The sequence below is a fragment of the Lepus europaeus genome, chromosome 18 (genome assembly GCF_033115175.1).
Source record: "Lepus europaeus isolate LE1 chromosome 18, mLepTim1.pri, whole genome shotgun sequence".
Taxonomy (NCBI): domain Eukaryota; kingdom Metazoa; phylum Chordata; class Mammalia; order Lagomorpha; family Leporidae; genus Lepus; species Lepus europaeus.
Genome location: NC_084844.1, coordinates 24,649,718 through 24,786,531, shown reverse-complemented (window position 1 = coordinate 24,786,531; position 136,814 = coordinate 24,649,718). Strand labels below are relative to the sequence as shown.

The 136,814-nt window shown below is 56.0% G+C and overlaps 6 protein-coding genes across 11 annotated transcripts; all 6 read left to right on the top strand.

The window, feature by feature from the left end:
• Positions 1 to 61,724: 61,724 nt before the first annotated feature.
• LOC133776581 (homeobox protein Hox-B8) lies at positions 61,725 to 74,629 on the top strand. 4 transcript variants are annotated; one of them, XM_062215645.1, is made up of 4 exons: positions 62,245 to 62,335; positions 70,041 to 70,098; positions 72,918 to 73,389; positions 74,320 to 74,629. In XM_062215645.1, the coding sequence occupies exons 3-4, from the start codon at positions 72,966 to 72,968 to the stop codon at positions 74,622 to 74,624; spliced, it is 729 nt and encodes a 242-aa protein (XP_062071629.1). In that variant the 5' UTR covers positions 62,245 to 62,335; positions 70,041 to 70,098; positions 72,918 to 72,965; the 3' UTR covers positions 74,625 to 74,629. The 4 variants fall into 4 exon arrangements, with proteins under 4 accessions (XP_062071630.1, XP_062071627.1, XP_062071629.1 ...); XM_062215644.1 differs by having other exon boundaries at positions 74,317 to 74,629; XM_062215646.1 differs by lacking the exons at positions 72,918 to 73,389; positions 74,320 to 74,629 and adding an exon at positions 72,447 to 72,618 and having other exon boundaries at positions 61,725 to 62,335.
• A 1,863-nt stretch (positions 74,630 to 76,492) lies between these two features.
• On the top strand, positions 76,493 to 80,055 carry HOXB7 (homeobox B7). The gene is made up of 2 exons (XM_062215647.1): positions 76,493 to 77,251; positions 79,220 to 80,055. Exons 1-2 carry the CDS (start codon positions 76,852 to 76,854, stop codon positions 79,471 to 79,473), a joined length of 654 nt encoding a protein of 217 aa, XP_062071631.1. The 5' UTR covers positions 76,493 to 76,851; the 3' UTR covers positions 79,474 to 80,055.
• Positions 80,056 to 82,553: 2,498 nt separating this feature from the next.
• Positions 82,554 to 91,829, top strand: HOXB6 (homeobox B6). Of its 3 annotated transcripts, none has more exons than XM_062175548.1 (3): positions 82,554 to 82,733; positions 88,639 to 89,131; positions 90,210 to 91,829. In XM_062175548.1, the coding sequence occupies exons 1-3, from the start codon at positions 82,554 to 82,556 to the stop codon at positions 90,467 to 90,469; spliced, it is 933 nt and encodes a 310-aa protein (XP_062031532.1). In that variant the 3' UTR covers positions 90,470 to 91,829. The 3 variants fall into 3 exon arrangements, with proteins under 3 accessions (XP_062031532.1, XP_062031534.1, XP_062031533.1); XM_062175550.1 differs by having other exon boundaries at positions 82,644 to 82,733; positions 88,607 to 89,131; XM_062175549.1 differs by lacking the exon at positions 82,554 to 82,733 and having other exon boundaries at positions 88,286 to 89,131.
• Positions 82,643 to 136,145, top strand: HOXB3 (homeobox B3). Its single transcript, XM_062175552.1, has 5 exons — positions 82,643 to 82,733; positions 112,447 to 112,623; positions 129,562 to 129,649; positions 132,447 to 133,047; positions 133,836 to 136,145. The coding sequence occupies exons 4-5, from the start codon at positions 132,600 to 132,602 to the stop codon at positions 134,690 to 134,692; spliced, it is 1,305 nt and encodes a 434-aa protein (XP_062031536.1). The 5' UTR covers positions 82,643 to 82,733; positions 112,447 to 112,623; positions 129,562 to 129,649; positions 132,447 to 132,599; the 3' UTR covers positions 134,693 to 136,145.
• Positions 93,016 to 95,604, top strand: HOXB5 (homeobox B5). Its single transcript, XM_062215891.1, has 2 exons — positions 93,016 to 93,681; positions 94,385 to 95,604. Exons 1-2 carry the CDS (start codon positions 93,120 to 93,122, stop codon positions 94,630 to 94,632), a joined length of 810 nt encoding a protein of 269 aa, XP_062071875.1. The 5' UTR covers positions 93,016 to 93,119; the 3' UTR covers positions 94,633 to 95,604.
• Positions 108,069 to 109,787, top strand: HOXB4 (homeobox B4). The gene is made up of 2 exons (XM_062175551.1): positions 108,069 to 108,732; positions 109,489 to 109,787. Exons 1-2 carry the CDS (start codon positions 108,273 to 108,275, stop codon positions 109,785 to 109,787), a joined length of 759 nt encoding a protein of 252 aa, XP_062031535.1. The 5' UTR covers positions 108,069 to 108,272.
• Positions 136,146 to 136,814: the final 669 nt, after the last annotated feature.

Genomic DNA, 136,814 nt, shown 5'->3' with positions numbered 1-136,814 from the left:
GCGACTCCCGCCTCGGTGGCCTGGGGGGCGCCCAGCCCGGGGACCCCGCGCGTCCTTGCCAGAGTCTGTTGTGACGGTTTCAGCCGGGTTCTGTTCGCTTTTCCGTGTTTTTGTTTGTTTCTGTAAGAATTCAGGATGGTGCAGGAAGGGACGGTCCGAGACCCCCGACCCCGGGGTGTTCTCCTGGTTCGGTGACACCCAGCGGCGGGGACGCGGCAGCCTCCCTGCGTTTGGCGCGCGCGCGGGCTCTGCTGGCCCCGACTTCCTTCCCGGAGCCCCCCCGAGGCTCGGCGACCCGCTAAGCGCACCGCAATCCCCGCAAACCAACGAAAAGCCCCCTCCTGAGGTAGCTGTGTGCAAGTTGGCTTTTACCGGCCCCAAGCCTCGTCCGGACCGAAGGGGGTTTGCTACTTTATCCTCCTGCCCACCCTCGAGGCCTTGGGCGCCCGGAAAGAGTCCGGCCGCCCCTCTTCCTTTGTCTGACCTTTGGGGAAAAGAGGCGTGGGCGCCTAGGTCAAGTTCACCGACCTGCAGTGCGAGGGGAGCCGCCGTGCTCGTCCGGACCGGGAGGGCGCCGAGGTTCCCGGGGCGGGGAAGCCGGGGCTTTGTGGTTTCCACCGGAGGACCTGGGCCCAATCCCCTCCCCCTCCTCCGGGCGGTGTAGGGCAGAAACTAGGCGATCCGGAAAGGAAGGCTTTTATTTGGAAAAGTGAACGTGAAGGTCTGTTGGAAGGCGCTTCTCAGAACCAGCTGTAAGTCTTTGTCGCTCAGGCGTTTTACACTTTTTGGTTTAGGAAAGTTCAGGATTTTTACTATTTGGATCAACGGTTTCTGTGGAATCCGATGGGGGGGGGGGCAAAAGAAGCCGCATCTACACTGCTTCCCCAAATGCTTCCTATTGCACACATTGAAGTAATTTCCACTAACATTCTTGCCTCTTTAAAAAAAAAGCTACCTATTTTGCAGAAAATAGAATTTGGGGCTTAAACCACACATGAGCCTAAAACTGTTTTTTAAAAAAACAACTCTTTTATGTAAAATATCTTTTTGTTTTCAGTTCCTGGGTCTTACAGTTTGCAACTGCTGTCATGAGTTACTTTTTGTTTCTGTCCTCTCGGATGTAGTTCTCTGCGTTCTAATTTGGTTTTTAAGCAACATACATTTACTAAGTCATAAACAAGTCTGCAGGCTTCTAAGTGCCATTTTTTAAATTGCGTGAGATGCTGTGAGTGGCTGTACGATTAGAAAATGCTTCCCGTAGAGTTGATCGTCCAGGCTGTTCCCCTACTTAAAACAAAACAAAACAAAACAAAACAACAAAAGCCTTTTTCCAGATTAGAAGTGTAACACATTCTCATTGCCAAGAATTTAAAAAATATTGAAAAGATTGTAACGAAGAAAATAACTCATCCCCTCTTACCACCAGCATTTATCAAAGGAAAGCTTTCGTTATATTTTAGTTTCCCTTGCACATGTGTGTACTTTGAAAATTGAGATTCCACATGGACTTTTTTTTTTGTACCTTGCCTTTAATTTAATATTAGGTTACTAACATTTCCCAGGGTCATTAGATAATCTTTAAATGCGTGGCTTCAATAATTGTCCAGCAGCCAACCCACCTGCCGTACCACCAAAAATGTTTCTTTCATTATCGATCATGTGCATTGTTTCCATGTTTACTTGTTAAAATAGTTTGTAAGAGAGAAATTGGTGTATCTCTTGAGTACGTTAGGTAGGAGACAGAGTTAAATCCCCCCAGAACGGAATGCTTCAAAATGGCTGGGTTAAAAAGTGCCCCCCTTCTTAGAATTTATTGGGGGGGGGGGTTCAGAGTTATGGTGGTCTGTGATTTGCTCAGGACAGTGGTTACCTGTGGGTGCACATATGTGAAAATTCATTACTCTGAATGTTGAAGAGCTGTTGGAACGCTGCTCTCCCACCCCGAAAGCTGGGATCTGCTTACATGCAAAGAGGCCAGGAAATAGGTGGAGGAAGTGAGCCCAAACTGGGCCGGTTCCCTCCCTGCTGGGGCTCATAGAGACCAAAATATTTACCAAAAGTAAATATTTGACAGTTAGTGAGGCAGGGGTGGGGAAAACGTGGCGCTTCTCCCCCAGCCCAGTGCTAACCCTCCTTGGGCAAAGACGGTTTTTCCTACTAGAGTTGAACTCCTGTGGCTTTGAATTTCCTTAGTGAGAAGAAAAGGAATAAAAATAGGGTAGAAAAGGTTTAGAAAGAGGGTCAAAGTGAACAGATAAACGAGGATTCATCTAACTGGCACGTGAAATAAAAGTAGGGTGTTTTAAATGCAACACAGAAATTAAATCCCCCCCCCCCCCAGAAATATTGTAATTCATTTCCGATCTGTTTTGTACTCTGCTTAAAAGGATGCCGGGCACAACTTGGAAGCTGCAGGGACAAATGCTGTGTGGGGCAAGAGAAACCAGAAGGGAGCAGAGAGGAGCCTGGTGTGTGTCCAGCCCCGGGCAGGGTGGCCCTGTCCCCTGGGGCCGAAGGAGCTGTGTGCTCACTGCCTCCTATGCTTGGTTCTCGGGATGCTGGGGAGGGGAAAAGCCCTTCTGCACATTATGTGGCACCAGGTTTTCTTTCTGTTCCGCTTCAGGTAGGACACTGCTCAGCCACTTCTCATCGTCCTAGTTAGTGGTGATTTCTTGTTATCGTCTTTTTTTTTTTTTTTTTCCATTTAGGACCAGGATAAAGTCGGATTTTTAATATCTTACAACACAGATATCTTTCTGGGTCAAATAATTATAAAAAGAAAACCTGTCCCCCTTTTTGGACATATAACATATATGCAATAAAATGCATCAATGAACCTCCAGCGTCGGCCTTGATGAATATTTACTCACGGAACTGCTGCTCAGAACAAGATGTGGAACCTCCCCTCCGCCCGTGCTGGCTCCCTCCTGCCCCTTCACAATCTAATATTCCAGAAGTGATTGCCATTCGGCTTTCCATGGACACCGATTTGGTTTGTCTGGTTTTGAACTTGTGTACTGTTTGGAGTCTGTTTTCTTCCATTCAACAAAATATCTGTGAGATACATCCGTGTGGCTGTTTCAGTAATTTATTCTTTTTTGATTGCTTTCTGCTATGGCACTGCAAGTGGACGGTGCTACACTCAGTCATTTTCCTGTTGATGGGTATTTGAATCATTTCTGCTTTGGGCTACTATGAGTACTTTAGGACTAATCTTTTGATGAGCAAATGGATCCATTTACATGAGAAATTCTGCATTATCGGGCAGGCATATGTGTAACTTTAGTAGCTTTGGGCTATTTTTGAAAATTAAATGCCCTATATTCCAGCCTCCATTTCCCACACCTGGCACAAGTGTGGGAGAGAGAAACATCCAACAGACGAAAGGGTGTCATCGCATTTGTTTGAATGTTTACAATTTTGAGGTTGTAGTGTGACCTGGGTCTTGGAATGATGGAGATTTGACTTTGTTGTTAGCAGAGCCTCTCTCCACTGGCCCAGCCCTGGGGCAGTCACACCTGCAAGTTCTGCCTATGTGAATCTACCCCTGCTCCCCCAGGTGCAAGCCAGGACTGAACCCTGTGAGGTCAGCGGTGAGGGTCAACAGGGCCCAGGATGCAAGGGCAGGTGCCAGAAGATGGAATTGATCCTCCTGAGCCCTGATTTGGAAGCTGAGCTATGTCCCGGTAATTTATTGCCTCATGATCTTTTAACAAGAAGCGATCCATCTTCCCAGCCAGAACTGGCATTACTGTGACAGGTGCCTGGAGCCAGCTTATTAAAAACCATCATTTCAACCCCCAAAGGGAAGATGCCACAGTGTATTGGAACAGAATATGAATTTCAGCTCCGTATCATGATCTAGGACACGGAGAGGGAGAGAGAGCACCAGGAGTTGTTTTAATATTCAAGAGGAAGGAAAGCAGGTGCTATTTCTGCAGCTATACCCTGGGCCCAGAAAGCATTAAGGACCTGCCTCTGTCTCCCAGGTCACCCTGCTCCAGCCCGGTTGATTAGCGCAGCCACTGGCTCTCATCTGCTGCCCTGCCCTGGCCAAGCCAGTGCTGGCCTCCTCTCTGCAGCAGGAGTTGGATGAGCACTGAACTGGAGGCAGAGGGTTGGATTGAAGTCCTGGCTGTGGCCTAAAGGGAAAGCCTTCTCATGTCCTTATGTTGTTTTTCAATTTTCCAAGTGCCTGTGTACATTTGCATAATGAAGTACACAGAGAGAGGAGTAGGGGAGAGTGATTGTACCCAGTTTACAGAGAAGGTAAACGAATCCCTTGGAGGCTCTTCCTTGTTTCTGGAAGTGAGAGGAGCCTCCACCGCCTGGCTTTTGTCTCCAGCTCTTTCCTGTGCAGCTGTGAGAGTGACTTCGAGAAGTTTGTATGGAGCAGGGGGAGACACAGGGCGTGGGCTAGTTTGGATGCCCCGAAGCTCTTCTCTACCCCTATCTGATTTCCCGGGGACTCTGAATTATCCAAATGGTCCATAAACTTGCTGTGTCAAGCTGGCTTGGGTGTCAAGCAAAAGGGAGATCTGAGAGAGTGGTCTCCGTGGTCGAGGAGGAAGCAGTTGGAACCAAGGCTATGCTGCAGCCTGCACAGCCCAGCCTGTCAGTACAGAGCGAGTCTATAATGCCTGCACTGGGGTTGGGGGGTGGGGAGGAGCATCGGGCTTGGCTTTTAAGACACCTGCATCCCACACTGGAATGTCTGGGTCCAAGTCCCAGCCCCTGGCTCCAGCTTCCTGCTAACGCAGACTCTGGGGGGGGCAACCGTGATAGCTCAAGTGACGGGGTACCTACTACTCCCTGGATTGAGTTCCTGCTTCCCAGCTTTGATCTGGCCCAGCTCTGGCTGTTGTGAGCCTCTGAGGAATGAACCAGCAAATGAAGATCTCGCTCTCTCTCCTCTCTCTCTCTCTCTCACAAGCAAACAAAAAAAGTTTTTCAATTAAAACATTTTTAAAAAAGGAACTGTGCGTCTCAGTGATCTGCAAATTTTAAAAAATAAAAATAAATAAATAAATAAATAAAATGCATGGAGTAGGCACCCAGGGACTGGGGAGGCTGATTAGTGGCAGGGGTCTCCCTAAGGGGTGAGGCGGAAGGGGTATTTATAGCTGCAACGTAGCAAGGCAGCCATGATGGTCTGTGTTTGGCTTTCTGGTGTCACGAACAGCTTGCACGTGTCATAGCTGTCACGTCACGTCACGTTTCCCGGCCTGTGTGGCTGCTTTCGTGTTTGATCCTAACGATGGAACCGCCCTGGAACGTTTGGTCCCTTTGCTACTGCGGGGTCGGGGAAGCCATGTCTGTCTTCCCGTCTCTCTACCTGAACACTCAGATTATTTATTTCAGTCTCTTCTCCCCTCTATAAAATATTTGGATAAACACCGCAAATTCACTTACATTTCTGGGTGTTCTAGCAATTCAGCAGCCTGTAGGAATAGATTCCTTTGTTCCTAATCGAATTTTTCGCCTGGGTGTTTGGTGCCTTCTGGTCTGAGGCTTGCAAAAATGCAGAACTTGGTGTCCGGAGTCCGTGTGGCATGTGTGTGCTGGTGACTGTCAGAACCAGTGTTGTGCCCCCCTAGCTTGGCCCGAGGTGGGCAGCTGGCTGTACAGGCACAACTATCTCCTGGGATGTGGATCTAAGAACCAGCACCCCACCCACAATGCCTCTTCCTTGGGCGGTGAGCCAGGACCCTGAGGCTTCCCTGCTCACATGTAAAGCAGCCAGGGCTTTGACCCGGGTGTGAGTCCCCGGAGACATGGCTGTTTCGCCTCCGAGATGATTGGGAGACACCGGCTCTTTCCCAGTAAAATCATTTTTTTGTCTCCGGGAAGGTATCCTTGGGAGCATCTCAACATGCCCCACAGACTGTCTTCACTCTGAATGTTTCCACTGCCCGGGATCGTTTTTGGCACAGCTGTTGGGTTGAGATGTGAGCTCCAGGTTGGCAAGGGATTTTCCAGGTCACAGCTGGTGTGCCGTCTGTCCACCTCCTCAGGTAAGACCCCATGAAGTCTATCCTGCAGCCGGCACCACCCCGCCCTCAGCATCCTCTACTCCCTAAAAGCAGGACCCCGGCACACGGCAGGAGACACTGGCGAGGAAGTCAAGTGGGTATGAGGCGCCCCGCCCTCCAGTCTTGAACTCCCACAGGGAGAACAGAACCGGGTAATGCTACACCACCCATTGCCAACCACCTGCCAGAGAAGCCCTGGACTCCTCTCGGCCAACCTTACGACCTACACTGTTGCTGCCATCACCTTATCCTCCTGACCCAGCTCTCCTGGCGTCCTTGGTGCCACAGTGCTGCTTCCTTCCCACTGTGGGGACCTGGGCGGGGGGAGGTGGCTAGAGACAGATGTGACCGTTGTTGACAACGGGACTGAAGGAAGACGACAGCTTCTCTGAGGCTCTGGCTTTGCTTTCTCTGCCTTGATGCTCCCGACAGGCACTGGGGTTTGACTGAGGTTGTGGAACTCTTCAGTGGGCCCTTGGTACCTGGTGTGACCAACTGGCTTCAGGGACTTCAGCATCTCTTTGTAGGTGCTGCATAAATGGTGGTTGAATGAAAACATATATTCTGGGGCTGGGGCTGTGGCGTAGCAGGTAAAGCTGCTGCCTGCAATTGCCGGCACCCCACGTGGGCGCCGGTTCAAGTCCTGGCTGCTCCACTTCCGATCTAGCTCTCTGCTATGGCCTGGGAAAGCAATGGAAGATGGCCCAAGTCCTTGGATCCCTGCACCCATGTGGGAGACCCAGAAGAATCTCCTGGCTTTGGATAGGTGCAGGACTGAGAAGAGAAGGTACAGTGGTGTTTCATTAAGCACTGGAAGGTGGTATTAAAATCTTATCTATTGGTCACCAACAAAAGGCAACCACACAGCATATACATGTTTACTTTATAATAAAAATGATGTATAGCTTTATTAAGAAATGCAGCTTTAGTTGGTAGTAACCCGGTAATTATATGATGGTATCTTTGGAATATGTTTTCTTTTTTTCTTAAAGATTTATTTATTAATTTGAAAGGCAGAGTTACAGAGAGGCAGAGGGAGAGAGAGAGAGAGAGAGAGAAAGAGGTCTTCCATCTTCTGGTTCACTCCCCAAATGCCTGCCAGGCTGAAGCCAGGAATTCCACAAGGGCAGCAGGTCTCCCTTGTGGGTGGCAGGGACCCAAGTACTTGAGCCATCATCTGCTGCCTCCCAGGGTGAGCATTAGCAAGAAACTGGATCAGAGGCAGGATTCCATCCCAGGTGCTTCAGTATTGGCTATAGGCTACAAAGTGTTGCCTCACAACAGCCACCCAAGAAATCACTTTTTTAAAAATTTATTTATTTAAAAGTTAGAGAGGGCAAGGAAGAAGCAGAGAGAGAGAGAGAGAGAGAGATCGGTCTTCTATCTGCTGGTTCACTCCCCAAATGGCTGCAAGGGCCAGGGCTGGGCCAGGCTGAAACCAGGAGCCAGAAATTCCTTCCTGGTCTCCTACATGGGTGCAGGAGCCCAAATACTTGGGCCATCTTCCACTGCTTACCCAGTTGCATCAGCAGGGAGCTGGATCAGAAGTGGAGCAGCCAGGGCTCAAACTGGTGACCATATGGAATGCTGGCACTGCAGGAGGCCACAGCACCGGCCCCAAGAAGTCACTTCTTTATCTCAGACTCTTCAGCGTTCCCTTCAGAATAAAGCCTAAACTCTGCCTTATGCCCTCCGGGGCCACGTCAGATGGGACTCCTCTTCGACCTTCCCAGCCTCACCCGCGCGCACTCTGGGTCTTTGATGTTTGCAGTGTGTCTACTAATGTTGCCTCACTTACTCCTTCCGACAACGCAGTGCTATCCCCATTTGGTGGGGGGTGGGAGGGAACCCTGCTGTCTAATAGGAGGCAGAACCAGGATCTGAATCCCAGGCTGTGGAGCCCAAACTCTGTGCCTTACACCGCACACATGCCTCGCTCACTGCATCCTCTCCGGGGTGACAAGTCTTCCACTTGTCACTTCCTGTGTGTCTCACCTCTAGGTCTTCGACCCGACAAAATCCCCCGCTTCCCCATTCTTGGCTGTTGAGGCAGCACCTCCCCACGGCGGCCTCAGGGTTGGCCGTCATCTCCTCCTCCTGCGACCTGACTTGGTTTAAAGCTTTCAGCTCCCCATGGTGTGGTTATTAGTGGATGAGCCGCTGGGCTCTGTCCCTAGGTTCTGAGATCCTTGAATCCTGTGTCTGCGTCCTGCTCTCCAGGGTGCGCCCAGAGCCACGCACGCACGGCGTCTGAGGCATGATAATTACTCCATAAACACCTGCTAATAAAATCACGTTTTTATTATTAAGTGATCAAAAAGGCGCAGAATGAGATTACGGTAGTCCATCTTTTGTACACAGAAGGGGGAAATAAGAGCATATTATCACGGCAATTTTCATTTGCATAAAGACACTCTGGAAAGACACAGCAAAAAACCAATCACCACGGTTTCCTCTCCGGGGATGGAGCAATGTTGAGAATGGGAGAAATGGAGAGTGTGGGAGGGAGACTTTCTCTTTACACATTTTCATGGTTTTCTTTTTTTCTTTAAAGATTTTTATTTATTTATTTGTGAGGCAGAGCTACAGACACAGAGAGAGAGATAGAGAGAAAGGTCTTCCTTCCATTGGTTCACTCCCCAAATGGCTGCAATGGCCAGAGCTGTGCCAATCTGAAGCCAGGAGCCAGGAGCTTCTTCCTGGTCTCCAATGCAGGTGCAGGGGCCCAAGCACTTGGGCCATCTTCCACTGCTTTCCCAGGCCACAGCAGAGAGCTGGACTGGAAGAGGAGCAACCAGGACTAGAACCGACACCCATATGGGATGCCTGCGCTGCAGGCAGAGGATTAACCTAGTGAGCCACAGCACCGACCCCTCAAATAAATGTATCTTAAAAAAAAAAAAAAGAGAGAGAGAGAAAGAGAATGAGAACTAGAGATCAAGATGATAGATACTCAATTGACAGGTAATAGATGATAGGTAGCTAGCTAGCTACTTCCCAAGAGGCTCACAGGTCAGGTTTTGGAAGCCCATCCAGGGCTCCACATTCCTGGGACAGCGCTGGGCGGGTCCTCCTGAGTGCCATCTCCATGGTGTGAGGTGACCAGAGTGAGTGGTCCTTTAGGCTTCTTTGGATCTTCTCAGGACCCGATTCCCATCACTCCTCAGGAGCTGACTTCCCCAGAGCAGCTACCCTGGCTGCCTGGACTGCAGGGACACACGTCTGTCCTGTTGCCAGGGGCCAGCCCGGCCTCCACCAGCAAGTTCTCTCCCGCTTAACAACTCCAGGTAGGTGTGGCTGGTACAGCGTTGGTTCCAGATTCTCCCCTCCTGCTTGGGGGCAGATTAGAAAAGGAGGGAGAGGGCTAGAACCGGAGTCAAGGTTGGTGGTGGAGGAACTTCCGCCTTGAGCCGTGGAAGGGGCAGACGTCTGGTGCCAGCCAGGCTGAGGTTGCCTGCTCCCACGCTCCACTCCACTGGAGGAACATCTCTAAGAGAGGGATTTCACAGCATCCTGTGACTGTGGCTGAGGGTGCTCTGCCCCGGCACTCGCCACCTGGGACAGTCGGGCCCTGCTCCTGTGCAGGTTCCCATCACCCCTTTTAAAGCCGTGTCTCATTTGTGGTCTTGTCCATGGCCTTTGGCTCCCAGATTGTGTGCGTGCTTGTCCTTGGTGAGGTCGTGACCCCGAGGTGGACTCCACGCCTGACCCCGGCCCACAGCTCCTGTCTGCGTTCCCAAGCTCTCGCCCTGGACCTCCCTGCCTGGAAACCTCCGTCTGCATTTCTGGGCCTGGCCTTGTTCCCTTCTGGGGTCGTCTGCAGGAGACTGGGCTCAGAACGCTCAAGACAACTTTTCCTTGGAGAGACGCCGCCTCTTCTGCTTGGAGTCCAGCTGGCGAGGGCAGCCCTGTTCTGGGCACGAGCTGGGACTGCCATGGTGCGGTGAAAAGGGCAGTCAGGGAGCAGGGGAGCGGGAGTGGCTGGGGAACGGACACCCTGGGAGGCCTTCTGACCAGTTGGACCCAAAATCCGGGTGTAAACAACTGAGAAAAGCACAATTTAAAAAATGAGCTCATAATCCAGACATTTGGTTTGCATGCAACTAAACATCTGGACATTGGCAAATATCTGGTTTGGGAACAATGATTTTTGGTTTTGTTTTCTTCCCAATTTTGGAAGCCTACGGTCACACTGGGTTGCCAGAAGACTTGAAACACATCTTTAACTCTGGCGTGTGTGGATCTCTGTGGAGTCAGCATCGCTACCCAGACCTTTCACATTGCTCAAGGCTTCACAGAGGGCAGTGGCAAACCCAGCAGAGGGTCCGGGGGACTCAGATCCCTGAGGGTGGCCAGGGAAGGCAGGACCCCTCTTCCCAGCAGAGGGCACGGGCAAATCTCTGCAGAGCGATGATCCTATTCTCTCCTCGCCCACACCACCCCGGCCATGTGTTGCGACAGTCCCTCCTCCGTCCATCAGCAAATGAAACCCCAGACCAACCGGTGCTAGGATACCAGGGCAGGGATGCAGCCTGAACTCGTGGGTTTTATAAGCTCTGCTTTATTGGCCGTTCAATAACCGGCCCAGGAGCCGCTCCAGGAAATGAAGCAGGATCCAGGCCACCCTGGGCTCAGGCAGCCTTCTTTTTCCAGGAAACTATTGTCTCGGCTTTGGCGCGGGCTCCCCGGCCCACCTCTGACTTGAGGGCTATCGTGGGCTCCCTGGCCGAATTCTCCAGTTCTGCTACATCAACACGATCCTTCACCTTCTCCGGGAGGGGTCAGGATGCGGGGGTGACCCTGTTCAAAGAGGAATTGGGAGCTTTGGGCTCCACCAGAAGATGCCGTGTGGTCAGGCTCTGAAAGGCAGCCTCTTCTGGACCTGCTGACTGCAGGGCTTCGGGGAGATGCGCACACACCTGAGGCACAGAGAAGTCATTTAGCTGCCCAAAGTCACACAGCAATTCAGCACTGGAGTTGGCGTTGAAAGCCAGGCCCTCTGCTCGTGTGTGTGCTCGCACCCCTACCTCAAGGTGCCGGTGTCTACAACAGAGACAAGTCCAGCCCTGAGGGAGCCAGAGGCCGCAGTGAGAGGTGGGAGGGAGGGTCTGGCACGACAAGCAGCAATTGGCATCATCGTGGGAGGCTTCCAGGGATGGGCAGGACTGGGCGTGGGCGGTTGGAGCAGCCAGGAAGACACCATCTGGATGCCCACACCCCATATGGGAGTGCCTGGGCTGCAGTCTGGCTCCTCTGCTTCTCATCTAGATTCTTGCTAATGCACACCTGGGGGCGGGGGTAGCAGGGATGGCTCAATTACTTGGGTCCCCGCCACCCCAGTGGGAGACCCAGATAGAGTTCTGGGCTCTTGGCTTGGCCCAACCCAGCCCCAGCTATTGCGGGCATTTGGGCAGTGAACTGTTGGATGGAAATCTCTCTCTCTGTCATTCAGCCTTTCAAATAAAAATAAATGAAACTGCAGTGGCATAGCAGGTAAAGCCACCGTTGCAGTGCCAGCATCCCACATGGGCATCAGTTCCAGTTCCAGCTGCTTCACTTCCGATCCAGCTCTCTGCTGTGGCCTGGGAAAGCAGTGGAGGATGGCCCAAGTCCTTGGACCCTGCACCCATGTGGGAGACCCGGAAGAAGCTCCTGGCTCCTGGCTTCAGATCAGCTCAGCTCTGGCTGTGGCAGTCAACTGGGGAGTGAACCACAGGATGCAAGACCTCTCTCTCTTTCTCTCTCTTTCTGCCTCTCCTTTTCTCTCTGTGTAACTCTAACTTTCAAATAAATACATAAATTTTTAAAAATAAATAAAAAACTAAAAAAATAAATAAAAAAATGAAGAAGACAGGCTTTGGCTGGAGGAAGAAGGGGACGGCTTCTCAGCCTGTGAACAGCACGCGTGAAAAAGGCTGAAACAGCCAGGGCGGGTTCACAGCCCAACAAGAACAGTGGCCCAGTTACTGGTATTCTGACTCCAATGCTAACCAGAGATGGCAGGGCCCGAAAACCTACGAGAGTGCCCCATAGGCCGGCATTGTGGCATAGGAGGCTAAGCCTCTGCCTGCGGCGCCAGAATCCAACATGAGTGCTGGTTTGGGTCCCAGCTGCTCCCCTTCTGATCCAGATCTCTGCAATGGCTTGGGAAAGCTTGAGTCCCTGCACCCGTGTGGGAGACCCGAAAGAAGGTCCTGGCTCCTGTCTTCAGATCAGCCCATCTCCTGCCATTGTGGCCATTTGGGGAGTAAACCAGCAGATGGAAGTCATTTCTGTCCCCCCTCCCTCTGTCTATAACTCTCCCTCTCAAATAAATAAAATATTAAAATAAAAATGCAGTGCCCCACAGAAAAACGTTAGCCAGCAGCCACATCCAGAGAGCATCAGCACTCGATTAAAACGGGACCAGATGCAGCAGTTTTTCTGCTCCTTATTTCTCAACCCTCTCCTTCACTCCAATGCTGGCAGGCAGAGGCAACAGAGAATAGAGGAGGAGGGGAAATAGTAAAGAAGGGAGTTAAGGGGCTGTTAAACTGCAGCCTGTGAGCCAGCCTCCCACTGAGTGCAGCAGGTTCAAGTTCCAGCTGCTCCACCTCCAACCCAGCTGCCCGCTCATGTGCCTGGGAAAGCAGAACAAGATGGCTGAAGCACTTGAGTCCCTGCACCCATACGGGAGACCTGGAGGGAGTTTCAGGCTCCTGGCTTTGGCCTGGTCCAGCCCTGGCCATTGCTGCCATTTGGGGGATGAACCAGTAGCGCCAGAATCCCATATGGATGCTGGTTTGTGCCCCCATTGCTCCTCTTCCGATCCAGCTCTCTGCTATGGCCTGGAAAAGCAGTGGAAGATGGCCCAAGTGCTCGGGCCCCTACATCCCCATGGAAGATCCAGAAAAAGCTCCTGGCTTTGCGGCGCCGGCACACCGGGTTCTAGTCCCGGTCGGGGCACCGATCCTGTCCCGGTTGCCCCTCTTCCAGGCCAGCTCTCTGCTGTGGCCAGGGAGTGCAGTGGAGGATGGCCCAAGTGTTTGGGCTCTGCACCCCATGGGAGACCAGGAGAAGCACCTGGCTCCTGCCATCGGAACAGCGCGGTGTGCCGGCCGCAGTGCACTACCGCGGCGGCCATTAGAGGGTGAACCAACGGCAAAGGAAGACCTTTCTCTCTGTCTCTCTCTCTCACTGTCCACTCTGCCTGTCAAAAATTAAAAAATAAATAAATAAATAAATAAATAAAAAAAAAGAAAAAGCTCCTGGCTCCTGGCTTCAGATCGGCCCAGCTCTGGCCATTGCGGCCATTTGGGGAATGAATCAGAGGATGGAAGACCTTCTCTCTGTCTCTCCTTCTTTTTGTCTGTAATTCTGACCACTCAAATAAATAAATAAAATCTTTTTTTTTAAAGATGAATAGGAAAATTTCTTTGGAGGACATGATTCAGCTTCAGTTATTCTCCAAAGACATCAGGTCATATTCCCTGGAACATGTCCATACGAATTAACTTCTCTGGAAAAATAGTCTTTGAAGATATGATTAAGAAAAATGTTTGCAATAAAGAGATTACCCCGTGGGCCTGATAGAATCACAAGTCCTTATAAGAAAGCTCTGGCTGAGGGGAATTTGACACAGGAGGAGTCGATGTGACCACGGAGGCATGGGTGGAAGTGACGTGGTCACACGTTACGCAATGTTGGAAGCCACCAGAGGCCGGAAGAGGCGAGGACGGGCTCTCTCTGCAGCCTCTGGGTGTGTGTGGGGGGGGGCGGGGGGGTCCTGCCAACACCTGGGTTTTGTTCCCCTGATGCTGATTTTGAACTGCTGCCCTGTAGACCTGTGAGAGAGTAAACCTCTGTGCCTTTACAAGCATCAAGTTGTGTTAATTTGCTACAGAAGTCACAGGGAACTGGTACCCTATAAACAGCTCTACACACATAAATTTGGCAACTTAAATAAAATGACCCCATCCCTTGAAAAAACGCACACTCCCAGCACTCGTCTCGTATGAAATAGGTCGAAGCTGAATTTGTAATGAAATCCACCGCCGCCCTCTAGCACTTCCGGGTCCGGATGGCTCCCATGAAGAATTCCACCAAGCATTTAAGAAGACTGAAATTCTACACATTCTCTTCCAGGAAACAGAAGAGCAGGGTTACTTCTGAATTAATTTTTATGAACACAATGTTACCCCAATATCAAAACCAGATGGAGGCATTCCAAAAAGAAAAGAAAATGCTACAGCTCAACACCCCTCACGAATGTAGATGCAAACATCTTAACAAAATACCAGCAAATAGAATTTAGCAACATATAAAAGGAATTATAGGAGCTGGCATCACGGCACGGAGTGGGGTTAACCTGTTGCTTGGGATGCCTGCATCCCCTGAGTCCATAGGATTGGGTCCCACCTCTGCTTCAAAGTCAGCTTCCTGCTAGTGAACCCGGAGGCAGCAGACGACCCCCCGAGTACTTGGGTTCCTGGCACCCACGTGGAAGACCTGGATGGAGTTCCTGGCTCCTGGTTTCAGCCTGATCCAGTCTTAGGTGTTGCGGGCATTTGGGGAGTGAATCAGCAGATGGAAGATCTCTTTCTTTCTCCTTCTCTCTTGATCATTCCGTCCTTCAAATAAACAAATAAATAAACAAATCTGTTTTAAAAAAATAATTATGCAGCGTGGCCGCCGGTGGCCGCCACTGCGGCCCCCTCCTCTCTTTTCTCCTCTCCCCACTTTCCTTCTGCCCCCACAAGTAAAAGTTCCTTGAGAACCGAGAAAGTGTGAAAGTTTCTTAAAAACTGAGAAAGTGTGAAAGGTCCTTGAGAACCAAAAAAGAGTGAAAGTTCCTAAATAAAAATAAAATAAAATAAAATAATTATGCAAGTGGGTTTATTTCAGAGATGCAAGGCTGATTCAATATTCCAAAGTCAAACAGTATGAGACACATTATAAACAGTATGAAGAAAAAACACATAATAATATCAGTGATGCAGAAGAAATATTTGACAAGCATCAACATCCATTTCATAATTTTTTCAAACCTCTCAGAAAAATAAGAATCAAGAAGAACATCCTGAACTTGATAAAGAACATCCACAAAACCCATTAGCATTCTACTCAATGGTAAAAGTTGCTGTATTTTCCCCGAGATTAGCTCCTTTATTCAACATGCTGCTGGTAGTTCTAGCCAGTACAATAAGAAAGACAAAGAAATATGAAATTCATTCAACATTAGCATAGCATGCATTTTCATGGACTTTTTTCTTTTCATTTTTTTAAAGATTTATTTATTTGTTTGACAGAGTGACAGGGAGAGAAAGAGAGAAAGAGAGAGAGAGAGAGACAGAAGGAGAGAGAGAGCAAGAGATTGAGAGATCTTCCATCGACTGGCTTACTCCCCAAGTGCCTGCAACAGCCAGAGCTGGGCTAGGCTGAAGCCAGAAGCCAGGAGCTTCATCTGGGTCTTCTGCTTGGGTGCAGGGGCCCACGTGCTTGGGCCAGCTTCTACTGCCTTCCCCAGGCCACTAGCAGGGAGTTGGGTGGGAAGTGGAGCAGCTGGGACACAAACCTGTGCCTATATGGGATGCCAGCACTGCAGGTGGTGGTTTAATCGACCACACCTCAACATCTGTCCCCTATATTATTTTTTTAAAGAAAGCAGGTAGCTCACACTTTTCAAAAAAAATTATTTGAGAAATAGCAAGGGAGGACTGTCATTCACTGGTTCATTTCCAAAATGCCCACAATGATTGGAGGGACGAAAGCCAAGACCCAGGAACTCAATCCAGGCTTCCCACATGGGTGACAGGAGCCCAGCTACTTGAGTCATTACCATTGCCTTCCAACAACTTCGTTAGCAGAAAGCAAGAGTCAGGAACCAGAGCCAGGCCTTTGACTCAGGCACTCCAGCCCTGGACAGGGTGTTCTAACCAGTGGCTTAGCCACCAGACCAAAGGACTGTCCTTCATGAGCTCGTAAAATAAAGGTTTACTTATGTATTTATTTATTTGAAAGGCAGAGTGACAGAGAGAAAGAGCGAGAAAGAGAGAAAGAGAGCACCACAGTGCTGGCCCCATCATGAACTTTGTGAAGACCTCCCATATGCATCAATTTCAAAATTTTTTTCCCAAAATAAACTTGCCTTTTAATTCTATTTCCAGAAACTCTTTGAATTCACCTAAAAAAAGGCATATGGATTGGGAATGAACAAGTAAAACTGTCCCTATTGTGGATGACATGAAATCCACATAATCTCAAGGGATCTACAAAACAAACAAACAAAAACACCTAGAAATGACAAGAGAGTCCAGCAAGGTCACAAAAATCAATTGCATTTCCATATTCTATATGCTAACAATAAACAACTGGACACTAAATATATAACACACACATATAAAAAACCTAAAATATAGCATTTATAGTCACTAAAAAGAAGTACTCACATGAAAACTAGCAAACATGAATAGGACTTGTATGCTAAAAACTATATAACCATGATGAAAGGAATCTAAATGGAGACGCATACTATGTTCATGGATTGAAGACTTGACACGCAAAGATGCCAAGCCGCCACACATAGGTTTAATACAATTCCACCTCCTCTGGCTCATCTACTACAAATCCACTCTTAGATTTCCCTGGCCCTCCTCCACTCCCAATTTGCATTCTATAATCTTCAGTATTACCATCATCAACTATATTTGTAGAGTCCTTCATAACTGACATAGTGCTTTCAAACACTCTTTTGATCTGCCCAAGAATCTGTGAGCTGGTTGTCATCTCTACTTTAGCTCAACAACCTCTCACTGAGTACCTATTTGGTATCACTTACTTAGTACCACTTAAGTGCCAGGAATGAGCCATGGTGCCTATTTTCCCTTTCCTCCATCACACATGTCTACAGTCTCTCCAAAACCCCTGGTGCTGGTGTACAGATACAGGGCCTGGGCCGAGAGGAGAAATGAAGGCCCACCTGCTCACATCTGATACACAAGCAAAGCTAACAAGCCATCAAATAAGACCTGTGTTCTGTTTCACCTTGAAAAAATATGGTCAGGGTCCAATTTGCAATTTTAGACAATGGCTTCTATGCACTTTCTTTTTGTACACCTGACTCTAGCCTCATCGTGAGGGCCATGCAAGCACATGTGTAGACGTCTTAGTTTGCACAGTCAACCTCCCCCCTTGACTACTGTAAAAACTGCCCTGTAGTCATATCAGGCTTACAAGTTCAGATATCAGAGGCATAGGCTTCTGTCTAGAAGACAGACCTGCTGCAAAGGCCTGTACAGGTTGCGGGCCATTTGGGAGGCAAATTCTAGTGCCCTAGGTGTGTGGGTTATGGTCTAGAATTGGAGGGTGCTCAGGGCAATGCAGGGCCCACAGACGATTAAAAGAAGGGAAACACAGGACCTCCACAGTGTATGGCTCCTTGCCTGGGTCTGAGATCAACACTGTAGATGAATTTGGGAACTGTCTTCAGAAAGATGAAATGCTACACACTCAGCACATCATTAACTCCCCCAGCAGCGTCTGGGGAGAGCTTAATCAAAGATATTGGCACTTTTGCAACAAAAATATAGTAGTATTCATTCTAAGTGGGTTAAATAAAGACTATAAATAGCCTTTATAGATGTCTCTATAAATTCCTTGTGTCATTTCAAGTCAGATTTTGCCTGTACATGAGTTTGTGCCAAGCTTAGGGAAAAAGTTTTTGATTTCCAGAACTTCTGAGATCTCAGAACCTGGAGATAAGGGGCTGTGGAGCTGCAAGAGAGTTTTAGTGTTGCTCACAAAGAAATGTTTCCAGCCTGCATTTCAAGTAAGGGGGCCATGTGACTAAGCTCTTGCTGACAGAAAGAGCAGAAACGATGGGGCTGACTTTGTGGCTGAGTTTTCGGACACTGAACATGAATTTTCCAATAGCCTCTCCCCCCACCCCACAAGCTGGAGCACAGATGTGCCTGCCACCCAACCAAGTAGATGAGGACCGAGCCCTCCGTCGGCCAAGCAACGAAATGGAAGGAACCAGAATCCTCAACCGGCCCCTTGGAGCATCCAACCCAGATATGCACCTGCATTTTTCTAGGAGTCACTGTATTTTTTATCTCCAGCTCATGTACCTTTGAACTAATTAACAGAAGAGACTAGTCTGGGCATATTCAAGATAGAAAGACACAAGTCCAACCTTGAAGGGACTATAACCATAGTTTAAAGAAAAATGGCTGCGGCGGTGCCATGGCACAGTAGGTTAATCCTCCACCTGTGGTGCCAGCGTCCCATATGCGTACCAGTTTTAGTCCCAACTGCCCCTCTTCCAATCCAGTTCTCTGCTATGGCCTGGGAAAAGCAGTAGAAAATGGCCCAAGTGCCTGGGCCCTTGCACACGCACAGGAGACCAGGAGGAAGCACCTGGCTCCTGGCTTCAGATTGGCACAGCTCCGGCCATTGCGGCCATCTGGGAAGTGAACCAATGGAAGGAAGACCTTTTTCTCTGTCTCTCCCTCTCACTGACTGTAACTCTACCTCTCAAATAAATAAAATCTTTTAAAAAAAGAAAGAAAAATGGCCTACATACAGATAATAAAACATGCCCCGTGCTGTCATGGAGGCAGCTATGGGGGAACACAGGCCTATACTGAGTCTCCCAGGAAAACCGCCTTGGAGAGATCGCACCTCGGTAGGAGAACGAAGAGGAGCTGATCAGGTGAAGACACAACGACACACAGACACAGACAATTTCAGGAAATGCTTCATTCCCCTCTAGTCTTTTTCTTATTAATTGATGCTTTAAATCATCCTGGATTTTTTCATAGAATCAGAAAACAGTCTACTAAATTTAGAAATACAAAGGCAGACCCCTGGCAGCAGTGAGGAGAGGGGGTTGGGCGAAGCAAGATTAGGAGCAGACAGCCCAGCTAAGCAACAGGTGACTATTCCAGATGACCTTTGAAGAAGGCCTCGAACTGAGGACTTAGTAGGGCAGGCGGGCAGGAGGAATGCTCAGAAGGTAGCGACAGAACGGCTCGGCGATTCATTAGCGGCACTGGGGCTGGTGACGGACAGGGGCGTTCTAGAATGATTCTCCAGCTGAGTGACGTGGCGGATGGTGGCCCTGTTCACTGAGGCCGGCAGAACAGGAGGGGATTCAGGTTCTCTGGAGAAGATGGGAAATACCCGTGGGGACATCCAATTGAAATGTCCTCAGCGGGGCTCTCAGTGGTCGTCTCACACTCCTCCCCAGGTCTCCTCCAGTGAGTGCGCCCCTCCTGCTTCATCCCTGTGGTCCAGCACTGGGTGCAATGTCCACGCAAGTGTCCCCTCCCCCGCTACCGCTGGGAAGTCAGGGACGGACACCCAATCCAAGTTGCTGTTTATTTTCTTTAAAGATTTATTTATGTTATGAGAGAGAACCTTCCATCTGCTTCCAACAGCCCTGGCCTGGGGCCAGGCCAGGCAGAGCCAGGACTCAGTAACTCTAACCCAGTGTCCCACATGGCTGGCAGGGACCCATCTTCTCTGCTTTCCCAGGCACGTTAGCAGGAAGCTGGATAAGAAGTAGACCAGAGCCTGGCGTGGTGGCATAGTGGGTATGGGAACTGATTGGAGTACCAGCTTCTTCATTTCCATCCGGCTCCCTGCTGGCGGTCTGGGAAAAGCAGCGGAGGACGGCTCAAGTGCTTGGGCCCCTGCTATCCACGTGGGATGCCCAGATGGCTCCTGGCTTCTGCTCTGTCCAGCCCTGGCTGTTGAGGCCATCTGTGGAACCAGTGGATGAAAGATCTGTCTCTCTCTCTCTCTTTCTGTCTGTCTCTCCCTCTCTCTCTCTGTAACTCAATCAATTAATTAATAATAATAAAAAGTGGGCAGCAGCCTGGACAGGAACCAGCACTCCAGGAAGGGATGCTGGCACTGGGTTTCATCTGCTGCATCGCAATGCTGGTCCCATTCTTTATTTTGTAAGTTGAGTCCGGAGAAGAGTAAAGAAGACAGGAAAGTCAACAAAAATCTGGAATCCCCCTACAGGCAACAGGAAGGGGCGTCAACAGGTGAGACTTCCAACGACAAAAGGGAAGCTCAGAGAAGTCAGAAGACAACCAGAATAGCATGCCTGCCCCTAGAGAAGAGGGACCTGGAGCCCAGTGGCCGCTGGGTCGGCTTATCCAAGACTCAAATCCAGGTGTTCACTGCTTGTGCCGCTGCCAATCAAGAGAAGAAGAAAATCCTGGGGACTGTGACTGAACTGTGGTGTTGTCTTAAAATGAGCGTCCACAGGGACAGTCAACACAGAAAACGTGTTTGTTGTTGTTGCTGTTGTTTAAAGATTTTTATCTATTTATCTCTTCTAGGCATTTTGGCTAAGATCAATTGTAAAGATTTTTATTTATTTGTTTGAAATGCAGAGTTACAGAGAGAAAGGGAGAGAGAGATCTTCCATCCACAGGTTCACTCCACAAATGCCTGCAACGGCCAGAGCTGGGCCAGATTGAATCCAGGAGCCTGGAATGTCTTCCCGGTCTCCCACGTGGATACAAGGGCCCAAGGAGTAGGGCCATCTTCTGCTGCTTTCCCAGGCCATAGCAGAGAGCTGGACTGGAAATGGGGCAGCCTGGGGCTTGAATTGGTGCCCATATGGGATGCTGGCACAGCAGGGGGTGGCCTAACCCACTGCACCACAATGCCGGCCCCTAGACAGTCTGTTTTAATTATACATTCTCTGTGTTTTGTAAAAACAGCATGAATGATCTTCTAAATTTTATTTATTTCCCTTTTGTTTTAAAGACAAAGAGACAGATCTACCCACTGGTTCATTCCTCAAATCCCCACAACTGCCCAGGCTGGGCCAGGTTAGAACCAGGAAACTGGAACTCCATCTGTGGCTCCCAGGTGGGTGGCAGGGACCCAGGCGCTTGGGCTCTCATCTGCTGCCTCCCAGGAAGGCAGGACCGGGGGCCGAGGAGCTGGGTTTTGAACCAGGCACGCCTGTATGGGGTGCAGGCATCCCCAGCAGCACCTGAAGCGCTGCACCAAACGGCCTCCCCCAGTTCCGTGGTGCTGAGCTGAAGGCTCCCTTTCCTCTGCCCTCCCATTGCTGCCGCCCTATAGGTCCACACACACAGCGCTCCAGGATTTGGTGCTGACCCGTGGGCTTCATCAGCGCTGAGAGAGTCAAGTTGGTGCACTTAATTCATCCTGTGAGCATTCTAATAAAAAGGCTGTTACTGAATCGGCATGGTTTAGATAATGGAGAGTGGTAGGAGTCTTAGGAGATCCAGTAATGCCCTTGGATGACAGCTGACAGTGATGGTTAGAAGCAGCAATCGGCATCACTGCCTGGCAGCTGAACAGTTGATATGAAAAATGACTCCGTTAGGACCCGTCCTGGAGTGGATGTGGGAGGAGTGGGGATTGGTCTATTTCTTCGTATTTCTTGTGCATCTACTACACAGCAGGAGCAGGCGCAGTCCCCCACTTCTGAAGCCTACGTTCCGTGAGCCGGGGTCAGTTCACAGCCCACTAAGGACGCTTCTAACGATCCAAAGGCATTGCCCCCTGCTTCCCTTCTTGGTAGGAGTCAGCACTCACCAGGGTCTAGGCCAGAGGATAGTAATAATATAATTTTTACATTAAAAATAAAACCACTTGAGGGGCTGGTGTTGTGGCACAGTGGGTTGAGCCACCTCCTGCCACACCGGCCCCCCATATGACTGCAAGTTTTGAGTCCCAGCTGCTCCACTTCCAATCCAGCTCCCTGCTGATGCACCTGGGACAGTAGCAGAAGATGGCCCAAGACCTTGGGCTCCTGCCACCCGAGACCCAGATGGTGTCCCAGGCTCTTGCTTCCGACCTGGCCCAGCCCCAGCCTTTGCAGCCATTTGGGGAGTGAGCCAGTGGCTGGAAGATACCTCTGTCTATGTGAATATCTCTCTCTCTTTCTCATGTCTCTCCTGCTCTCTCTGTAACTCTGCCTTTTTACTTAATAAATGAATAAATAAATAAATCTTTAAAAAAATTATTTGAGAGGCAGACATAAAGACAGCTCCCATCCACTGGCCCACTCCTCAAAGGCCCACACATCTGGGACTGGGCCAGGCCAAAGTTGGGAGCCCAGAGCTCAATCCAGGTCCCCTGTGTGAGTGACAATTACTTGAGCCATCACCGCTGCAGCCCAGGGTCTGCACCAACAGGAAGCTGGAGTCAGGAGTTGGAGCAGAGAGCCCAACCAGGCACCCCCTGGGAAATGTGGGCGTCCTAACTGTATCTTCAGTCAGGCCAAAGCCTGCCCGTTTTTGAATTTTAATTCTCACTACATTCTGCCAGGCAGTCACACAGCAGAAAGGGACAAAGCCATGTTCTGTGGTCGGCTCTGCTACTTCCTGTTGTCACTCATCTCTCAGGGCCGGGCTCCTCACCTTAAGCCCTGGCATATTTTTTTTTTTTTTTTTTTATTTTCGACAGGCAGAGTGGACAGTGAGAGAGAGAGAGAGAGACAGAGAGAAAGGTCTTCCTTTTTGCCGTTGGTTCACCCTCTAATGGCCGCCGCGGTAGCGCGCTGCGGCCGGCGCACCACGCTGTTCCGATGGCAGGAGCCAGGTGCTTCTCCTGGTCTCCCATGGGGTGCAGAGCCCAAACACTTGGGCCATCCTCCACTGCACTCCCTGGCCACAGCAGAGAGCTGGCCTGGAAGAGGGGCAACCGGGACAGGATCGGTGCCCCGACCGGGACTAGAACCCGGTGTGCCGGCGCCGCAAGGCGGAGGATTAGCCTGTTGAGCCACGGCGCCGGCCAAGCCCTGGCATATTAACACGCACATGGTGCATGGCGTATGGACCCTTGGCACCTAACATAGCAGTCATTCTTACTGTCGCTAGCTCATCTTTTAAAGAGGAGAAACTTGACACAGAGAAGTAAAGTGACTTGCCCAAGATCACACAGTGGTAACTGGCAGACCAGGAACTTGAACCCAAAACTTCTGGCTGGGAGTCCTGGCTATTCTGCTTCTGATCCAGCTCCCTAGTAATGCATCCTGGGAGGTAGCAGGTGTTTGCTCAAGTGTTTGGGTTCCTGTCACCCATGTGGGGAACCCAGATGGAGTTCTGGTCTCCTTGGCTTCAGCTTGGCCCAGCCACAGCTGTTGCAGTCATTTAGGGAATGAACCAGCAGATATTTATTTATTTGAAAGGCAGAGAAACTACAGGTTCACTCCCCCAAATAGCTGCAATAGCCAGGGCTGGGCCAGGCTGAAGAATGGAGCCAAAAACTGCATCCTGGCTCCCAAATGGGTGGCAAGGGCACACCTGCTGCTGCTTTTCGAGGTGCAGTAGCAGAGAACTGGATTGGAAGCTGGTGTTGCAAGTGGTGGTTTAACCCATGGACCACAATGCTGGTCTCAGTTCTCTCTCTCTCTCTGCTTTTCAAGAAGATGAAAATAAATAAATATTTTTTAGGGGCTGGCACTGTGGCATAGGTTAAGCCTCTGCCTGCAGTACTAGCATCCCATACGGACGCTGGTTCTAGTCCTAGCTGCTCCACTTCTGATCCAGTTCCCTGCTAATGCACCTGGGAAAGCAGTGGAGGATGGCTCAAGTCCTTGGGCCCCTGCACCCACTTGGGAGACTTGGAAGAAGCTCCTGGCTCCTGGCTTTCGCCTGACCCAGCAGTTGTGTCCATTTGAGGAGTGAAACAGTAGATGGAAGCTCGCTCTCTCTCGCTCGCTCTCTCTCGCTCTCTCGCTCTCTCTCCCTTTCTAGAAAATAAGCAGGAGGGATAGCCTAGAACCACCAGGAAGGAGGTAGGGTCTTGGTAGGTGAGAACCCGGCCCAGGGAACAAGTCCAGACAGACCAGTAGCTGCAAGACTAGCTTCCTGTGGCCAAACACTGACCCCTGCCGGCCGCCTGGCTGGAGGCGGCATGGGTATGCTGGGGATACCTCAGGACTTTGGTGTCTGCCTGGGTCACCCAAGGGGTGACATCCCGCCCCTCCCTCTCAGTGGGCGGTCGACCAGAAGGAGCCCAAGCTGAGGGTGTTCCCTGCCGTGGACCTCCACCTCGAACACCCCTTTGTCCTGCAGCCTCTACCCAGCTTGGGGGGCTCAAGTCCTACAGCCCGGGGCACCTCCAGGGCTGAGTCCGAGCCTTGTGGGAGGCAGATGAACCAGCTCTGGACCAAGACCTCTCGCATTCCACGTTGGGTGATGCGGTCGCCACCACTGCAGCCCCTTCTTCCCCTCTGGGCACCTGCTGCTCGGGGTCATGAACCCTGCAGGGCCAGCGCCGAGGCCTCGTGCTCTCCTCCCTCGGCCAGAAATGCTTTTGGGAAAGGTGTGGAAAGCCAGTTGTCTCCATTTTTCCACCCTGGGCGGCCGGCTGTCTGCAAAAACAAGGTGCTCTGAGTGAGTTCAAGTCAGCCCTGCGCTCCCCGCCCCCACCCCCGCAGCCCCACCCCCCATCACCCCGGGGACCACGCACGCTTCTGAGAGGAAGAGAAGCTGCAGCAGGATCTGCAGGGGCCCTCGGCTGTGGTTCAGTTAAAACACGGGGCACAGCCTCTTTGGAGGAGTTAGAGAACAAGCGGAGATGGAACTTTGCCCCACGCAGCAATGCCAGGCTGGGAAAACCACAGCTGGCACGTGTGTGTGTGTGTGTGTGCATGTGGGGGGGGGGCATCCTCAGCACTTCACCTCTGCCCTGGATAAAAAGCAGAGGCGGTCTTGGTAGCAATCGCAATGTACAAGTGATGGCTTTGCTGGGCAAGAGTCGGAGAGATTTCAACCACCTTTAGAAACCGACAGGACATTTCCAACCATCGGAATTCATGGGTCCTTTATCTTCCCCGCAGACCAGGAATTTCCCCTGGAATGGAAGAGGTCTCACTCATCCCAGATGCCTGTGGTAAGGCAGGGAGGGCAGAGGGGGAGCTGGCTGAGCTGACCTCACGCTCGGGCCAGACGCCCGCACCCTGCTGCCTGATCACAGGGGGCAACATCACAGTGACAAAGCACAAAGACCCTTCCAGTTCTTGGGCCACCTGAGCTCTGCTGACTCTGCCGTGGCCTTGGCGGCTCGGGCCGCTCTTGCTTTCCTATAAGGCCCGGGGGACTTGAGGCTCTGAGATGGCTCAGGATGAGGGATTTGTGCACTTTCCAGTGACTTACGCTTTTGTGAAGTGTGAGCTGCAGGCCCACGGCAGGGGTGGGGAGTGGGTGGGAGTGGCTCACCCTGGTCTTGCATTTTTTTTTAAGATTTTATTTATTGGCCAGTACCACGGCTCAATAGGCTAATCCTCCACCTGCGGCGCCAGCACCCCGGGGTTCTAGTCCCGGTCGGGGCGCCGGATTCTGTCCCAGTTGCTCCTCTTCCAATCCAGCTCTCTGCTATGGCCCGGGAAGGCAGTGGAGGATGGCCCAAGTGCTTGGGCCCTGCACCCGCATGGGAGACCAGGAGAAGCACCTGGCTCCTGGCTTCGGATCAGCGCAGTGCGCCAGCCATAGCAGCCATTGGAGGGTGAACCAACAGAAAAGGGAGACCTTTCTCTCTGTCTCTCTCTCTCTCACTGTACAATCTGCCTGTCAAAAAAGAAAAAAAAAAGATTTTTTTAATTAATTTGAGAGGCAGAGTTACAGAGAGAGGAAGAGATGACAGAAAGGTATTCTATCCACCAGTTCACTCCCCAAACGGCCCCGGTGGCTGGAGCTGAGATGATCCAAAGCCAAGGGCCAGGAGCTTCTTCCAGGTCTCCCACGCAGGTGCAGGGGTCCAAGGACTTGAGCATCTCCCACTGCTTCCCCAGGCTATAGCAGAGAGCTGGACCGGAAGAGGAGCAGCCAGGACTTGAACCACTGGCCTTGCATTTTAACAGAGACACCCACTGACCCCTCCTCCTCATCCACAGTCTCAACTCCAATGCCGCTGGCCCAAGGTGCTCTGACCACACAGGCGTTAGCCCCACCCCCAGTGGGATCCTCACGTTATTGGATCATAGGATGTTTTCCACTTCTGCGTCATATCTAAGACACCATTGTCTAATCCAGAGTCGCAAAGATTACAACCGCATTTTCCTCTGAGAGGTTCATAGTTTCTGTTCTTACATTTAGGTCTCTGATCCACCTGGAGCTGCTTTTTGTAGACAATGTGAGTTGGAAGTCCCAAGTCGTCTTTTGCAGGTGGATGTCCAGTCATTCTGGCACCACTTGGTGAAAATATTCTCTCCTGGCTGTGAGGTCGTGCCCCTGGCACCATGCGTCCTGGCCGTGTGGTCGTGCCCCTGGCACCATGCGTGTGTCTATCTCTGCACCCTTCATTCTGTCCTCTGATCCATCAATGACCCCGCGTGTCCCAGGACCACATTGCCTTGATTGTGAGGCCTCAACTTTGTTCTTTTTTTTTTTTTTAAAGATTTGTTTATTATTTATTTGAAAGACAGAGTTACACAGAGAGAGGAGAGGTGGTGAGAAAGAGAGAGGTCTTCCATCTGCTGGGTCACTCCCCAGTTGGCTGCAACGGCTGGAGCTGCACCGATTCGAAGCCAGGAGCCAGGAGCTTCTTCTGGGTCTCCCATGTGGGTGCAGAGGCCCAAGCACTTGGCTTTCCCAGGCCATAGCAGAGAGCTGGATCGGAAGTGGAGCAGCCGGGTCTCGAACCAGCGCCCATATGGGATGCTAGCGCTTCAGGCCAGGGCGTTAACCCACTGTGCCACAGCACCGGCCCCAACTTTGTTCTTTTTCAAGATGTTTATGGCTAGAGAATCCCAGCTTTAATCCTGCCCTTTTCGGTGGGTATTTGGCCTACTGGTTAAAATGCCATGGCTCCATATGTAAGAACCTGGCTTCGATTCCTGGCTCCGTCTCCTGACTCCAGTTCTCTGCTAACGCAGACCCCGGGAGGCAGCAGTGATGGCTCAAACAATTGGGTCCCTGCCACCCACCGGGGAGACCTGGACTGAGTTCCTGGATCACCCCTGGCCCTTACAGGCATTTGGGAAGTGAGCCAGCAGATGAGAGCTCTTCCTCTTCTGTCTCTCAAATAACAAATAAATAAGAGTAACCTCTTCATGTTAGATGTTTGTGTTTATTTGAAAGGTTCAGTGAGGGGCCAGCACTGTGGCAAGGTGGGTAAAGCTGCTGCCTGCAGTACCGGCATTCCTTTTGGATGCTGGTTCTGTTCCTGGCTGCTCCACTTCCATTCCAGCTCCCTGCCAATACACCTGGGAAAGTAACGGAGAGGATGGCCCAAGTCCTTGGGCCTCTGCACCCACATGGGAGACCTGGAGGAAGCTCATGGCTCCTAGCTTTGAATTGGCTAAACTCTGGCCATTGAGGCCATTTGGGGAGTGAACTAGCGGAAGGAAGGTCAGTATCTCTCTCTCTCTCTCTCTCTCTCTCTCTCTCTCTGCCTTTGCCTCTCCGTAACCCTGCCTTTCAAATAGATAAATAAATCTTTCAAAAAAGAAAGAAAGAAAGGTACAGTGAGAGAGATAAAGAGAAATAGAAACAGGAATGTTCCATCTGCTGGTCCACTCCCCAAATGCCTGCCACAGCCAGAAGCCTGAATCTCCACGCAGGTCTCCCATGAGGTGGCAGAGGCCCAAGCACCTGAGCCACCATCCGCTGCCTCCTGGGATGCATTAGCGGGGAGCTCGACTAGGAGCACGATGGCTAGGACTCCAATATGGGATGTGGGATCCCAAGAGGCGGTTTAACCTCCTGCTCCACAACACCCATCCCCGGTCTCTTTATATTTCTGTATTAATTGTTTTGTACTAATAGATGAGATGAGCTCTGTCTGTCAACTAAATGAAGTAATAAATGTAAATCACACAGAGTATCTGCACCCTCTACACTTTTAATTGTTATTTCCTTTAAAAAAGATTAATTTATTTATTTGAGAGGCAGAGTTACAGACAGAGAGATGGAGAGACAGGGCGGGGGGCTTCCATCCACTGGTTCACTCTCCAAATGGCCACAATGGCCAGAGCTGGATCTGAAGCCAGGAGCCAGGAGCTTGGTGCAGTGCAGGAGCTCAAGCACTTAGACCGTCCTCCACTGCTTTCTCCTATGCAGAGAGCTGGATCGGAAGTGGAACAGCCGGGGCTCGAACTAGTGCCCATATAGGATGCTGGCACCACAGGCGATGCTTAACTTACGACGTCACAGCGCCAGCCCTAGTTGCTATTCTTTTAAATGAAAGATTGAAAAATCATCTTTTTGAAGCTAAACATTTGAGCTCAAACACTGGTCCTGCCAGTCCCTGATGGCGCGATCTCGGGTCAGTTACGAAACCCTGCCTTGTCCTCACCCGCAGAGCGCGGGTCTAACCTCAGCTCCACAGGGCGCTTGTGAGGATCAGACGAGATAAAGACGTCATTAAATGGGAGTATAGAGGCCTTGGGGGACGCTCAGACTCAGCAGATGCTAAGCTAAGATTCCCGTTCCTACAACTCTGCAGGGAGCGATGGGCTCAGCGAGAAGCCTGCAGATCCTTGCCCAGGAAGGGCCAGACAGAAACGGAGCACGAAGCTGTTTTGAAATACCCAAAGCCAGATGTGGGAGAAAAGAAAGCATCAGAACCCCTGAACTTAAGGAGAGCACTGTGGTCAATCCTCCCCACCCCAGCCCGGGTCCCTCTAGGGGCTCCCTTTAAGCTCACCCACGCCAGCGCTTGCCTCTTGGGAATGCCAATTATCTAGACATCAGATGCTGCCTCTGGACGGTCCCACTGTATCAGCCTTTGCAAAGCACTTGCTGTGTGCCCCACACTTGTGGGTGCGTTAGACCCTGGTGTGCTGAAAGCCTGAGGGAGCCCCATTTCTGCTCGATATAGCCGCTCGCTGTCCCCTCCCGTTTTCCCAAGGGTCTTAGTTTGGGAACCAAAGCAGTAACTGCTTCTCCACAATAAATCATCAGATGAAGGGACAGTTCCGGGCAGAATCTCTGGGCCTGGAAATAGGCGGCTTTCTGAGCGTAGAGCACCCTCTAGTGTCTGTCCATGGTAAGGCGCGACCGCCTCGAAATCTTTCAAAGATTCCTATTTATTGCCAAGAACTTTGCCTCCCCTTAATTTAAGCTGCTTTCAAATCCCTGCTACTACATTGACGGCTTAAATAAATAACAAATAACATAGCTGGCAACATTTTTTGAACAATGACTATGTATCAGGCCATGTACTATTTGCATGGCTTACCCAGGTAGAAGATAAACATGTGACTGTCATTTCTGATATATAGATTTAAAAAACCCAGGCAGCTAGCTAGGGGCTGAGCCAAAATCTTATCCGAGTAGGTAAAATAAGCCATGCACTTAATTTTTTGGTTTGTTATTAAAGAGAAACGATAGCTACAGGCAATACCAAGATGATTCTAGTTAGATTTCTCCTGATTAGTTAGAAGAAGCTTAATTTATGTAAATCCAGCAGGTGCACACTGAAATATCAAGTATGTAATGATAATGACTTGTTCTCCTGTTCAGACTGAAAAGGACAGAAATAATCTAGATTAGGATTTACAGCTGCAGATTGTGGCCCATAAATGAGTTGCATCAACAATCGAGTGAATTGTGACCAGAACTCTAGAGACAGACAGAACAGGGTCGGGGCCATGGCAGTCAAAGCCCCAGCCCCTGCAGCACCAGCATCCCATCTGAGCTTCTACTTCTGATCCAGCTCCCTGCTAATGCTCCTGGGAAAACAGCGAGGATGGCCCAAGTCCTTGGGCCACTGCATCCATGTGGGAGACCTGGAAGAATATCCTGGCTCCTGGCTTTGGATTGGTTCAGCTCAGGCCATTGCAGCCATTTGGGGAGTGAACTAGTGAATAAAAGATCTCTCTCTCTCTCTCTCTCTCTCTCTCCCTCTCTCTCCCTCTCTCTGTAACTGTCAAATAAATATTTTTTTAAAAAATCTTTTAAAAAATAAGAGAGAAAGAAACAACAGATCAAGAAAACATTAGTGTGCAAACATACATACTCCTCTCCCTGTCTTGAAAATTTTTAAAAACATAGGCACTGGGGCCAGTGCTGTGACATAGTGGGTAAAGCCTCCGCCTGCAGTGCCGGCATCCCATATGAGCGCTGATTCAAGTCCCGGCTGCTCTACTTCCAATCCAGCTCTCTGCTATGACCTGGGAAAGCAGTAGAGGATGGCCCAAGTGCTTGGGCCCCTGCACCCATGTGGGAGACCCAGGAGAAGCTCCTGGCTCCTGGCTTTGGATCGGCACAGCTCCGGCCATTGTGACCAACTGGGAATTAAACAGCAGATAGAAGATGTCTTTTTGCCTCTCCTCTCTCTGTGTAATTTTGAGTTTCAAATAAATCTTAAAAATTAAAAAGATAGGCATTAATTCTTTCCAATGTGTATTTGAACTTCTGAGGGGTTAAGTAATTTGTCTCAGTTAACCCAGTCTGAAAGAGGAGGACCTGGGATCTGAACACAGGACAATCTGACTCCAGGGAAGCAAGCTCTTAACTATTTATTTTATTTTATTTCTTATTTTTTTAAGATTAGGATTTTTTTAAAGATTTATTTTACTTATTTGAAAGACAGAGTTACAGAGCAAGGTAGAGACAGAGAGAGGAGAGAGGTCTTCCATCCACCAGTTCATTCCCCAGATGACCGCAATGGCCGGAGCTTTGCCAGGAGCCAGGAGCTTCCTCCAGGTCTCCCACGCGGGTGCAAGGACTTGGGCCATCTTCTACTGCTATCTCAGGCCATAGCAGAGAGTGGATGGGAAGAGGGGCAGCCGGGACTAGAACCGGCATCCATATGGGATGGTGGTACTTCAGGCCAGAACTTTAACCTGTCGCTCCACAGCGCCAGCCCCAACAAGTTTTTTTTTTTTTTTTTTTTGACAGGCAGAGTGGACAGTGAGAGAGAGAGAGAGAGAAAGGTCTTCCTTTTCCGTTGGTTCACCCTCCAATGGCCGCTGCTGCCAGCGCACCATGCTGATCCGAAGCCAGGAGCCAGGTGCTTCCTCCTGGTCTCCCATGCGGGTGCAGGGCCCAAGCACTTGGGCCATCCTCCACTGCCTTCCCAGGCCACGGCAGAGAGCTGGACTGGAAGAGGAGCAGCCGGGACAGAATCTGGCGCCCCGACCGGGACTAGAACCCCGGGGTGCTGGCGCCGCTGGTGGAGGATTAGCCTATTGAGCTGCGGTGCCGGCCCCCAACAACTAGTATGTGACACAATAGAGATGCCCTCCAAGTGTCCACTGCTGAGAGTACACAGTGTCTGGAATGCTGAGGAACTAGATGGGTGTGTACGTGTGTGTTGAGTTGAATGATAACATCTGCTACATTGTTGGAGTTCAAAAAAGAGGGGGGAGGGCACCAATGTTGTGGTGCAGCGAGCTAAGCTACCACCTGCATTGCCAGTATCCCATATTGGAGCACCTGTTCCAGTCCCTCTGCTCCGCTTCCAATCTAGTTCCCTGCTAATGGCCTGGGAAAGCAGCAGAAGATGGCCCAAGTGTTTGGGTCCCTGCTACCCACGTAGGAGACTGGGATGGAGTTCCAGGACCCTGACTTCAGACTTTTGTAGCCATTTGGGGAGTGAACCACTGGGTGAAAGATTTCTCTCTCTGCCTCTCTCTCCCCTTTGCTTTCTCTTTGTCACTCTCCTCTTCAAAATAAATAAGTCATTTTTAACCAAAAAAGAAAAAAAAAGGGGGAAAGAGGGAGGGCACTGTGGCACAGTGGTTAAGCTGCTGCCTGGAACAGCCCCACCCCTCATCTGAGTGCCAGATCAAGTCCTGGATACTCCACTTGTTATTTGTGTGTGTGTGTGTGTGTGTGTGTGTGTGTGAGAGAGAGAGAGAGAGAGAGAGAGAGAGATTTATTTGAAAGTCAGAGTCACAGACAGAGAGACAGATTTTCCATCCTCTGGTTCATTCCCCAGATGGGCACAACAAACTAGGCCTGAGCCAGGCCAAAGCCAGGAGTCAGGAACTTCATCCCACATGGGTGGCAGCGACCCAAGGACTTGGGCCATCTTTTGCTACTTTTCCTGGGCCATTAGTAGGGAGCTGGATCAGAATGGAATAGTTGTGGGGCCAGCACCATGGCATAGTGGGTAAAGCCACCATCTGAAGTGCCCGCATTCCATATGGATACCAGTTAGAGTCCTGGCTGCTCCACTTCTGATCCAGCTCCCTGCTACAGCCTGGGAAAGCAGTAGAGGAAGATTCAAGTCCTTGGGCCCCTGCACCCATGTGGGAGACCCAGAAGAGCTCTTGGCTCCTGGCTTTTGCCTGGCCCTGCCCCAGAAGTTGTGGTCATTTGGGGAGTGATATGTTAATTGAAAATACCTCCATCGGGCCTGGCACTGTGGTGTAGTGGATAAAGCCTCCGTCCGCAATGCCAGCATCCCATATGGGCACCAGTTCGTGTCCCAGCTGCTCCTCTTCTGACTCAGCTCTCTGCTGTGGCCTGGGAAAGCAGTAGAAGATGGCCCAAGTCCTTGGACCCCTGCACCTGAGTGGGAGACCAGGAAGAAGCTCCTGGCTCCTGGCTTTGGATCAGCTCTGGCCATTGTGGTCATCTGGGGAGTGACCAGCAGATAGAAGACCTGCCTCTCTCTCTCTCTCTCCCCCCCACCCCCGCCTCTGCTCTCTGTAACTCTGCCTTTCAAATACATAAATAATTTTTAAAAAAATAATTGGTTGGAATGGAAGAAAAACCCACACATTTGGTGTCAGAAAGGTGGTGAGTAAAAAAACCAGACTCCATATCCTGTATTCAACTTACTGCCTCAATTTTCTTTTTAAATAGTGATGGCAACTTTTTAAAGTTTATTTATTTTTGTTTGCTTGAAAGAGAGGTAGAGATAGAGATGATAGAGATAGAGATAGAGATGATAGAGATGATAGAGATATATATAGAGATAGAGATGATAGAGATAGAGATAGAGATGATAGAGATAGAGATGATAGAGATATATATAGAGATAGAGATGATAGAGATAGAGATAGAGATAGAGATAGAGATGGATCTGCTATCCTCTGGTTCACTCCCCAAATGCCTCCAACAGCCAGGGCTGGGCTAGAAACCCCATCCAGGTCTCCCACGTGGGTAGCAGGGATCCAAGCACTTGAGGCCCTCATCTGCTACTTTTCTTGACGCGTTAGCAGGAAGTTGGATCAGGAGCAGAGGTGCTGGGACTTGAACTGGCACTCGAGTATGCAATGCTGGTGTTGCAAACAGCGACTCAACTTGCACCACAATGGCTGCCCCCGCCATGGCCCTCTAATCAGAAACTGGCAAATACTGTGCAGTTGCACATATGGCTCGCATGTTCTGTGCAGGGCCTGTTTCAGTCAGCTCACCTCACCTCTGAAGGATACAACATATCTTTCCCTAACTACCCATAGGCCACTGCACACAGTCTTTGCAGAGCAAGTCTTAACTGCGACCAGCCTTCTCCAGGAATGCAAGTATGCCATTAGATTGATGACATCCTTCTTGGAGGAGACCCACCCTAGACACCCTACTTCCAGACCTACAGACGGCCAAAAAGAAACAAATAGAAAAGCGCTGGTCTACGCCACCACACCAAGAACAAGGTACAAGTGCAAGGGCATCTCAGTACAGTGCCTGGACATTGTTTGATAATGGACAGCTGTCCATCCCTCTGTTGTCAAGAAATAACTATGACCCTCTCAGCACCTACAATGCTAAAACAGACCCAGCATCTCCCAGATCTTTTGGAGTTTTGAGGCATATTCCTCTATTACAAATTATATTTAAGCCCCCCTTTTTATTTTTGCTGTTACTCACAAATTGGTCCACTTGAGTGGACCGCCTACAACAAAAGGCTCTAGAACCTATTGAAACAGCAACACAACAGACTCTACTGTTAATGTCCCACCTCCAACCCACCCCAAAATTCCTTCATTGTAAAGGTGCTAGCAACCTCCTGCAGTCTCTGGACCACTCATGATGGCCTAAGTTTTCCAGGGGCTTCCGATACAGCAAATTGCCCCAAGAGTCCTGTGCTATCCATTCTTAGAGTGAGAAATGATGGCTGCAAACGGGACTCTTTCAGAGAAGGAGGCTCTCAGCGGCCTTCACACCAAGGCACTGCCCACCCAGCTGCCCACTGCGTGTGGGGTCATGGAAGCAGTGCCCTGCAACCTTAGCATGACTGCTGGAGCCTCCTTGTTGAAACAGAAACGGTGTGCCCGGGATAGAGCAACCTCTGGCTCCTGCAGCATACCTCACCTGCAGGAGGGGTGGGCTCCCTGCCCAGATGCCACAGTACTGAAGGGGGCCCTTCCTCTCCCAGACCCCTTGGCTACTTGGGGAACCCCACAGGTCAACTGAGTGAACAGCAAAGGGAGCTCAAGGCAGTGCCGCCATCACATCCGCTGAGCTTCCTTTCCTTTCCTTAACACGCATCCCCGATAAAAGGCAGAACCCACAAGTTCACACCATCTGACAAACTTCAGGCCATCATCCCGGCACTAAAGGATGCCCTGGCCAATAGCTAACCCCGTACTCATGTTTTTCAGATCCCCAGGTCATTGCCAATCACCTGGCATCTGGATCATCCAACAGCAACAATTCCTCACCCAAGGTCACCCTCTTTGGAGTAAAGAGCTCTGAGAATGTCTTGCTTTAAGATACACAGGGGACCGGCGCCACATCTCCCTAGGCTAATCCTCCACCTGCGGCGCCGGCACCCCAAGTTCTAGTCCCAGTTGGGGCGCCGGATTCTGTCCCGGTTGCTCCTCTTCCAGTCCAGCTCTCTGCTGTGGCCCGGGAGGGCAGTGGAGGATGGCCCAGGTCCTTGAGCCCTGCACCCGCATGGGAGACCAGGAGAAGCACCTGGCTCCTGGCTTCGGATCAGCATGGTGCGCCGGCCGCAACGCGCTGGCTGTAGTGGCCACTTGAGGGGTGAACCAACAGAAAAAGGAAGACCTTTCTCTCTGTCTCTCTCTCTCTCTAACTCTACCTGTCCAAAAAAAAAAAAAAAAAAAAAGATACACAGGAACAGAAATTAGATATGCCAAGGCCAGCGCTGTGGCCTAGCAGGTAAAGCCACTGCCTGCAGTGCCCGTATCCCATATGGGCACCAGTTGGAGTCCCGGCTGCTCCATTTCTGATCCAGCTCTCTGCTGTGGTCTGAGATAGCAGTAGAAGATGGCCCAAGTGCTTGGGCCTCTGCACCCACATGGGAGACCTGGAAGAAGCTCCTGACTTCTGGCTTTGTATCTGCCCAGCTCCAGCCATTGCAACTATTTGGAGAGTGAACCAGAGGATGGAAGACCTCTCTTTCTCTCTCTCTTTCTCTCTCTCTCTCTCTTTCTCTCTCTCTCTCTGCCTCTGCTTCTCTGTAACTCTGCCTCTCAAATAAATAAATAAATCTTTTAAAAAAAATTAGAAATGCCTCTCCACCCACTAAAGCCGTAGCAGAAGTCTTCACCATGACATTGGCCAGATCCTCTCAGAGTTCCAGCAATCATCGAGTTACCAAGACATTCTCTTACCTTCTCAAAACATACGACATTGGCTCTTGAACAAAGGCATTCGATAGAACTTTCTTTTTCCTTACTGGTCTGTTCACAGAGTATCATAATGTCGTCCTGAGACAAGTTTAATGAACTATAAATGAAGTATGGCGCACTTCCCGTCACCCACCAAACTTCCAGGGAACTGCAGCAGTCTGAGCCACGGTTGCTGTTTGGGCCCTGTCAGCTTTGACGTTCCATAGCTCCTCTTTCCATTTCCCTTCCATTTGGGAGCTAAGAAGTCTGGGTACTTCCACCCTTGGTCCTAGCAGGGAAGCCCAGACCACAGAAACCCTGGCCAGGGCGTGCACCTGGCTGTCAGAGGAGCGCCGAAGGCCCTCTGAACTGAGAGAGGACCTGAGACTGAGGGAGGAAGAGAGAAGCCCTATGCGAGAAGACAGAGTTCTCTCAGAATAATCTGCAGGTTGGAGGCTAGACTGGGGCAGGGGAGGTGAGCTGGGCAGAAGCACCAGCGAGATACTTTCACACGCAGGGCTGCAGAGCGGAGGGGTTGGGGGGGGGTGTATACAAATCTGATAGGGAGAGAGGGAGGGGCTTGTTTCACAACATTCCACACCTGTGCTTTAGGAGCTAGCCCCTCTGGTGTCCTCCCATGCTTCCCAACCTTAGCAGGAAGACTTGTGGTGTACTTAAGTTTCACGGCTGCTGAGTGAGACCAGCTAGGCTGGCGTGTGGTCAGTGTCCATCTGAGAGAGAGAGAGAGAGAGGTCAGAATGGAGGGACAAGGGAGCAAGGGTTAAGCCGCCACTTGGATGCCTGCATCCCTTAGTGGAGTGCCAATTTGACTTCTGGCTGCTCTGCTTCTGATCCAGCTTCCCGCTAATGCATCTTGGGAGGCAACACTAGATGGCTCCAGTCCTTGGGTCCCTGCTACCCCTTTGGGAGACCCACATTGAGTTCTAGGCTCCTGGCCTCTGCCTGGCCCAACCTCAGCTGTTGTGTAGGCATTTGGGAAATGAACCAGCAGACGAGACATCTCTCTTCCCTGAAGCTCTGCTTTCAAGTAGATAAAAAGAAATAAATAAACTTTTTTTTTTTTTTTAACAGAGGGGAAGATTCAAGAAGGCATTACTGTGGTTTGTGATGACACAGCATGGGAATACTCACCCTAGTCCCACCCCTTAGCCCCAAGACACCTAGGGCCACTGCCCCATTTCTTGCTCTCAAATCATTTTGGGGCCTGCTTGGGAGCCTGTTAGGCTCTGCTCTGAAAGCCCCATCTTGTAAGGAGTTTTTCATGCCCCCTTTGGGGATGTCATAGCACCACTCTCCACATTCAAAGCAAATTTTGGGTAGGGGAGCTGATGCTTGATATGGTAGCAATAAAAAATGAATATGGGAGTCTATTTGAACTACTTTGGGGGTTGGGGAGAAATTTCTAAATAAAACCATATACCTGAAACTTCCCAAAAAATATAAAGATAAGCATCTTTGATATTATTTTGAAAATGTATGGAAAGCAAATCAACAAAATAAGTCGACAAAAATATTTGCCATGCAGGCAACTGATGAAGCGTAAATCAATGAAATAAACAGGGGATTTTGTAAACTTCAAAGAAAACTTCCAACAACTTAGTTTAAAAAGGAGGGGTGTGGAGGATGGCCCAGGTCCTTGGGCCCTGCACCTGCATGGGAGACCAGGGGGAAGCACCTAGCTCCTGGCTTCAGATCAGCACAGCACCGACCATAGCGGCCATTTGGGGGGTGAACCAACAGAAGGAGTACCTTTCTCTCTGTCTCTCTTTCTCACTGTCTAACTCTGCGTGTCAAAAAAAAAATTCTTTTAAATTAAAAAAAAGGGAGGGTTGAAAAGGAAATATACTCAGGGTACATCCAAAAGGGTGTATTTTCAAAGATAAAGGAGAAGATGCACAGCCTCTCTCCCCAGTATTTACTGAAAGGTGAATGAGGTAGAGAGATTCATTTCCTCTCTCATAATCATACAAATGAGAAACCAAGGGAGGGGCCAGCACTGTGGCGTAGCAGGTAAAGCCACCGCCTGCAGTGCCCACATCCCATATGGGTGCTGGTTCGAGTCCGGCTGCTCCACTTCTGATCCAGCTCTCTGCTATGGCCTGGGAGAGCAGTGGAAGATGGCTCAAGTCTTTGGGCCCCTACACCTGTGTGGGAGACCTGGAAGAAGCTCCTGGCTCCTGGCTTTGGATCAGAGCAGTTCTGGCCATTGTGGCCATTGGGGAGTGAACTAGCGGATGGAAGACACACTCTCTCTCTCTTTCTCTTTCTCCTGTCTGTCTGCTTCTACCTCTCTGTAACTCTGCCTTTCAAATAGGTAATAAAAAAAAAAAAACACCAAGGGAACATAATTGGTAGAAATGAGAATTATTGCAACTTTTCAAGAAAGCTGTCTGGTAACAGCAACTGTAATTTAAAATGTACACGTCTCATGTCCAACTCCTAGAAGCAAGCTGTCTGTAAAGAGGTATGTGTATGGGAGTGGGCATTTGGCACAGTGCTTGTCATGCCTGCATCTCATTTAGTAGTGCCTGGGTTCAAACCCCACCTCTGCTTCCAGTCCAGCTCCCTGCTCTTGGGTACCCTGGCAGGCAGCAGGTGATGGCTCAAGTACTGTGGTCCACCCGGCAGGAGACCTGTTCTGAGTTCCCAGCTCCTGAGTTAGGCTGTTGCAGACATTTTGGGAGTGAACCACAGGTGGTAGTCCTCTGGGTGTGCGTGTGTACCTCCATCTGTTTATCTGTCTTTCAAATAAATTTTTAATTAAATAATACATATATATTGCTTATAGGATGTTTCCATCTTTATAAAAACAGACAAGCAAACAAAACTTCTGTGTCACTGTCTATGTTTGTTTACAAAAGCAAGGAGAGGAAGGTCAGGACCAGCGCTGTGGTGCAGCGAGTAAAGCTGCCGCCTGCAGTGCCAACATTCCATATGGGCGCTGATTCGAGTCCCGGCTGCTTCACTTCCAATCCAGCTAGCTCTCTGCTATGGTCTGGGAAGGCAATAGAAGATGGCCCAGGTGCTTGGGCCCCTGTACCCACGTGGGAGACCTGGAAGAAGTTCCCCCGTCAAGGTGAGGACCCTCTCCAGGGTCTCTGTATCTGTTCTCTAGCTCTATCCAAGTGACTGCTGGCTTTCTCCTGCCTGAGTCTTACTTCCCAAAGTCTAGCAGTTGATCAGTTCTGAACGAATTCTTTTTTTTTTTTTTTAATATTTTATTTATTTGAAAGACAGAGTTACAGAGAGAGGTAGAGCCAGAGAGAGGTCTTCTGTCTGATGGTTCACTCCCCAGATGGCCACAGCAGCCGGAGCTACTTTGATCCAAAGCTAGGATCCAGGTGCTTCTTCCCAGTCTCCCATGTGGGTGCAGGGGTCCAAGCACTTGGGCCATCTTCCACTGCTTTCCCAGGCCATAGCAGAGAGCTGTATGGGAGGAGGGACAGCCAGGAGTAGAACTGGCACCCATGTGGGATGCCGGCCCCGCAGGTGGAGGATTAACCCACTGCACCACGGTGCTGGACCCTAAAGAATTCTTTAATGAAGAAAGACCCCAAAGGAGATGTCCCAATAAGCATACGAAAAGGTTTTCAGCTTCACTATCACCAAAAAAATGTACATTAAAACCACTAAGGGGCGATCCTGTCCCGGTTGCCCCTCTTCCAGGCCAGCTCTCTGCTGTGGCCAGGGAGTGCAGTGGAGGATGGCCCAAGTGCTTGGGCCCTACACCCCATAGGAGACCAGGAGAAGCACCTGGCTCCTGCCATCGGATCAGCGCGGTGCGCTGGCCGCAGCGCGCCAACCGCGGCGGCCATTGGAGGGTGAACCAACGGCAAAGGAAGACCTTTCTCTCTGTCTCTCTCTCTCACTGTCCACTCTGCCTGTCAAAAATTAAAAAATATATATATATATTTACAAAAAAAAAAAAAAAAACACTAAGGGGGCCGGCGCTATGGTGCAGCCTGCCTGCATCCCATATGGACACAGGTTCGAGTCCTGGCTGTTCCACTTCTGATCCAGCTCTCTGCGATGGCCTGGCAAAGCAGCAGAAGATGGCCTAGGTCCTTGGGCTCCTTTATTCACATGGGAGACCCAAAAGAAGCTCCTGGTTCCTGGCTTCAGATTGGCTCAGCTCTGGCCATTGCAGCCACTTGGGGAATGAACCAGCAGATGGAAAACCTCTCTCTCTCTCTCTCTTCTCGCTCTCGCTCTTGCTCTCACTCTTGCTCTCGCTCTGCTGCTCTGCCTCTCTGTAACTCTGCCTTTCAAATAAAGAAATGAATCTTAAAAAAAAAAAAAAACTAAGAGATAGCACCTTACACCCATTAGGATAGTCACCATCAGAAAAACAGAAAATAGTGTGTTGACAAGGATGTGAATGGATGGGAACACCCGTGCACTGTCGGTACAACTGTAAACTGGAGCAGTGATCAGGAAAAACAATATGAGGCTTCCTCAAAGGAGTAAAAATAGAATTACCACATAGCCCAGCAGTATCACTTCTGGGTGTACACCCAAAAGAACTGAAAGTAGCATTAGTCACAAAAGCCAGGAATTGAAAGCAACCCAAATGTCCACTAAGGGAGGCATGGATAAACAAAACATAGTCAGTCTACAACTACAATAGACTATTACTCAGCCTCACGGAAGGAAGGAAACCCTGTCCCACAAAGATGCACCTTGAAGACATCCTGCTAAGTGAAATAAACCAAACAAAAGAGACATATCTCTCTGTGTCTGTCTTTCAAATAAATACATCTTTTTTTTTTTGTTAAAAAAGAAGACTATATAAATGTGATTCTATTTATGTATGGTATCCAAACCATTCAAATTCATAGAAGCAGCAAGTGGGACAGTGGTTGCCAGGTGCTGGGCGGAGGGGGCTGGGGGGTTGTTGCTCGTGGATATGGAGCATGTCTGTCACAGGCAATGGGGATGGACTCAACAGTCAGAACTGTTCTCTTAAAAATGTCACAGATGGTGACACTCACCATATGTTTTTACCATGTCTTTAAAACATACATCTTCCACCTTCCAAAACCCCAAACAACCAAAAGCAACCAGATCGCAAACTATGCACCCACCAGAATGGCTGAAATGCACAAAACTGACCCTGCCAGGAGTTGGAGGGTATACGGAATCTGGATCTCTCAGACATGATTGGTGGGAGTGGAAATTGGTGAGCCCCTTCCAGAGACTCGCTTTCTAACAAAGAGCTGTGTGCCCATCTATTCCCTGGTGTTTCCACTCCTGGGTCTCGACGCCCACACATCTGTCCAAGAACACAGGCACAGATGTTCACAAAAGTGCACCAAGAGCTCAATAGCTTAATAGATGCGATGGATCAGACAATGGATGGAATATGATTCAGGAAAGAAATGGAATGGACCACTGCTGGGTACAGCAACATGGGTAAGTCCCTGACACCTAACACTGAGCAGATGTGGGCAAACAGGGAAGAATACATCCTCGTGACTTCATTTATATGAAGTCTAGGATAGACAGAACCAGTGCACAGTGGGAGAATGACCCTTACTTCACGAAGGGGCTGGTATAGACTAAAGGACTACTGATTCGCAAGTTACAAGGGGACATCCTGGCAGGCTGGAAATATGTTGGTCTACAGGGGGTAACGCAAGTATTTACATATGTGAGAACACATTGAGTCATGCAATCAGTAGGCATTAGCACCCTTTACTGCGAGAGTATTACACATCAGTACAAAGTGAGAAAAAAAAAAGTAGAAAAGGGAAAGGCATTGTGGCTCAGTGGGGTAAGCTGTCGCTTGCCATGTTGGAGTGCCAGTGAGTGTCTGTGTCCTGACTGCTCTGTTTCCCATCCAGCTTCCTGCTAATGTGCCTAAGAAAGCAGCAGATGATAGCCCAAGTGCTAGGGCCCCTGCCATCCATGTGGGAGACCCAGATGCAATTCCTGCCTCCTTGTGGCCGTTTGGGGAGGGAGTGGACTGGTAGATGGAAGACCTCTCTGTCTGTCACTCTGCTTTTCAAATAAGTAAACAAGGAGCCACTGCTGTGGCCCTAGCAGGTAGGGCCACCACCTGCGGTGCCAGAATCCCATGTGGGTGCCCATTCAAGACCTGGCTGCTCCACTTCCGATCCAGCTCTCTGTTTTGGCCTGGGAAAGCAGTGGAGGATGGCCCAAGTCCTTGGGCCCCAGCATCTGCATGGGAGACCCAGAGGAGGCTCCTGGCTCCTAGCTTTGGATCAGCGCAGCAGCTCCGGCCGTTGCAGCCAACTGGGGAGTGAACCAGTGGATGGAGGACCTCCCTCTCTCTCTGTGTAGCTCTTTCAAATAAATAAATAAATCTTTTTTAAAAAAATAAGTAAACAAATAAGTATTCTTAAAAGGTATAAAACAAACTCACTCACGGAAGCAAAATTTGATTTTCTCCTATTTCTGTATTCACATGGAGAGACTTTTCTCTAGCGGCTCAAACTCAGCAGAACTTACAAAAGGGAGGATGTTACAGAAGCAAAGCATAAATCCCCCAGTCTGCTCCCATTCTACAAAGGAAAACAAACAAAAACCCCAGACCTAAAGGGCAAAAGGCGTGGAGGCCAGGGTCCACAGTGAGCCCGAGGCAGAGCCAGGCCCACAGCACAGATCTCAGTGCTACCCGCCGGGGACAATCTCCTGCAGGAAGGCACCAGATTCTGAGCAGGCCCCCAGGCCCACGCTGCAGAGGTGGGGCAGGCTGGCAGCTCCTGGCCAGCGGGGAGTCCTGCTGCTGGAACTCCGGCTACCTGTCACAGTTGCACGGATTGTAGGTGTGCTGGCACCTGGGTTCGGGTCTCAGGAGAAAGAGAGGGAAGAGCCGGCGATGTGGATTCCACTCCAGGAACTCGAAGGCCCAACACGCAAAGGGGCCCCAGGGTCGAGGTGGAAAGTGGAACCTCCTAGCCGTTCCTTTGACCTTGACCAAGGTCGTTCCCTCTGGCCTCCCTGGTCCGGTTCGTTCCATAGGGAAGAACCCCGTTTCGGGCTCAGGGAAATGAAGACAGAAGGCAGGTAGAGGGGCAGTCTGCAGCCTGGGGCGGTCCTCTGGCCAGGAATGGGCCCCAGCAGGGAGCCGCCGTGGAGGGCGGGAAGCCGTGGGGCGGGGGGCAGGGACGGAGGAGGGTCCCGCGCTCTCGGCCTCCTGGTTCCCCTCCCTCCCCTTCTCAGGTTCCTCTGGCCTCGCCCCTCCCTCTCGCATTCCCAACTCCCAAGGACAACTTGTCGCTCCTCTCAGACGCCCGCCAGGGGCTTGTACCGGTGCCCCAGACTCTGCTGGCTCCCCGGCTTCTTTTGTCTATTTCTGCATTGGACGGTTCCCCTGGCTCCGCGTTCCGTGGTTCTGCTTCTCATTTCTTTCTCTCTCTCTCTCTCTCTCTCTCTCTCTCTCTCTCTCTCTCTCTCTCTCTCTCTCACACACACACACACACACACACACACACACACACACACACACACACTTCTCTCTCCCGCCCACCTCGGCGCGTTCCTCCTCGGCTCTGGCCTTGCCCAAGCGCGCAAGGCCCACCCTCGGAAACGCCTGCTCTCCCTCCGGCGCGGTGATCCGACGGCGCCCGGGGCGGGGGCAGGTGAGGTGGCGGGGAGCCCCGCCCGGGCCGACGCGGAGGACCGAGGCGCCCGCGCCAATCCGCCGCCCAGGCCCTGTCCTCGCCCCCCTCCCCGCGCCGGCGCCAGGGGGACGCAGGACGCGTGAGCCCCTTCGCGCCCCCAGCGCCGTCGGCGGCGCCGCCCTAGACGCAGACACTGCCCCAAGAGGCCTCCAAGGGGCAGGGGCGGGAGGAGCGGCGACTTCGAGCCCCCACGCCCCTCGCCCCGGGCGCCGCCACCTCCGTCTCCAGGCGCCTGGGTTCCTGCAGGCTGTGAAGAAGCGCGGAGGACGCGCGGTTGGCAGAGGTAGGTGAGGCGCTCCCCGCCCTTCCCCTCCCCGCTGCGGGCCGCGACCACGCAGATCCGCGCTGTGACCCGCCCCTCTCCGAGCCGGGCAGCCTCGTGGCCTCGCCTTGGAGGACGGAACGGCCGTGGCGGCCGTGGGCTACCTGGGGTCTCCAGCCTAACCTTGAGCTCCAGGCCGACCGAGCTGCGCGGGTGGCGCCCGCCTTGGCCTTCTTGGCCGCCTGCGCGTCGCGGGCCCCGACTCTTCAAGCGAAGGTGTGCACCGGGGAAGGGAGTCGCCTCCTCTCCGTCTGCCCGCTACTCGGGCTCCCTAGAGGCCGGTGCTGAGTGCCCCGCCCAACCTCAGGTCCTTTCGCTCACAACCCCGGATCCAAGCGAGTGTAGCCTGGGAGACAGGCCGGCTGCCCTGAGCAGCCTCGGGAGGTGGGGATCTCTCTTTCCCGATAGAAGGTGGAAATTGGCTGGAACTCTGGGCCCAGAAGGGAGCCAGCCCCCAGGTCCCCACGGTGCAGAATCTGCTAGAGAGAGGAGAGGAGAAGAATGCTTGGGGGGAATATTTTGCTTTGGATTTTTAGGGCGACACGGGGCCCTAGCTTTCCTTCCCCTCGGACTGGGAGGGGCTCCAGCGGCCTCCTTCCTGGCAGAGCCTTTATCAGGGTGTGACGGGGTGCCAGGAGCCGCCATCTTAACTAGAAATCCAGGCTCACAGAGGGCTGCCTGTGCATTTATGTAGCGGGGCCTGTTGTTGCGAGGCAGGGAAAGGAACTCAACCTGGATGCCGGGACTCACGGGTCCCAAAGAGTGGGCACCGGGCCTGGGGGTGTTGTGAGGGCTCTGAGAAATTAGAAAGCTGCAGGGACCCATGAAGAATCCTTTAGGACAGCGACTGGGACTGGGAGTAGCTAAGCACCATGGCATGATGGTGGATTCTCACAGACATGCGAAAGAGACGTGATATGTGTGCCATGGTGGTGACGGCGGCAGGCAGGAAACCCCCGTTTTTCCTCAGTGTGCCACCTCCTCTTCCCGCAGACCGGGGCACCACGCAGTCTGCATACCCCGCATACCATGGAGGTGGCCGCACCTCGCACAGGGCTGTGCCTCCCAGGATAAACAGAAGCACAAAGACAGGCCAGGGTCCCGGGTGAGAGGGCTGCTCCCTGGCCTTTGGAGGAAGTCCGGGGACTGTGTGCTAGGAGCGGCCCTCCACACGGCCCTTCTGGGGCTGCAGCTCGTCCCTTTCCCCAGTCTGCAGCACTGGGCTCCAAGTCCAGAGAGGCCTCTTCATGAAGGGGTCAAGTCTCCCCCATGCCCAGCCATCCCATCTTCTGCTCCCTGCAAGACTTAGAGCCCCCAGCATATGCGCAGCACGCACAGCGCCCTGGAAGGAACTCAGGGAACAGCTCTGCTGGCCCCACCCAGGCAGGAGGAGCAGGGAGAGCTCAGTGGCCCTTAGAGAGGAGCCGGGACCCCCTCCCCCCAGCTCAGATCATGGTCAGCTCTACCTCACTACCACGAAGGCACTGACCTCGGAGGGCGAGGGCGGTGGGAGCAGCCGGTGGGCTGGGAACACCTCCTGCTCTGAACTTCTCTCCCTGGCCGCAATGAAACCCACATCAGGCTTCAGGAGCTGTTGGGTTAGCAAGAGAACTTGGTTACTTTAATCTTCACCCGCTGCACACACAGAAAGACAGAAAATCTGGGACTCTTCTGGGCATGGTGGGGCGGGGGGGTCGTGTGGCGGCTCCAGCTGCAGTTTGTGGTGCTGGCGGGGATCTGGGACTAGCACCCAGCTGCACTGGCAACCACCAGAGTAGGCTTAGCGGTGAATCAATGCCACAGCCCTTGGCTCACCCCTAAGATCCAGTGGCACCCACTTCCTCAAAAGGAGCTCAAGATGTGAGGTTTCCGTAGTTTTCGAAAATGGGGGAAGAAACAATTGCTGCAGTGTTTTGAGTAGTTAGTATGGAGAAGTCTGGGCATACAGGGAAAGAGATCCTGAGTGGTTGGGACAAGTGCGGCCACTCGTGAACGTTGGCCTGTGGCAGGCTTGGTTTTGGCCCTGCCAGGTGGGGAAGCTTAGATTCTTCACCTGTTGGAGATGAGACCAGGGACTGGAGGTCTACTCCTGTCTCCTGCCTGTGTGCTCCCAAGGGCTCCAGAACAATCTCTGTACCGAAACAATCAGAAACAGTTGGAAGAAAGGGAAAAAGCTGGAATCATCCAGAACTGGATGCCTCCTGAAAACAACAGGGAAAAACCTATCTCCTTGACCACTGTGCAAGTTCTAAGTTCCCACTCAGTTTGGCAACGTGCAGCAGGCAGAGTTTCAGAGCTCCCTGGAACCAGAGCCCAGTGTCCCCCCACCCCCAGAGGGGCAAGGGCCTCACTTCTTCCCCCTGCCTCCCCTTGGCTGCCTTCCACTTGCTGTGAAAGCCCGCAATGTCAGACTCCTTGAGCCTCGGGTTAGGACTCCTTCTCGAGTGGACAGATGAGAGGAGTTTGTGAGTCCGAGCACGGTCAGCCAGTGCAGGTCTTCACCGCTTTCTCCCTGCAGGGCTCTCTTAGTGCTTGCCAGGTCAGGGCCTCACCCCTGCCCTTAAAGCAAAGGGTAAAAGCAACTTAGGGGCCAAACACTGGGCCCACTTTCCATTCTCTGGCCTTCTGGCGAACCCCAGTCTTGGTGAAAGTTACAGCAGCCTTTCCCTTGGGGGATGTTTAAGGCCAAAGCACACCCCTGCCCATCACCCATCGTGGGGTCTCCCCCTTGCAAGTACCCCCGACTCCGCTGGAGGCTGAATCTGGGCAGTGAGTAAAAACAATAACGAAAAATAGCCGTGAACTCCTAAGCCTCCACAACCCAGCAAAGTCCCCGCTTAGAATGTGCGCCGGGCCGTGGTCACTGCACAGGCCCGCAGGGGCTGGGGAGAAAGCCCGGAAACTCCTTTACTGAGACAGAAGTCAAGGCTCAGCTTTAAAACCATAAAACGGCAGAGGGTCCAAATTGCCACTCATCAGGCCTCCCCCTTACCTCCTCCTCAGTCGGTCACTCTCTGGCCTGCGGACCTGAGCTCCCGCGCTCCCCGCAGCAAGAGGGCCCTGCCTTCTCGCTCCTGCCACGGCTCCTGCGGGTCACGGCGTCACCGCCGTGGACGGACCCAGGTCTCGCGGGGGTCGGGGGGCTGTGGTGGTCGGACTAGTCGTGAGGAGGGTCTAGGGACCACCATGTCGCCGCGCCGCGGGCTCCGTGCTCGCTGAGCGCCGCGCGGACGGCAGCCGCATCCTCGGCCGAGGAGTCCCCGACGGCGCGCACAGCGAAGTGCTCCGCTAGGGATCTGTACCTTCGCCTCCCGGCTGGGCGCGGGATACACCGGCGGGCTCCGCAAATGCCTTTCCCGCCGCGAGCGGGACGGCCGCGGAGCTGTGGGCAAGCAAGGTGGCCGAGAGCGAGCGGCGCAGTCGGCGTCGGGAGAAGGGTCGGGGGCACACGGGGCTCCGCGCTGCTCCGTAGGCGCGCGCAGACAGCTCGACAGCGTGGGGTGGGATCCGGAAGCCTGGGAGGCCCCAGCGCGGAGCCCAGGGGATGTGGAGGCGGGGGAGGGGGGTCTAGACACGGGGTGACAAAGGCGGCGGCGTCCGGAAGCGGGCCGCGGCAATGCTCAGGTGAGGCTTCCGAGGGCCGGCAACCGCACAGCCTCCGCGGTCAGGGATGCGCGGAGCTGCAGCGGGGCGAGAGGCCCCGTCCAGCCTGCATACCTGGGAGCGGCCATAGGCGCCGACCCGCGCCTCGCCCCAAGCGGGATTTCGGTGCGCGGGGCCTGGTTGGATCGGGGACCTGCAGAGCTCGGGCGCGGGGCCAAGGCGGGGGAGCGTGTTCTACCCCGTCTCCCCAGCACTGCCGGAGTCGGTCCCAGTGTGTAGGTCTCAGAGTCCCCAGCTCCCCGGGCTTCCTTTCTCCAGGCCTCGGGCGCCAGCCTCGCTCGTCCCACCTTCCCAGCCGTGGGTTTCCTCTCTCCGGATGTGACCTTCCTCCCCACGGCCACCAAACCCAGCCAGGCCCCCGTCAGAGAGGCACCTCCTCCCGCCCGAACCCGCCAGTTAATCAGAGACCCAGGAGACGCAGCGGGGCGGTTTGGAAAGAGGGGGCGCTGACGTGGTCATTACCTCCGGGTGCAGCCGGGAAGCGGAGCGCGCCTGCCCGCCGCAGCCGCGCCTCTGGGCCCTTCTCACCACGCGGGTTCTGGTGGCTCCTCGCGCCCACCGCCTTCCAGCTCTCCCTTCCCATGGGCTCTTTCATTTTCCTTTTTCTTTATCATTCTCTTCTTTCCTCTGACAGTGGCGGACGGCCCCTTTCTCTGCCTGCTTCTACCTATGCAGCCGCCTCTGGAACCCTTTTCCTAACCCTGGGCCAGAGAACTCAGAGGTCACTGTTGCATACCGGGCGTCTGGGGCCCCAGGACCCAGCCCCCACCACTCCTTAGACCCTGCTGAACCTAAGGAACCTGGCGAGCCAGGGAGGTGTCTGCTCTCCAAGGTGGATGGCATTTGTGCATCGCAAAAAAGAGCTCCGAAAACTTTCCCTGCTGGCCGCTGGGGCAGGTCTAGGCCCCAGTGGAGAAGAGCTTCAGGTCCTTTTAATTAGCAAGGTGGAGACCTTGTACTCCACCTAGCAAGTGCGCGCAGGAGCTGGGTGCTGTGGGCACATCATCCCGCGTGGTGTTTAGAACACCTGTGAGCAGGTGCCTGGTGTTTTCAGGGAAGGCCAGGTGACAGCAGCCCCACCCCCCACCCCCACCCCGGCTCATGGTAGGGAAGCTTCATTTGTCTGCCTTCCTCTGCCTCACGGTTTGGGTGGGTTGTGAAGTGTGGATGAGACGTTTGTAACATTTCTTAGGCAACTCAAGGATCCTTTAGGTTCTGATGAAAGGCACAGATCTCGTCCACCACCCCACACCCACCCCCACACTCAGAAAACAACGTACTCACCAAACCGCACAATTTCAGCCTTCAGACCCGTCAGACTCCCGGTTAAGAATGCTTATTTGACTGGTTAAAGGAAAAGAGCTGGAGTTTAGACCATGTTAAAACCCAAATAGGGTCAGTTTACGGAGGTAGTTACTCTTTTCCTTTGGCTAATCTCCTGGTGTTGGCCCGGCCAACCTTTACCTCTCACCACCACATGTAGAGTATGGTGTCCCAGTGAGAGTCCCTTGTTCCTCCCCAGGACCAGGGGCCTTGAGAAAGTGGAAAGAGCTTTGCTGGAGAAAGTCCATCTCCCACTGGCCAGCGTTGGGACCGGCTACAGCGGGGACGCTGGGCTCAGGCAGCCTCCCAGGGACTAAAAACCACACCATAACTCCTGGGAAGGGAGGATTATCCAGAGACAATGCCCACAGCTATGACTGTCTGTGAGCCCAGCAAGTGGGGACCCAGCAACAGGATGCTCCTTTGTTTCCTTATGGATCCACCTGTGGGTTTCCTTGGGGACCCCCACTCTGCATGGGGCTGAGGACTCAGCCAAGGGTGGAGGTGAGGAATACCAACCTCTATGCTGAAAGGGGGGATTTTATCCCTAGACATTTTGTAGGAGCCAACCAGCAGGTGGCCAGTGACAATCCGGGGTTGGGGGGCCCTTTTACTTCTGCCCCTTGTCCTGTATTGTGGCTTGTTTTGATGCAGCCAGAGCAGGAGGATTTAACTGTTCTCCCTCAGCCTCGTAAACTGACCAAGTTAGGTCACCCAGAAGAAAAGTTAGGCTTCTGTGTGGTCTGCGAAGTCAACAGACTTCCTTTTTCTTAGGACTTTGTTCAGATAAATTAGGGAAACTGGGAGTTCCCTGGCTGGTTGTACCCTGACCAGCCACAGACACTACCACTGCAGCTGCCCGCCCTCCCAGAGGCTCCTCGGTTGTCCACGCCCATCAGACGGGCGCTAACCTGCTTCTGGCTGCCTCCTTCCAAGCGGGCACAACTGCTACCCACCAGCCCCGCAGTTCTGAGCTGAGACAAGAAGCCAGGGGTTGGCTAATGGCATTCAGACCCCTGCCTGAAAATAAAAAGAAAAAAACAATTTTCTGCTTGGGACAGCTTAAACTGAATAATTCTAGCTGTGACAACATGACCTAAATGCTTTTAATCAGAGCAGAAGAAATATATGCCCATTTGCTCCCCACTTTACTAATTAAAGACAGCTAATTGGTGTTGTCGGGAATTTCCGACTGAGGGTCAGGAGCCTCTAGTTGTTTCTTTGCCCCTCCTCTTTATGTCCCAGCCCTTCCCCCACAGGGCCATCCCCACCGTGGAGTTGGCCTCTTTCCCGTAGACAATGAGGTGGGGGGGACCATCCTCTGGCTCCGCCCCTGCAACTGGGACTTTGGCCCTGAAAAGGAAATCCTGCTATTGGCCAGAAGTTCTGGCTCAGCAGGGTTGTCCCCCTTTGCTTGTCCCTGGACTTGCTTCTGAGAGCCCAGACGTGGCCTAGGCTGCCGAGTCAGCACCGACAGCTGGTGGGGTGCAGCTCCTGCTGGAGCCCCAGAGCTCTGCCAGGTGCTGGGCACTCGGTAGGTACAGGAAGTGTTTGTTGATTAAGGAATCAAAGTGATCACCAGGCAAAGGCTGTGACTTGCTAGGGAGTCTCTGAGGCCGGTGCTTGCAAAGCTCCAAGGCACTTAAGGAGATGTGCAAAACTAGCTTTTTGTCAAGATTTCCTGAGTTGTTCTCGTTAATTCCAGCTTTCTGGGTCTCATGTCTTTTCTCTTCATTTTCTGAGGCAGCACCCTGCCTACTCCAGCAAAGGAAAGGGCTCACCGAGAAGCCAAATGAATATATGCTTCCACTCCCCAGATACTTCAGGCTAAAGGGAGTTTGAACCTGAAATGAGCCAGATAATTGCTCCAATTCTCTGTTTCTTATTGAAAACTTAGTTACAAGCCAAGGGGTCCAATGGGCCTCACTTTGATGGACATTGCTCTAAGTCAAAAGAATACATTAGACATTTGCAGACTGAGCTGCACACCCTCTAGCCAAAACAGGCTGATGCCGCCACCGCCACCGCCTCCTCTTCCCCCTCCTCCTCTTCCCCCTCTTCTTTGTCATTGACAGTTAGCATTTACTAAAAGCTCCCAAGTCCTTGTGCTAAATCCTAGACCCGTAGTACATTAACTAATCCTTACAACAGCCTGAAGAGTTAAGACATTCCGATTTTTGCAGTTAAAGAATCAAGAATCACTTTTCGGTCAGAAGCGTGTGTGTGTGTGTGTGTGTGCGCGCGCGCGCTTTGCAAGGTTAGCGTGATGGTAGCAGATCTGAATGCTCTAGTGGTATAATGAACACTGAGCACGAGAAGATCTGCAAGTTTTGAAATATAGAATGCTTTCATAGAACGCAGCCAGTTTCTCCCGCCCTAAAGTGAACAAAGAAGTGAGGCAATTAGCTGGCTAATTCCAGCACCCAAATGCTTCCCCTTGAAACGGCCGGATAATGAGGCCGACAGTATGTTCGCAGTTGAATTCGCCTGATGTTGCTCCATTCTCCCTCCCCGACTTTTTGCGCAAGCATTGGGCAATCACAGCGAGACGCGCAGACGCCACGTGGACGTGCACGCACGCACTCACGCGCAGGAATGCTGACACACACAGACCCGACTGTATTCTGCCTCCAGAGTCTTTTATGACTCAGCCTCGGGAGTGAAAATAGGGTTTGGAGCGAAATAATGCGCCCAGGGCCGGCGAGGGCGCAGCTGCTCCAGATGTGCGCCGGGTAATTAGGCGTCGGCGAGAGCCCGTGCCCGGCTGGGACGCGCGCGTCTCCGGGGACCACGGGCGCCGCGGGCGCCGCGCCGGAGTCGGCCCCGCAGTGGGAGGCGCGCGCCCTTTCCGGCTCCTCTTCTCCCCTCCTCCGTGGCGAGGGCTTTTCAGGCGCCCCTGTCCTACGAGGAACTTTGGAGAAGCGCCGGGCAGGGGCTCCTCAGTATAAAATGGCGTCCCTGCCAAGGCGGGAGGGGAGGGGGTCCCGCTTTCTCCGTGCCAGGCGCTTCCTCAGGTCCTGGACATCTTTAAGCTCCGGCCTCATTGAGCCCTCCCCCAACTCAGCTGAGAGCGCGCATCCGAGCCCAAGAGCAGAGGGACCCCACTGCCCGCCCCTGGCTTTGGGGCTTACGGAGCAGTCACGCCTCCGATACTTGCTCTTGGTTTTCGGGCTTATTTGTAAAGTGTTCAAACTTCACAACATCCCCGGCCAGGGGGTCTTGGACGGCCTAAGGCGCTTGGCTTGGCTGGGATCTTCCTGTCCCTATATCCGTCCCCCTAAACCTGAAATCCAAGGAACCCCGAACTTGCAACAAAGAACACCTCCCCTGGGTCGCCTGTCTGGGAATGAATGGTGCTTACAAGACACTGGCGTGTGTTGGGCCGCGCGGTTGTCGTCATTTGAAATAATTTTCCGTTCCAGGTGGACAGCGCGTCCTCCGGCCCTGCTTCGCCGCTTTTAATAGCTGCTCTGATCTTAGGACTAAGTCACGTAATTTCTGGCAAGTGGGGGGAGGGGCGCTCCCCTCGGGCTGGCTGCCGGGCAGATCAAAGCCGATTCGGGCCGCCTAGGGCTGCCCGGCGGCGTCGGGGAGCGGCGAGGGGCCGGGGGCGGCCGGGGCCCGGGTTAGCTGCCGATCCCGCCCCCGGCCCGCTCGCGTTTAACCGTGTTTCTCTTGCTTGGCAGAGGGCGCCCACGGCGACGCGCCGGCGGCCAGCGCCAGGCCGAGCCCAGTGCGCCTGCAGGACCCGGCCCCTTCTCCCGGCGCGGGACGCGGAGCTGCGCGAAGGTTCGGTCTGCGCGGACTCGACGCCAGGGCGCCGCCTAGAGGTTGGCCGCCGCCTCGGCCTCACCCTCCGGCGACCACGGAGCTGCTCCCCCTGCCGCCGCCAGAAACTGGGGCGGGGGAGGTGGGGGGAGTCCAGTTTGGGTTCCAGAGACTGGGTTCCTGGCACCTCTGACTTCTCCGAGACCGCCTCCTCTCCGCCGCGTAATGAGTCCCAGGAAGGGAGCGGGGCCAGGAAGTCCCAGAAGTCTTTATTCTTGTGACTCTCAGGAACGGAAAAGGGTCACCATTCGGTTTCTGGAAGGATCTGGTCGGAGCCTACGCTGCCCCCTCTCACCCTCCAAATTGTCCGGTCCCCTACAATTTATGCTGCGTTACCTTCAAGGAAGAAAGCGAGGAAGGAGAAGCTTTTTCCTAAATCTTACAGCTTTGCCCGTCGATCTTCTGAATAATTTGGAGATTAATTTGCTTTGGGGAAAAGTATTTGGAAAACACTTGGGTGTGAAAAGAAGCAGTGCCTAAAATGGCCCTTTGCTCATCTCAGAGGCCAGCCCAGCCAGTGCCTGGGAGATGGCCAGGAGGGCACCTGCTGGCACCAGCACCCTGTTGGTGTGGCTCACCTGAGCGTTTCAAAGTTGACTTTGAAGACAGCTGGCCTTGGAAGGAATGAGTTACAGATGTCCTTCGGTCCTACACCGAGTTCTATTTTTTTTTTTTTTTTTGAACTGAGATTCAAGGCCTGAGTTCTAGGGTTAGTTGGGGGGGGAGGGGCACAAAAGGCCTGAAATGTATGCAGATGGTGTGTGTGTACAGGTGCATCATTCTAAGGCCCTGGTCTCCTCCGCTTTTACAAAGAGTCTAAGACTGTAAAATGACACAATCCCTCTTGCTCAGTGAGGGAATCACAGAGATCCAGGCCCACAGTGAGTTGGCAACCAGCCACAGACCTGTCCCGGCTGCAGGCCCCCACCAGGCATCCAAGAAGGGGATGTATAGCAGCCCTGAATGCTCTGGAAGCCGCTGGTCCCCTACTACTGCCCTGCACCTGTCCCTACCCGCTTGGCTCACGGAGGCAACCCCTGATAGAAGAGGTGGCAGCCACTGGCTGCCGCCTCAGTGTTTTAAATAAAAATATAGCCTGACAGAGAGCAAAATGAGGACGCTGGGCCACAGCCGGAGAACAGGAGCCGGAGGGCCTCCCCTTGCAAGCCCTGGCATGGGAACGAACGGGGGGATGGCATCAGGATATTTCCTGTCTTCCTGCTGTTAAAGAGCCCCTCCTTCCTGCTTCCTGGTGCCCGGAGGGGGCCGGAGGGCACCTCCCCACTGCACCACTGCCCGCCTCTGGCCAGACTGGCAGGGTAACGCCGCCTGCAGCCAAGTGAGCCTGGCAGCACGTTTGGAAACTGCACGAACCGGCCTAGTATTTTCCCTGCCCGTTCCATTTTTTAAAAAACTTTCAGCAGTGTGTTGGTGCCTTTTCATGGGGGAGGGGAGGGTTGACTGGATTAGGGCTGCACCTGTGTGTGTGTGTGTGTGTGTCTTTAGGAAGGGGGGTGCACCGACTCCTTGTACCTGGGCCCCGCCTGAGTCGGAGCTAACCTTTGTCCTGCAGGAGCTCAGCCCTGAGTCCTGGTGTTTAGGGGTCAGTAATAACTGAGGCAGAGTCGAATCTGCTTCGCTGTCTCACCGAGGCGCCTAGGGCAGACAAAGGAGCAGGAAGTCAGGAAGTCGGTCACTTTGCTCCCAGGTCTCCCGGAGTCCAGAGAAAAGAAACGTGTCTCCGGATGGGTTTGCAGTGGCCTAAAGGGCATCCCCAAGATCCAAAGTTTTGGAAAAAGCCAACAGTCCAGATCATACAGACAAGGAAAGCGGAGAGCCTGCTGTGGTTGCCTGTCTCTGATTTTGAGAGTTTCGAAGAGGCGGAGGGGAGGCCACGGTGGAGCTCCAAGGCGGGCCGGCTGTTGGCCGCTGCGGGACCCAGCTCAGCAGGGGTGGGGACCGGCCCGCCGCTTCCTCCTGTGGGTGTCCAGGGTCGGCTCAGCCCCCTCCGGGCCTCAGAGGAGTCTTCCTGGGTGTTCTCTGCTGGCCCCTCCTTGCAGTAAATGGGTGAGGCAGGGCAAAGTTCTGGCTGCTAGAGAGAAGAGAACAGCACAGAACCCGCATTCAGCGGAAAGATGCGACGGATGCAGGCCCCAGAGGGCGCGGGGTGGGAGAGCTGGGGCCTCGGCGGGGACGCCCAGCTCTGCCCAGCCTTGCGTGTGCGCGGGGCTCTGTGGATGTCCAGTCCCGGCCTCAGGGCCACCTCAGAGGCAGCGCTGGCCTAGCGGCGGCGGCATAGCCAAAGAGAAGGCCCCGGCTGCTTCTCTCCACGCGGAAGGGGGCCGTGCGGGTGCTCCTAGTCTCGTAAATTTGCTTCCCCCTCCCTTTAACCCGCCCCCTGGCCGTCTTTCTTCCCTGGACAGGAGGGGATGTAAACCGTTTGAAGTTCATCAGCACGGTGAAGTTTTATTGTATTTCCGGTCCCCAAGATTTATACCCGGGAGGGGGCGCGGGAGGCCCGGCGGACTCCCTCGTTACCTCGGACTTCCGTGTCGGACACGTGGCCACTCGGACACTCGCCTCCCGGGCGAGGGAGGGAGGGAGCCGGCGGGACCCAGACGGGGACCCGGGCTCGGCACCTTGCGACTGCCACCGCCGCCCAGGTAAGTGCGCCGCCCTGGGCCCCGCGCGGCTGTGGCTACCTGTGGGGTACGGGAGGGGTGGGTGGGCGCCTGTGAGGATGTGGAGAGGGAGATGCGGGAGCCCAGGGCGCCGGCGGAGGGGCAGGGAGGAGGAATCCTTAGCCGCTGGGTTCCTTTTGCGTGGAAGGCGGGATCCTCTCACCTGCGGCCGGGGGCCCTGGGACGCTCGGGCAGGGTGAGTTCATAGCTGACAGCCTGGCTTAGGAGTCCCGATCTTCTTTGCTCCCTAGAATTCCTGACACCCTGCTTTTCCATCTTTCTCAGCGTGCTTTCACCACCCCCTTCTCCCGACTACACCCCAGTCTCTAAACCGTAGGGCTCTCACTACCGGGGAAGCTAGGTGACCTCCCTGGAATCCAGGGGCCAGCAGCTGGTGAGCTCGGACGCTCCTTGGGAACACTGTGGGAGTCCCTTTTTAATCTGTGGAGACCTCCAGCTGCAGAGAGGGGCTGGGAGGCAGAGAACCCAGCAGGTACAGCCAAGCAGCCCCTCCCAAGCCTGGGGCTGGGCTAGGGCCTTCTGTGGCCGGGACCCCAGAAAACAGCCAGCCTTCCCCGGGTTCTGAGTTGTCAGGACCCACCCTCAAAAGGTTTTGCCTGGAGTCTGGGGTCCAGTTCTTCAGAGGCACGGTGTACCTGCAGCTGGGGAAGTGGGGGAGGAAGGTGAGGTGAGTCAGCCCCTCAAAGTGGCTGTGGGGCCTGCCCCCCAGGGAGCCCTGGGCCTGGAGCTGGAACCGGAACTGCTGAGTGAAGTAGGTAGTTTCATGTTGTTGGGCCTGGGTCTCTGAACACAACGACATGGAACCACCTGGTTCACGGCAGTTACTGCTCCTCGCTTAGCTGGAGGAGTTGGGGGGAGAGGGCAGCTCAGGACTGCAGAATGAACAGAGTTGAGGCTCCTCTCCAGGAGCCGCAGGAAGTTACCTAGAGGAGAAAGTCCGCAGTGGCTCCCCCTCGCAGTGTTTGGTGTGTGTGTTTGGGGGGCAGGTGCGGGGTGGGGGTATCATCCTACTCACCAAAGGCACCTTCCTGGCAGCTGTCAGCTCGTCCTCCCAGCCGAGGCCCTGGGACTTCACGTCTCCTGCCTTAGGGTCTGGGGCTTCTGCCTACATTCAGAAGCTTCCAGAGAAAGTCCTGCCAACTCCACACATGCTTGGTTTCAACCAAGACACAAGGGAGTCCTTGAGATCATTGCAACTCAACAGGTCTCAATCTGAAGGGGGAAGTGGAGATGCCCAACAGGCTTCTAGGGCCCCCTAGTGGGACAGGACCCCCCCCCCAAGAGGGACACGCAGAAATCCTTCCTTGCCTAAACCCACTTGGCTTCTTTCCTACTGAGAGACCAAGGACTTCCCGGGGCTCTGGGACTGGGCTCCTGGTTCACAGAGGGCCCAGGGCCTGAGGGGGGCAGCCCCTGGCAGAGGGGCAGGCTAGTGGGGGACCCAGGTTGTGGGACAGTCCAGCCTAGAAGGACTCAGTGACAGGGCCAGTGCAGGAGGTGGGGCAGGGCGGGACTGTGATACCCTCTGTGACCCCAGGAAAGGAGTGACCAGTCGCACTGGTAGAGAGAGGGGGGCCTTGCAAAGCATAAGTTCACTTTTGTTCCCAAACTTTCCCCTGCTTGGGGCAGAGGAAATGTGCAAAGGGCCCCTGGAAGGAGGCCCGACCGGATGGGGCTGCGGCGGCGCCAGGCTGACTTGGAGGGCGGGGGCTTTGAACAAGGGGCTTCTGCTAGGGCAGAGGGGCATGGGGGAGAGTTACCCCCAGCCCTGGGCAAAAGTAGCGTTCAGCCCACTGTCCTGGTAAGCAGGGGCCAACAAGGCTGTCCCTGGACATTTGTGTCCTGTTCCTCCCCGAGAAAGCCCGCCGGCAGTGTTCCTGTGGCCCTACCTTGCTTCTCACAAACCTGCCTGGCCCCTGGGAGAGCCTCCATGGCTTCCATCTCTGGCGTCTCTCAGCCACCCCCTCCCAGGAAAAGTGCTGTAAAAAGAGAAAAAAAGGGAGGGATGTTAGAGAGAAGGGAGGAAATAAAGTCTTTGGAAAGCAGAGAGTTTTACAACAGCCACAGGTTTTATGGAAGCAATTCTGTAACAACCTTCTACCTGCTTGGCTCCTTTCCGCCTGCCTGCCGCCCACCCCGTTTGGCCTCCTGGGTGCCCCCTCCCAAGGAGTCAGCCACCCCCACGGCACTGGCCAGCCTTGAGGGCTGGGAGCTGGGAAGGAGATTCCTGAGGTCGGCTTGAGCAACTGACCTCTCCGTCCTGCCTCTTAGCCCTGAAGCCCGGAGAGGGAGGCCTGGAGGGAAATTTCGTTATTTCACAGTTAGATCCCCACTCGGGGGCTGTGGCAGGACCGGAGTGTGAATGCGTGTGTGCCCATTCGATGCGATTCCTGTTTGGGGGGTCATTTTGTATCAAGAGTATGGGGTCCTAGGACCTTGGTTTCTTCTCGCTTGGGAACAAGTGCGCTCACGCCCCACTCTCTCCCAGAGATCCTGGATCAGAAGAAATACCTCGAGGTACTTGGGAACACAGATCTCAGGGACGTTGCTAATTTTGTCGTCCACCGCAGTGTCGTCGTGTGACTTTCACAGTTACCTGAGGACTTTTAGGCTCAGCCCAGTCCATCTCTGCCCACCTCAGCTTCACACTTGAGTAGGACACATGTATGGACAAGTACCAGTGCCTCCAGCCCCATGCCCATCACCGCCTTACAAATCAGCATCCCACAGCACATACTGGCCCTGCAGTGTCGGGTAAGATAACACAGAAAAGGATTTTGTGCTCGAACAAAGAAGTCACAATATTTCATGACTTCTAGGAGAACAGGCATTTTCTTCGACCTTCCCGAGGAGTGATTTGGAAGGAAGTTTGCGATAGAAACCCGCGTTAAGTCACGGGCATTCGTGGGAAAAGGCTGCATGCATTTTGCTTGAATATCAAGTTGAGAGGCAGGTTTTCAACAGAGGCTTCGGAATCAGCTAATATTTTATAGTCACAATTCACGTACACAAATATCAAGTTTTTGCCTTCTCCATGGTTGTACGATGGTTTTAACAAGGTACACACAAGCTTTGGGGTCGTAGATCTTCTTATACGAGAAGAATCGTTAACCCACATCACTCACAGGGGTGATACACGCATCCCCATAAGCACAATTAGCGCCTATATACAAATACCCAGACACAGCTAGTATTATAGTTGGGCAGATTTATTTATCACATATTCTATACACAGGATACAGCCCAGCAATTTGCACACAGGGTTCCCCATACAGAAATACTGACTTGAAATCTACATATAGGATGCACACATCTATACCAATGCGGCATACGGAAAACTCAGTTTAGCTTATTCATTAAAAACAAACTATTTTTCTCTTTTCTCATTTACTGTTTTTCTTTTCTTCTTCCCTCTCCGATTTCCTTCCCTCCCTCTAGATTTTCTGTCTCTTCTAATTGACAAGCATCCTTTTCCAAGCCATCTTCCAAGCTCCACTACTCACCGCCTGCTTCCGGCCAGGGTCAGCCTCTGCTCTTCCAACCCCGGCCTCGCTCTTGGCTGCTTTGGGCCCCAGTGTGGCCAGGGGCTGCCGGGTTCTCTGCCTGCCCTCCCCCAAGCCACCAGCTCCAGCCTCAGCTGTGTTCAGGGGAGGCTCCAGGAAGGGGAATGACAAGAGGCTGCGAGAAGGCAGGGTTTTTTCCTTCTTTCTCTTAGGGATGGGGGTGGGGTGCCAGCGCTTTTGCTCTCTCCGGATAAAGTGACCCCCACTAAAGCAACCCCCCTGTTAAGTGTTTTTCGAAGCTGGGCTCCAGGGGCCGAAGTCCTGTTTGGGCTCCTCTGTCTTGGGGGCTACCATGGTTTGGTGGAGAAAACAAAATTGCTGTTGTTTGGGGAGTGGGGTGGGTCCTACAGTTTCTGAGCATCCAAGCAAGGGCGCCGTCTCAGCTGACCCTCCATCATTTGCCTCAGCTGGAGTTGAACTCCAATTTGGGCCAGCAGAGCTTTCTGGCAAGTTGGCTGAGGTGGGACCTACTGCTTGCAACACCCACGGGCTCACCTGGATGGAGGTGAGCCGGGGTGCAGACTCCAGGGCTTGGGAGTCATTGTGTTCCCTCTGAACCCACCAAGGCCTCCCCAAACTGCCATTTTGAAGTTGTCCCCACTGTCCAGCTTCTTTGAGAGCCAACGCCTGAGCCCTAGTCTCAGTGAAGAGACCTGGGGCCTCTCATCCAGCTCCCAGCAGCCGCTGGGGGTTGGGGGTGATTCCCCAGGCAGCAGCAACCCCCAGATCTGGACTCTGCTGGGACGCAGAGCACAAGCAGCCAGGAGCCCCGCCGTTCTTCCTCTCACTTCTTTTCTCAACTAAGTGGCCCTCCTGCCTCCTCTTCGCTCACTAGTAAAAGGCAGGGCTGCGAATGGGAACCAGGAGGGCGGCCGTCAGAGCCCAGTGCCTGCACAGCTCGGGCCATAAGAGCAGCCCAGCCCTCTGACTTCTCCATAAATAAAACAGCCCTAGCCCCCAGTCCACATGTCCTTTTGGGCCCTAATTTATATACTACAGAAAATCATATACTCGGGCCGCCATGCTTCATAAGGCTGTTATTTATGGCGGGGGAGGGGATTTTTTTTTTTTCCTGAAGAGTATATTTATTACAGGTAAAACCAACAGCCGACTCCATAGGCCTGGCAAATCGGGAACAGGTGCTTTGCCTTAACTGACGCATTTGCTCAGCGCCCCGCTCTCTGGCTGCCGTGTCCGGGGAGCTGCTTCCACTTCCCCAAGTGTCCAGCCGCTATTTAGAAGAATTTGCATCGAATTTTTGTTGCCCCCACTTGGGTCCTATGGAGGAACGCAGATCTTCACGCTGTTTGGTTCCGGATCTGCCGGGCTGTCGCCCTCAGAGAGCGGGGGAGGAATAGGAGGGGGCCGGCTGGGCGCCAGCATTGATCTTTAAAAAATCATTTTGAAATCGCCATAATGTGAAGAAATATGGCGCTTCGCCCTCGTATTTCACACGTAATGACACGAGATGGCTTCATTTGGAAAGAGAACGCGGGCGGGAGTGTGCCTGTGCGGAGGTGATCCGCAGCCTTCCGGTGGGGCACAGGGTCCGTGGCCAAAAAAAATAAAACCCCAAGTTAGAATGGCCCCGCTTTTGTTCCAAGGACCGCGCTCCGGGGACGAGGCCGTGGCTGCCGGGGCCGCCTGCCGCCGTACAGCGGCGCAGGGTCCGAGGCTGGCCGAGAAATCTGCCCCAGTCCGCCCCGCAAGCTGACTCGGGGCGAACCTGCCCAGCCCACACCGCCAAGAGAGGCGACTGCACCCCAGGAAGAAGCTGGGGCGCAAGGCTGGGAGGGGGTCTCGGGGGAGTCCCAGCGCAAGCCCGCAGAGGAGCGGCCGGCAGACCCGGCTGCTTGGGAGCTCGGGCACGGGGCGTCCGCGGGAGGACCGGCGGCGGGGGCGCACGACCAGCCCGGGGGCTCGCTGTCCACACCCGTGCCCTAGCCCGCTGTTGGCAGACCATCCAGCGGTGGTCCCGAGAGTGAGGAGAGCGAGACAGGAGGGACCCTTCTTTTCCTAGGTGACCCCGTCCCAGGCTGTTTGGGGACCCTTTAGGTGCCCTCGCTGTGGTGGCTCCTCAGAGACGGCCCCTTAACCCTTTCCCTGTTCAGCTCGGGGGGGGGGGGGGTTGGTGGGGAGGGGGGCGATGGTAGGGACCTGGGCAGTTTCTCAGGGAAGGAGAAAAGAAAAGACTGTGCATCCCTACCTCCACCACTACCCACCCCCGTCCCTCTGGCCAGGGCCAGAGAAAGCCCTAGAAACTGAAAGGCGCTTGGGTCAGTTCCACTACTTCCAGGCTCAAGTTTGCAGGGCCAGCGAAATCCCTCCAAGGCTGGGCACGTTCTCATCTCAGGGTAAACAGTGGTTTCTTGGACGCTCAGCCTGCCCATGCCCCTCTCCCCTTCTCCTCCAGCCCCCAGGAGGGTCAGAGCAAGCTCCTAGTCATGTCAGCCTCCCCAAAGAGTGCTCCAAAGCTGCATGTCCTATAAAACCCCCAACTTCTCCCGCGCCCCCTTTACTTCATCTCCGGGGGGGGGGGTTGCTGCTGTTTAATAAACATCTTCTGTCAAGGGGACCGAGCAGAGGAAATAAGGGCCCTCGGGGTGGAGGTGGAGGTGATGGCGGGTGGGGGGGGACAGGACCCCACCTCCTCTTTAATTATCCAGCCGGTCTCTCCGGCTGCTCCCCAGGGCTGGGGCTCCCTCCCCGACCCGCCCGGGGACAGGGCTCCGCAGCCTGCGTCCCTCCCGCGGCTGCCCGCCGCTTCCCTCCGCCTCTCCCCCGCCCCCCGCCGCCCCGTGGCGAGAACTGCGCCTCCCCCCACCCCCGCGCGCTCCTGCGAGGGCGGGGTGGGGGGGGGCGGGCGGCCAGCAGCTCCGGCTGGGGTTACGTGGCCGCCGGAGCCCTGACGTGATAGCACATTGCATCAGCATAAAACAATCCATCCTCGATATGGAATGCGGTGCGGACGGATGACAGCGCGAGCGCGGCCCCCTCGCCCGACTGATTTATGTCGGAGCTGACGCTTTATCAGGCAGTCGGAAAAACTTTGACCAATCATTTTGCAAGGAGCGCCGAGCCGGGCTGCTCCACTGTACTTTGTTGGCTGAGAAGTTGAGCAGGGGGTGGGGGCGGGAGGGTGGGGGGCCGGGGGGGTCGTGTCCGAAAGCCCTCACACCGGTCCCGGTGCCACCTCTCCCTGCTTGGGCGCCGCCGCGCGAGCGCTTCCCTTCCCCCTGCGAGCGCGCGGATAATGTCTGAGAATGTCCATTTCTGGGACGCTTAGCAGCTATTATGTCGACTCGATCATAAGTCACGAGAGTGAGGACGCGCCTCCAGCCAAGTTTCCTTCCGGCCAGTACGCGAGCCCCCGGCAGCCGGGCCACGCGGAGCACCTGGAGTTCCCCTCCTGCAGCTTCCAGCCCAAAGCGCCGGTGTTCGGCGCCTCCTGGGCGCCGCTGAGCCCGCACGCGTCCGGAAGCCTGCCGTCCGTCTACCACCCGTACATCCAGCCCCAGGGCGTCCCGCCGGCCGAGAGCAGGTACCTCCGCACCTGGCTGGAGCCCGCGCCGCGCGGCGAAGCTGCCCCGGGGCAGGGCCAGGCGGCCGTGAAGGCGGAGCCGCTGCTGGGCGCGCCTGGGGAGCTGCTGAAGCAGGGCGCGCCCGAGTACAGTTTGGAAACTTCGGCGGGCAGGGAGGCCGTCCTGTCTAATCAAAGACCCGGCTACGGGGACAATAAAATTTGCGAAGGAAGCGAGGACAAAGAGAGGCCGGATCAAAGTAAGTTATAAAAAGTGAGGAAATACCCAGGCCGGCCGAAGGCCAGGCGAGGGGGAGGGGAGCGAGATGCAATAAACGGCGGACAATGTGAAGGGAAAACGCGACGCGGGGCCCGGAGCGCGAGCGAGGGAGGAGGAGAGAGAGGAAGGAAGGGGCGCAGGGAAGAGAAGGGGGAGGCCGAGGCCGCCGGCGGAGCGCCGCCCCCGCTGCCGCGAGTCCTGGGGAGGGGGGCCCGGGGCTCAGGGACCCGCTCGCCCGCTCTCCCAGGGCCCTCCCTTCCCACTCTCTATCGGAGGCCCGGGCCGGAGGCCGGCGACGGCCGCGATCGGCGCTGGCGGTGGCCGGCGAGGCCGAGTCCGCGCGGCCAAGGGCTGGCGCCCACGGGGCCGCCCAGGACCGCGCGGCTTGGCAGAGCCGCCCGCGCCACGCGCAGACCGTAAAAGCCGGCCAAGGGGAAGGGGGCGGGGGGCTCATTAGGATTTTATTTGCGATGCAACAGCTTGGCGGAGGATCCTATCCAGGGGCTCTGGCGCAGTGGCCGTGCGCGGGGTCCGCGGACAGCGCTGGGAGGGGCGGGGAAGCCCAGGGTGCGCAGTCGGATCCCCCACCCTGGATGCGCCGGCCCCTCCCCGGGAGCCTTCCCTGCGGTGGCCCCCTCCCCTCCGCGGCGTCCTCGCCAGGGCGTTCTCGCCCGGGCCTCTGCCGCGTCCTTTTTCTGCGCTCCCCCTCCCCCATGTTGCCCACCGCAGGGCTCCCTAGCTCTGGGCTGGGGCTGGTCCGCCTCGCAGGGAGTCAGGGAATCGCTTCCGAATTTCGGGGCCGACCGCCGCCGGCGGAGTGGAGGAGACCTCCCGAGGGGACCCCGGGGAGAGGAGGGGCCAGGGAGGGGGAGAGAGAGACGGAGAGGTGGAGAACTTTGCCCTTCCTGGGTAGTTTCTGTTCACTTCTCACTCCTCCAGGGGCACCCCCGCCAGACCCCCAAGTCTGCTGCGGAGAGAAGGGGAGTCTTGCGTTTGTTGTTTTTAGGGGTCGCAGCAGCCCCAAGCAATAACCCACGGGATGGCGGGTCAAGTCCTTACCCCTTAACTCTTTTGGGGGCGAAGGGAGTCAGATTTTCCAGTCTCTGCCTGCTCTGCCACATTTCCCACCATGAGCGTGGTCCTTGGGGGCGTTGGGGAGCGACCCTGCTTGATGGAGAGCCCAGAGCTGCTCCACTCCACCCGGGGTCCCTGCGGGGCTAGTCACCTCCAACCTGCCAGGTTGGATCACTAAGAGCTGCCATGGGGGGGGGGGGGACTCAGCTCTTTGCAGACCCTTGGTGCTTGCACCCAAACAGACACCCCCCCCCCCACGCACACACACACAGCCCATACCCCAGCAAAGTCTGTCTGGAAAACCCATTATTTCGAGGCGGCCATTTGGCCAGGATCAATTATTAACAGTTTTTTCCTCTTTCATATTTAATGCGGCTGCTAGTCCCAGCCCAGGCACTCACATTAAGGAAATAGCACAGCAAATTGGTAAGACAGGGTACTGAGTGTAGGAGAAGCAAAATTGTTTCTTAAAGGTATTCAATAGTTTTCATTTGGAGAGAATGAAACCAATAGAGAGGGTGGTTGTGGTGTTTAATGAGCTCTGCTGGATTTGGCAACTTTTGTGAGTCCCAGGGTAGGAGGAGAGGTGGGCAGACGAGGAGCCTGTGTATCTTGATTTCTTCTTTTTGCCTCTCTCCCATTCAGTGACTGCTCTCTCTGTCCCTAGCCCTCCCCAGCCAGTAGAGTCCAGGCGTGCTGCACAGGGCTTTCGGTTCCCCTGGCTCTCCACCTTGGCACTGGAGCAATTTTGCTTCCCACTTTCCCTGAACTTGTGTTGTAAGCAGCCCGTGCGCTGAGCTCTAGGCAAGGAGACACTATTGCAATCATAAGTTATCTGTGAGCCCAGCACTGCCGCGTTCCTAGGCTGCAATTGATAGATGGGTGCAATTGGGTTGTGTGTGAATGGGAGTGTGCTGCTCTTGGGGCAGACCCTGTGTTTGCGGTGTGTGGCGTGTGGTGTGCGGTGGGGGACGGTGGGGGGGGGGGAGCGAGTTGCATAGTCACACTTGCCTATGGCCTGCACGTGCGAGAGGACTCATGGCACTGGAAGCCTGGGAGGTCTGCCAGCTGTGGCAGAAGCCCCCTGCTCACCCACCCGATGTCTTGTTTCCCCGGGACCTAGAGTCAGGACACTGCTCTAGCCAGCCAGTGCTGCTGGGGGTGGCCAGGTGGCAGCCAGGGTGAAAGTCTCAGCCGTTAGGAGGCACGTGGCACTTGAAGCAGCGCAGCCTGGGGAGTGCTGGGGAAAGTCTGGGCACGCGTTTGAGTCCTTCCTGTCCCCTGGAGGTGTCTGCCACAGAGCTGGCCCCTCTCTCGGGAGCTGGCAGGCCCAGGTGCCTCTTCTCTGGGGCCGGGGTGCACCCTGTTGGTCTTGGTCCCTTCCCTGTCCCCTCCCTTCCCTTCTTTGATTCTGTCGCTGCTTCTCTTTCAGCCAACCCCTCCGCCAACTGGCTGCACGCTCGCTCTTCCCGGAAAAAGCGCTGTCCCTACACCAAATACCAGACGCTGGAGCTAGAGAAAGAGTTTCTGTTCAATATGTACCTCACCAGGGACCGTAGGCACGAAGTGGCCAGACTCCTCAATCTGAGTGAGAGACAAGTCAAAATCTGGTTTCAGAACCGGCGGATGAAAATGAAGAAAATGAGTAAGGATCAGGGCAAAGAGTAAAGAGGAGCCCAGCCCCCACCCCCAGCCCTCCCCAGCCCTCCCCGGCCCTCCCCGCCCTCCCCGGCTCACTCTTATCTATGTGAAGGTTGCAAAGCCAGTGCCATCTGCAATGTGTTCCAGTGAGTGGGGAGGGGACATCTTTCTCTTCCGAGTCCCTAATCTGCTCCCAGAGCCCCGCTCCCCTCCCTCGCCCCTACCTGACCCCCTGCTTCTCTCTGGGCGCCCGCAGGAAGTTTCCTTGAGTTAGAAGGTGGAAGTAGTTGATTGCTAAGACCAGTGATGGACCACATGGGAAGAGAGACCCCTAGTTTTCCTGGGAAGCTGCAGCCCTCACAACCTGCCTGTCCCCTACCCCAGGCTGTCCACAGTCACCCAGGCACACTCCAGGTGTGTAGGGCCCAGCAGACGCCCATGTATATAGAGCCTAGTGTGCACGGTAACCAGGGGGGAGATGGAGCAGGGGTCCTAGACCTGATGCAAAGGCACAGCAGGAAGAGGTCAGAGAGGGACCCTTGTATGAGGCACTTCAGGCCTCAGCAGGGCCACACTGTCCCCATGGGGCAGACCCAGTGCCCAGACCAGTAGGGTAGAAAAGGCAGAGTAGTTTTATGAAGAGCTCCCCCCCACACACACTTTGTTGCAGGAAATGTTTAATTCTGCATGATGTTTTCCTCTCCTCCCAACAAAAGCAGATCACCCTGTGGGTCCTCCAGTTGTGACAATGTGGACCCTGGTCCGTTTGCGCCCCACTTGACATAGACTGTAGCTTTTCTCCATCTCCACCGGCCCTGCATCTCTCCTTCCACATCCTCCCTGGATCGGAAGTCCGCTCTGGTCAAATCCACCTTGCACCAGAGAATCAGCTGCCCCTTGTAGAGAAACCCCTACACACACACACACACACACACACACCGCCCCCTGCCAGGTCGGCCGCACTATAGACAGGAACGTCAGATCAGATCGGGGGAGCCGGATGGAGAATTTAGTGTGAATCGATGCCTGAGCGCCTTTCCGGTGTAAGTTGTCGGGGACCAGGACCAGCATGGTCCCAGCGCTCGGAGCTCGAGCTCGGCGTGTTTCTTCCCCTCCCGACCAACCCGGAGGAGCCCGATGCTCTGCAGCCGCCCTCCGCGCCGGCGCCCCGCTTTGCCTCCCGCTATGCGGGCCTGGATGCCGATTGGCAGCCGCTGCTGCAGCTTGCATGCCCGCGTGCAGAGCCCAGAGGCCAACCCGCACCTAAGCGGCAGGAGGAGAAGGACTCTCTGCCTCCCTTCCTCACCCAGCGCCCCCACCCCTCTGTCCCGCGGGACTCTTCTCCCGACCCCGCACAGGGGCAGTTCCAGTAGAACTTTCTCGCTGTGTCCGTGGCTGTCGTGAAATTGTGCTTGTGTTTTGTGATTTCTTTGGGGGGGGTGATCGTCTCGCGTGTTTTCAGTCGTGGCTTCTGGGGAGAGGGGAGGGTGGTGGGTGGGAGTGGGGTGGGTGAGGAGCCTAGAGCTCTAATTGTTTGTTTTGGAAGAAAAAGGAAAGAAAAAAAAAAGAACAAAAAAATATATATCACTCTAGAAAAACAAATCTCTCGTGTCTTCTTTTGTGCGAGCTGTTCCCGGTCTGGCCATAGATAGAGATCCCCAAAGTGGGATTTAGTCGCACAAGCCTGACTGTGCCCAGGTGGCCCCTAGGCAGCGCTCAGAGCTGGTGCCGGACCCAGGCCCCCAGAGCCCTGCCTGGACAGAGCGAGGACCAGGGGAGGTGCAGCGGGAGGGGAGAATGGAGCCAGGACTGGGTCTCTGGAGCAGTGGGCTCTTCCTCACAGTTGCCCACCGCCTGGGGAGCCGGGGGAGGGAGTAAAGCGGGTCCTGGGAGCCCTGCGCTCTGGCCGCTGAGAGAGAGAGAGGCCTGGGAGGAAGGCACCAGGACCCCTCCGCCTTTCCCTGCCCCCAGGTGCGAGGCTGAGGGCTGCGAGGGCGGAGGTGGGGGTGGGGCTCCTTAGGGTTCCTGGGGTCCGAGGCACCCCTGTGAACTAACCAGGAGGTAGCAGCCTTGGTCTGAGGGCGTTGGGTCTGGTAGGTGCTGGGGCCCGGGGAGGCAGCACCCAAAGGCTGGGAGAGGGCATTGCACGTGGAACAGAAGGAAAATTCCCTTCCCCAGCGGATCCCGGAATTCAAGTCGATTTCAGCCGGCACCCTGGAGTTTGTTTCAGAAGTCGCGTCCCTGCCTTCATCTCCCGGCTGCCCTGCCTCTCCCGCGCCCGGCAGCAGGAGCCGGCCGTGCCTGGCGCTGGGCGTGCTCCCTTGGCGGCCTCCTGCTGTGCTCTCCCGGGGCTCCCGTGGACACCCCGCAGCCGGTGCGGACCCTGCGGGCCCGGGCGGAGGTGGGGACAGAGCCAGGCAGGAGGCAAGGAGCCTGCCAGCGAAAAGGCCAGGCCTACCCTGCTCTAACGAAAAGATGAAGCGACGGGAGAGCGAGCAGGAGGCGGGACGCAGCCCGGCTTCCCGAAGGGCGGCCTGGGACGGGCGCCCTCCTAGGAGGTTCCGATAGGGACAGAAAGGCGAATAGGGACCAGGCGTCCTCCCTGCCCTGGGTCCCCGGGCCCGGCTGGTGCAAGAGCGAGGCAAGGAGGCCGATTTCTGCCCAAAGGAACCAGGGGAAGGGAAAAAAAAAAAAAAAAAAAAAAAAGTGAGGCTGGAGTCCGGCGGAGCGCAGCGGGGTAGGGGGCCTCTGGCGGCGGGGTCGGGGTCCCGAGCTGGGGCGGCTTCCCTGAAAGGCAAACAAAGCCGAAGATGCGGAGGCTCGGAAGCCGGAGATGGGGAAATCGGCTGTCATAAAAGAGAGCGAGCAAGCGAGCGAGCGAGCGATTCAGAGAGGGAGGCCGGGAAAGTGCGCGGCGGAGAGAAGCCGGGAGAGGAATTCGATGCCGTGCGCGCGGCAATAAAAGAATATGACCGCTATAAAAGTTTATAGCGTATAAATTTCTGAAGGTTAAGAAACTAAACAGCAGCAAAGCAAACAGTGAGGGGAAACTTTCCGGAGCTGAGCGAGCCACACGCAGCTGGGCCGGGGCTTGGGGCCTGGGGCTGGGGAGGGGGCTCGGCCCAGGGCTTCCGGGGCGGGGGGCGGGGGCAGAGAAGGGAGGAGGGCAGGGAGACCATGTTGTCCAGGCCGGTGCTCAGAGGTTGCAGTTCCGAGCCTGGTCTTTGTTCTTCACGCCTTTGCAGAACCCAACTTCACGAACCTAAGCCCCCCACCTCCACCACACACGCTTGCGCCCACAGGCTCGGCTGGGCCATCTCTGGCTCCTTCTCCCCTGGCCCTATGGAACCCTCCCCGGCCTCCCTCCTCTCGCCGAAAAAGTCCCCAACTGTTTCTCCTGGGGACTTGAAGCCACCGTTTGAGGCTTGACAAGTGCTCCCATCCCTTGTTTTTAGGCCGTGAACGCCCCCACTGCTCGGGGGTCTCCGCAGAAATTAAGGACCAGGGGGAGGCCGGAAGGGAGGTGCAAGGGGAAAAAAAGCGCAAGGCCTTGTCTTCCTCCTCTGCCCCCTCCCCTGTCTGTCCCTTAAGCTTATCTGCACAATTCCACGAGCCATTTGCAGATTCCCATCCCTCCTCCATCACCCGTTCTGGTTTCCCTCCCTCTTTTGTGCTAATAATGAAAGTTTTTCTGGCTGGGCGCTGAGGCGGCTGGCTCTGGCGGAATCCAGCCACGCCGGGGACAGGGGTACTGTTTTCGGCAGCGCGACCGCTAGATGGCATCCTTGCTCCACGCGAAAATCCCCGGCGAGCCGGCTGCGTTCGCCTGCGGCTCCGCGCCGCGCCTCGGCCGGTCCCGATCCACGAACCAAGAGCTATCAAAAGTCATGAATAATTTGCACGTAATAAAAATATAGGGTTCGTTACGGCCTCCCCCACCCCATTTCATAGATTTCAGGTACAGTGGTGTTCCCCTCCCTTCTGCAAGGGTCAATTTTCTGATTTCCCTCCTCAAGGAAGGGTTCAGTGCTGCTCCCACCCAGTCGCTGTGCTCGGTGGGAGCCACAAACGCGTGGAAACGGGGGAATAATGGGTCCAAATCCAAGGGAACCGAGTCGGGGAAATGAGATTTTCCACGCAGGGGGGCGAAAGCTGTGTCTGCGGCTGCGGGTGCGCGGGTCAGGTGAGCGCGGCCCGCCGGCGGCAGGAGGCGGATGGAGAGGCAGCCGCCGGGGCGGGCTGCCCACGCCAGCGGGAGACCGAGCCCGGTGAGCCCGCCCGCGGGGGGGCCCCCAGCCCGGGTGGGGAACGGAGCCTTGGTCCGCGCTGCGGCTCGGAAGTGAGTGGGGCCGGCTGCGCACCAGTGCGAGCTGAGCTGCGGAGCCCTTTGTGCGCGTCGGGGTCGGGGTCCGGGCCGAGGGCGCTCAGGGCAGGGGGGTCCCCGGGGCGGCCAAGTGAGGGGCGGCTCGGACATCCCGGAGGCTCTGTGAGCCCCGGGTTGGGTCGCCCAGCCCCCCCCCCAAACGCGCGTGATCAGGACGGGTGTGGGGGCAGACGGGGTGCCGCATCGTCCCCTGCCGCGCGCTACTTCCAGGTGAGGCTGCGGCTCCTGCGCGGTGGGCCCTGGCCCCGGCCCCCAGACTGCCCTGGGCCCTCCGGGAATCAGCAGCCAGAGGCCCGGACTCCGGGGCATTTTTCGTTCGGAGACCCGCGCTCGGGTCTGGGTTCCCAGTCCTCCGATCCCCGTCTCCCTCTGCGACCAACCTGCGGGAGAAGCAGGTACCCCGCCCCCACCCCAGGTACCGGGCCTCAGCCTCTCCACGTCCCGCAGCACCGCCCGCACAGAGGCAAGCAGAGTTTCTTCTGAACTGGAGTTTCGCTAATAAATCTGCGCTCCGTTGGGTGTTTATAAATTATCCCCTCGCTCTTTCTTGTTTTTTCTTGTAATAGAAACATTTTCCTTCCATCAGGACTTTCCGGCCGGAGTAGGGATGATTTAGAACAAGCCACCGAATTTCTACCTGGTCGGTGAGTCCTTAGATCGTGACCGCAACCCCCGCCCCACCCCACCCCGACTCGCCGGCGCTTGAGAAAAACCTCGGCTTCCCCAACTTCAAACTCTGCCTCTAGCAGCCTCACTGCCCCTTCGGCCACGCACGGAAAATTCCAGACCCCGCTTTTCTCCCCCTCCTTTTCTCCTTTCTCCCTCGCAGTCAGCCCATCTCTCCCTCTCCCTCCTCCTTGTAGCCCCTCTGCCATTCTCACCATTTGTTTGGAAAGGACTGACTGACCCTACCGGTCACTGCCTAGGAAAGGGTGCTAGTTTCATTTTTATATGGGTGGAGGCCTGTGAGGCCCCCAAAAGCCACTGTCTCCCCCCAAAACAATGGTTGAATGTGTTTATGAAGCCTCTCCTTTGTTACTATTCTCTCCTCTCTCTTCTCTGTCTCTTTCTCTGTCTCCCTTTCCCTCCCCTTCCCTTTCCTTCTCTTCCATCCCTTTCGCTCCCTTTTCCTTCCGTGAGCAAGTACTGCCCCAGACTGCCAGTTCCAGCCCTCAGCCTGGCCAGCAGCCTCCCCAGACCCTAGGCAAGGGGCACGGACACAGCCCGCACCTGAGCAGTTCACTTCCGCCCTCTGGGTCTCAGGCCTCAGGTCCTCTGATGTGCAGAGAGAGCCAGGTTGAAGGAGGGACTCACGGGACAGGAAAGGAGGGGCCATGGGCAGCTCAGAGGCCTTGTCCTGTCCAAATCCCTTCTACTCCAAGGTCAGATTAGATAGTGACACTGGCTCAACAGTCTTAGAGACATTGGGGACCAAGAAATGTCCTCCAACCCCACACCTTGTAGTCACTGCCTAGGGCAGGGGAGGCCAGGCAGCACAGCTTGGGTGCCCAACACAGCAGCCTCCAGCCCCATGCCCTTCCCTCCTGGTGATGTGTTGGTGGGACAGGCAGTGCCCACTCACAGGGGACAGTGGGAGGTGTAGGGGGTTGTCTGGGGGAAGGCTGGGAGCCCAACTGGGTTGCATTCCTGGGTCCCAAGGCCTGGATGCAGGTGCAGGGCAGGCCCATGGGTTATCATCCGATTGGTGGCATCAGTCCCCTGTCCCCTCACACAAAGCCTGCCCCCAAAAGTGCTGGCTGGAGTGGAGCACCTTCAGGAGACCCCCTCCTTCTGCCTAGTGCTCGCCCCAGGAAGCCGAGACCTCGGGACACTGCAGAAGGGGCAGCTGCCAGGCAAACCCTGCTGTCCTGCTCAGTGCCTCCCCGCTGCCCTGAAGAAGTTGCTTTCTCCCGGTCATCCCTCCCCAGGCCCTCCCCAGCCCCTTCGCCAGGAAGGATGCTGGCTTATCTGTTTAATGAGGGCAAGTTGTGAGAGTGGCCTGGGCAGCGTGGACAGGGGCCAGACTGTGGGGGAGAGAGAGAGAGAGAGAGAGAGAGAGAGAGAGAGAGAGAGAGAGACAGGTGCTTGCCTCCTGGAAGGATGGGGAAATCTCAGGAAAGTCACCGTTTGCGCCGAAAAACCCCATAATGGTTCTCATTTCGGCTCCGTCACCCCCACGGTGATGCAGTCGGGCGGCGGGGGCCATGGAAGCTGCAGTTTTATAGCTGTAGAGGAAAGAACTCGTAAAATGCTAACAGCTTTTATGTGCTGCGGCATAAACAACAGACTCTGGCTTTATTGCGTTTTATAGTTTGTTAAAGAGTTTACAGCCGTTTTTGGGGGGCCGGTTACCCAGCCAATTCCCTCTGCACGATAGTTAAACCTTTATCAATAATAAGGAAATTGATCATTAAAGCTTTAAATATGACTACCTCGTTTGTTTGAAAATATGTTTAGGAGAGGAAGCTGTATGATTTGATAACTTGTATTAAAATACCAATTACATTTATAGGACCTTTTAAAACTCGGCGCAATTAAACCGTGTTCTTTTACATTTTTCCGAAGCGACCCTGACATTTAGAAAGACTCCAATTGCCTCGTTAAAATCGCGAAATTAACAGCGTGCCTACGCCTGGCGCGTTGTGTATGTGCGTGCCCATGTTTTTTCCGACTCCCCCACATCAGTCTTTGGGGGTGGTCTGCGAAGGTATTTGATTTGTTGTGTGGTGAGAGATATCTCATTAATGTAGGTAGTTAAACAGATTTAATCCGCATTCATTTTCCCTCGCCCCCTCTCCCTCTCCCCTCTCGCTCCCCCTCTCCCCCTCTGTCTCTCTCTCTCTCTGTCTCTCTCTCTCTCACTCTCTCTCTCTCTCCCTGGGTGTTTGTTTCTTTCCCCTCCTTTTTTTTTCCACCCGCTCCTCTTCACTCCCTGGCGTTCTCTCGCTCGCTCGCTCTCGCTCTCACCCTCGCTCCGCGTTCTGTCCGGGAGGAGTACGGAGAAGCCAATAGGATGCGGGGTCTCTAATGGATGCAAATGATCATGAAAAGACAGTGCAAAATATGAAACAACTCATTTGCAGGGAAGTAAATCACCGAAAACTGTTTATGAACTGGCACCCCTTCTTGGAAATGTAAAGCGAGGACCTCTTTAAGTGGCGGTATATTTTTGTGTGGGGGGTGGGGGGTGGGGGGAGGGCGCGCAAGCCGTGGCTGCCATGCAAGCTTAGACTTTTGGAGGCTTCTCCGTCTTTCTCTATTCCTGGAAATCACAAAAAGTGTGGCGGCTTCGAGATCTTCGCCTTTTCTTTCTTTCCTTTCTTTTTCTTTCTTTCTTTTTTTTTCCTCCTCCCTTTCCCTCTCCTTTCCTGGCGAGGGTGACCAGGAGCCGGCGAATCCGCGTTTTTTTTTTTCTCTCTCTCTCTCTCCCTCCCTTTCCCCCTCCCCACCCCCTCCCCAACAGCCCCCAACTACAGCCTCCGCCGCCGCCGCCGCCTCAAAATTCAATAAAATGAGCTCTTATTTCGTCAACTCACTGTTCTCCAAATACAAAACCGGGGAGTCCCTGCGCCCCAATTATTATGACTGCGGCTTCGCCCAGGACCTGGGCGGCCGACCCACCGTGGTGTACGGTCCCAGCGGCGGCGGCAGCTTCCAGCACCCGTCGCAAATCCAGGAGTTCTACCACGGGCCGTCGTCGCTGTCCACGGCTCCCTACCAGCAGAACCCGTGCGCCGTGGCGTGCCACGGGGACCCGGGCAACTTCTACGGCTACGACCCGCTGCAGCGCCAGAGCCTGTTCGGAGCGCAGGACCCGGACCTGGTGCAGTACGCAGACTGCAAGCTCGCCGCCGCCAGCGGCCTGGGCGAGGAGGCCGAGGGCTCGGAGCAGAGCCCGTCGCCCACACAGCTCTTCCCCTGGATGCGCCCGCAAGGTGAGCCCGCACTGAGGCCGGCGGGGCGGGAAGCGCCGGGGAGGGCCCAGGGCCGGGCCGGGCGCCGGCAGGCCGGGGCACATTTCCTGCAGCTACTGGGTGGCTCGCCAGCTCCGGTCCGATCGCCCCCTGCATCTTCCTTTTCTGTTTTCTCTCTCCTTCCTTCCTTCCTTCCTTCCTTCCTTCCTTCCTTCCTTCCTTCCTTCCTTCCTTCCTTTTCCCCCTTTCCTTTCTTTTTCCTTTTTTCTCTTCCTTTCTCTCTCTCTCTCCCTCTCCCTCTCTCTCTCTCTCTCCGTTTTTTGTTTCCCTTAGAGGGGGAATCGCTAAGCGACATTTCCTGAATCCATAAACCCCTCACCCTGCCTTACTTTGCTTTCTCCTCATCCTTTTTCCCTCTTTTACTGTTTTATGGGGTTAGTGGAGGGGGGGTGGCAGTGGGGGCGCTCAACTTTTGCACTTCTCAATTGCTTTATAGTTTAATTACCCTACAGAAACTTTTCTCCTGGAGCAGAGGCTCTGGGGGGCTTTTAAAGGTGGGTCCATTCGTCCCCACCCCGGCTTTTTTATTCTTATGTGTCCCCCCCCCCACATCCTCCCTTCTAAAGTTTATGGCGCTTTTAATAGATTTGAACCCCCGCCCCCACCCAACTCTGGGGCTGGTTGTCCAAGGAGGGGGCGCCCCCTCTCCGGCCCCCCTTAGATCCAGCGGCTTCGGATCCCCCTCGTCCCCCGCACGCCCCCCCCCCCCGCCTCCGCTGACCGCGGCCTCTCGCCCCCCCCTCCCCGCCCTCGCACGGGGTAGAAGGTCCCCTGCCCTTATTATACTGGTCTCCTAGGCTGGTTCACGAATCTTCCACCCTTCCCTGTCTCTGCCCCCTCCCCCGCCCTCTCCTCCCCTCCGTCTCGCCCCCTTTCCCCCCTTCCCAGCAGCCGCCGGACGCAGGCGAGGCCGACAGACCTACAGCCGCTACCAGACCCTGGAGCTGGAGAAAGAGTTCCTATTTAATCCCTATCTGACTCGCAAGCGGCGGATCGAGGTGTCGCATGCGCTGGGACTGACAGAGAGACAGGTCAAAATCTGGTTCCAGAACCGGAGGATGAAGTGGAAAAAAGAGAACAACAAAGACAAGTTCCCCAGCAGCAAGTGCGAGCAGGAGGAGCTGGAGAAGCAGAAGCTGGAGCGGGCCCCGGAGGCGGCGGACGAGGGCGACGCGCAGAAGGGCGACAAGAAGTAGGCTCCAGCCGGGACTGCCAGGCCCGCGGCCGCCCGCACGCCCGCCGGTCCCGCCCGCCCAGCCCGAGCGCGCCCGGCCCCGCGAGCCAGCGGGCCCGGAGCCGGGCCTCCCACTGCAGCGACCCCGCCGCGCCAGTCCCCGCTAGTGGTAGTTTCTCGTAATAGCTTCTGTGTGTGAGCTGCCGTGGATCCTCTGCCCTTCTCTCGGGCCCCTGGGGGGGGGGGTAAAAAAAAAAAAAGAGAGAGAGAAGGATTTTAAGCAAGGACTCCCTCGCCCCGCGAGGGCGAGCGGCCGCGGCCCGGCTGAGCCCCCCACGCCCCCGCCCCGTGTAAAAAGCCTCCTTGTGCAATGGTCTTTTTTTCCTCTGAACGTGCTTCTTTGTAAAATGACCGAGGTACCGATTTCTGCTAAGTTTCCCCAACAACATGAAACTGCCTATTCACGCCGTAATTCTGTCTCCCTTCCTCTCTCTCTCTCTCTTTCTCTCTTTCTCTCTCTCTCTCTCTCTCTCTCTCTCTCCCCTGCCGCCCCCACCCCCAGCTCGCTGGCTTTCTCGCTCTCTCTCGCTTCTCTCTTTCCCTCCCCCTCCTTTGGTTTGACAATTTCGTCTTAAGTGTTTCTCAAACAGAGGTTACTTTAGTTAGCATGCGCGCTGTGGGCAATTGTTACAAGTGTTCCTAGGTTTACTGTGAAGAGAATGTATCCTGTATCCGTGAATTGCTTTATGGGGGGAGGGAGGGCTAATTATATATTTTGTTGTTCCTCTACACTTTGTTCTGTTGTCTGCGCCTGCAAAGGGCGGAAGAGTTACAATAAAGTTTACAAGCGAGAACCCGAGCCGGGCCTGGCCCGCGCTGCTCATTCACTCTCCCGGCGCCTTGCAGAGCCGGGGGGAGCCGGTCACCGGGCTCCTGCGCCGGGCGAGGCCGGCCCCGCGCGGAGGGGGCGGGGGCCAGAGGCAGGTGGTGCGAGTCCCCCGGCCCAGGGGCGCAGGGGGCGAGGGAGGCGGCCGCGCGTGATTGGCGGAGAGCGCAGGGAGGGAGGGGAGCCGGGAGAAACCCCCTCCCCTCGCGTTCCGAGGCAGCCCAGCCCGGGAGACCTCGGCACCCAGGCCTAGCCGGGGAAAGGCGCCGAGGCTGGTGGCTGCGTCCCCTGCCACCCCCTCTTTGTCTCGGTGCGCGGCCTCCCGGGGAGGCCGCGGGGCGGGGCGGGGCGGGGTGTGTGTGTGTGTGTGTGTGTAAAGGTGGGACGCGGGGCTGCTGAGCACGCTATTTTTATTTCTCTCGGACTCCGGTGGGGGGAGCAGAGGGGGAGGGGAAGGGCTCGTCGCCACCTCTCCCTGCCCGGGACTTGGCCACCTCCGCGCCGCTCCGAGGCGGTGGCTCGCCGCCTTCCTTCCTTGGCTGCCTCTGCTTCGCCGGCAGCCACGCTCGGCTGGGGCATCCGGGAACCGGGAGGGGAGCGTGCCTGGGCCGCCCTCCTCCCTTCCTCTCTCTCCCCACCCCCACCCCCACCCCCACCTTTTCCTTTTTTTTTTTTTTTTTCCAAGCCACCAGAAATCGCAGTGTCCGACGCCCGCAGGCCGGAGCCCGTGCCTTGGGAGCACCTACGCAGCCTGGCTCCGTCTGCGCCCGCGTGTCTGGGGCACCGAGACAGCCGTGAGGCCAGGCCCCCCTCGTTCCTCACCTTGGGAGAACCCGACCGACGTCCCCTATGGGCCCCACCGGGCCGCGCCGGCCCGCGTTAATAACAATCCGACCTGCCCGCAGCCGGCCGCGCGCGTCCCGCTCCTGCGTTTGTGTCTGGCTCGGGGCCGCGCGGGGGAAGCAGGCGGGGGCGGCAGCGCCGGCCGCTCGGGGGTTATTTATTTTCCCTTCCACTCCAGCCCTTCCATCCCGAATCTCGCTTGCAAGCTGCCCGCGGCCCGCGGGGGTCGGCAGCGGCCCCTGAGCCCCCAGCCCCAATCCTCTGGGCCCGGCTCTCCCATTCATTATTGATCATATTTTATAAATCCAACGCCACACAATTTTTTCCACATTACCGGGAGCCGTGGGGAGGCCGCCGGGCCATTGGCGGAAGGGCTGTCACGTGGGCGGGGTCACGTGGTCCGGGGAGGAAAAAGGGGGTCCTTTTTGGTGTAAATCTGGACTCTAATTCTGTAATATATCAAGGAATCTCGTAAAACCGACACTAAAACGTCCCTGCCTACAAATCATCCGGCCAAATTATGAGTTCATTGTATTATGCGAATGCTTTATTTTCTAAATATCCAGCCGCAAGTTCGGTTTTCGCTACTGGAGCCTTCCCCGAACAAACTTCTTGCGCGTTCGCGTCCAACCCCCCGCGCCCGGGCTATGGAGCGGGTTCGGGCGCCGCTTTCGCCGCCTCGGTGCAGGGCTTGTACCCCGGCGGGGGGGGCATGGCGGGCCAGGGCGCGGCTGGCGTCTACGCGGCCGGCTACGGGCTCGAGCCGAGTTCCTTCAACATGCACTGCGCGCCCTTTGAGCAGAACCTCTCCGGGGTGTGTCCCGGCGACTCCGCCAAGGCGGCAGGCGCCAAGGAGCAGAGGGACTCGGACTTGGCGGCCGAGAGTAACTTCCGGATCTACCCCTGGATGCGAAGCTCAGGTAACGCCGCGCACCTAGCCGTCCCGAGCCGCAGCGGCCGGGGCACGTTCCCCGCAAGGCGCCCCTTTCCGCGTCCAGCGCGCTCCGGGCCTGGGGACGCGGCAGCCCCTGGGCCCCCACCCCCACTCGTGCTCGGTGCTCTGAGGCTCGCTCTGTCGCCCCCGGCGCGGATCGCTCTTCGCGGACGCCGTGGCGCTCCGAGCCCCCAGCCCGTCCCCCACCCTTCCTCCTGGCCTTTTAGCTTTAAATATTTATCAGCAGCGCCGGCACGGGCTGGAGACGAGGCCGTTTGTCTTGCGAGGGAAGGCTGGGGTTTGCAGAGAATAGCCATTAGGGTCTCCCCCATACACACCCCCGCCCTCCTCCCTTCCCCGCCCGGGATCTCGGCTCTGGGTGTGTCCCCCAGTCCCTGCTCGGATCAAGTATGGGGGAGGGGGCCGTAGCGCAAAGCCGCTCTCCCCTCCCCATTCCTTCCCAGCCAACCCCGCTCCCCCATTATTCCCGGCAGGACAGTTAGAGGTGGGCTCTGGAGGCCTGACGGGGGAGGGGGGGTGCAGAGGAGATGAGGACCCAGCCAGGGGCACAGAGCCAGAGAGGCAGGTGGAGGGAGGGGTGCTGAGGCCAGGAGAGATGAGATCTGAGGGGAGGGCAGCAGCCTGGTGGGAGTAGAGTTGGCTCCCTCAGGTGCCTTTCCCAGGGCTCAGGGGCACCACTGGACAGCTGGCCAACGACTCCGGAGGTACCACCCTATAGGAGGGCACATCTCCTCTTGGGGACTTCAAGGAGCCAAACCAAGCCTTGGGGAGTACAGGCCACCCAGCATTGCAGCTGCTGCAGGAAACCCCAAGAAGCCAAGGGTTTCGTGGGGGATCTCCTGCCAAGCCTGGCCTAGACCTCCTCGTCCACCGTGCCAACACAGGTGGACTTGGGGCCCAGCTCCATGGCCCAGAAGGCCCAAGACTTGTGGTTTGAGGCTCCCAACCCAGCCAGAGCTGGTGGCCAGGAGACGCCCGGCTCTCCCCGGCCAGCAGTATTGGTGGTCACGGTCCCCGTTAACCTCCTCCATAATTTAACTGCCTTTCCAGTTGATTTATCAAAGCCCCAACTTTTCTGCTCATAAACATTTCAGCTTGGCTTTTATCTTATTTGAAAATGAGGCCCCTGGTCCCTCTCCCCCGAGTCTCCTTCCCAAGAGGGCTGGCACGAGCACCTCCCCCAAGTCTCCTTAAGGTTCTGGGCCTAACCTGAATATTGCCATGGGCGCTTCAGCACCACCACCCAGGTACTTCCCGGTCCGCCCTCAGCCAGGTGGCTGTCTCTCCTGCTCTCCCCCTCTACTTTCCTGGAGGCCCAGAGATTGCTCTGGGGAGCTGAGATGTGTGGGCGGACCGACCAGCCTGGCCCTGCCTGACCCTTCTTGGCTCACTGGAAAACACTCACAAGAGCACAGCTGCTCTCAGAGGGACTTCCTGCTCCAAGGGACTCTGCAAATTCTCACCTCCACCTCATTCCACAACACAGGGGGAGAGGGGCTGAGCCTGTGAGACCCCTTTGTCTCCTGGCACAGTGTCCATTCCCCCCGTACCCCAAAGACGGTCAGAGTCAGCATCCGGAGCGGAGAGGTCTGGGGTCCCTGCTGCCGCACAGGAACACAGACCTCTCTCCCTTCAGCTCACATTGGCCCCCTTAGGAGCAAAGCCTCCTGGTTTCCAAGCCTCTGACGTTGCAGGTTGAAGCAGACCGCCTGGCTGGAAATTGGGCAGGATTGCCTGGGGAAGCCTGCAGTAAGGTGTGCATATTGAAGGAAAAGAGCGGCACCTGGGGTGTGGCTGGGGTCTGAGAGGGGAGAAGGCCGTGTAGCGAGAGCCTGGGCTGCTTCCTTCCAATCACGCACAGGATCCCAGAGCAGGGCAGGCAGCTGTGTGGAGTTCTCTGCGCCCACTGTTTCTTCTTTAAATGCCGTGCCAGGGGCTGACCGCAAGCGGGGCCGCCAGACCTACACGCGCTACCAGACGCTGGAGCTGGAGAAGGAGTTCCACTACAACCGCTACCTGACGCGGCGGCGGCGCATCGAGATCGCGCACGCCCTGTGCCTCACCGAGCGCCAGATCAAGATCTGGTTCCAGAACCGGCGCATGAAGTGGAAAAAGGAGAACAAGTCGGCCGGCCCGGGGGCCGCTGGGCAGGACAAGGCGGAAGCAGAGGAAGAAGAGGAGGAGTGAGAGACAGAGAAAAGGCAGAAGAAGAGAGAGAAGAGGAAAGGAGAGAGGGAGCCGCCCAGCTCTGGGAATCGAACCAGGAAATTCAAATCCAGTAGGGAAGAAAAAAAAAAAAGCACCTGTATTTAAAGTAAAACAATTTTAAAAAAATTGTAGGGAGAGAGAAAGGTGAAACGTTGGTTCCTCAACACTGTAAAAAAAAAAAATACTACCTATAGGAAAGGCTGTCGGGTTTGTTTTTGTACAAATGGGAAGGACCTTATCTACCTGTTCTGTAGCTTTCTGGAATTTGCCTCCGCTTTTCTATGTTGCTATTGTAAGGTCTTTGTAAACTCTTGCTGTTTTGTAAGCCCCCTTTGATGCTGTCTTTGTGGACCATGGGTCTGGACTAATGTGTGTGGCTCCCCACTCTTCCCAGCCTCCCCATCCCCGTAGTGACGCTGAAGCAGCCTTAGGGAGCCCCAAGAACCCACCGACTGGCCCGCTTGTCCCCCGTGACCCTGACTGCAGCCCCTTCACCCGCCAGGCCCCCTCCTCTTTACATTCTATGTGTATCTGATGGACGGAAAAATAAAATGCAATGAAAATAAGCAGAAGCCATATTTTCTTTGTCTCCCTAGGCCAGGGAGGGTTCAGGATTAGTGGTGGCTGAGTGAGAGCCCCTCCCCGGCGGGCCCATGTCCTCCTGTGCTGGACCTGCTGTTTTTCCTTGTGCCCCCTGCTCTGGGGGGTCCCCACTAGCAAAGCCCATTACCACACACACACATTCCCCTTACACTCGTTCGCACACACGGACACACTGGAATGCATACGATCACTGTATGTACAGGCTGCCATCAATTCTAGATAACTCCACCGCGACAGTCACAAATAAACCTCTATTCCTGTGTTCATAAGTAAATGCACAGGCATTCACACAGTCCCTACTGCACACCCAGAATATATGGGTTCACATTCACACGCACTCGGGACACGAGGGGAAATACCACCGTGCACTCGCAGGTCGGCTTACAAACATACACAGACTCACATTTGTCCCCCCAGGGCCCACAGCACGATCAGGCATACACGCTCCCCAAAACAGAAGACAGGAAACCCCATGGTTGCACGAACCCTCTTCCTTATACAAGCCTTCAAATCAGGCTGCGGATCGGCGCCGCCGCCCAGACACAATCGCAAAGCTGTAGTCTGAAAGGCTAGGCCCCGAGCGAAGGAAGAGCGGAAGGAAAGGCAAAGCGAACCCCGAAACCACCGTCGCCTCTGGGGCGGCCGTGGGGAGAGGCCAAGCTCGCGAGTGGAGGCCTCGCGGCCGGCCCTAGGACAGCCTCCCAGGCCGGGCCGCTCACGGCTCGCCACTAGCTCACTCCCTCGCTCGGCAAACATCGCCAGCCAGAGCTGTTCTTTCATTTTATTGCAACTTATTTTAATTTCAATTATTTTAATTTATTTCATTCCAAATTGACGGAGGCGACCCCAATAAACATTTTTAATGGGGGGGAAAAACGAGTCCCCGGAGCGGAAGCCCCGGCGGTGCGGATTTGCCGGGCTGGTGCGGCAGCGTCCGGGCAGCGCCGAGCCTGGCCGCGCCGCCCGCCCGGGCTTCCTCCGCGCCTATCTGCTCTCTCCCCAAGTCGCTGACGACCTGGGACCTTGTTGAAAACACAGAGAAAGACCCAAAAAAAAGGAAACACGTTTTTAGAGAGGTTATTTCGTTTCCTGCATCTGGACGCTGCTAGCTCGAATCAAAATTCGGGGGGTCTTTTAGGGAACATGGAAAGCAAGGGTGATTTTTTGTGTGATGCCAAAACACCCCCTGATCGCGGGACAAAAACCGAAGCACCGCCGCGTCTATGCAGGTAGATCTCTGGAGTTGGTGTTTTAAATATTTATTCGATTACAAACCCTGGGTTGTTTGAATTTTTAGACCAGGTATCTGACAGAAAAGGGGGAGGATTGGTTTTAGGAGAATCTGTTTAATTTGAATTTGTAAGTAAAAGGACCTGGAACCTACTGCTCCCCCTCCCCCAGAGACCCCAGAACCCCGTGGAGCTCCCCTGGAGCGCTTTCTGGAAGGCTGGACAGGCCCACGTTTGGGCGGGAGGGCCCAGGGGCTGGCTGTTTCCTCTCCCAGTGTCTGGGGTGCAGAGCCGGAATCCTGTCTGGGACTCACCGCCCTGGCCTCTATCCAGGCCACCAGGGGGTCTTGGGCCTCCGTAGCCGCAGAGCTGTGAGCCTCACAGGTGGGGGGATCCCCCCAGCTCTAGGGCTGGGAGTGAGGGGGCAGGTTCAGAGGGAAGGGGAGACAGTGAGGCACACGGAGCTCCGGCCCCACTGCTTCTCCCACTTCACTTCCAAATTGCTTCAGAACAGAACCTAACCCAGGAGCTGGGGGGAATTTTTACTAGAAGAGAGGGGCAGAGCTCCTGGGGAAAACAGGGAGGTTCCAAAAAGAACCCCCTTCCCAGCAGGAGCCTGGTGGCTTCTCCACCCCGATTCCCTGCACCCCAAATTCCACCCCTTGCCAGATCGGGGCTTCCCCAAAAAGAGAGAAAGAGAAGAAAAGAAGATGGCGACTGAGAAAAAGGTTGCTGGTGGAGCAGCCATGAAGAAATGCAATAAATTCCTTGTTGTTTTATGAAAATTTACAACTTTGTGATAGAAGTTTATGAGTGGTTGAATCCAGCGATTGGCCGGCGCCGGTCATGTGGCCGGGCGATCGTGAACATGAACTTTTTATCATTTCCCTGGTGGTTATAATGCAGCATTCTTTTGGACACCACACCTAGGTCGGAGCACTGTCGTCCTTCAGGGTTCCAGCCTCTTGATATTTTTATACTTCAATATCGGCTCGATAGAGCAAAGGAGAGAGAGAGAGGAAGAGGGGGGAGAGCAGAGCAGAGAGAGAGAGAGAGAGGGAAAGAGGGGTGGGGATTACACAAAAGACAGAACCAAAAATAATTTTGATTCCTAAGTTATTTTGGTGGCTGATCGGGGATTTTAGTCACCATGAAGGGGAAATGGACAATCTGCCCAGGACCACAGCCTGATACCATTTTTCAAAGCCAGAACTTACTCTATTTTCTATGCAAAATGTCAGAAAAGCAAAACGCCCTCACTCCCAAGTCAGAGAAGGGGGCACGACGGCTCTCAGGCTGGGACAATATTATCTGCAAGCTGAAGAAGAAACTGAATGCTCTTTTTTTTTTCCTTCCCTCCCCACCCTTTTCCATCCGGAGAGGAAAAAAAACCCACAGTCGGCAAAGGTAAGAGAGATTCTACAATTCTCTTTCGATTCTTGTGCTTCGCTTTTGTAGGGGGTGGGGCTTGGGGTTCCCCCTCCTCCCCCGACTCCAAGAAGGGGCTGAACCCCACCTCTGGGTGCTGCGGGGAGAGGCTTCCCAGGAAATTCGGAGTCGCCCAGAGGGGGTGGCTGCTTCCTGGAGGGGGAACCACGGCAGGGAAGATGGGAGGAGGAACCGAAGGGGCCCCGGAGGCCCGCTCTAAGTCGCCTTTTTAAGCTGGGAGGAGGCTCGAGCTAGGGGTCTCTGAGAGGTTGGGGGTGTCTGGGCTTCACGGCGCTCGGTGGGAGAAGCCAGTGGCTTGGGCCTCTGTGGGGCTGACCCCCTGCCACCTCCCCTGCCGGGGCGCAGGTCTCTTGCCCGATGCGGGTGTCGGCGGTTTCCCTGAGAGCACAGGCAGGAGGGGCGGTGGCGCCGAGGGACGTCCTGGTCTCTGTGGGGCCTGGAATCTCGGCGGGAGCTGGAGACACACAGAAAGAACAATTCACAGGGAGCAATGCAGAGCTCACCGTCTCCCCCTCAGAGACGCTCCTCGAGATTAAAGGACCGTGGGTGGAGGCGTCCGCAGGCTGCGCGGAGGCGTGCCCGGGTTCCTCGCCCCATTCTGCGGGGAGGCAGTGGTGTGGTTGCCATGCGGTAGGTCGCGGCGTGCTGCTTTCCGCTGCTTGCGCGTGCTGGGACGGGAGGTGCGGATCTCGGTGGAGGACATGGTCATGTGTGTGCTTGGGTGCGGGGACGTTTCAAACTTCCCTGGACCCAGACGCCGTGGTTGTCAAGAAGCTGTCTAGCATGGTGCTGTTGCGTGTAGGCTTGCAAACCGGAAAGAAAAAAAAAAAAAAAAGCAGAGGAATAAAAACCCAATTATGGGACGTGGAGGTGTGGGCGCTGAGCTCCAGCGGCGCGCCCTGTCCCCGCGGCGCGGAACGTGCCCCCCCCCCTCCCAGCCCAGCCAGGCTTCCCGGGGGCAGGGGCGGGGGGCAGCGCCGCGGGGGCGCGGGGCTGGAATGCCTGCGAAGCTGGCGGGGTGCACGGAGGCGCAGGCCGAGAGTGGAGAACTTAGAGGCGGGGAGAGAGGGCTTCTGGGGAAATGGCGAGCCCAGAAGAGGAGTGCCGGTGGGCGCCGCGGGCGGGGGCGCTGCGGCGCAGTGTGGTCTGCTGGAGAAGGTGGTTGCTTTTATCTTAAGATCAGACGAGGGGGCGTTCGGCGTCAGGCCTGTGACTGCCCAGGGAGTGCGGGCTCTGCGGTGCGTGTGTGTATGTGTGTGTGTGTGCGTGGTGGGGAAGAGAGCATGACGGACCCCTCTGTCCGGGGCTGGGTAGAGAGGAACGCCGCAGCCACTTGTGGAGCAGGAAGGGGTCCTTGGGGGCCTGCGTGGAGGCCCTGGGCGCAGGCCCCGCCTGGGCGCCTGGCCAGAGCCTCGGCCTTCGGGGCCCCAGAAGGCCGGCCAGCACGCACGGCTCTCGGGGTCTGCTCGCCAAGGGGAAATGCCCCAGACCCACTCGGCCCAAAGGGCTTTTTCTTCCTGCAGTCTTGGTGGGCTATAAATCGTCTCTCGGGCAGTTTGCTCCGACCCAAATTATGCGGTTTGCTGCCATCTACCGTCCGTTCAGAGACACGCGGCTTCGGCGGCGCCAGCCCCGCGACACCACCCGAGCGGTGCCCGACGCCAGGAGCCCCGGCCGCGCGGGCTCCGCGAGGTTTGGGGGGTTTTGCCCCCTTCCGTCTCGCCGCGGGATACTGGTACTGGGGCTCCCTGATGTGGACTCGAGAGCGGAACCGGTCTCCCCTCCCCCACCTCTGCCTGTGCCAGCCGGGACCCTGGCGGCGGCCGGGGAGAGCGGCTCCTGCCTCCCGGGGCGCGTCGAGAGAGGGCGAATCCTGCGGCCCGCGGACCCTCTGCCCGCCCGCCGAGGCTGGGCGCGGGGTCGAGCCGCTGGAGGGATCCCAGGCCGAGGCTGCCCAAGGTTTATTTGGTTTTCTCCTCAGCCGAGGGAGGCGGCCGGCAGGGGAGGCGCCGGCTCCGGCAGTTCCACTCGGCTGTCAAAAGACAAACCCGGCCTGTGTTCTTCCAGTTGGCTGGGGGGGTGGGGGTGTCCATGGTGAAGGAATTAAGCCGAATTTTCTGGAAACTTGGTGTCTGCAAGTGTGTGTCGGTCCCCTCCCCCATTCTCGATCGTGTCTAGCGAAATGGACGCACGTGTGTGTTTGGGGGTAAAGTTTGGGAATGAGATTGGCGATAAATGATCGAGGAATCAAACCATGGAGCCCTCCGCTTCGGCCAGACCCTCACACCCACTGGCTGCGCCACCGCCTTCCCGGGAGGGGTGGCGAGGCCCGGGGACGCGCCCCCGCCGCCGCGCCCGAATCCCGGCCCCTGTCTCACGGGTTACTGATTAGCCCGGGCTTTCAAGCCGCAGGAGGAAGCTCTCCGGCTTCCCCTTTCAAGGTGCTGTGGCCTCGGTTCCTGGGCGGGGGCTCCAGGAAATCGCCTGCGGTGCCAGGCAGGCCGGGCGGTTACCCGGGTCTGGCCCGGAGGCGCAGGAGCAGAGCCGAGGTCGAGGGGCCCGGAGGTGCCGGGGGCGAGCGGTGGGGCTGTAGCCCCTCGCCGTCGGCGCCTCTGGAGCCTGGGCCTCCGGGGCAGCCCTTTCAGCTTTTCCGCAGCGGCTGGGACTTGCTGGCGGCTGGAAGGCCTGGCTCAGCAAGCCGCCCCGCGGGTGGCCCCAAGGGAGCCAGCCCTGAAGGTCCTGGGGGCCCCAGGGAATTTTTTTTTTTCTTTTGGGAAAACAAGACACAAAGGGAGAGTAAGTCCAGTAAGTCGGACTGCCGACGAGGGGTGAACCGCCCCAAGGCTCTTAGGGTGCCCGTAGGCCAGGGGTTGGGGGGAGGGGACAGGGAGCACAGGCTGATCCGGCCACCACCGCCCACTCCCCCTGAAGATCAGAGAGGATGCCGCTCATTTGCATAATGGAGATGAAGTCTTTGTACCTTGATTTGGATCAGCCAATTTTAGGGCAGAAGCGTTCAATACAAAACCCCTCTCACCTCGGGGAGCTGACACGTTGGATTCAAATCATCTGAGCCCAAGGGAAAAACTGACTTGAAATGTTTTCATCTGCTCCATCTCAGGGGAAGCTGGGAGGGGGGTGTAGGAAGGTGGCAACCCTAGGGAAGGAGCCTTGCAGCTTAGAGGAAGCGGAAAGCCTGGTTACTGTCTCTCAATCCCCCACCCCACCCCCCACGGGTGTGGGCAAATACCCCTCCCTGAGAGGAGAATCCCATTCCCCAAATGTTCTCCTGGGAGCTGGAAGGAGTGTGCTCACCCACAGGCCAACACAGAGATTCACTGTGGGAACCCTGCATGCACTCAAGACTTGGGGCGTGGTTATACCCCCCCATACACATATACTTCCTCGCTCAGGCAGGCGGACACCCCCAGAGCCGCAGGCAGCTGGGCCCATGGTGTATTCACAGATTCCACTGTGGAGACAGACAGACGGCAGCAGATGGAACCACAGACATTGGGAGAGACCTGGCTCCAGCAGCCAGGCAGTCTCTGGCCCAGCCCTGCCTGCCTGCTCTCTTTCCCAAACAAACGGATCAGACGAATAAATGCTCATAAATAAATACCTCTGGGCTTAGATAAGAGCGGTGAGGCGCTGCTTCCTTTCATGCCCAACTCCAGGCGCCCGGCCCTGCCTGGAGTGGCTCCGTCTCCCAACAGGCAACCTACAGAGGTGAGGTTAAATTGCAGGCTGCAACCCTCAGGATCCGGCGATGCTTTTCCTGCTTCTACCACAGGGAAAGGCGCCTCCTTCCCCAGGTCTTACCCGGACTCCACAGGGAAGATCATGCTGGTCCTAGGGTGGGGATCTGGTAGCCCCGAGGGCTGAGGCCAGGGCCCAGCCTCAGTGGCAGGGAGCAGGGAGGTGCCCGCAGGCCATGCTGCCCCACCTGGCTCCGGCTGCTCCAGTGGCCCCCGCTCTGCAGGAGAGGGCCTATTTGTGCTGCTCTGTCATTAGGGGCCTTGGATTTTTTTTTTCCCTTAAACACTCATCAAAAACCCCGGTGGGAGTATTGCAGGCTAGGAAGTGGTTGGAGAGACCCCCAGGGACGACCACTTGGCCATGAAGGTGCAGCCAGGTAGTTGTCCTAAGTTCAGAGACCACTCTGTGCCCAAAGAAGTTCCCACCCTTGGTCACCCAACCTCAGCCCTTCTACCACCTTCCCCCTTGTCATTGGGCAGAGCTGGCTCACAAAGATGAAGGGAGAGGAAGGTCAGCTAGCTTGACATCAGAATCATACCCTGGCACCCTGGTTGGGTGGTAGGGACCCTTTACTGTCTGGCCTGTGTGTCCATATTACATTGTTGGGAACACGTTGTGATTCGGCTTCAGCTTGGGCCCAAGGCTCATTTTCTTTGGATGAGAGAGAGGCACAGACATGCTCTTTCACACCCAAGCTTAAATGGCAGCAGCAAAGCCAAGGATACAAGTATGGTGTGTGGGAGGGACTTGGAGGGATGCTGTGAGTCAGACAGAAGGGCCGTGAGTGTCTGGAGAGGGAACGTGGGCTGATGGCTGGAAACTGCCTGCCGCTGAGGTCCCAGGAGGACCAGAACACCCCCACCCCACCCCACCCTGCCGCCATTCTTGTAAAACCAAACCAAAAGTAAGTCTCAGGAGCGAATGAATTTTCAAAAGGACTGTCAGCCTCCCGAGAGAGCTGGGAAAGGGGGACCAGGATCTCTCCCCCATCAGGAGGATTTAAAGCCCCACAGTGGAAAGAGTGCCCTCACTGGCACCCCCCCCCCCAGCTTAATGGGGCATCCTTAGTTCCTGAAAAATCTGTAGCCCGGGATGATATTCTTCTGTCTTTTGGGAATGGAGTGAGGGTTGCAGGCAGGAGAGGCATCAGACAAATAAAGCCACCTGAGCTGGGGTGCCCCTCACCCTTCCTCCCTATAGCCCCAAGCGAGGAGAGGGGCTAGTCCCTTTCTCCAGTGCCTCTTCTCCCGCCAAGAGTGAGCGGCTCCCTGCTAGAACCAGGTGAGGTGTCTCAGGAAGCAGTGAGCACAGCCTTGGGAAGAAGCCCCCAGCCCAGCCCCAGAGTGGGTGTGTGTGGGGGGAAGCCCGGGCTCAGCCCCTCCTGCTGTGGCCCGCTCTTCTGGGTCTTCCAGACAGTGGGTTCTGGCCTGCCCCTCAGCCCCAGGCAAGCAGGAATAAGGCACCTAAACCTGCAGGAGAGAGCAGAGCTGATGCAAAGGAAAACCGGTGGCCAAAACCTGGGAAGGAGGGTGTCTCTCTGGACCAATGCAGATACAAATAAGCAGAGAACTCTTCTCACCTCGGTCAGCCCCAAAGCCTGGGGGAGCAAACCGGCTCTTTTCCTTCTCTCTCAACGAGATTCAGGGAGGTTGACTCGCCCCTCCACCGAGGGAAGGGGCCCAAGCAATGCAGGGGTTAACTTTTCTGAAAACGCAATTAACTTTTCCCTATCCTGCGTGGGGTGGGTGGGGGAGGGAGGTATTTATTTAATCACTGGGGAATGGGGTGGTCTCAGCCCAAATGCTCCCTCCTCTTGGAAGGCACAGGCGCCTCTTCGGCAGATCCTACGTAGGTGGCACAGGACGCGTTGTGTTGTTGGGGGGAGAGAGAGAGAGAAAGGAGAAGGAGGGAAAAAAAAAAAAAGGTTGATAGGTTTGTGCGCGGGTCCCTCGTGCGGGCTGCGCTCCTCCTGGGTGCTATTTGACAATTCCTGCCTCTGCCATTGGTCAGTGTTGGATCAGATGGTTGTATTTCCTTCTGGCCCTCACTGGCACCTCGCCATCCCCCCTCAGCTAAAACCCAATCTCGGATATACTACTAATAGGCGCGGCGCTCGGACTATAAAACACAACAAATCATAAACCCGGAGGAGCAGCAGCGGCCGCGCGCGCCTCCCCGACAGATGAGTTCCTATTTCGTGAACTCCACCTTCCCCGTCACTCTGGCCAGCGGGCAGGAGTCCTTCCTGGGCCAGCTGCCGCTCTACTCGTCGGGCTATGCGGACCCGCTGAGGCACTACCCCGCACCCTACGGGCCGGGGCCCGGCCAGGACAAGGGCTTTGCGGCTTCTTCCTATTACCCGCCGGCCGGCGGCGGCTACGGCCGAGCGGCGCCCTGCGACTACGGGCCGGCGCCGGCCTTCTACCGCGAGAAGGAGTCGGCCTGCGCGCTCTCGGGCGCCGACGAGCCGCCCCCGTTCCACCCAGAGCCGCGGAAGTCGGACTGCGCGCAAGACAAGAGCGTGTTCGGCGAGACGGAAGAGCAGAAGTGCTCCACTCCGGTCTACCCGTGGATGCAGCGGATGAATTCGTGCAACAGTGAGTGAGACTGCCCGCCGTCGCCGCGACCCCCGCGGGCCCCCACCTCGGGAGACAGAGCGAGGGAGTCCCGCCCCACCCCGCGGCCCCCCTCCCGTTCCCCCACAGGGTGCCGGGTGGGCATCTCTCAGGGGGATAAGGGAAGATCGATCCGGGCGCCCGCACGGGGTCTCTCGCTGCGCCCTCTGGTCTGTAGCAGTTACAAAGTTTGCAAAGTTCCAGCTGCACTGGGAGTGGGGGGCGGGGTGGGGGTGGGGTGAGTGGGCTCTTTAGGGGCGCCAGGCCAGAGCCAGGATTCCTGGCCAAGGAAGGCGGCTAGGGACTGCAGTCACCAGCTTTGCTTTCCTTTCCGTCCCCAGCCTCCCTCCATGGGGGGGGGGGGGGCTCCCACCCAAAGACAGCTCCATTAGAAGCGGAGTGTGTTTCGCAGGGGATGGGGGACGGCTTGACGCTGGCTAGGGGGAGCAGAGGGTGTCCGGGACCCAGTTTCCCTGGGGGTGGGGGCCGGGGAAAAAGATGAGGCACCAGGAAAGAGGTGGGGGGGGGGTTGGGAGAGCGGGATGAGAGGAAGAAGGAGGGAGTGGGCGGAGAGGGAGAAACAGGCGCCTGGGTCTCAGGTTGGATTATTTGTAGGTTTTAAGTCCCAATTGGTGTCCATTAGCGGGACACGAAAGTGAGGAGCCGTTAATGCGGACTATGGATCGATCCACGTCATTACGGATTAAGGGGCAGAATCCATCATCGGGAGGGCGGGGTAGGGGAGCTAGATGGATGAAAAGGAAGGAAAAGAAAAGATGCAGCTAGGAGGACACACCTGGCCAGCCCCTCCCCCTCGGCGCAGGTGGGAGTCGGAACGGCGCCGCCCCTCCCCCACCGAGAGTCCAGCCAGCAGGCACAGGCCTGGGAGGCCAGGAGGGCAACTGGAGGGGGCGCTGGAGGAGTGCGAAAGGGGGGCAGGGAGCCAGGAGCGTGGAGGGCTTCCCGGGACGGGCTGGAGTCCCCGTTTGAGGGTCTAGCGGGAGAGGTGGGCTTCGGGTGCGACGACGGCAGGCCTCAGCGTCTCCACTCTGCCCAACAGGTTCTTCCTTTGGGCCCAGCGGCCGGCGGGGCCGCCAGACCTACACGCGCTACCAGACGCTGGAGCTGGAGAAGGAGTTCCACTACAACCGCTACCTGACGCGGCGGCGGCGCATCGAGATCGCGCACTCCCTGTGCCTCACCGAGCGCCAGATCAAGATCTGGTTCCAGAACCGGCGCATGAAGTGGAAAAAGGAGAGCAAACTGCTCAGCGCGTCTCAGCTCAGCGCCGAGGAGGAGGAAGAAAAGCCAGCCGAGTGAAGGTGCTGGAAAGGGAGGGGGGACGCGGAAAGGGAGAGGCCTGCGGGGCGCCCAGGGCTTCCGTGAGCCCAGAGCTGGCTCTGCGGGCGGGGGAGCCTGGGGACCCGCTCCCTGGCGTGCGCCAGGCGGGGCCCAGCGCTCTCCCGGACGCCCCCGTCCGCAGAGCGATCGCTGGGTGCGCGGCGGCGGCGCCGCCCGAGCCCACCCAGCACCCCGAGCGCCTCCTCCCTCCCGAGGAACCCGCCTGGGCCCGATCTGGCTCCCCGGTGAGAACTGAGGATCGGACTCACTCGAGGTTTCCCGGAAGCAGGCGCACTGCTCTCGTCCGTGTCGCGTCTCCATTCCGTCCATGTCCCCCCCTCACCCCCCGTGCACGGTTCAATGGTAGATTCGTTGTCCCCTCAGCAGGGGCCTTGAAGACTCCCTGGCCCCAGCCTTGTCGTCTCTCCTACCCCGTCCCCCAAGCCACTGGAAGGAGCACATACTACCTAGAAGTAAGAAGAGGAGCCTCAGAAGAAAACAAAGTTCTATTTTATTAATTTTCTATGTGTTGTGTTTGTAGTCTTGTCTTAGCTCTGGACGTGAAATACTTCGGTAATAATATTAATATTATTAATAACGATGATAAATAATAATAAAGACGTGAAAACTCGCCGCTCAGTCACCTCCGATCCTCCCTGCCATTTTTTTTTCCTCTTCCCACCCACCTCCCAGCCACACTCTCCCCTGAGGCTGAGCAGACGGCTCAGGCGGGAGGCCGGCTGGCTGCTGGGTCTCTCTGCAGCTCGCGGACTCAACCTGGGGGTTATAGTTGCGATAAAGGCTGAAGCGGTTGCCCCAGCGCCGGAGTGTGCCGGGGCTCATCCCTGCCTCGCCGCCTGCAGACCTGGGGGGTTGCACAGGGACTGTCTCCCTCGTATTCTACAACCTTTCCTCGTTTGTCCACCACTGAGGCCCGCTAGCCAGGAGCCCTGGCAAAGACCAGTCCTGGGGGGCTGGCGATGTGCAGGCTTCTCCGTCCTCACTCGCCCCCAAGGCCCCTGGCCCCCGGCTGGCCCACATGGTCCAGTGTCTGCCGGCCTTGGCACTGGGCTCCTGGCCTGTGGCTTAGAAGACTTAAAAAAAGGGGGGGGGGGAACCATTGGGCATTTCTCTTCCTGGAGTCCCTAGAATAGGAGCTCGGTGGAGAACTCCAAGCTGCCAACAATCACCGAGTGAAGGGCAGGGCTGTCCCCTGCTCCTCGAAGACCCAGGGCAGGAGGCCAGGTGATGCGGCATTTGGTCTCTGCTCAACCCAAAGGGCCCCATCTCTCCTGCCCCCACTGTTACCCAGGCAGAAAGCTGAGGGGCTGTTTTCCTTTCTTCCTCTTCCCCCTGTCTCTCTTTCTTTTTTAAAAAATTTTTGTTATTTTTAAAGAAAATAGCCGCCTAGCAGAAGGGGCCCAGCTGTGACGGTCTCTGGCCCGCCCAGCGCGCTCAGCAAGGTGCTGCAACTCCTCGGGACCCCTTCCCAGGGCAGGCGGGGGGGCTGCTGGGCCAGGGCTCTCACTGCCGGGTGAGCAGCCAGGAGCCTGGAGTGGGACCTCCGGGTGTACCTGGGAGAGGAGGCAAGGAGACGAGGGGGTACTGATTTCACCCCAAACTCTGAAACACTGTTGCTGCGCAGCCACTGTGCACTGTTCTAGCCATTTAACTGCCACCCCCTTCCCCCTTCCCCCCGCCCCGCCATGCACTCTGGGGTCTCCGTCCTGCTCGACCACTCCCAGGCCTAAGGGAAGACCGAGGAATAGGATTCCAAAGTTCCGAGGGGCCCAGGAGAAGTGAAACCGTCTCCTTTGCTGCAAGCCTGGGGGCTCAGCCCTGCTACCCTCGTCCCGGCGCCGCTGCGGGGCCAGGGAGCAGGCCAGGCTGGGCGCCCCGGGAACCCCTTGTAACACTTGCTTGTCATACACCACTTCTAAACCTTGCCTCCCATTTCCGCGCCCCAAAGCAAAAGCAAGAGGGTAGCAACTCAATCTTTGATCACCGCCTCCAAAGTTAAAATAATCGTGATGATGATGGTGATGATCTGACGGCGGGTAGGGAGAAGGACCCTGAGAAAGCGACTAACCCCACCCCCAGGAAAGTGGGTGAAAAGCTCAGCTCCTTCCTCTAGAAGGTTCGGCCCTGCGTGCGAGCCACAGCCCGGCTCCCCTCTGGCCGCCGGCGGTCGCAGGGAGCCGGCAGGGCGGCAAGCGGCTGCCGCCATGGCAGCCTGTGGCCCGCGCTGCCGCCGGCCGCCGGGAGGTGGCGCGCTCTGCTCAGCGGCCGACGCCGACCTTCTCCCGGCTTCTCCCCCTTCTCCTTTTTCCCCCTCTCTCGGAGGCTCGCATTGAATCGGCCCTAACGATTCTCGGATCGTCATTATTTGTAACCATAGAGCATGAATTACCTCTTGAGGTCATCAGCGAGAATTTACGACTGGTCAACAAAAGCACGTGATTCCCTAACGCCCCCCCACCCCCCTTCCAGCTCCCCCCCCCATATTTGGCCGCATACATAGCAAAACGAAGTACAGTGCATCGCTATAATTCATTAATACATCATAAATCGTGAAGCACAGGGTTATAACGACCACGATCCACAAATCAAGCCCTCCAAAATCACCCAAATGAGCTCGTACTTTGTAAACTCCTTCTCGGGGCGTTATCCAAATGGCCCGGACTATCAGTTGCTAAATTATGGCAGTGGCAGCTCTCTGAGCGGCTCTTACAGGGATCCCGCTGCCATGCACACCGGCTCTTACGGCTACAATTACAATGGCATGGACCTCAGCGTCAACCGCTCCTCGGCCTCCTCCAGCCACTTTGGGGCGGTGGGCGAGGGCTCGCGCGCCTTCCCCGCGCCCGCGCAGGAGCCCCGCTTCAGGCAGGCGGCGTCGAGCTGCTCCCTGTCCTCGCCCGAGTCCCTGCCCTGCACCAACGGCGACAGCCACGGCGCCAAGCCCTCTGCTTCGTCCCCCTCCGACCAGGCGGCCCCGGCCAGCTCCAGCGCCAATTTCACCGAAATAGACGAGGCCAGCGCGTCCTCGGAGCCCGAGGAAGCGGCGAGCCAGCTCGGCAGCCCCAGCCTGGCTCGGGCGCAGCCAGAGCCCATGGCCACCTCCACAGCCGCGCCCGAGGGGCAGACTCCGCAGATATTCCCCTGGATGAGGAAGCTTCACATCAGCCATGGTAATTCTGCCTTTTTTTTTTTTTTTTTTTTGTCTCCGGCTTTCCCTTCCTGCGCTTGGGGAGGGCGGTGGCGGCCGAGCGGAGCTTGGCTTTTCCTCGCACACACAGATTTATTTTTTCCAAGGTGGGGTGGGGGGAGAGGTCTCTGCGAGGGTCCTTTCAGCTCCGTGGACGGAACCTGGCAGGGGCTTTGGCTGCGGGGTGGAGGGGTGTTTTTTAATAATTCGTTCCCAGGCTCGGCTTAGGTTTCTGTCGCCCAGCCAGTTCCGGGCTGTAGGACGCCGGACGGGGTTTACTTCGCGTGGGGAAGGGTCCCGTGCGGACCCCCGGAATGTTTGAGACTGCCGCTAGAGAAGGCGGGGTGAGCAGGAAGAGGAGCTTGCCAGGGCAAAAGTGGGGCCGCTCTGCTCCCTCCCGGGGCGAGCAGCCGCCTGCGCCCAGCGAACCCAGCCCAGGGCGAGGCACTGGGAGGGAACTGCAGACAAAGCCGGGCGCCCTCGCCGCCGCCAGAAGTGGGGGCCGCAGGGGAAGGGGGTGCAGGAATCCAGCCTGGATGGGGACCTCTGGAGCAGGGGGGATTGGAGCTGGGGTGAGCGGGGTGCCAGGGACGCCTGGGTCCTGCTCCCCGCCCCCTCCCACCCAGAGCCCCCCGGTCCCTTGGCCGCCGTAACATGGCCTCGCCGCTCCCCTCTATCTGCTCCAGATATGACCGGGCCGGACGGGAAGAGGGCCCGGACCGCGTACACGCGCTACCAGACGCTGGAGCTGGAGAAGGAGTTCCACTTCAACCGCTACCTGACGCGGCGAAGGCGCATCGAGATCGCCCACGCGCTCTGCCTGTCCGAGCGCCAGATCAAGATCTGGTTCCAGAACCGGCGCATGAAGTGGAAGAAAGACAACAAACTGAAAAGTATGAGCCTGGCCACAGCCGGCAGCGCCTTCCAGCCCTGAGCCGGCCCGGAGGGGCGCCCCGCCACCCCCAGCCCCGTTCCGGCCACTCCTCCCCTGCGCTGCCGCCGCCGCCGGCTGGGGACCGCTTCCCACGAGCCTGCCTCGCCCTGGCCTTGTGTGACAGTTTTTCGTTCCGTCTTAGCTCGTCCTGTGACTCCCTCTCTCTCCTGGACTGGTTATCTTGTTATTATTGTTAATAATAATATTATTTTCCCCTCCATGCCCCCCAGTCCCCTTGGCTCGCCCCAACCCGCTCGTTCCTCTGTCTGGTCTGTGGTGACAACTCCTTCCCCCCATCCCCACCTCCCTGGAAAAAAAAAAAAGAAGAGAAAGAAATTCGCATGTGTAATGTGAACTTTCCCCTCTCCCCGTCTGTGTTCTAACTTATTTATAAAAGGATGATGGCTGTATTTGAGTTTCATCTCGAAACTTCTCTAAGGGGCTGCAGTTGAAGCGGGGGTAGGGTCACAGCAGCGCCGGGGCCCAGCTGAGCTGGCCTCTGACATGGAGTCCATGATTGTGTGTGTTCCCATCCTCCTCTTCCTCCTCCCTCCCTCCCTCCCCACTCCCCAGGCCCCAGGCCCCAGGCTCCCAACAGCTTGGTCCTTGGGTGGGCAGGGGCCAGGGAGAACCTAAGGGGTGCTGTGGAGAAGACAGTAGGAAAATAGAGATTGCCGCCTGGGTAGGCCCCACAAGGCCTGCTCTGGGAGTGTACAGGAACAGGACTAATCCTCGGTGTGAAATGTCTCTGTGAATGCGTGGGTCTGGCAGGAGGGCCCAGAGCGTACAAATATGGGGCTAGTCTGGGTCAGACGCATCTGCATCTCTTCCTCTCTGCCCATTTCGCTTCCAAGACCCCGTCTGGGGAGCGGGTGGTTGCTGTAGTCCGTGTGAAATCTGCCTTTGCTGGCCCGTCTCAGTGATTTGTTTTTGGTATTTGTTTGTAGCTTTCCTGGAAGTTGAATAAATGTTTCCCCCCCATACTCCACTGCCCTTCCTCTGGTCTTTTCTCCAGGGGGTGGTCTGCCTCTCCCATCACCAGGCACACCCTCCTCCACCAGGCTGCAGAATTCCAGGGTGGAGGGAAGGAAAGGCGGGACACTCCCCAGTAGCCCCTCCCCAGCCACCGAAGACCCAGGCTTGGTCCATTGGCCTTTGGGCCTGGGGAACTGAGAGGCCCCCCACCGAAAGCTCCCCCCCACCGGGGGTGGGGGTGCTGGGGTGAGAGAAAGGCTGAGCTGACTCCATCCTCGCCTTCCACCAGCTGGCCAGGAGAACCTCCGAAAAACTCTTCAGGGAAAGTCACTCAGGCCTAAGTCCTGAACAGGAGGCTCCAGCCTGCTGGGAGTGGTGGATGCCTGCCCAGCCCCCAGCCCCCTGCTCCAAATCCTCCTTTAGCTCAGCCACCAAGGAAGGCAAAAGAATAATAATAATAATAACAACAACAACACCAACAACAAAGGTCAGCTCCATTTCAAAGGTTTCTTCTCACCTCCAGCCTCCTCTACACTTATCAGGGGCTCTTCTCCTGGGTCCAGCTCACCTTCCCTCTGGGTTTGGAGTTGGGGTCCTTGCTGAAAGACCCCTGGTTCCCCCTCCAGCCAGGCTGGCCCAGGACCAGGGCCCAGTCCACCTCCATCCAAGTCAGCCTCCACCCTGAGCACCAGAGCCTGGACACTTACCCGGTCACTCCCTTCCAGCAGGGCCCAACTTCTTACAGGACTGGGGGGGAGGGGGAGCTGGTGAGGAGGCAGCCGAGGGTCCAGGAAGGCTCCACTGGGCCCTCCTTCCCCTTCACCCCTCGACTTTGTCCCCCTTTGTCGATAGCAAACTATCCCAAAAGTCGCTATGACATTTAGATGTCAAATGGATAGGGGTTTTATCTCGAAGTTAGATCGTAAAAATCGCCGAGAACTCAGACAGATACCCCTCACTGGCTCGAGAAAGTCACGTGAGGTCCATAAAGTTAGTTTTATGGTTTTGGGGAGTTGACACTGCGCGGTATATTTCACATTCTCCAGAATGTTAAGTGACACTTTAACTGCTCGCCGTGGTGGGGAAGGGGGCAGAGCTAGGTGAGCGCTGGGCTCCCAGCGTAGAGCAGCCGGACCGGCCCAGAAGGCGGTGGTGGCGCAGCCCCGGCCCAGCACGCCCGCCCGCCCGCAGTAAGTGGCTTCCAGCTTTCGCTTTCTCCCCTGCAGCTGGGGCGTTCAGGACTGGGGGGAAGGAAACCTTCGCCTCCCGCAGGGCTGTGTAGGGGTGACGGAAGGGAAATGGAGCCTGTCTTTTGCACCCGGTTCTGAGAAATTGGCCCCTGAAGTGGGGGTGCTTGGTCCGATAAGGCCTTAGCGGTTGGGGGTGATAGGCTTTTTGTGTGAGGGGTGTTGTGTGTGGAGATTGGGGGCTGTGTGGCTGCTACGTTCCTTCAGTGCCCTTGGAAAGTTAGGGGGCAACAAGGAGGGGTGTGCATTGCTGAGAAAAGGGCCCCCCGTTTTGGGGGGGGGGCATTCTGTTGCTGGCTATCTTCTAGACATCTCCCTACCACCAGGAAGGAGACTTTATGGCACTCATTTGTCAGGGGGTGTGGGGGCGCCGGCTGGGCACTTTTATCTAGATCCATCTCAGTGGAGAAAAAGAATCCGGGAAGGTGGCTGCTGTGGGCTGCCTGGCCCTGGGCGACTCTCTGGCTCTCAGATCTTTGAACCCCATAAAAGGGAGTCTCTCCAGTTCTCTGTGGCCTCCTAGGGTTGGGAGCAATGCGCCTCCAGCCCGTGGGGGCCCGAGCTACCTTTCCGCTTTGCTCTAAGTAGGATCCTGAGGTCAAAGCAGGCAGCGGAGGAGAGGGGCAGAGCGGGGAATTCTCTCCAATCCCAAACCCAATTCGCGGCCCCAGGCAGGGCAAAGGAGGAAGCTTCCTTTCCCTCCCCTACAGGAGTTGGGTATTTGAGTGGATCCCTGGCAAGCCCTACAGAAAGAATAGCCCCCCAATAGTAGATTCCGGAGCTGGGGAGACATTGGGAAGGTTCTCTCTCTCTCTCTCTCTCTCTCTCTCTCTCTCTCTCTCTCTCCCTCTTCTCTCCTTCCCTCTCTTCTCCCTGCCACACCCTCAAAGGTTCCTTTGTTCCGTGGCCCCACAAACCAAAGGGACTTCGGAATCTGACCCCCAGGGGGTCTGTTATTTTCTAAGGAAAAGCCAGAGGCCTCTTCCCCATCAAGGTGACTCCCCCCATGTAAGATCCAGGGGGCCAACTCCCCTGTCACTGCTGCTTCCGGAGCTCAGCAGTCCCGTGGGTCGTTCCCGGACTGGATGTGTGGCACGTGGAGGAGCTTCTGGTCTTTGGCACAGGGAGTCCTGGGGCTCCTTTTTTTTCCTGAAGGCAATCCAAACTCTGCTCCTGCCTCCTCTTCCCCGACGCCACTGTCTATTTCCTGGACTGTCCATGCCCTGCCCTAGGCTGATGGCCCTTCGTGGGCTTTGAGAACAGAGTTAGAGGGCGAAACGTGGAGTCCTCACCTGGCTTGGAGAACATACTGTGAATGATCGGGCCATGTGTCTCTCTCTCCCTTGGACAGGAGACTCTGGTCAGCCCCCGGCACTGTTTAAAATACTAATCAATCACGAAGGCACGGCTTACACAGGCTTATGTTCTCTACAAGGCGAAGAAGAAATGGACAGAGAAGTTTGTGGGCTGGGCTGCCCAGGTAGAGTGGAGTGTAGCGGGGTTAGGGGGAACAGTCCCACCCTAGGCCTTCCGGGGACCACACTCCCATGGCACCCCCAGCCTCCCTACAATGCCACGTTCCCTCTTCAGAAGGCTTCCTAGGAGAGCCCCAAACCCCAGACAACCAGGCCTACGCCTGTTTCCCACCCCCAACCCCCCCTTCGCATTTCAGTTCTGCAAACTCAGATAAAGAGTGCATGGGGCCGGCAGCCCGGGGACATCTGCTGCGTATGTCTGGACAGATTTTTCCGGAATGGAGAGAGCAGCTCCGCGTGGGGGTGGCCCACTTCTGCCTCTGAGACCAAACCTCGGGAGGGTCTCCTCCGGCTCCATGCAGATCCTAGAGAGGACGCCCAGGCTGAGCAACCGTCCTCCCTCAACCCCAGACCAGTCCGGGGCGAGTTGGGAGCAGGCAGGAGAAGCGGGAAGGTGTTTTCGGTGCCTCTCTGAAGACGTCCTCCTGGGGACAGCTGCTCCGCTCTCTTCCTCCTCTTCCCCAACCTTCCAAGCAGGCACCCTCCCCTCCCGCCAACTCCCCAGCCTGGGCCAGGCCCCGAGAGGCAGCAGCCGGAGTAAGGCAGGCAGTAGTTTCCCTTTTCTCTCCGAAGCCACTCTGACCACCACTCACTGGACAATTTGATTTTGATTTTTTTTGTTTGTTTTATTTGGTTACTTGTTTTGTTTTGTTTCTCTGCGGCCGAGGGGCAGGAGGAAGTATGAAGAAGTGTAAACAGGAAAGCTAGCCGGGCCTGGAGTGCCAAGCGCCCATATTTCATCGGCTTCCTCTCCATAACTGTGGCGGGGACACTTAACCCTTCCCTGGCTGTGAAAAGGCATTCATGCGGGGCTGGTGGGGCAGGACTGGGAGATCCTGGGAGTGGCGCCTAGACCAGCCTGCTTCCTTTCTCCCCGGGGCTCTGGATGCTGGGGCGGAAGTCCGGAAGTCAAGGAGTCTGAGCGGGGAAGACAGATCGCTCAGCACAGTCCCCAAAATTCCATCCCTTCCCAGGACTGCTCGCCCCTACGTGGGTTCCCCCGGCCAGGCGATCCTTGGAGGACAGGGCTCGAAGGAACCCACTGCTCACTCTCTCTTAAGGGAAGGGCCACTGGTCACCCTCCCATTTTTTGGAGTTTCTCAGCGTAATCGAATTTTGAGGCTGGGATCTGCCCACAGCAGGATTTATCGATCGCTGCGGTGCTGTTACACATCCATATTAATTAACTCAGACACCGCCTGGAAACCGAGCTGTTTGGGAAGGGGGAGGGGAAGATATGGGGGCCCCTAAAGGAAAGTGGACATTTTCTCCCTAAGTGCCCCTGAAGAGTTGCTCTTGGGCAGGATCCTGGGGCCCTTCCCAAGCTCTAAGTTCCGGAACTTAGCAAGGGTAAGCGGTGACCCACCCAGCACGGTGGGACTCCACACCTGTCTCCTGAGAGGAAGCGGGAAGCACCTCCCAGGCCCCCCCACCCCAGTTTTCTTCGGCAGAGGTGGGTGTCCCCAGCCCTCCCCTGCTCCAGCTCTGGTGGGTGGCACAAATGCAACCTTCCCTCTCCCCTCCCTGCCTTTCAACCGGGCAATCTTGAGAGTTTTTATGGTTTTCCGGTTTTGTCGGTTTGGTGTTGTTTTAGGGTCCCGTTTGTTGTTGGTGGTGATGAAGGTGTTGTGGCGTTCCCTTTCCTTCTACCCCCTCCCTCCAAAAAGTGATTAAAATCTGTTAAAGGATTTAATTAAGAGAGTTAAATGAAAAGGAAGGAGGCGCAAATGAGTTGGGGGAAAAAACCCACACCAAAGCTATTCTCAGCGATTAAATCGCCATTTTAACAATATAATGGAGTTTGCATCCTGAAAGGGGAAATCAACGCTCATATCTCATCAATAATTCATAGAGTCCGGGATCACGCAGAGGTCAGCAGACGGGGGCCGCAGCGCCGGCCTACGTGGGGCCCGCATACATTATGCGCCGCGGGGCCGCACGGCCGCCGCCGCCGCCCCAGGCCGGGGGCGGGGGCGAGCCAGGCCGACAGGTTCAGCCGGATGTTCCCTCCCTTCTTTTGGCGAATTCACCAAGACCCAGATTTCGGGCTCCAAGGGGACGTGGATGCAGGGGACGGCAGAGGGCCGGCCTGGGGCGACACGCGGATGTGATGCCCGCGCGGCACCTCCGTTCCCAGCTTTTCTCTCTTTCCCTCCTACCCATCTTTTTTCCTTTTCTCTGCGGGTTAGGGCGTCACCCGTCCTGCGCCTTCTCTCCCCCAGAATAGCCCCCGGGAGACGGAAGCGCAGCTCCCCGCGGCCTCCTCTGCTTTCTCCGCTCTTGGCTCTCTGGTTTGGCTCCCTGGGCGGACGGGGGCCGAGCCCACGCCGCCGCCGCCTGGGCTGCGGCCTCCGAGCGCCAGCTGGCTTAGGGGGCAGCGCGCCCTGCCCTCGGACCCGGGGGCCCGCGAGGAGAGGTCACCTCGAAGGCCCCGGGCCGGCTGGCCTCGCCACGGGGTGACCCCGGCCAGGCGGGGAGATGGCGAGACACCGTGGACAGCAGCATTTCGGGGAGATTTGGAAGGAGAGGGCCAGCGTGTCCTCTTCGGGGGCATTTGGAGGCACCGGGAGGAGACTCTACATCGGGATTGCGCTCCTTCTCGGCTCGCTCGCTCTCTCTCCTCACCTCTGTCGATTCGCTCTTTTCTGTTTTCCGACTCCCAAGAGCCCCTAGGGAAGGAGGAACGAAGCCTTCCCCGAGAGAGGAGGGAGCCTGGGAGGCGGCATCCGCGCGGAAGGGAAACCGAAAGCGCGCGGCTCGCCCGCCCGAAGGCCGCCCCGGCCGAGAGGCAGAGGCTGTAACGTCCCCGAGCTGCCAGTAGAGTCCGCCTTAGACCAAGTTCACAGCCGGGCTGGGGCCTCCGAAGCGCCAGCGAGCGGCCGCGCAAGGTGGCCCTGGGCCCCGCTGGGCCTCGCATTGTTGGGACGCCAAGCCCTCCCTCCCGCCGGGTGGGGACGGGGGCCCACTCCGCTCCCGAGGAACCCCTGCTCCGAGCGCCCCCCGCTCTTCTCCCCTTCTCCAGGTCAGCGCTATCTTGTTCCCCACGGGTCCCCCTCGCGCAACCGCCGCGGCCCCACGCTGGGACACGGGAGCGAAGAAGGGCCGGTGGGCAAAGGCCCTTCCAGGCGTCCCAACAGAAGAAACAGGTTAAAAAGCTGGCGGTGGGGCCGGCCCCCTTTCCCGAGGAGTTACTTAATAATCAGAGACTCCTCTTGGCCGGGTCTAAGGCCCTTGACTGGGGGTGGGGTGGGGGCGCGATGGCGAGGGGGGAGGGACGGGGAGAGTGTTTTGCGCTCGGGGTTCTGCAGCCAGCGCGGCAGCTTGAGCCCCAGGGCGAGGAGGCCAGTGTTATTGCCGGAGGGGTCGCAAAGTTGGAGGGTCAAAAGTTTACAGCGTGCGTGAGCAGCCCGCGGAGGCGTCTAGCGGCAGGGGCGGGGTGGGAGAGGGGGAGGGGTCTGTATGTGCGAAGCGAGAGGAGAGAGCCAGCCGGGGATGCTGGAGGTAAGGAAGGCGTGTGGGCTGGGAGCCGTGGGGGGGCGGGGGGAGCAGACCTGGGCGGGGGAGCGGCGGATACGCGGGGAAGGGGGGAAACAACCAACCCTTCTCCCCCAACTCGCGCTGCTGCTGCACGACAGACAGTGCTCCCGGCGTGGCCACTCCGCCACGCAATTTTCTCTCCCAAAGATAACCTTTGAGTCACCATATAAAATTTAATTAAAACCTACCCAGCCGCACACATTTTAAAAATCCAATTACCCACACGTCCTTGCAGGGGGTTTGGCAGGGCCAAAGAAGGCTTCCAAGGTGAAGGCTGGATTCTCACCACCATCAACCCCACCCCGCTCGCCCTAAAGGGTCCCGACTGCAGGCTCTTCCATCTCTGCCTCCAGGGGAGATAAGGCTGTCTGCAGGGACCCCCGAAGGCCCCCATGGCTCCAGGCAGTTGGAGTCCATGGCCATGAACCAGTGCTGCAAGCTTCCTAAACTGCCAACTGCTCAGGTTTAACAGCTAGGATACTGAAAAGTGGTTAGCTTGTCTGTTCTCTTACTCTCCTCCAAGCCTCCATTTCTCTGTGCATCCCAGCTCCCTCTCTTCCTGTTTGCAGGAGGGAGGGGAGAATGGGGAGGAAAAGTACTGAATGGCCCCACTGAGCTCTCTCTAACTGGAGTTGAAACGGGGCGACCTGAAATGAACCTTGAATCCATGCATTAAGCTTAGCTCAGAAGTAAGATGCTTAAGAGAGACTGTAATTGGAACACCAGGGCCCATGCCTATTTTTGGGTCTTTAAATGACTGTTTGCTGCATGGAGAGATGTCATCATATTCACTTTCAAGCATTTAATGTGGGAGGTGCGCTGTAGGTATTTGGCCTGCCAGAACTGAGATGACCCAAGAGTTTGTGAAATATGGCTGGAAGAGACAAAGGCTTAGTGGTAAATTCCAAATCTCCTTGACCCTAGTTTTTGAGAAAACCAACCAGGTGCTTGCCCCTATTTCTACTAGCCTTCCATGGGAGTAACTCTGGGGTGTCAGGCCAAAGAAGAATTCCTGCGGTCTTGAAGAGGTGGGGGCAAAGTCTGGACTGGAAGATCTCCCCTCTTCTGTTTGCCGTCCCTCCTTTTCTCTGTCCTAGGACGGAATGTTAGCAAATGTAAGCATCAGTGGGACAGACCCTGTGGAGCAGTCCAGAGTCCTGGGCTGCAGCAGCCTCAGGATGGGGAGAGAGTGGCTCTGTGGCCCTCAGCAGACCGAGCTGCTCACCGTGAGACGCTGCTTCCTGACCTCTGTACTGGGGCACACCACCCTGCCAGTGCTCCCTCCTCTAGGCCGGAACCTTGCTCTGGGTCCAAGGGGGGTCACCTGACCTACTTCTGCCGGCCCCTTGGAGACTGGACAAAGGGAGGGATGTGTTGCAGGCAACGCACCTGTGTGTAATTCTGGAGTGAGAAAGGCAGGACCATTTCTGAGTATTTTTTGATGCCTTCTTGATTTGCTACTGAAACCTATTTGTGTTGGTGATGAGTTGGCAAGGGAGTTGCTGTGGAGATGCCAGCAGTCTTTTTAAAAACATTTGGAAGCAGAAGATATGGTTTTGTTCTCACAGGACAAGGAAAGCTTCTGAAAACCAAGTGCTCCGCTCTGTGTAGTGCAGTCTGGACCCCGTCTCAGGTCTCAGGGTTCTTTCTGTCTTCTCTGGTCAGGCTGGGGCTGTGGAAAACAAAAATCCTCAACCCCAAGAGGTGGAGGGGTCATTCTTGGGGCTCAGGGAAACTTACAAAGCTTTGACAGAAATGGGAGTATTTCTGGCAGTAGGGGTGCAAATAAAGCCAGTGGTGCAGGCAGTGGGGTGAGGATACAGGCGGTATTGATGCAGACTTTTAGGGGAAAATTTAGAGAATGGATCTGTGGCTCAGGCCTGCTGTCCGGGACCCAGCTACCCAAGGCATCTTCAGTTCTGGTGCCAGCCTCCTTTCCCTACCTCCAAAGGATCCCCACCACCACCACCATGGAACCTCTCTCTCTCTCTCTCTGTGCCCCGGGAATGAGAGCTGACAAAAATACAGGGCCGGTGCAAAATCAAAGCATGTACGTGGCAGCCGCTGGCTGAATCCTACCGTTGTGGGACCTTTTCAGGGATGGGGGTTGAGTGAGGGGAAGAGATGGTTCTGACGAAAAGCGGAGCCGGAGCCGGAGAGGATGAGCTGAATCAAATTCCTACTCTGCCATTTTTCTCCCAAGTAATGACCTGCGCAAAATTCAATATGACCGAACTACCACTGCCTGCTTGTGGGGGAGGCCCGCAGAGGGGTGAACCACAGGTCACGGCGTCTAAAATTTATTAAAATGTTCGAGAGCCTCGTGACGCGCCTAGCTGTTTAACAAAGACTGCCAAAGTATGAGATTAATACGAAAACTTGCGCTTCAAAAACAAAAACACCAAAAAAAAAAAAGTCTTGTTCCGGCCTCCTCCGAGGGGGCCCGTGGCTCCTCTGCCTGCAGCCGCGGTTCGGTTTTCTGGAGAGCGGGTCCGCGGCCGGCCAGCGGCCGGGAGCGCGCGGGCAGCGGCCCGGTGAGTACTCCCGCCGGCTCTTCTCTGGGCCTTGGCCTCCTCGGCGCGGCGGGCGGTGCGCGGGACTGGCTGAGATTCGCAGCCACCGGCCCTCCGGTTTCCCTTCCTCGCTGCATCCCTTCCTCCCGGCCTACGAAACGTGGCTGATTGCCCGCAGGCCGGGCACGCTGGGGACTGCGGAGGGGGGCTTTGGCGACCAGGGGTCACGCCCGCAACCTGTGGCTGCGGGAGCAGGCGGCCTGGAAGCCGCCGAACGACCCCGGGGACACAGGGGAGGGGGCTGCAGACGCGGGCCAGTCCCAGCCCGTATTTTTATTATGCAGGATGCTGTTAGGGTTTTTCTGGGGTGGAGGAGGGAGGGAGCCCGCAGCTCCGGTGAGACCAGTCCTGGAAGTCGCTGATAAACCCGGTCCTCCGCCCCTGGTGGCTGGCCTCGCATGGGGCGGGAGGGGGCGGTTTGCCATGCCTCGGTGGGACCCGACCAGCAGGTTTCGGTGCCCAGCGGGCTCCAGGGAGACCATCTCTGCGTTTTGCTCTAGGACCAAGCATACCAACCCCCTAGTGGCTCTGCCCTCCATTTGTCTCTTGGGGTGTGCTGCCAGGCACCAGGGTCCCGTCTCTTGTGAAGTGTACAGCAGCAGAGAGGCCCAACGATCAGCCAGCCGCCCTCTCCAAGGTCTGAAATGCCAGTGGGCCGTAAGGGGCAGGCAAGGGGCCTGGCCTGTGGGAGGAGGTCATGAAGCCCCTAGGTGGTGTTTGGGGAGAATGCTTAATGCTGGGAGCTGGCGGGCACTGAGAGACAGACTCCAGTCTTCCTGGGTGTCCACCTGGAGATCCGAGATTACGTGTGAGGTTGGCCTGGATGGGAGACTGTTGGCGTTAGAAATCAGGGGCAGAGCCTGGATCTAGAGTGAAAAATGCGGGGCTCTGCGGATGGAGCTGCAGGCAGGTGGGAGGTCTCTCCCTCACCTGCTGACGACCCCCACCCCCCACCCCGGGTGTGGTGGCTGGAAGATGGCTTTTGTGGAGTTGCTACGTTTGTTAATGAAATTGATGCTATTCGCACCTGCTCTTTGGGGCTGTAGGTATTTCTCAGACAAGGGGAGATGGGTAGTGGGTGGGGAGGAGGCTTCTGGGCACATTCCCCTCCCCTGTCATGGATTTTCACAGTCCAAGCCTCCCAGTTTAGTCCCCAGTGTCCCAGTTTAGGAAATCCAGCAGCTACTGGGAGTCTTAGGAAGCTGGATCTGAAACCCCAGCTCCTCTGCTCTGACCCCATGGCCAGCAACTGGAGCAGGTGGCCGGGCCCAGTTAGGGAGTGGGTTTAGCAGCAAGGACCCCTGCCCGGGGCCAGGGAGGCGGGAGAATGGGGTTCCTACACACACCTCCTGGGGACTGTCCCCCTCTTGTGGTCCCCAGGAGGTGTGGGAGGGTGGGAGGGGCTGGCACGTCATCTGGCCGCATCTTTTATGGTTCCTCATTGCTCTTCATTCGGAAATGAGACGCCTTTGATCTTTTTCTCAGGTTGTAAACAGAATTGCCTGTCATTAAATATCCGGGGCCCCATCTGCTTGGTCTCCCAGCATTTTTGTTTACAGCTGTTTCTCTTTCTTTCTACCATTGACTTTTTCCAAAAGGACTTTTATTACACCCCCTTCACACCCAGCTGTCTCTGCCTCCTCCCTTTGCTGAGAGGCGCTTTGAAAAATATCTAGATATTCGTTTGATCACAGAATAAAGGCTGCAAGGGGCACGGAGGAACCGATTGGGGGTTTTGTTTTTTTCTTTAAGAAGAAGAAGAAGAAAACCCTAGAAGTCTTGGGGGAGGGGAGGGACTGGAGGGTACCCAGAAGGGCCTGGTCCTGACTTCAGAGCAGCCTCGGGATGACCCTTCCTCCTTTTGTGCTTAGCTAATGTTTACATCTCATAATTCATGCGCCTCCGAGAGTTGCGCAGTAGGGCGAGGCTCGCGTCGCTCAGCAGACTGGCGGCTTCTATTTCTAAGAGGAGACTTGAAGCCTTGTAATCCCAAGAATGGACCCGCAGTACCGTTTTCTGCTCCCAGGGCTCAAAAACTAAACCAAAACGAAATAGAATCAAAGCATTCACACCACACCCCCAAAGAGAAGAACGCTCGGAAAGTGGGAGAACTGGAACATTTCTGGGCCGAGAAGATCTGTCTGTCTTCTGTATGTACCCTGTAGATCCGAATTTGTGTAAGGAATTTTGTGGTCACAAATTCGTATCTAGGGGAATATGTAGTTGACATAAACACTCCGCTCATTTTTTCCCCCCAGAAGATAAAAATACGCGCTGTCTTTCTAAATGAGGACAACCCGCACGAAGACGCCTTCCCTTGTCTTTCCTCCTCCGCCCTTTTCTCTCTCAACTGGTCTCAGATGGAGGAGCCATCCACCTGAGCTCTCCCGGTGCCTGTCCTGGGAGCCGGGTCCTTTTCCTCTTTTCTAAGAGGTTCCTGTTGTCGATGATGATGCTTCTAATTTATGCTCCGTGCCCCAAGCCCACCTATTTTCTGTTCTGGGCTCGGGGAGGCTTGATTGGAAATGCGAAAAACTGCCTGTTGTCTCCAGTGTGCGAAGTCCAAGGAGACTCGTTTTGCAAACGGATGGAGAGGCTGCCTTTCCGCTGGGGTTCGGCACAAAATACCCTGGGAAGACGTGATTACCAGGGAGCGTTGTTGTGTGCGGGGGTCACTTCTGGGGCGCCTACCCCCAGCCTTGCGAGGATGTGACATTTCTGTTCGCCCCGGAGGCGGCAGCATTAGCGGCAATTACAACGTCTCGGCGCCATGGTTAGTATTGCTTCGTTGGTTCTGGAATTAGCAAATTGCTATTCAATTTGCTCTTAAAAGTTGCAAGTTTTTTTTTTTTTAATCCTAATGTTCATCTTCAGTATGGGATATCAAGTGGTTTCTGTGGGCCTGGGCTGTGCAGGGAAGTCAAGAGAGGCATGGATAGGGGTAGGGAGACAGACAGACTGACTGACACAGCCCAGCTAATAGCGCAGCTAAATGCGATTTGGAAGGCGAGGTCTCCCCGAATTAGTGCATGAATTTCCTATCGATCCGCCGGCGGTTCCATTCATCTCTGACAAGTCCCTCGCGCGCCCGCCCTCCAGCGCCCCACGCCTCCTCTCTCACCCCCCAACCCCTCCCCATCCGGCTGCAGAGAAAAGCCCTATGCTCCTTCCGCGCTCCGCGCCCCCCGTGGGTCCCCCTCCTGAAGCGGCGCGTCCCCGCCGGTCACTGCACTGCTGCCCCACGCAAGCACACACACACACACACACTCAAGGTGCACGAGCTCCCTCCCGCCGTGGGGCGGAGATGCGAGCCGGGCTAAGGCAGCGGATGGCGGCCGGCGTGAGGCGGGACTGGAGGGGCTACCCCGGCAGCCCCGGCCTCTGAGGGGCTCCGGGCACCGTGCGCTGCCCAGCGCCCCGACAGGCCCTCCGGGCGCAACTTGCGGGCTCTGGCGCTCTCCCTGGGATCTGGGAGAGGGCAGGGCGAGGAGGGGGTCGCCCCGCAGGAGCCCTGTGTAAATCCCAGGGCTGGCTGGGTGGGTGGGGAGGGGGGGGAGAGAAGAAGGGGAAATAGACCTCTGGCTGGAGTAGGGTCCGGGTGAGCAGATTTCCTTATCCGGGAATCGCAGGCGGGGCGGCTATTGGCTCGGAGGATCACGTGGGCCCCTAACTTTGTTCACTTGACAGTAAGTAGGAGGGCTTTCGGAAACAGGAAAACGAGTCAGGGGTCGGAATAAATTTTAGTATATTTTGTGGGCAATTCCCAGAAATTAATGGCTATGAGTTCTTTTTTGATCAACTCAAATTATGTCGACCCCAAGTTCCCTCCGTGCGAGGAATATTCACAGAGCGATTACCTGCCCAGCGACCACTCGCCCGGGTACTACGCCGGCGGCCAGAGGCGAGAGAGCAGCTTCCAGCCGGAGGCGGGCTTCGGGCGGCGCGCGGCGTGCACCGTGCAGCGCTACGCGGCCTGCCGGGACCCCGGGCCCCTGCCGCCGCCGCCGCCCCCGCCGCCGCCCCCGCCGCCTCCCGGGCTGTCCCCTCGGGCTCCTGCGCCGCCGCCACCCGCCGGGGCCCTCCTCCCGGAGCCCGGCCAGCGCTGCGAGGCGGTCAGCAGCAGCCCCCCGCCGCCTCCTTGCGCCCAGAACCCCCTGCACCCCAGCCCGTCCCACTCGGCGTGCAAAGAGCCGGTCGTCTACCCTTGGATGCGCAAAGTTCATGTGAGCACGGGTGAGTGCGTGGGCGCCCCTTCCCCCTCCCGCCCTAAAGGGACCTCAGAGGCATTGATGGGGGGGGGGGGGAGCCTGGGGGAAGCCAATTGTCCCCGCTATAAACTCGCCATTGCTAGAGATTTACGGTCGCCTGTTTTCAGAGCCACATAATTACATCCCCCATAAATTTTTATGGCCTGGTGGGCCCCGCGCCTTTGAAGTCCGTTCCCCATCCTCTTTGCCATTCTCAGCAGCGACTTCTCCACCAGTGAAGTTGGGAGATGGAGAGGGGTGGGGGCAGTGGGGGAAGAGGAGGAGAATCCGTATTTAAGCACAGAGTTGAGTCAACTCCCAATATTTGTATTTTCCCCCGCTTCCAGTCCCGCTGCTTGGCTGCAGAAGCGGGCAAAAGTTTTTGGGTCTTTTTTTTTTTTTTTTTTTTTAAACCGGGGGCAGGCACTGCTTGGAATCTGAGCAGCAGCGAGGGTGGGGAAGAGAGGGGAGCGGTGAAAACCTCGGGACCGTCCCTCGCCCCCTCCCACACACCCCTAATCAGCCACGACGACAGCGCAGCCGTCCAAAACTTTGAGGTGGCTTCCTCTTGCCTGGCTCTCATCGTCCCCCCTTTTGGATCCTCACACTGCCCCCACCCCCAATCTGCAGGGAGAAGAGGTGGGGGGGGGGAGACCCAGGTCGCTGCAAGAAAAGACTCCGTTCCTCCTCCCTGTCGGGGCAATAAAACTTTCTCTTTCTCCTTCTCTCTGTGTGTGTCCAGTAAACCCCAATTACGCCGGCGGGGAGCCCAAGCGCTCTCGGACCGCCTACACTCGCCAGCAGGTCTTGGAGCTGGAGAAGGAGTTCCACTACAACCGCTACCTGACGCGGCGCCGGAGGGTGGAGATCGCCCACGCGCTCTGCCTCTCCGAGCGCCAGATCAAGATCTGGTTCCAGAACCGGCGCATGAAGTGGAAAAAAGACCACAAGTTGCCCAACACCAAGATCCGCTCGGGCAGCACCGCAGGCGCAGCCGCAGCGCCCCCCGGCCGGCCCCACGCAGGCGCCCCCGCGCTCTAGTGCCCCCCGCGCGGGCGCCGCGGACTCGGGGCGGGGGCGGGCAGCGGGGGGAGCCGGGGAGGGCCCGGAGCAGCCCGCCGCCCTCCCCCCACCCCAACTTTGTAGGAATAAACGCAGACAAGGAGGGGTAGGGAAAGCTTTATTTATAGATGACCGAGGGCCCCCACACACCCGAAGCAAGGTTCAAGTCTCTTGCTTTCTTCCTTAAAAAAAAAAAAAAAGAAGAAGAAGAAGAAGAAGAATGGGAAAAGGAAGAAAGAAAAAGACAGAAAGAGCAATAGGAGGAGGCTGCAGCTCCTGTTCCCAGCGTTGGCGAAGATGGATCCACGTTTCATCTTTAATCACGCCAGGCCCAGGCCCATCTGTCTTGTTTACTCTGCCGAGAGGACGGGCCTCGGTGGCGACCATTACCTCGACACCCAGCTAACAAATGAGGCCCGGCCCGGCCGGCCGCCGCCGCTGCCGCCGCTCCTGGAAGGCTGCCTGGATTTCCTTTCTTTGTCCCCAGCCCCGACACGCAGCGAAAGCAGCCTCTGACTGCCAGATAGCGCGGTGTTGTGGCCACGGTAACAAACACGCACAGCCTCCCTCCCCCTCCGTGCCGCGGCTGCTCGCCCCCTTCCACCTGGGCTGCAGCGGGAGACAGAGGAAGGGGAAAGGGGTTGGGGGCGGGGAGATTGAGGCCAGGATTTGGGGCGGAGGCGGGAGGAGGGAGAAAAAGGGGACCCAGGAGGGCTTTCCTCTGGAGGGCCTGGCTGCGGGCTCCAGGGAGGGGCCTTGCCTCCTAGGCTGAAAATGAACGTGAAAGTAGGAGGCGAAATGCCCTGCCCCACCTCGCTGGTGTGCACTGGCTGGCAGAGCCCCCTCCTACAGTTTGACCTTGTTGCATCGTTTATTTTATTATTATTATTATTATTATTATTAATATTATTACTATTATTTTATGCCATATGTGTCCTCCTGTTCTCTTTCTGACATTCCAAGCCGGGATGTGCCCCTCAACCCCCAACTCAGGGGCTGCCTGGGTCTAGAACCTTTCGTTGGCGTGAAAATGTGTGTCATGTACAGAGTGACAATAGAAATAAATGTTTGGTTTCTTGTGACCAGCACGGCGTGTTTTTGTTGAAGCCTTTATGTCATGACAAGGACAAATGCCACCCCACATAGACCTTAAGCACCCTAGTGGGTTCGGCCTCACGTTGTACCTGTTTTTTTTTTTTTTTTTAACTTTTTTTTTCTTTTCTTTCTTTTCTTTTCAAAGGGTCTGATGGGACTTTCTATCAATAGGTTCCAAATTGTGGTCGCTGATTCTGTTTTCCTTTTGGGGTGGGTGTGTTTTGTTGGGGGCTTTTAATTTTTTTTCCTCCTCCAGTCCAAAAAAATGGTTGGAAAGGACTGGGAGGGCTGAGTCTGGTCCCCCATGAGGGGAAAATGTTTCACTGTAGGACACAAGAGGCTTAAGTACGGTGAAGCCTTTCATATCGTGATTTATTTGTCATAAGCAAATAAAATGCGGTTAAGCTGTCTCCTAGACAGACGGCCCTTTGGTTATTAAAGTTCCGAGAGAGGATTCCACAAGGCCTGGCCTCTTCCCTCCCCGCGCAAGAAGGTATCGCTTTCCTCGGAGGTGTTTAAGGCTTTTAATGAGTCTAATTTTTTGCACAGATGTTTCTGGGTGTTTGCAGGTTTTCAGAGTATTTTTATATTACAAAGGAGCTAGCCGGTGCCATAGCTCAAACTCTGACAAGCAAATAGATAATCAAGAAGACAAATGGCCTCTTTTGTGAAGCCCTGCTCCTGTATTAATTTTCATTTTCTTTCTCATAGCAAGTATCGAAAGTAGGACTAGGGACCAAATAGCTTTCCTGTCTCTCAGGTCCCAGTCACCCCTAGAATGGGATGGGGGAAGGGGAAGGGGAAGGGGTTCAGGGCAGCCATTGTCCAGCACTGCTGTGAAGTTCTAAGATCTGGGAGCTCCAGCCTGGGGGTGAGGGGGTGGGGTGGGGAATCTGGCCTGGTGGCGGGCCAGGGTGCCAGCCACTCCGCCTCCAAAAAAAGCTGGAGAGTCTATATGCGATTAAAAGTCGTTTGTTTTTCCTGATCCCATGTCCCCTTTGAAAATAAAGAGAGCCAGACACACCCACACATTTTATTGTTTTTTTATTTTGCATTCCTCTGGTTTGCAGGGCAATAACTGGAGAGTGGTTAGGGGCTGCGGGAACTGAGGGGGGCCTGGGTCCCCAGCATGGGAGAGGGCAGTGGAAGTGCCCGATTCAACGCAGCTTGGCCGGGGGAACTTAGCAAAAATCGCCCCGGACCTGGAGGGTGAGAGGGGGCGAGCTTTGTTTCCGTGGCGTCGCGGGGTGGTGTCTTAGCTGCAAGGGGATAACAGTGGCGGCCCTTAGCGGAGGGGGAAAGTAGTTCTGAAAAAGCAGATGCCCCCCCCCCCACCGGAATCTCTTTAAAAGAACCAAATCAAAGCTGCTCCTTGGAAGGTATGAATAGAATTAAAAAAAAAAAAAGATTTCTATGGAGCTTAAAGTTCACAGTCATTCTGTGTAAGACAAGAGCTAAGAAAAATGTGAGAATTATACGGAAAACCATTAATCACTTCTTTTCTTTAAATACGTATCCTCTCTCCTTTGTTATTATTCAACAGCAAATCTCCACAGACCGGCTGCTGGGGGAAAAAACTGTTAGCCGCCTCTCCCAGATCTGCGAGGGGGAGAAAAATCGGACCATAAAGTTGAAAACTTTTTTCTCTCAGTTTGGAAGAAGCCGTTCATCATGAGTGGGACCGGCGGCGCTCGGGCCACAGGAGGCGAGAGGTGCAGAGGTAACAAAGCCGGCCGGGCTGGCGGGTTTGGACCGTTTTTTTACGAGCTCTTGTCACAAGCAAAAGAAGAATCCTCACTCTCGCCTCCTCCTCTTTTTCTTTCTCCACTGTCTGCGCGGGGATTTTTTACGGTGGCCGCTGGGGCAGGTTGGCTGCCTTTTAGGACGAGGGCTGCCTGGGTCCTGGAGGGGACACCTGGCGAGTGTTGGAGCTGACTGGGGCGAGGTGGCAGGGCCGCTGGGAAGCCCCGGAGGAGAAGGCTGGCCGCGGGGCCACCCAGCAGCGCCGGTCTGGCTTTGGAGGATGCTGGCGGGCGTGGGGTACCGTGCAGCGTGTGTGCATGTGTGTGTCTACGGGGCTCACATGTGGCCGGTGTGCTCCTTTGCCTGTCTACACAGGGGGCTTGGGTCCCCTCTGTCTGTTGGCTGGTGAGAGGTTGTCACAGAGAATCCAGCTCTGGGATGCGGTGCCCTGGCTTGGGACCGATCCTTTTCTCTTCTGGTGTTGAGGAGCTCGGGATTCTAGACAAATATCGTGCTTCTGTCTGCAGCGAGAAACTGCTCACCTCACAGGCGAGATGCGTTGATGAAAAAAAAAAAAATTCTTCCTCTGGGCTGCCCCCCTGGCTTTCTGGAACCCAGAGGCTCCGTGATGGGGTTGGTGTTTCTGTCTGCGTTTGGGAACTCTGTTGTCTCTGCTGGGGCCCTGCTCCTCAGGCCAAGGGAGGCAGTGGCTCTGCACCAAACCCGAATGTGCCGGCCTTTTTCCCTGAGGCCTCACTTAGGGTTTGGATGTGGGAGGCTGGCAGGAGAGAGTTCATGGAGAGGCCACGTTTTCTAGGCGATTAGCTCGGTATTAGAACCACAAAATGACCTCGGAAGCCCCTTGACCTCTCCGAGACTGCACATTGTGCTGGCTCCTGCCTACTGCCCAGGAGGGAAAGTCGCACCTCCGCAGGGTAGGGTCTTAGGGCTGTTGCACTCCCCCCCCCCCATGCCTCCATCCCTCTTTTGTCCCTAAACCTTTCTTTGCTGTCTTTTTGGGGTTTCTGGATTACTTTAGTATGACTGTCCACTGGGGAGAAAAGCAATAAAAATTTCAGCCCAAGGGCCCTGTTAGGGCAGGGAAGTGGGGTGCCCGTCTGTCTCTCTCTACCCAACCATTTCCAAAGCCAGGCTCCACACACACCCCCTTCCAAGGCCAGCGCATCCCTTCTTTCTTGTGTCATTTAGAGGGAGCTGAGGGAAGCAAGACAAAAGGATGGGGGAAGAGCAGTGGAGAGGCTGGAACCCCAGTTCCCCAGGGCCCAGAGGCGGGAGTCCCTGGGCTATAAGGAGAGAGGGGGCTCCCACCACCTCTCTAGGGCTGACATGCAAATCTGCAGCCTCCCCCCCCCCCATGCTCTGAAGTCTCTTTGGGTAGGAAGGTATTTCGAAAACCATCTTTCCCCTTCTTGCCCTGATCCCCAATCCCGCCCAGCTACTCACAGAGTCCTTGGACTGTACCATCCACCAGAGGAGCGAGAGAGGTGGGAGGAGCATCAGGGCAGGCTGCTCTGATCCCTTCCCGGGCCGGCTCTAAACAAAAGTTTTTAGAAACTTTTCATTTTAAGAGTTGGATGGAAGATTTGCTAAGGTGACCCCCAAACATAGAGCCCTTCCAAATCTATATTCTGGATGCTACATCTTAAAAAGCCATACCAGTAGCATCCTTTTTAAAGGGAGGCAGAGGTGGGGGGGGGGGGAGAGAGACTCTGGCTGGACAGAGGAAGACTGGGAGAGATGGGCATTGCTGGGACGTGTGTGAGGTGTTGCTTTGCATTTTGTAAATTTTTCCCCATAATCTGGGAACTTTATCTCAAGCAAGAAGTAATTGGAGTGATTGGGATCTTCTCCTTTGTGGCATGAACAGAGGGACTGGAGGCCTCAGAGGGGCTGGGGTGAGCAGAAAGGCAAGCTGGACTCTTCCTGGTTTGAAAACCCATGCAGCTGGGGGAAGCCCTGCATTACCCACAAGGGCAGATCACCAACTGCAGACGCTCTCCAGGCCCCAACCTGGTTCCCAGGGCCTGCAGGAAGATGAGCCACGCGAAGGAAAGGGGAGGGAGAGGCTGGGGTCTGCCAAGGGTTCCAGCCTCACAGGCCCCACCTGCCAGATCGCCCTTTTCCCTCACTCCCCTGGCCCAGCCCTCTAGAGAGCTGAATGTGCAAATGGGCTCACTTTTGAGGATCTCCGCGGCGCCACCCCAGGGAAGCCTCCCCATCTTTTGACCTCTGTGCATCTCTTCCCTTGGCTCCCTGACCTGCCCCGCTTGCTCTCCACCCCCCTCTTCCCTCCCTCCACCAGCCACCTGGGCAGAGGGGGCTGCTCAGGCCCCCAGGGAGGCGAGGCGGCCCCCAGCGCTGCAAGCCCTCAGTGGGTCTCCCTGGGAAGTGGTGGCTGGGGAGGAGGTCTGGGTGGAAAAGGGAGTTGGGAAGTTTCCCAGCGTGAGTTGAGCGCTGACGGATTTGTGATCGGCCATAAAACGGGCGCGTTCAGATTCGTAAATCAATCTCGCCTCTCTCTTAGTCTAAACGCTCACTCGGTTATCGGCAGCAAGAAAGCACCCGGCTCGCGCTCAGGAGCTTGTTTATTTGAACGTGGACATTCCCAGGATCTGAAAAGCGTGGGCATTTTAACAGAGCCCGCCTGGCGTGCCTGCGTCTCATTTTGCTATTCTCTTTCTCCTCCTTGAAAATAATTCAATTTCAGAGATTGCTGTCTTTCTAAGCTCCAGGATATTCATATATTCTCATTCTCTCTCTCTCTCTCTCTCTCTCCCCACACACCCCTCAGTCATGAGTGGAGTGTTTTCCTTTGGGGTCTACTTTTAATGGACTTGGGGCCGGGATGTGCTGGAGCATCCCAGCCCTTGAAGCTGGGAGCGGGCCCACCTCCACCTCGGGGCAGGCTGAATTCAATACCAGTCTGTGTTTTGTATCTGAACAATCAAAGCCGACCGCCCCGCCCCCCCCCCACAGAGTCTGGGCCCAGCCGGCGCCCCCACCCTGTGGGGCAGGGGCAGGAATCCAGTGTCTTGGGCAGGGGTCTCGCTGTGCTGCTTCTAGCTGCCACCTCCGAGGCCGACCCGGAGGTGGCTGTTTTTCTGGCGTTTGTCAAGGCGACCAAGTCCCCAGCCTTCTCCCCCTGTGAGTTGCTTTCTGTTCAGACCACTCCAAACAAGCCAGGGGAAGCCTCTCACCCTCACCCCCACAGAGGTTTGTTCTTGGATTGCCTGCCTTCCCCAAGGCGGCGGTGGTCCCACAAGCCTGCAGGCTGGGATGAGGCGGGAATGTGCAGCCAGGGGCTTCCTTCGGAATGTCTTCCAGGAATGTCTTCCAGGAATGTCGCTTCTGCTTCCCTTTGTGCCCCCTCCCCCACCCCACCCCATCCCTGTTCTAACTGGTCAAGTTCGGAGGACTTTGGGTTTTGTTTGGTTTCGTTTATATTTGAGGTGGAAGCGTGTGTGTGTGTGTGTGTGTGTAGCCCCCTTCTTTCTAGGCCTGGAGGGCGGATTCCTCCCATCCCCATCCCTGATGGTGACCCCTTTCCCAGGCACCCCCTCCAGCTCTCGCTCACGAATCAATTTTCTTTGTCTATGGAGTGGCGCTTCGGGCACTCACACCTGGAAGATAGAGCCCGGGCTGCAGGCCGACTTGCAAGCTTTTCTTGCCGTTCCGTACTCCGCAGATCCCCAGCTGTCCTGGCCCGGTGTGTTGGGGAAGGGGGAGCCCAGACAGGCTGTGACCAAGCGGGGAGGCTGGGGTCTGCTGCTTCTGTGCAGGATCCTTCATCCCGGTGGTCTTTGTCTCTGGAGCCAGTGTGCAAAGGGGCAGGAGCATTTGGTTCCCGTGGTGCTTGACAGCGCCACAAGAACAAGTGCCCCTTGTGGTTACTGTCAACTCTGGAGGCTCCGGACTCCGCCGCTCGCCCGGGCCCTTTCCTGCCCCCTGAGAAGGAGGCGCCTTGCAAGAGCAGAGGGAGAATGCGAGCCACAAGCCCCGGTTCCGGTTGTTCATCTGCAACAAGGACTTAGCAAGCGTGTCTTTTCAAGAGGGCCCTTTTTGGAATTTTGTTATGAATTTCTGAAGAGGGAGAGTGAAGGGAGGCTAAGGATGGACCCCACCGGCAGTGGCTGGGAGAACGGAGTTGGAAGGGAAGGGCAGACTTCCAGGGTCTGGGAGAAGGGCTGCGCGCCCACCCCCACCCCACCCCTAGACGCCCCTGCAGACTCTTCCTGTACCTCCAGGAACTAGGCAGAAGCAGGAGGAGAAGGGGGAGAGGAGAGGAGAGCTGTGGGTAGGCGTGTGGGGGCGGGCTAGGACGCGGTGGCTGCCGCGGGTACCGACTGGAGAGCGGGAGCTGCGAGGAGACGAGGAGACCTCACCGCTGCTCCATTGGTGGGCCGGGGGGGAACCTATCTTGCAAGAAAATGTCTCTTCCTGAAGGGGAAGGTCATAGTGGTCCTTTGAGCCTGAAATCGAAAGACCCCCTTCCCCCTCCCGGTCACGTGATTCATTAAATAATTAATGCCGAGGTTGCAGAATAGATATGTATTCGTCAGGAAAATCGCAGGCTCGGTCTCCCTGTTTCTGACGTGCAATTCAACTGTCCTTTGAAAAACAAGCCTGTACCCCGAGAAAAAAAAAGAGAGAGAGAGAGGGGGAGAGAGAGAGTGAGAGAGGGAGAGGGAGAGAGAGAGAGAAAGAAAGGGAGACAGCAATAAAACAGCCCCGCAGCCGGAGCCGCACCGCGGGCTGGGGTACTGTAAGTAGAAGGGATTTCTCACTACCTACCGCGTCTTATATGTCCATGTAAATTTATTGTTTGTTATTAATGTTATTGTCGTAAAATGTGACAAATAGCCATCTTCATTTCCTGCCATTTCTCTTCACACGGTGCTCTGTGTTTATAACCATTGAGGCATCGCATAGAAATTTTAGGAATATTTCTCTCTCTCTCTCTCTCTCTCTCTCTCTCTCTCTCTCTCTCTTCCCATCTCCCTCTCCCTCTCCTCCAACCTTTTTCTTGATTTATAGCAATATGGGTGTCAGCTTCTCCGGCATGCCAGCCATTGTGTGTGTGTCTGTGTGTGTGTGCGCGCACGCACGTTTGTGAGCGAGTTGTGTTGTTTATGGCAATGTCTTCGATAAATCATTTCTCACGGAAAATGATGTGGAAGCTGGGCTGTTTGTGCGGCCGGGACAGCGTGGCTCTCACAGGCACTTCCTCCCTGTCTGCCCTGCTCCCAGGAGCTGGTTATCTCAGACAATTTACAGTAATATATCAGCAGTTAATATGAAAGCTCTATAGCTGGAGGTCTTAAACTGCAGCATCTGTGATTATCAATTAAGGCGAGATTTGTATAAATTTGGTAAACCAGAATTGCCTCACTGGCATATAAACCCAGTCAAAGACCACGACCTAATATAAAAATTTATATTTGCGCGCCCGGTGGAACAAGCATTCCCGCAGCAGCATACAGAGTCTCCTTTGGAAGCCAGTCGCCTCCAGGAGTTTGGCTTTTCCAACTCCAGCCCGGGGTGAACAAACCCGGCTCCGAAAGCCGAGGGAGCCCGGGGGGCAGGAGAGGTGGAGGCGGAGGAAGGGATGTCTGGGGCTGAAGGCGAAGGCTGGGGGGAACGGATGGGATGGGGGCCGGCCCAGAGGGTTCCCGTTATAGGGGCTGATGTGTATGGGACAGGCTAAGGGAGGTGTTGGGGGGTGAAGATGGAGCTGCTCAAATTGGGGGAGACAATGGAGCCAGGCAAAGGGTGAAGGGCAGCGGAGAAGCTGAAAGCCTGGGCTCCCCACCCTCCTGGCTAACAAAACAAGGAAATGGATTCACACCCCAGGAGCCTTCCTCCGACCTCCTGAAACAAAGAAAAGTTTCCTTCGCGGGCCAGAGAGTCTGTGTGTGTGTGTGTGGTGTGTATGTGTGTGTGTGTGTGTGTTTGGGGATAGAGGGAGAAGAAGTTGTAGAAGTTTTTCGAGGACAGAAATGTTCTCGGAGTCAGGGGGTCCTGGGAAGTTGGAGAGTGTTCCAGAACCTGGGGTGTGTTTCTCTCTAAGCACCCTGCCCTAGAGAGGGAGCCAACGGGGTGCAGATTGGAGGGGGGAGCTGGTAACTTTCCCCAAGGGTTTCCGGTGGAGGTGCTGGTCTCTCCCCATAAGGAAAGAAGTTGCTGGGCAGGAGCAGAGCCAGGGCTGGTTTCTGGGGACTAAGTGAACTGCACCCCAGAGTTGTGGTGCACAAAGGCCAGAGTGCCAGAGCCTTTACCACAGCTCGGTTCAGGCTGCTGTGGCTGGCTGTGCCTTCCCTGGCTGGAGCTAGGCCAACTAACTTTATGGCCGCTATTATCTGTGATATTTAACTCTGTCTGCTAGTGTAAACCTTTGAGCGGGAAAATTAGAGTGAGCCTGCATCCAAGTGTTAATTATTCATGGCATCAGCTGTGGGGAGTGGCAGCCTAGGCCCTGGACCTAGCAGGGTCCAGGCGCTGGCTCCCAGCCTCTGCTCCAAGTGGGCGCTGAGCCCCATCCTTGGCGATAGGCAATTTGTAGGTAGATGGGGAGGAAGTCTCCCAATCTGGGAGTCTGGGTTGAAAAAGGCTTGGGAAGAAAGAGGAGGAGGAAGCCAGGGGGAAGCTAGGCTGGGATGGACAGGGGCACTGGCTGGCCTGGATTGAAGCAACTGGGCAGTCTGCATTCAGGAGCGGTTTGACGGGGCTGGGGCTTGCGGGGAGGTGGGAGGGGTTGCAAGAGGCCGCCAAGATAGCAGGGGGCAGAGACTCCAAATCTTTCTGTCCTGTTCCCCACCTTCTTGAGGGGTGGGAGCAAGCACTTCTCCTCTACCTGGGGAGTGGGGGGTGGTGGTGATGAGAGTTCAACCCCACATGAGTGCTCCAGAATTTAGGCCAAAGTTTTAAAGAGATGGGGGGAGGACCACATGAAAGAGTGGAATCTATATTTATTTCATTAGTTCCTGAACTCAGCTTGTTTTGGAGGCTGGGGAACAAATGGACTGGGGTTGGAAGGGGGGCTTAAGGATTTGCTCTTGGGGCCAGGCCATGGCTAGCAGGGAGAGCTAGAAGCCAGGCCTCCTCCCCTCCCCCAGCTACCTTTGCCTGTGACAGGGACGTCTGACACCTCCCTCCCCAGCTTTTCCCTTTTATTCGCTAGGCCCCTTCAGGTCTTTGTCTCCTCTGGCCCTCTGGAGAGGAGATGGCACCGATACCCCCTCCCCTCCCCTTCTCCCAGCTCACACACACTCTTCCCCAGGAGACAAAGCAGGGAGACCGTCCCTGGCCACCATTATCTTTCAGTGCTGCCCCTTCCAGCCAAGCAGGTAGGCCTACCCCATCAGCAAGTCTGGCCAGACTTTCCTGCCCTTGCTTACAAGTGCACTTGGCTCATTTAGCTATGCAGGAACCAGTCACACCCCTCACCCACACCTCTGATCCGCTTTTGTGTCGTTCAGGGCATGGGACAGGGCTCCAGGGAAGCTGCTGACTACGTCCTTCCCCTCATGTGTGTGATCCTACTGTGTACCCCTTTGCCTTCCAGAGACAAGCTGCTAACATTTAATGACTGGAGGAGTTGGGTGGAAAGGCCAGGGACAAGGGCCTGGCGAGACAGCCAGCAGCAGACTCCCTTTCTGGGGGAAGGGTGTCAAGGCTGAGTCCGAGACAAAACCTTGCAGTGGGGCAGAGAGCTATCCCAGAAGGAGGAGCCCCAGGCCTGGGATGGACCCACAGAGGGACGTGAGAGGAGGGAATGTGGAAAGGCAAGCAGTGGCTTTGCCCTGTTCTTTCTAGAACATAGGATCTCCATGCTTGAAGGTGCCAGGGAGAGGGCAGGCCAGGCGACAGCCCAAGAGGCAAAGACAGAAGTGGTTTGCAAGGCTCAATGCAAACTCACTGAGAGGCAGAGTGGGAGAAGACAAAGAGGCTGAGGAGAGACAGGGACTGAGAGGACCCTGAGATGGTTAGCAAAGGCTGGGGGGGGGGAGAGGCAGCCCTCCTGGGGAGCAGGCATGGAGAAGGCTCCTCCAGACTCTGTGCCCCCTGGACTTCTAGCACATCCAACTTTGCACACTGAGGTCATCTCAGAAGCAACTGTCTCTAGAGTAGGCCCTGGCCGGCTAAATCAGGTGTGAGGCCACCCCAGTAGGACCCTAAGTGCCAGGGGGTGGCCAGGATGCCCCGCACACCTCAGTCTCCTCCAGTCCTTTAACCAGACAATTCATCACGGAGGTCAGTCTCCCACCCCCAGGCCCAGAAACCCTCCCTTGGCCTCTCTCCCCAACTGTGGCTCTGCCCTTTAGCGCCAGGGAGAAGGAGTGGATGCTCCAGCCGCCGCCGCCTAGGAACTTTTCCCTTTAGTTCCCATCCCTCCGCTCAAGTCTCCAGCCTTAACCAACGGACGCTTCCCTAACTCATCTCCTCCCTCCCCCACCTTCTCAGGAAAGAAAAGGAAAAGGGAGAGAAAGTTGCTACCAGACCCAGCAGCTTTAGTCAACTAGAGGGAACAGGAAGATGCAAACCTTTCTGGCCACACACCCCTCCATCCTTTTCTTACCCCCTTGCCATCGCTGTGCGCTTCCATGGAGCCCCTACCCCTCCTGTCCTGCCCAGAACTGTCTCCCTTCCCCTCCCTCCTCCGCCGGGTCGGGCATATGGAACCCATTTCGCTGGTGACATTGAAGAGCCGCCGGTGCGCCCGCCTTCCGCCATGGCGCCCCCGGCGCTCCCGCGCCTCGCCGTGGCCCTGTCAGTCGCCACTCTTCTCTCCCGGCAACTTGGCCTGCGCTCAGAGCCCGAGCCCAACTCGGTGCCACACCGACCCGGGCTCCCCGCAGCCTCACACGGGCCCTGGCGGAGCGGGAGCTCCGGCTTCTCCGGAAAGGGGCGCCGGCTGTCCGCGCCCCGAGCTCAGGATCCGCGCGCGCCGGGCCCCGCGGCCGCCGAGGCCCGAACAAAGCCGGGGGCGGGGGCGGGGCGGGGGCGGGGTGGGGGCGAGCGCATCCGGGCCTCTCCCCCAGCTCGGCGGGACGCTCTGCTCCCGGGCCGCCCCGGGGGCTGGAGAACCGGGATGCGGCCGGCCGCGGCGGCGGAGCCCCAGCCCGGGCCGCGGGTCCGAGGCCTGGCAGTCGGCTCCAGCACGCGCCCCGCGCTCGGCCGGCAGCCGCTGCCCACACCCTAGCGGGAGACCGCACAGGTAAGTGTGGGCCGCTGAGCCCCGGAGCTCAGGGCCTGGTTACGGTGGAGACTGGGTGGCCGAGAGCCGCACCCCCAGGCGCCTCTCCTGAGTCAGGCCGTGATCCGAATGGAACACAAAGATGAGACCAGGAAGAGAGGCGTGGTGGGGGCTGAGAGGGGTGAAGGGTGAGGGGCGAGCGTGGAGGAATGTGGAACTGTACGTGTGCGCGGCTGAACCGGGTCGTGTTGGGGTGCCGGGAGCGCTCCGGCGCAGGAAGGGTGCTGGGGGCTCTGGAGGGTTTTCGGGGCGAGTTGTGAGCCGCGGGAGGTGAGGGTAAAGTGAGAGGCATCTGCTAAGGGCGGTGGGAGAGGACGGCTGGGCCCAGATCCCACGGTCCAGCTGCTCCCCGTGGTCCAGCCCCTTAGCACCTAACGGGTTATTTGAAGCCGAAACTACAAGGGGATGCGCTAAAGCTGGGTGTGAAGCCGGGGAGGTAGGAGAGCGGTTGATTTATGGCTTCAGAGAAGCTGTGTTTACTCCCTGCCTGCTCTGGAAACCAAACACCAAACAGAGCAGAGGCAGGAGAAGCCCCTGTCTTTGGAGTGGGAGGCGATGCCAGGCTGATGCGCTGGGATTTGTTTTCCCAGATGTGAGGAGGTAGTGGCGACTGGCCCCTCGCAGTGGGTCTGTGTGAGGTGTAAGGAGAGTGTGCAGAGATGCACAAATGCAGGTGTGTTTGCACATTGTGCCAGTGCAGCTGCACGTGTGTGCGCGCGCGCATGTGCACACGTGTACCCGGATTGGGATTTGCTGGGTACACTGGCGGGATCGCTTATGAACTGGGACTTTGGGAGCAGGAGGGATGGAGTAGCTGTGGATGCAGTCTGGGCCCCTCGCCCTGTCCAGGAGGTCCTGTGCCTGCCTCCACAGCCACATGCAGTGCTTGGTGCACTTGGTCTGGCCCCTGGCCCCTGCTCCTCCCCCCTTCCCTCCCCGTGCATTGTCTACCCACGCATCGGGAGCTTCACTTTGAATTTGTAACTTTGCAGGGGAGGACTAAGGAACGGGCATGAGTGGTGGGGTGAAGAGGAGGGAAGGAGAGGAGAAAAAGGCCTGGTGTGGTAGGGAGACCAGGAGATTGGTGGGTTAGGGTTGACCTTGGCAGGCAGGGGTCCCTGCAACACTGCTCCAGTTCCCCCAGAGTGTCTGCTTGAGAGGGTGGCAAGTTAGCCCAAAGGTAGGACAGAGCAGGATGGCGGGGGTGCCGAGAAAAATGTCTTGCCCCTCCGATCGGTATTTCCGCAGGCCAACGAGTGGCTCTTGCATTTCTGCCCAGACGCCCAGCTTTGCCTGGAAATTGTTTTGCATTAAATTTTCTCAGCCGCAGAATTATCTTTCCTCGCCTCGAGCTAAACTTGCATTTTTCCACCAGACACTTGGGCCCCGCACCAATGAAATCTGAGAGGAAGCGGCTGGGCCCTAAGTGGCCGTAATTTAATTGATTTTATCATAAATCATCAACTTGATGAAGAACCCGAGGTTTCAGTGAAGTAAATTGATATTAATGGGAGTTTTTTGAAATGCAAACCCGCTGCATCGTAGGGGCATCGGGAGGTGGGCTTCTTGTTTCCCAGGAGCAGAGAGCTGGGACCCGGAGCCCCACACGGCTTTGGGGGGTAGGGAAAGCGGGCGGCGAGGGGCAGCTGATTTCTTTGAGGGTGCTCAGCAGAGAATGGAACTTTGTTGGGGAGGAAGCAGAACCCTGTGGAAGCTGCTGGCCCTTCTGGGAATGCCTGTCCACAAGGGGGGGGGGGGGGGCGTTGGGGCGGCTGGTAGGTGTGTGGGCAGAGGTGGGGGTCGGGTGAGAAGGCCAGGCTGGTACAATGGGTGCATTGATGCCTGGTTAAAGATTGCCTGGTCGAAGGCTTCCTCTTCTAATTATACAAATTAATTATTTACTGCCCAGGTTGCTGTGTCCAAAAATAGCACTTTTGATTTGGTAATGAGGGTAGAAAAGAACTCCCCACCCCCATCCCACAGCTCAGAAGGGCGGGAAAGCCCGGTGCACACGCCTGTGCCTGGGGCAGGAGTTGTGCTCAGTGGTAGGGGTGTAAGCACTTAGATCCCAAGAAGAAAATATTCTGCATTTGGTCAGAGATGGTGTCGGTTATTGTCTGAACTCAGTTTATTTCTGCTTATTGTCACTCTCTTTTATATCTTCATATAGAGAGTCACTAACTTTTGGTCCCAAAAAATCCTTAGAGAGCTCATTTAGCCCAAATCTCCTCTTAGTACATATGCCCAGCTTTACTTAAGGGGACACTGAGGCACTGCCCTGGGAAGATCACAGCTCACAGACACACCCTGGCACGCCCCAGGTGTGACTCCAGACAGCTCCCTGCCTTGTTCTGTGTGGGTGTCAGTTTCCCTTTCTGTGACAAGGGCGGAGTTGGTTTGAATATATACCACGAGTTCTCCCCAGGTCTAATCTGGGGTGCCTCTCTGTGGTTGTAAACAGGTGCCCTGTGTGTGCTGCGGGCGTGTTTATTGGCACTGTTCAGAAAGTTCTGAGTGAATGCTTACTGAGGCTGGCTCAAGGCAATCTGTGGGAATCTGGATTAATCCTCCTCCCAGAGACCCAGGCTGAGAGCAGTGGAGACAGGAGGCGGTGGAGAGGGGCTAGCCAGCTGAGTTGGGCTGGCATTTGGAGATGGGCTCAGCCTCAGGAGTATATAGTCTTCCCCCGTCAGGCCCTGGGTTAGGCTGGAGCTGTTCAGAATGCAGACTTGAGGTGCCCCCCTCCCCAGCCCAGGGACTGAGTTGTGGTTTTGGAGCTTAGATTCTGTGATAGCAGGTGCCTCTCCACCGTCACCCCTGATCCCTGGTATTTGGGGGCTATCTCTTTGGGCGGGGAGGGGGCACTCAGAAGGTGCCAGAGCCCCATGCTCCTTCAAGGGCAGCCAGGACGGAAGGCCTGCCAGGTGCCAGATCCCAGCTCTACTCTGGCTCTTCTTCCCCTAACTGGGGGCAGATAAAATTTGGAAGGCGTGGTGGCTTCTCGGTTGCACGATGGAAAGAAGGGGGATTTCTTGTAGGCCAGGAGGGGAGGGGAGGTGTCCAGACTAGCCTTGGGAAGGGTTGTATGAGCTAAGGATTTTACTGGACAAAGTAGGAAGAGATGGGTGAGAACCTCATCTCCGGGGTTCTGCAGGTCTGAGTCCCTGGCCAGCTAATCCGCTTTCTGAAACCTCACCCCAAACCCTCTTCTGAGAGAGAAAATAACTCAAGGGCTGGCGGGCTCAGACTCTGGCCCTGTCCCACTCGGACTTTGGAGCTTGGTATTTGGAGGCAACTCTGGAAGACCCTCTGCTGATTGGCCATTACCCCAGGAGTTATTGTCTTCTAAACAGAGGTCACCGGGAGAGGGACATCCAATCAGTCAGGAGAGACCCTGCAGCAGACTGGGCCCCTGCTCCTCTCCCCTGCGATTCCCTCCCTCCCCCAGCACCCCATCCCCCGCCCCACGCAGCCCGAGATTTCCCAGCCTGTCCCCTTCTGCCCTCTCCACGGCCCACCCACACTCTGTGGGGCTGAGGCTGGCCAGGCCATGACCAAGCCCCTGGAGGAGCACATCTCTGATCCGCATCAGCACTTTCCGCCACTGCGGAGCCAGTCTGTCCCTGGCTCCGGACTTTGCTCCAGCACTGCCATCCGCTTTCCTGCGCTCAGGGGGCTTCTGTGGTTGCCAAGTTGACTTTGCAGGCCCTTGTCCCCTGCCCTGTTTTTTAATTCCCCTTGCTCGCGGGCCTGGTGGTGGAGTGGGCAGCAACCCAAAGCTTGGGACTGGGGAAATGTCCAGTTAAATTTTTCTTCTCCCAGCATAGTGGCCTTTTTTTTTTTTTCTTTTTTTTTTCTTTCTTTTTTTACAAAGTCAAGTCTAGGCGGGCCTCAAAGGAGGCAGTGAGATCTCCTGCCAGGTGCACCTTTGCTCCTTTTGCTCCCCCACCCCCCAAGTCAGATGTCAGGGGAGGTGGGGATAGGGGGATTGGGATCCAAATGCTTCATTAGCAACTTCCATCGTACAACTCCCTAGCTTTGGAATCTTTATCATATTTCAGAGAAGATTCTGGAAAGCGTGTGAAACTTTATGGCAGCCTCACTTTGTGGCAGCCACAAAGCTGGGCAGTGACGCTGGGGAAGAGCCTGGGACCCAGAACGCTTTGCCCCAGGCTCTCAGGTGTCAGCTGCAGAGGGCCTGGCGGGTTTGTGCTGTGTGTCTGGATGCAGGCTGCTTGGCGGTCCCAAGACTGAGATAACGGAGAGTTTTCGTTTGCTTTTCCATGGATTTGTTGGAGGAGGAAAGCAGGGGGGATCTCACCCTTGTCTGGAAGGGTGGCGGCCAGTGGTTGATCAAGGAGGTTAAGCGTGCTGCTTGTCCCCTGGCATTGGGTATTGAGTTGGAGTGGGGCCGGGGGTGCCTGAGCTGGCGGCGCTCTGCGGAAGGGAACCACAGAAGAAAAAACATCTTGGGAAGGGAAGGTTTGCCCTAATCTTCACCTTTATTAATTTTTGCCTTTATTAGTTCACACAATAGTATTGTCCTATTGTTCAATTTGTAAAATTGTTCTTCCCTCGCACAAAATGCCCAAGTTTCCTTTCCCTAAATCCTGACTCCCCCACCCCCATTTCCTAAACCCTTAAGGTATCCATGACTCCCAATTTTCTTTGTCCCCAGATGTCTGAAAGGTCCCTAGCCTGCGGCCACACCTCAGATGAAATGGGCACTCTTGGGGCTGCATGGTCACCATCCACCTCTAACCTCCCAGCCCTGGTCAGGGACGGCCAGTCTGCTGGCCAGCAAGTCAGAAGAGAAAAAAAAAAAAAAGGCCAGAAATAAAACGAACTGGGATCTAATTGCCTTCTCAACATTCCAAATTGGCTGTGTTACCCAGAATCAAGAAGCCCCTGTTCCTTCTCCTACCGCATTTGAGGGTGCGAGTTCTCTGAAATTGTCTCCAAGTTCGTTTTCCTGCTCCCCAGGCCTCCTTTTTGCGCCCACCCCACTGTACCCCACTGCCTTGTGTAGTCAGAAGGGGCCACACAGGGGTGAGGCGGCAAGGAAGCAAAGGAGCCCGCTGCGGCTCTCTGGAACACTCCACCAACAGCTCAGCTCCAGGCCGGCAGTCTCCGCAGCCCTGTCTCTCTCCCAGGCCCAAGGCTGGCTGGGTGCCCTCGCCGCTCTCTTTATTCCTAGAGGCAGAGCTGTGGCAGTCCAAAAGGCGATCAAGGTTCTCCACTGGATTTCGCGACGATCTTTGCTGATCTTTGCTAGCCGGTCGGTGGTAGTAACAGCTTGGGAGGGCTGAAGGGTCTGAAGTACATCCTGGAATTTTCTTTTGGGGTGAGAAGGAACCCCCCTCCTCAATCTTGCTTCCCTTAAGCCTGCGGAGGCCTCCAAGGCCGGAGTCCCTGGCTTCCCTGGCCCGTGGTGATATGGAGTCTGACCCTGCAGGTCTCTAACGAGGGCCTAAGGATCTCTGGGCGGACTCCCTGCAGCCACACTCCCAGGCAGACCTGGTGCGGCCCGACTTGAGCCCCAGCGCTGGGTCTGGTTTAGGTACTTGCCTGTCTTGAGGAACACAGAAAAATGGCTCCCACCCTCCCTTGCTCACCTCTCCCTCCCCTTTCCCCAGCCGCCCCAGTGTGTGGCTCCTCTAGGCAGGTGTAGGGTCTCCTTAGGACCCTACAGTCCCAGGTTCCGCCTGTGGCTCCTGTTGCTGGAGTCTGGGGAGGCCACAGGTCCCCCCAACACACTCCTAATCAGGCAGGGGCCCAGGAAACCACAGGTCCAGACCACCTGGCCTGACTTAGCGGGCCTGGAGGAAGTAGCCAGGGACCACCCCACCCTCTTTCTCACCCCAAAGCCAAACCTGCGGGTGGGGCGCATTGCGGGGACACAGCCACCCTCTCCTGGAGTGGAGACAATAGCTGGAAATCATCTCTCACCTTTGCTTCCCCCAGTCCCATCGCCTCTTCTGGTACATCCAGATGGGAGCAGGCAAAAGCCAAGTATTGGAAGCAGGAAGCCGCAGGGTCACGGCTGGCTCTGCCTACACCAAGTTAAGAGAACCAGTTTTCAAGTGGCCTTTGTAGAAGAGGCAGCCTTCTGTTTTCGCCCCTAAGCCCCGAGTCAGCAGTTAGGCAGGGTTGCAAACACTCCTGCTTTGGGAAAAGTCCCGGTGCTTTTTGTCTTTTCCCTCCCTTGGGAATGGCTCTTCCCCACCCCCACCCCAAATCTGCAGACACCTACATTCCTGACTCCTGTCTTCCTCCTACAGGCCTCCTGCGCAGGCTTCCTGCCCCACTCAAACACGCCCTGCGAAAACTCCAATTTTCTTTCCCCACTTACATCAAGCACAGAGAAACAAGCAGGTTTGATCTGAATAATAATAATAATAACCACCACCACCTTCATCAGTGCATTTAAAATCAAGCGGTTCTGCTCCTCTTCTTAGAAGTACAAATGTCCTTATCACTCTCAGCCGCCTCTGCCTGTCCCGAGGTGAGAATCTTAACAGAAACTTCTCCAAAAGTTCTTCCAGCCCCTCCATTGCCAGCCTCGGCTGGAGCTCCAGCTAAGCACCGGGTCCTCCTTCTGTCACCTTCTGCTCCACAACGCTTCCCCCCTGCAAGATGTTCTGCCTTTTAAAAATCAACACTCACCGCTTGTTGTCTGTTCTCAAAAAGGGGTGGGGGGAGGGAGTGTTAAAAAAAAAAAAGGCTGGCCTTCCTCCTCCCTCAGAGATTCGGGAGGGAATATTAGGAGGAGAGAAGCAGCGGAGAGACTGGGAGATTCAGAAAGAGGGAGTCAGAGCGAGAGGGCGGGAGCCCCAGCCACCAGTCCCGGAGGAGTGAAACTACTGAAAAAAAGTCCTGGTGTTCCAACTGCGAATGAGCGCTCAGGGGCACCCAGCACCCCCACCCCCCGGCAGGCCAGGCCTCCGCTGGGCCTCCCCAGGCTACTTCTCAAATTAGCATAATGGTTTCCTAGCGGTGGTGGTGTGTAGGGGGGTGCTGCGAACTCCGCTGGCTCTCCCTGCCTTCCCAGCTCTCTTCCTCCCCCCAGCGCAATGTGAAAACATACCTGTTCTTTTCTAGATCTATAAAATAGATCTGTACAATCCCTCTACCTTCGTTCCTTCTCACCCCCCCATTTTTTTGTGGTGGGGGCATTTGCCCCCCTCCCCCATCACCACCCTCACCTTCTCTCCTTATCAGGCATCTGAGCTAAAGGGGGAGAGGTGGGGGTGTGTGTGAGCTTGTGTGTGAGGGAGCGAGCGTGTGTGTCTGTGTGGTTTTTTTTCCCTGTGCAAAAGCAGAGGCCATTGTTACGGAGAGTAGGGCGTACCAGTCTTATAGGGCAACCACCCTGTGCCGGCTTGGCCGCGCCGGAGCCCGCAGCCCGGAGCCGGCCGCCCGGCGAGCCCGGCCGCCCCAGCACCTTTCGCTCGCCGGCTTTCCTGCGGCTCCCCCGGCCCCTCCCTCCTGCGCACCCCCGCTCCCCAGCCGCGTGAATTGAAGCGGACGCCGCGCGGCTCCTCCGGCCGGTCTGCCCCTCGGGCTCCCCAGCCGGGGTGGCTTGGGGGGGGGGGGGCGCCGCAGCTTTAAACAGTGGTCTTTTTTTCCTTTGCCTTCAAGGAGGGGAGATTTCTCGCCTGCCGCTCGCGCTGGGGCTCGATGTGAATATATATTATGTCTGCCTGTTCTCCCCTCGTCGGTGGCTAAGGTAAGCTGGACTGAAATAGGCTATCAGTTTGTGAATGGCGGAGAGTATGTCTCAATGATTTATGGCCCATATGACTCCAATCTCGGTTCAAGAAGAGTTCACAAGCTTTAAGCTTCCTTCCACGCAGCGACTCTCTCTCTCTCCCTCTCTCTCCCTCCCTCCCTCCCTCTCTCTCTCTCTCCCTCTCCCTCTCTTCCTGCTTCTCTCCCTTTCTCCTCTCTTTTCTTTAAGCAGCCAGATCCAGGGCTGAATTTCCCTCCGGCTGCTAAGAACAGAGCATAACCTCTCCCCTCTCTCTCTCTCCCCCTTTCTTGTTTTATTTTTCTTCTTTTCATTAATTTTTTAAGTCCTGGAAGGTGGCCTGTCCCCCCTCCCGGGGCTTCCCCAGCTATTGTTACCCTCCTTGGCGCTGGGGGTGTGTGTGTGCCTGGCAAGGTGGGGTTCTGGGGGGGCTCACCTCCCTTCTCCAGCCAGACCCTGGGGGGAAGCCGGGAGCCACGGCTCCCTCCCTCCTCTCGAGCCATATGGAGCCTGGATTTTTCCAACATGGAGGCAAGGGAAATAGACATGTTTGGCTTGGTGGAGCTGCTCCCCACCCCCTCTCCTGCTGGATCCCAGACCTTCGCATCCCCTCGGCGCCTTCCCTCTCCGCACTGTCCCGTCAGCGGGCCTCGGCGCCCCGCAGCCCCAAGCCCGGCTGAGCAAAGTCCCTGAGCGGAGTTGCGAAGGCGCCTTTTAATTCGGTTACCTCCAGGCCCAAACTTGCGGCTGCCCGCGGGCTGCGGCTCTTAGCCCGGCCAGTGTGCTCAGAACCTGCCGCCGATAACGTTTTGATGCCCGATCGCTTTCTCTTCGCTTCCTTGAGCCCGCGCGGGCGGCTCTGGTCGTCGGCCACGGCGGCGGCGGCCCCGGGCTACCCCGGTGCACAAACCTTCCCGGCCCTGCTTCCCCGCCGGCCGCGTCTCCATGCTTTGCCTCTCGCGTCTCTGGCTTCCTTCGCTTTCCACACTCGCCTGGCCTCCGTCCTGCGATGGTTTGGGGTTTATTACAGGGGGAGCAACAGGAATTTCGGCCCCAGGCGCCTAGTCAAATTATTTTTATTATCATCATCTTCATCATCATCATCGTTATTGCTGTAACAATCATTCAGACTAAATAAAGCCAGGGCCCAGCCAGCCAACCCCCTCTAACGTTTTTATTTCATTCTCTTCTCTATTAATAACAAACTCAACTGATGCCTGTTAATTAATTCCCCTTTCAGCCAGGGCTGCTCAGAAGCTAATTTCGGTTAAGTCATCAGAGGCTAATGGTAATAATAATAAAGAGACTGGGTCAGCCTGGTCAGCTGAACTCCAGCTCTCGCTGAAGAACCTGCTGCTTTGTAGACCCTCGTGTATTTCCAGAAACAAATTCTTTCCAGAGACCAATGGGAGCTCGGCTCCACCGGCTCCTTTTTGAGTATAAATCGGTGTCATTAAGAAGGGGATTTATGTGTAGGAGGGACTTCCTTCACCTGCACCTCTCCTTTCCTAATTTCAGTTTCCTTTGGTCGACCAGCTGGCCTGAATGAGATTTACGTTGTCCAAACACACATGTCAGAGGCAGGGCCAGCCTGGAGGGTTTTTATGAAAAGTGGCGATGAGGAGTTGGAAAGAGGGTGGCAGAGAGGGGAAGATGCAGTCAGAAGTTTCAAAACAAATGCACAAAATCCAACGACAACTTGAATCTTTATTTTTCTGCCATACTTTAAAAACAGCCTATATTAAAATAGTGATTGTATTCTTTTGGGGGGGCCTCAGAGAGCCTCAGTAAACAGGGGTACTCTCTTTTTCCAACTCAGAAAATAATATTGTTTAAATTGCTTTGTCGTTTTTTCCCCCCTCGGGAATAATTCCCCTCCCCCCCCCTTTTTTTTAAAATAAAGAAAGCTTGGTAGAGAAGTTTAGTACTTATGCAATGTATTATTTTTCTTTTTCTTTTGGAGAAATCAAAGAAAACAGACTGTCAAGGAAAGGGTGGGAAAAAATGAAGTCTGAGGGGGAAAGAGGGGCGGGGTGGCAGGGGAGAGGCCCCAGGCAAATGGTCACAGCACCAACTGGCCTGGCCCAGGGAACCGAAACAAGCCTGCTCCATTTGGGGCTCCGCGGTGGCCTCTGGCTGGGGGATCCCAGGCTGGGCCAAGCAGACACAGGGACCGGAGGTGGTGGGACCCGCAGCTGAGCCCACAGAAGGCCGGGGCTGGGTTGCACTGGCTCTGGAGGTCAGAAACCTTCAAGAAGTTTCTAGGTCAGGTGGTGGTCTTCATGGGGGCGGGGGCAGAGAGAGAGGGGACCTCACAGGAGGAGGTATCCTGCTGCACTTGTTTCTTCTCTCTGTGTCTGCTCCTCCAGGGGAGAGAGACCTGGACAGATACGGAAGGAGGCAAAGGCAGGAGGCAGCCAGGTCTCTGCTCATAGAAGGGTGTCCAGGACGCGTTTATTTTGGGGTCTCCCAGGATCCCCTCAATTCAGCCACCCTGTCCCGGAGGTCGGTGGAGGCGAGGAGGGTCCCGCTGGTGCCCAGGCAGGAGAGAAGCAGTGACCCCCAGGGTGTAGAATTGCACCCCTGGGCGTTCTTCCTTAAAGCAAAGTCGGAGAAATCCACTTCAGTTTAGGGATGCGGCCTCAGCATCTGCTTTGGACTTGTTGGGGAGGGGAGAAGAAAAAACCCCTATTGATGTCAGCTCCCTTTTCAGTGCCTAAGATGGATTCGAGCCCCAGTCCTCTTCCCGCCTTGTGTCTCTTCTCTCGCCCCGCAGGTCAGCCGGTCGGAACAGACCCGGGAGGAGGGGGGCAGAAAGGGGAAGGGGGGGGTCCGGCGCGTCACGTGACCCCCCAGGGGTGCCAATGTCCGGTCGTGAGGGTATCAGGCCCCTGCAAGTTGCCACCCACTGCCCGGGCCTCGCCCAGCGATGCAGAAAGCTACCTACTACGACAACGCGGCGGCTGCGCTCTTCGGAGGCTACTCCTCGTACTCTGGCAGCAATGGCTTCGGCTACGACGGGCCCCCCCAGCCCCCCTTCCAGGCCGCCACACACCTGGAGGGCGACTACCAGCGCTCCGCGTGCTCGCTGCAGTCCCTGGGCAACGGCGCCCCGCATGCCAAGGGCAAGGAACTCAACGGCAGCTGCATGAGGCCCGGCCTGGCCCCGGAGCCCCTGCCCGCGCCGCCGGGCTCGCCCCCGCCCAGCGCCGCACCTACCAGTACCACAAGCAACGGCAGTAATGGGGGCGGACCCGGCAAAAGCGGGCCCCCCAAGTGCGGCCCCGGCTCCAACTCCACCCTCACCAAACAGATATTCCCCTGGATGAAAGAGTCGAGGCAAACGTCCAAGCTGAAAAGCAGCTCCCCCGGCTCAGGTACCAGCTCTCTGCCTTCCTCCACGTCAGCTTTTGTGCGGGTCAGGAATGCCGCTGTTATTCTAGCACCCGGCCCCGAGGCGCCCACCGGGCGGCCGCGCGTTTGCGGTATTCCCCACCCCCCGCGCCACCCGGCGACCCCTGACCTCGCCGCCGCCCTCTCCCTCCAGCCACCCTGCACCTGCGCTTCTGAGCGCCCTGGAAGGTGGGGCGCTCGGTGGCGGGGGATGCAGGGTCGTCGGCAACGCGGCTTTAGGAAGTATGAGGACTGTGGGGTTTCATCACAGTCGCTGGAGGCTCCAGGCACCGCAGCCTCTTGGCGCCACGGCTCAGGGCGCTGCCCACTGGTGTCCAGATCCCCCCCTCCCTCCAGGGTTCTCCCCGGTTAGCCACTGGATGGGGGTGGGGGTAGGGAGGGGAGGGGCGGTCTTCCCAGACCTGCAGTTGGGAATAAGGGAGGGAAAAGAGCGCGCGGGCAAAAAATAATCCAGCCCTAAATAAATGGCCACGCGGCTGTGACTGCGTGACATGATCAAATTTTCATAAGCTGGGGCAGCGAGAGGAGAACAGGTCTCTTAATAAATGCCACTATTATAGAGTGTCCGCTAATGCGACGGGCGGGGGGGGGGGCGAGGAGGAGGCGGAGGCGGGGACGCGAAGGGGAGGGCGGCGGGGGCTCCGAGTCCAGGCCTGGATTTATTAAGAAACGATGCATTCAATTTCGGCGTGTTCAGTAATTATCTTTTATTTCATTTTCTCCCCTTCCCACCCCTCCCCCTTGGATCCAGCAGAGGGCTGCGGCGGCGGCGGCGGCGGCGGAGGTGGGGGCGGCGGCGGGGGCGGTGGTGGCGGCGGCGGCGGCGGGGGAGGGGACAAGAGCCCCCCGGGGTCAGCGGCGTCCAAGCGGGCGCGGACGGCGTACACGAGCGCGCAGCTGGTGGAGCTGGAGAAGGAGTTCCACTTCAACCGCTACCTGTGCCGGCCGCGCCGCGTGGAGATGGCCAACCTGCTGAACCTCAGCGAGCGCCAGATCAAGATCTGGTTCCAGAACCGGCGCATGAAGTACAAGAAGGACCAGAAGGCCAAGGGGCTGGCCTCGTCGTCGGGGGGCCCCTCCCCCGCCGGCAGCCCCCCGCAACCCATGCAGTCCACGGCCGGCTTCATGAACGCCTTACACTCCATGACCCCCAGCTACGAGAGCCCGTCCCCACCCGCCTTCGGCAAAGCCCACCAGAACGCCTACGCGCTGCCCGCCAGCTACCAGCCGCCCCTCAAGGGCTGCGGCGCCGCGCAGAAGTACCCCCCGACCCCGGCACCCGAGTACGAGCCCCACGGCCTCCAAGCCAACGGGGGCGCCTACGCGACGCCCACCCTGCCGGGCAGCCCGGTGTACGTGGGCGGGGGCGGCTACTCGGATCCGCTGCCGCCCCCTGCCGGCCCCTCCCTCTACAGCCTCAACCACCTGTCCCACCACCCCTCGGGGAACCTGGACTACAACGGGGCGCCCCCTATGGCCCCCAGCCAGCACCATGGACCCTGCGACCCCCACCCCACCTACACAGACCTCTCCTCTCACCACGCGCCTCCTCCTCCACCTCCTCCTCAGGGTAGAATCCAAGAAGCGCCCAAGTTGACACACCTGTGATGGCTGAGGAAGGGCCGAGGGACGGGGTCAAGGGCGAGGTGCGAGGAGGGGCCTCCTGCGGGTCTGGAAGGAGGGGACGGGGCGCTGGCGGCTGAGTGGCCCCGGAGCTCTTTCCCCTCCCCCGGCCTCAGGGGCTGCATTGAAGTCCCTCGCCCGTTCTTCCATCTGCCTGCCAACCCATGGGAGAGGAATCCACGGCAGATTGGAGATGACCCCGTCAGCCTGGGGGGGGTGGGGTGCTCCAGCACTACCAAGCTGGAATTCCATGCTGAGGAGCAGGGTAGAGAAGATGAAATAGGAAAACAAGGCAGAGAAGCACATTTTTTTTTTCTTTTTAAAGAAAACACACAGATAAGATGGCTAGGCCATCCCCAAACAGTTGACTCACCTTCCACCTCTGTGGGTAATTCCCCCAAATCTTGATTCTCTCTCCCCACCCCACCCCCAACTCTCCTTAAGAAAATCAGAAGACACATGTGAACCCCGGGGGAGCACACTCCCCACCCACAAGTCTGCTCCCGGTTAGCTGAGGTTGTTGGGGGGTGGGGGTGGGCACTGCCTCCATTTCTAGGCCCATGTTTTTCTGCTCTGGGACATTCGTGTCCACCCTCACGCCGTCAATCACAGTTTGCAGAGGGCTCAGGGATGGTGAGAGATCCTGAAAGAGCTATATGAGAAATATATATATTTTTTTCTGTTCAGGAAGCTAGGAGGCTAGGGCAGGCCAGTTGTCAGGATGAACACTTCCCTTGCTGTTGCCTCCCGGTTCAGCTCCAGGGCCCACCCCCACCTCCACAGCAAGCCACTAGCCGCAGGAGGTTCTCCGCTTTTCTTTTCTTCTGTTGCTCTCTTTGACTTAACGTGAAAACAGGGTATATTTGAACAAACTGTCTGTCCCAGGCGGGGGCTGCCGCTGGGCCTGTGTACCTTGCTCAGCCTCCTGACGGACACTTCTGTTGCACTTAGAGTTTACATTTTAATGGATATAAAAACAACTGTGAGAGATGCCCGGGCCTGCAGAAGTCCAGCGTCGCTCAAAAAGCGTGTGTTCTAGTGAACATTTTCATATATATTTATTGGTTATAGCCTGTTAAGCTATTTTCTTTTTTGTATTATTTATCCCCTTACATTACGTATTTATATAAGGGAAAAAAGGAAAAATTGTACTTTTTTAGTATTTACTTGTTATAAAGGACGTTGTGTTTCCTGTCATGTAAGAGCAGCTATTTTAGTTGATTGTACTCTAGGGAAGAGCTGTAGATTTATGTTAAACTCGTACTTATGAGCAATTGTAATTAGTTCTAAAAGGCATGAACTCAGCTCCTGATTGTCACTGTGTAGTCCTGAATTTGTAGAATTAGAGCCAGTTCCCTCCTGGAAGTTACTTTGTTCTTCCGTAGTTACTTTTTTCCTTACTGGAAAGGGTTGTCTGTCAAACAATTCTTGAATAAACTTTCTGTTATCAATTTTATCTTGTCCTGGTGGTCCAATTTAGATAGCAAGGCCTGGCTGCTGGCTGTGGCCCCCCAGGGACAGATGGAGGACGGGAAGACCCTTTCCTGGTCTTTTTTTGTCCCCTGCTCAGATACCTATGTCCCCCTTGATGTACCTTAGGTTTAAATACAGTGTTTTTTTCTGTTTTCCTCTAACTGCCTCCTAAGAGTTTGGACTTGTCTGCCAGCTTTTTCAGCTAAGGTTTAAGTTACAAGTTTGGCTGGGGAGGGGGGTGCAGGGGAAGAGAAGCGGACTTGGGTGCCCTTTCTAGATCTTTCTGTCTGGTCTCTTTTCCTCTTAGTTTTCCTTTCATTGACCTTTTGTCTGCTAATTTCTTTGGCTACAACCTCCGCACACCCCCACCCAGCAAAAACAAAAAAATCTGCCCGATTACTGCTGCCTCCATGCAACCTAAACTTTACAGTCCTCTTCCGGAGCTACAAAGAAGCCGTCACGTGACCCGAAGCCCAACTACCATTGGGTCTAAAATGAAAACAAAGGAAAATGATTAATCTAAAAAAAAATAATAACAAAACCCGAGGCCTAGACTTCTCAGGTCAAACCTTAAAACTCAAGTGAAATTAAATCGCTAAATAAAAACTCGGGGTGGAGGGGAAAGAAGAGCACT

What these genes read in the sequence shown, in the direction of transcription:
- HOXB7 (XM_062215647.1), top strand. Translation starts at nt 76,852, where the DNA reads ATGAGTTCATTGTATTATGCGAATGCTTTATTTTCTAAATATCCAGCC. An exon ending in CCCCTGGATGCGAAGCTCAG is followed by an intron (nt 77,252 to 79,219) that starts GTAACGCCGCGC and finishes ATGCCGTGCCAG; the next exon opens with GGGCTGACCGCAAGCGGGGC.
- HOXB3 (XM_062175552.1), top strand. Translation starts at nt 132,600, where the DNA reads ATGCAGAAAGCTACCTACTACGACAACGCGGCGGCTGCGCTCTTCGGA. An exon ending in AAGCAGCTCCCCCGGCTCAG is followed by an intron (nt 133,048 to 133,835) that starts GTACCAGCTCTC and finishes CCTTGGATCCAG; the next exon opens with CAGAGGGCTGCGGCGGCGGC.
- HOXB5 (XM_062215891.1), top strand. Translation starts at nt 93,120, where the DNA reads ATGAGCTCGTACTTTGTAAACTCCTTCTCGGGGCGTTATCCAAATGGC. An exon ending in GAAGCTTCACATCAGCCATG is followed by an intron (nt 93,682 to 94,384) that starts GTAATTCTGCCT and finishes TATCTGCTCCAG; the next exon opens with ATATGACCGGGCCGGACGGG.
- HOXB4 (XM_062175551.1), top strand. Translation starts at nt 108,273, where the DNA reads ATGGCTATGAGTTCTTTTTTGATCAACTCAAATTATGTCGACCCCAAG. An exon ending in CAAAGTTCATGTGAGCACGG is followed by an intron (nt 108,733 to 109,488) that starts GTGAGTGCGTGG and finishes GTGTGTGTCCAG; the next exon opens with TAAACCCCAATTACGCCGGC.
- HOXB6 (XM_062175548.1), top strand. Translation starts at nt 82,554, where the DNA reads ATGCAAAATGTCAGAAAAGCAAAACGCCCTCACTCCCAAGTCAGAGAA. An exon ending in AAAACCCACAGTCGGCAAAG is followed by an intron (nt 82,734 to 88,638) that starts GTAAGAGAGATT and finishes TACTACTAATAG; the next exon opens with GCGCGGCGCTCGGACTATAA. An exon ending in GCGGATGAATTCGTGCAACA is followed by an intron (nt 89,132 to 90,209) that starts GTGAGTGAGACT and finishes TCTGCCCAACAG; the next exon opens with GTTCTTCCTTTGGGCCCAGC.
- LOC133776581 (XM_062215643.1), top strand. Translation starts at nt 61,819, where the DNA reads ATGTCCATTTCTGGGACGCTTAGCAGCTATTATGTCGACTCGATCATA. An exon ending in CAAAGAGAGGCCGGATCAAA is followed by an intron (nt 62,336 to 64,861) that starts GTAAGTTATAAA and finishes CTTCTCTTTCAG; the next exon opens with CCAACCCCTCCGCCAACTGG.